Here is a 144,179-nt window from a genome sequence, read left to right as displayed (position 1 = left end):
CCACTTGTCAAGTTTCGAATATCAAAGAAGAATCCCCAAATTATCTGCAAAGACCATTAAAATATTTCTCCATTTCCCAACTATGCCTCTGAGCAAAGGCAGACTTTATATACTTCAAGAAAACAGCATATTGCAATAGATTAAATGCAAAATCAGATAGGAGAATCAACTTGTCTTCTAAGATGTAAAGAAGATATGCAAAGATATAAAACAATGTCATTTTTCCTGATATTTTATTTTTGAAAATTTTTCATAAATATGTTATTATGTTAACATGTAATGGGGTTATTTTTGTTATTTTTCAGTGACTTAATAAATCAATATTTTAAAAACATATGTTTTAATTTCTTATATGGTAAATATCAGCAGGTATAGTCTATAAAACTAGATCTATTTGTAGTCCTCAATGATTATTTTAAGAGAGTAAAGAGATCTAAGGCCAAGAAGTTTTAGAATCACTGCTATAAATGTTTGAGAGAGAGACAAGCACAGAGCAAAGGAGAGTAAATTGAAGCTCCTTGCGACAAGCACAGAAAGTAAGTCCTACTGCACTCTATTGGTCAGTCCACATGAGGAACATTCTGGAATATCTTGTCCAACTCTGAGCATCACACTCTATTAGGAATGCTGACAAACTGCTGGTACCACCCAAAAAGAGTAACTGGACTATTAAAGACTATGAAAACTATGTCTCATTGAGCAAGAGAAATAATTTGGTAAATTTACCCTGGAGAAAAGCAAAAATAAAAATAAAAACTAATCTTATGAAATCACAATAGCTTCTTCAAATCTCTGAAAGGTTATCAGATAAAATTGAAACCACGGGAATGTATAAAAACAGTCCCAAATGTGCATTTTGTTCTACCCAGGATTTTTTTTCTGTTTGGTTTCTTCTCATTCCCTTCTTTTTTTCATCTTTCTTTTTCTAGTTTTCCTTCATTTTCTTACTCTCTCCCCTTTCCTTCTTTTCATTATTTTTCACCCTTATTATTCACAATATATAACAGACATCTTTTTTTAAGTTTTATCTTTCCTTTCTTACAAAAGTGAGTGAAGGAAGAGAAGAAGAAACAGAAGAGGAGGAGGAAGAGAAGGACCCTGGCTGGTGTGCTCAATGGTTAGAGCATCTGCCTGTGCACTGGAGGGTCTCGGGTTCGATTCCTGATCAAGGGCACATCCCTGAGTTGCAGGTTTAATCCCTGGCCCTGATTGGGGTGCTTTTGGGAGGCAACTAATCAATGTGTCTCTCTCACATCGATGTTTCTCTCTCTCTTACCACTCACCACTCCTTTCCACTCTGTAAAAATCAACAGGAAAAATATCCTTGGGTGAAGACTAACACAAGAAGAAGAAGAGGAAGAAGAAAGAGGAGGAAGTGGAGGAGGAGGAGGAGGAGGGGGAAGAGGGGGAGGAGGAGTTGGAAGAGAAGGAGGAAAAAGAGGGTAGTTAATCAGCAAATGAATAAAAGGTGAAATGGAGATAGCCCTTGGAGACACATTACATGGCTTTAAAGACAAGGAGAAAGGTGGAGTGGTAGTTGGTGGAGAACCCAGGCTAATTACTTGTTCTTTTCTATTTCATGGTTATCATAATTTGAATGATGAACTAGACCAATTTCTTCTCACATACACTAGAATTAATAAGTAATGCCGTTACTAGACAAGAACCATTGAACTTCTACATCACTTGATTTCTCCAAGAACAAAATGCCAGAAATAAAGATTATAGAGAATATCACAACTTTTGATTTGGATACTAGCACAGCTATAATTGATCTTTTGATTCATAGTAATAATACAACTATTATTTTATCATAATAATATCAACTAACATTTGCTGATCATGCATTATGAGTGTGCATTGTTTTAAAGACACATATAACACATTTATTTAATCCTCACAACTTCCCTTTTTGCAGATGCAGAAACTGAGATAGAGAGAGTTGAAGTAACTTGTTCACATTCACCCAGCAAGTAAGTGTTGGAGCCAAGACTCTTTAGGAGTTACTCCCTGACTTATCCCAGGCAAAGAAGAGAAAAACTAAATTGAATGGGTCAAGAACAGGAAAGGTGAAGTAATTCTGAGGTTGCCAGGACACTTCCATTTCAGAAAAGTTCTGGCATGAAAGAGGAACAAACTGGCCTTTAGGTACTCTCGGTTCCTTTTTCCTAGTGGCTCAGGAACAGACAATGGTTTTCCCTGAGCCAAATGTACTAGGCCCTGCTGGCACTAACCACATAATTATGTTCTTTGAAATTCTAGTTGTCTGGTGGCTGGAGCATTGAGGTTCACCTGAAGAACCCTGAGAACTGCTGAAGAGCAGAAAGCAAAAAGTCTTTCTTATAAATGGTCCTCCCAATCTGATTCCATGTCTGCACACCTTTATAGCAGTTACTGAGTGCCTTCCTATTCGTGATTTCTTTTCATTTTCACAACAAGCCTAAGGTAGACAGGGAGGTGTTGTGACCTCTGGATCTTTGCACATCCTGTTCCTCTTCTTGGAACATTCTTTCTCCTCCCCCCGGTCTTATGTTATTGCTTAGTCATCTGGCTTACGATTTCTTATGTTTTAGAGAGGAAAATAGTGTCTCAAACAAATATCTTTATTTGGTTCTGGACTAGATGAGATGATAACCTATGTCTCTCTTAAGGGGAATAAACACCCATATCAGTCCAGCCTTGGCTGCTTGGGTAAACTGGAAATACTCAAGGATAAGAATCCAAGCTACTTAGAATTTTACAAGCCTCGTATCAGTTGGGGGTAGATTTATTATCATTGTTATGGAGTAAGAAATGTATTATAACAACTAGACCTTACATAGTTATGGGAGACGCTGGGGAAGTGAAAGTCTTAAAGGAATATCTGAAAGATCAGAAAAGGAGTCAGTAAATCTGAAAAGTTAAGCATCTGCAGCCACCAAAGTGAGCTCCCAAAGGGGTAGTGCGTGAGCAGGTCTGTGGGAAGCCATCACCTCTTAGAGGCTACTGCCTCTGGGATCCAAATATGAGGTGGCAGCCTGGAGCTGCTGGATGTCAAGAGGAAGAGCCAGGTGAGCTGAAGGCTACCAGGTACCTCTGCACCTGTCATCACGTCTGACCACAATGACCTTTAGGGAGTAACAGTAACTGCTGCTTCACTTCTGCCTTCCAAATCTTGTACAAGTTCCTCTTTTGCTCAACTCTGGCCTGGAACCATAAAGGGAACCATATGTAGTTCCCAGCTAAGCCAAGTTGACACAGCGAAATCCAGCACACACTTCTGAGCAGAAAAAGGCAAACGAAAGTAAGGGTCACTAATGTGGGAGAGGATGTCCCATTAGAGTCACCCTTGACTCCTCATATCTCCCACATGCCCAGTTTGTCATCAAATTCTCTAGCTTTGATCTCCACAATGACACACACATTTATCACCTCTTCTCTATCACCGTGGTCATCACCGGAGTTCTGCTTCTCTTTACCATTTTTCTTAAAAAGTGAATGTTTTTCGTGTCCTCTATTCATGCTGCTCTCTCTGGCCTATGCATTCTTTGCATTTGATACCTCTCCCTAGAATGCTCTTCTCCTTTCTACTTCAAGTATCCATTTAAATATTACTTCCTTTTGGACAAATTTTTGAATCCCTCCAAAAATCTGACTTAGGGGCTTCTCTCTTCTAGCATTTATTATACTTTAAATATTATTTAATTATCTTTTTTCTTCATCTTCACCTACTAGTGCCTTGCATATAGGAACTCAATAATTGTTAGGTGATTGACAGAATGAATGAATAAATGAGTAATAAGTCTCTCCATTTCCAGTATATCTTCCCTTTAATATATTCTATATTCTACATAGAAATCAATGTTTTTGAAAGCTTAAACTTCTTTCGTGGGCTTGTCATTGCCAGTGGAATAAAATTTAGAAACTTCATCTGGGCATTCAAGAGCCACCACATGTGATCCCAGCCTCTTTTCTAAATATTTCCCATCAGTCCTCTACATGTTTTCCTGCAGACAACCAAACTGAACTGTAGGTTCTTCCCTGACAAAGAGTAATTATTTGCCATAATAATCTCAAACGAACAGCCTTTATTTATTAAGCACATATTATTTACTAGGAACCATGATAAACATTTCATATACGATATTTTATTGAATCATCAAAATAAGAGATGAGAATGCATTCCTCATTCTAGACATAAAAACACTAAAGTTCAGAAGGATAAGTCACCTACCCGAGGTCACACAGACAGGAAATGATAAAACCAGTACTTAAACTTGTGTATTATCTGACTCCACAGTCAAGATTATAACCACTCCACTGAACTGCATCCTTCTGTAAGTGGCTCTCAATAACTGTCTGTTTAAATGATTAATTAGGTGCTTACCAAACGAAATACTTGGAATAGTTTATCATTTGAATTCTCAAACAGCTTTATTGGGGAAGAACTACTATTTCTGGATTATAGATGACAAAAGTGAGACCCAAAGAGGAAGTAACTTAGTGTGGGTCACATAGATCAAAAGGGCAAAACTGAACTTGAAGCCTGATCTGTCTGCCTACAGAGCTGGAGGGCCTAATCACTGTCAAAATCACAGCTAACCTCTTGTCTAAGTCTCCTATGGGTAAGGGGACAATTCTCAGGGAGGCTAAGTGACAGCCCCGAGGGTGGTAAACTGGGACTCTGGCTTGCTGTCCGGTGTGTTTTTATCATAAGATCTGTCCCCTTCCCTGACCAGAAATTGGTCCTAGGCCACAGCATGATAAGAGCCAAGTCCTGCCGACCAGACAGCGGGAGCACACCCAGCCCGCTCAGCCTTTGCTCGTTCTGTACCCTCTGCCTATTAAAATTCAATTTCACTCTGCTGGCCCTCAAGCCATCTGTTTCCTGTTTTCTAAGAATACAGGGAAGAGTGAATCAGGGAGATGTTGTGCCTGCCTTCCAGGAGCTTCAAAATAAAGAGTGACAGTGCTGACAGGAACACTGTGACCATGAAACAAAGGTTCCATGAAAACAAGCACACAGGGCTTTCTATTTACACCGCTGCGGAGCCGGGGAGTCCTGAAAGCCGCATGCTTATCCTGAGCTGGTTCTAGGGAAAATTATCACCTTCCCGGAGAAATTTTAAGAAGAGTTGAAATGGATGTAACAAACCAAAGAGCAGACACTGGACAAGGATTGCTGGGAACCACCAGAAGAAGCTAGGAAGGGGCAAGGAAGGATCCTTCCCTATAGAAGAGGGAAAGAGGGAGAAGGAGAAGAGAGTGAGAAGGAGAAAGAGAGAGACAGAGACAGACAGAACAAGCAAGCCAGAATGGCCCTGCCGAAACCTACATTACAGACTTCTAGCCTGGAGAACTGTGAAAGAATAAATTTCTGCTATTTTAGGCCAAAAAAAAAAAGAAGAGTTGAAATGCTGCAAGAGGAGCCCATCCACTCAGAAACTGGGCATTGGGTGGGGCTAGGGTGCATCATGAAGGCATGGAGGTGGGAAAGGCATTTCAGAATGAGATGTGATTTTTTCTCATTTATTTAATCACTTCTTTTTTTTAAAAAACATCCTTAGGATGCACTTAGTGACCCAGGAATTGTATGAGAGCTTAAAACAGAAGAGCTTAACCTAAACTAACGGTGATAAACATTTTGTATGTGATATTTTATTGAATCATCAAAATAAGAGATGAGAATGCATTCCTCATTCTAGTCATAAAAACACTAAAGTTCAGAAAGGGTAAGTCAACTGCCCAAGGTCACACAGCGAGGAAATGATAAAACCAGCACACAGGACTTTCCATTCACACCGCTGTGGAGCCAGGGAGTCCAGAAAGCCGCATGCTTATCCCGAGCTGGTTCTAGGGAAAATTATCACAGGGAGAGAATGTCTACGCTGATATCTGAAGGTAGGAGATTGGGTAAAGAGAGAGAGAGCATTGTAGGTGTGTGCAAATAGCAGGTGCAAGAGCCCTGAGGTGCGTGAGAAGATAGTGCATTGGAGGAACCAAAGAAGGTCACTGTGCACGGAGAGATGTTATCATGAAATGAGATAACGGATTGGTTAACAAGCACCAAGTCACAGAAAGCCCTTCAATTCACTCTATGGATTTTTATCATTAGGATTTGGCAGTTTTAAAATTTGGCCCCAAAATCTTTGATGCTCCTCCCATTGAGAGGAGCCCTAGGTCACCAACCTGAAATCCAGGTTCCGTGATGAGGTGGCAAATTCTGGGCTCAGGTCTTAAGAGGAGGCAGCTTCTGCTTCCTGTCTTTTGGAACTCAGCCACCACGTGGTGAGGAAGCCCGAGCAGACCGCAGAGAGGCCCACATGGACAGGCCATATGGCCAGGAACTGAGGTCCCTGACCCTTAGCCCCAGGTGAGCTTGCTGATAACAGCCAGCACTGACTTGCCAACCATGCGAGTGAGCCATCTTGGAAGTGGATTCTCCATTGCCTAGTCAAGCCACTTCAGCCAATGTTGCGAGGAGAAAAGATGAGCCCTCCCGGCTGAGCTGGGCCCAAATTGTAAAGTCTTGATGTAAACAAATGATTGTTATTGTTTTCAAGACAGTCAAGTTTGGAGCACAGTCATGCATTGTTTAACCATGGGGGTAGGTTCTGAGAAATGAGTGGTTAAGCAATGATTCTGTTGTGCGAACACTGTAGTGTGCACTTTCACAAACCTACTAGTAGATGGTCTAGCCTACTACACACCTCGGCCACCTATGGCATCTAGGCTACAAGCCTGTACAGCATGTTACTGCACTGCACACTGTAGGCAATTATCACGGAATGGTATTTGTATATCTAAACAAACATAGAAAAAGTATGGTGCCAACGTTTAAAAAACTGGTGTAGAGCACTTACCATAAATGGAGCTGGCGGGACTGGAAGTTCCCCTGGGTGAGTCAGGGAGTGAGTGGTGAGTGACTGTGAAGGCCTAGAACATTCCTGTGCTCTACTGTAGACTCTGTAAACACTGTCCCACAAGCCCTCCCCCTACTTCCTCCCACCGTGGTCAAAATAGAACATTGAAGCTGTCCATGTGGTCTGGATTGATTGGAAATATCGAGGAGAAACTGGCTGGGTAATAGTGCCTGCCAGGGGGCAGTGAAAGGTGGCCTGTGAATCAGTAGGAATAAGAAATCAAGATGGAGAGGTAAAGGAACATAGGGGCTTGCCATGGCGGTGTGGTCTGTGCTATTGCATGTTGGAGGTGAGCAAGACTAATTTAAAGCCTCCCTGTGTAAGACCTTCGTGCTCCCGCTGGTGGCTGCAGCCTTGGTGCTCTGATTGGTTAGGATTCCTGCTAGGAGTGGAGACTGGCTTTTAGCAATCGTTTCAGTGATCGTAGGCAAGTTTTGCTGGGAAAATGTTGGGGTCTTCAGGCCTTGGGCTTAGAAACGTTCTACTCAAGTCTTACTGCCTCTCAAGATTAAGGAGCCCCCTACCACCTCAATCTCCTGTAGAATTAATAGGCTGAAGGAGCCAGGAGGGCCGTGCTAATTCCAAGTCTAGATTCCTGATTTCCAGTTTCTTCACATCTTCTTCAGCCCCACTGTCCCTCCCATAGAGTCAATCCCTTTCCCTCCCTCTTGGAGTCCCAGGAGTCCCTGGCCTCCCAGTGTCATGCCTTACTACTCTCCATGCACAGGGCAGAGCAAATCCAACCACGCCACTCCCCTGCCTAAAACCTATCATGGCCCCCCTGTCTTGGGTTTCAATCCAAAGTCAAGGGGCACAAGGCCACACAACCTGGCACTTGACCACCTTCCTTGCTTCCCACGCAGTCCAATCACATCAGCCATGTCGAACATCCTGGACAGTGTGTAGGGATGTGGAGGCTGTTTCACACCTCTGTGCCTTTAGCCCAAACACCCTTTCTTCTCTGTCTGTTAAATAACCATTTATCTTTCAAAACCATACTCAGGAAATTACTTCTAGGAAGCCATCCCTGAGAGTCTCTCCTCCTTCTTCTCGTTCTGATGTTATGCCTTTCTCACTGTATATGTTACACAGTGCTCTATTTATCCACTGGGTGTGTCTTCCCTATTAAAAGTCCAGATGCCGGTGGCTGGGGTTGCGTCTTATTCATCGTCACCCCCAATTCTTACCATGGCATTTGGTATGTGGTAGGTTCCCTGTACATAGACTGTTCAAAGTGAAGCTCTTTGTTACCACTGAACTATAGCTTTCAGGAGACTTCTTCTTATTGTTTATGTACATACATGAGTTAACCAACTATAGTGACAAACAGAATTCAAAATCTGACAATCTATATATATATAAAAGCAGAATATGCAAATCGACCGGACTATGGAATGACCGGTTGGCTATGACATGCACTGACCACCAGGGGGCAGATGCTTAATGCAGGAGCTGTCCCCAGCCCACAGGCCCTGATTGCCCGATGGGGAATGGGGAGCCAGGGGTGGGTGGTGGCAGACACAGGTGGTGTTGGGGCCCCAATCCCCCAGGCAACCAGAGGCATGGTGGTGGAGGATGGGGCCAGCTGCTGGCAGCCAGGGAAGATCATCCCTGATCACAGGCCAGGCCTATGGACCTTACCTGTGCACGAATTTCATGCACCAGGCCTCTAGTTGCTTTTTAAAGGCTGTTTCATTTGATCCTGGCAACAAGAAGCATGACTGATGAAGGGCCTCTCTCAAGTCCCCAGACCCACACATAGACCAATACAGAAGTCTCAAAAAAAAAAAAAAAAAAAAAAGGAAATATTAGAGCTTCTCTTGATATTTTTTATCTCAGGTTTTTAAAAGTTTTATTTTTTTATATTTTATAATGCACTTGACAGTATTTGCAAATAAGGAAACAAACATCTACTATAGAGGAGTATTTACAATTATCTCACTGATAGAACACATGATCCAGAACGTCTGGAGACACTGTGGTAGGAAACACGGCTTCACGTCCCAGCACTTGTGCAAGAAAGATAGTGTAGCCTCCCAGCTGAGTTGCAGGGAGCGTATTTTATAGTTTGGTGACAAATCCCTGGCTTAAATTCCCAACTCCCCATTTTTCCTATTCCTGTTTCCCAATTACTAGTTGTGGTGGTAGCTGCTAGCGTGTACTGAGTGCTTGCCAGGCACTGTGTTAAGCATATTCATGCATTATCTCGTTTAATAATCATAATAACTCTATGAGGTAGACATTATAATCCTTGATTTACAAATGAGGAAATGCAAGTGAAAAAACCAGCCCAAGGTCACAGAGGCTCCTGGGATAAGTAGTGTGGGGTTGAACGTCAGTTCTGGATTCAGACATGAACTTTGGCATTCACGGTGCTGTCTCTACTTCAAGGTCAGTGACATGTTGTCTTAATGTTAGTCTAACCCTATTACGGCCCTCCCAGCCAGAGGCGAATGAATGAAACATGATGCATAGGGGATGCTGCATTTCTGAAGGATGTTGTACGCCTCGCAGTACCAATGAGAAACTGCTCCTATAAACAGCATAATCCTTCGACACCACTACTCTGGTGTGGGGAGCCCGAACTCAGTCCCTGGTCCCAGAACTCAGTCCCTGGTCCTAGAACGCAGTTCCTGGTCCTAGAACTCAGTCCCTGGTTGGGCGCCATATGTGGGGAGCCGGCAAGGCCAGGGCATACTCAGCCCCAGGGCGCCTTATGTGCCATGCCAGCTCAGCCTGGTTCAGTGACCCTGAGTGGGGGCGATTAAAGGTTTAGAAAAGACAGACACGAGAATGAAAGCTGGGTCTCGGTGGGACGCTGCTCCTCTGATGGACAGCGCCAGCGCCCACAAGCCGTGTCTTTATTTTATAGCAGATGCCACGAGGCAAAGTAAGGGTGTGATCAAGATGTTTACAACATTCTCATTGGTTTCAATCCTACTCAACTACATGCACCTGAACTCTACCAAGCCCACATTACTCAGGCACATGGGCCACGTGTTCGAACCATAGGTTCAAGCTCACAACTATAGCTGTTGGCTATAATTGTGCTGGGAAGCCTCTGCCCTCCAGCTGGGACTTGCACGTGGCAATGAGAGGACTGTGCCCTCTCATCAGCCCAAGGCTTGAACCTGTCCAAACACTGTAGCCACGCCCCATACCCTGGCACCACCCCATCATGGCCAGGTGTCCAAAATCGTTAGCAGTAAGTACATCAGTGTATAGTGAGCCTCAAATGGAAAGTGAAGTAAACCAGCGTGCTTTGCCTTCTGATGGTGCAACCTCACCAAATTGTTTACTAAATGTGTTGACAGAGAAAATGAAAGGAGGGTGAGGGACCTCCCAAAGCAGGTAGCAAGACAAGCACTAGAGTGGATGACCATGGCTCTCACAAGCTGCTCTGAGGAAGGGTGATGCGGCAGAGCTCTGGGGACCCTGAATCAGAAGCAGCAGCCGGCAAAGCCCAATGGGGCTGCTGTTCTGCAGGCTGCCTGAAAACCAGGGCGACCTCCCAGGGGGAGTAGCGCCCCTGGCCCTGAGCATTTAACGGCCCATTGCCCTGATTCTGCCTGTGATAGACTAGCTTGCAGTGCCCACGAGAACAACTAGAAAGCAGGATAAAGTGCAAGATTTTAAAAAATCTGCTTGAAGTCATCAAAGAGCTACTAAGGGCTTGAGGGACCAAGATACTGAAGAGCAGGTGAGCCCCTTCTTCCTCCGAGACTCCACCTGCTAAGACCTCCCCAGGGGTTTCATCTTCAAGTGTCAAACCTGCTGTTCGGATGGCTGTTCGTGATCTGGTCCCGCCTGCCTCGGTCCTCATCTTTGCCTGCCCCTTACACTCCACATTTCAGGCACCAAATGTCCTCCGATCCTCACTGCACAGGCCTGTTTCCAGGGCCTTGCACATGCCCTCTTCCCATCCAGACGCGCTCACCCACCCTCGACTCACCTGCTTCCTCTGTAGCCTCTAATCTTAGCTTTGATTTTTTTTGTGTGTGTGTGGGGGGGGGGGTTACCGATTTTCCTTCCCATCAATCTAGATTAACTGCTAGAGTGCCGGGAGCGCGATCGCACTCCTCCTGCAGTGTCACTATTAGATGCTAGTAGTTCACTCTATATTGACAGATGGCACCTAAGTGCAGATTACTTATGATGCCGAATGTTTGTAGTTCTAAAACTGACCACTGGCATTTATCTGCCTAATTTTTTACAGGCACTATGATTTTATGAAGTTTACTCAGATTGTAGCCCTAAAGCTTCAAAATGGCGTCCAGTTCTAAGTCTGCTTTTATTAGTGATGATGATATTGCTAAATATGTCAATTCTTGCTGTGAAGATGACGATTTTGTGGAAGATATTGGAAAAGGGTGTCCCTCTATTTTAACATTATATGTTTTGTTCAAAATTTTTTTCTACTAGTATTTTATAATACAATCAGCAAACAATATATGTCAAAGATGAAAACAAATGTAGTAAAGCTTTCCTTAAGTTTTTGAATATGTAACTTCATTTACTTGCGATTCATAATTTTTTTCCTAAACTGCTGTAAAATCAGCAAAAATGCCTTGGCAATTTTAGCATAGTTCCTAGGATATTGGTTGGCACTCAAAGGGTTAAATGTCCCTCCTCCATGTGCAGTGGCACCCTACACCTCTGCCATGATAACAAGCATCACCCTGGACTGTAACTGCCCAATCCCTTGTCTGTCTGTAGCGATGCGGAGGTAAGAGCCGTTCCCTGTGCTGCTCATTGGAGGCACAGAGGCTGCAAGAGCCTGTGGACTGTAGGGCCTTGATCTGTGAATGAATGTAGCGCTCCTGGCACAACACCTGTCGAACAGGAGGCATTTGTGCATCATTTCTTCATTTGAGCACAGAATTAGGAGTCCAGAGGCCCAGGACAACCCCCAGACCTGCCATTAACTCTGGGATTACTGGTGACAAAGTCACCTCTCTTTCTTGGCTAGTTTCTCTGTCTGTATAGGGAGAGCACTGGGCCAGCCCCGAATGGCCCTTCCAGCTCTCTCTCTCCTTCTGCGGTGAAGGTGAGGGAGACCGGAGCCCTCTCCCGCGGTGCTGGCTCCCAGCCTCTCGCTGTGAGTCTGCTGTCTGCAGCCAGCCTGACACTTGCTGGTAACCTACAAGGACATTCTGAGAAAAGCAAACTTCACTCTTTGGCAACAGGGAGCCTGTGCGAAAGGAGGCTTGGGGTGAGGCCTGGAGATACTTGCCCAAAGCCAAACCCCAGACAAATAGGACTTCAGTTCTCTGGGCCATGTCTGCTATCCTTCCCGAAGAGAGGCCCATGTCTTAAAGGCACAGCCACTGACTCCAACCACAGCGCGTCCTACCTCCCATCCCCATCCCATCTCCTCTCTGCTGGGTCCCATCATGGTCAAAACAAGTTTAGAATAAGCAGCCTGCCTGCAGGCTAGACCTTTAAGCAGGCTGTGTGGGTTGGTAGAGGGGAGTGCACCACTCTGGGACACGCAAGGCCGAGTCTACATCGACCTCTGCAAAGAACTGCTCTATGATGCAACCCCGAGGGTATCCCTGTTCCTCTCTGGACCTCAGTTTCCTCTGCGATAGGAGGATCAGGTTCCTATGAACTGGGGGTGTTCTCCCGTTGCCTGTGGCTCTAACATTCTCAGATTCTATGACTGCTTTGCAGGCCGTCCCTGACTACCCTCAAAACAAAGCCCAGAGGAACATGCCAGTGGCCACGTTCCAACCCCACCTTGCTTCTCGGCTATTTGACAGGGCTTTCACCGCTCTCCCAGATGAGCCTCCAAATAGTCCTGAGGAACCAGTTAAGGGGCACATAGAACCGACAATTTATGAAAGCCTTGGTTCCCAGGCTTATAAGACGGGAGGAAATGAAAAAGGCACCAGCCTAAGCAAGAGAAAAGGTGGACTCCACCACATACAACCGCAGAGACGACTCTCACAAACAGTACATGAGGGAAGGAGCCAGCCACACCCTGTGGAGGATCCCATTCCTGTGATGTTCTGGAAGAAGCCAAGCCGATCAATAGTGGCAGGAAGCAGGCCAGGTATGCCTGTGGCTGCTGGTGGAAGTGGGGATTAACTGCCACGGAGCACAGGGGAACTTTGCAGCTGGAATTGTTTTAGACCTTAATTAAGGTGGTGATCTAACAAGTGTATTCATTGCCAAAACCCTGCCCTGAAAACCAGTGCACTTTATTGTAGGAACTTATGTTTTAATAAAGTTGATTTTAAAGTATTTTTTAAATTACCAAGCTAAACAGAAAAAGTGCTTTAGAGAAAGAAGGAGAATAGTTTAAAATAGGAAAACCAAATTTAACATTAAAAGGGCCGATGTCCTGAATTGCAGGTACTTTTCTCGAAGCAAGCTGCTTCTTACGTGAGCCCTCTGCATACCTGGGCTCCAAGAAGAGAAGCAGTAGAGACTGATTTGAATCTTTGATTGATTGATTGATTGCAAAAACAACTCCAGAGCTGCCAGTGAATAACAGAGCCGATGAGGGAGTTCACGGAGGGGCCAGGCTTGTTTGTGGATGAGACAGACACCCCAGGCCAGCGCTTCTCAGCTCAGCTGTGGGGAAGGGCTCAGAGTTTTTGTTGTTGTTGTGGCTTGTTTTGTAAAGTAAAAGAATCACCTGTGCTAGAGGTCACAGTATCCTCTACACGTTTCTCAGTGTATGAGCTGGCCTGGTGGCAGACTGTTGCAAACACACACAGACTGGCCCAGATGCCCCCTTCCCCAGCCCCCGGCACTGCCCAGAGGGTTCCCAGAACTACACGGGGAGAGACTGAGGTCCCGTGTCAGCAGAGAGGCAGGAGCCAAAGACAACTGGGTTACGAAGCAGGACGTGGCCTTGTTTGCACAGTGGATGGTGAGGTCGGAGGAAGTGTGCTCGGGGATTTTAGAGAAGGTATGAGTCAACCAAGCACTGCTGGGGACAGCTCCGTCCGGCAGCGCAGGCAGCATGGTGAGGGACAGAGTGGCCCAAAGCACGGATGGATGAGGAGCGGATGGATGAGGAGCCTGCTGCAGCCACGCAGGTGGGGGACACCCTGGATCTGAACTGTCCTGGCAGCTGTGGAACTGGGAAAGGGAGTGGTGAGCAGGGCTGGGAAGGGAAGGTCTGTGGCTGGTGACAGACCAGGGAGGCGCCTGGGAGATGAAGACAGGGTCAGAGCGGGTGCTTTGGCCCAGGAGGAGGCAGGCATTCGGAGGATTGAGAAGAAAAGGAAGGAAGCGGGTGTCTGGGGTTTCCATTTGCTCTGGGAAATAGGAAGTAGGCTCTTGGGTGGGCCCAGGCAGCCTGGGCCCGGCGGTCTCAGAGGGCTGCCTGCCTGCCTTGGCCTCTGGCCCAGCAATCCTTGACCCACTGCCGCCCACGGTGCCACCCACAGTGCCAGAGGGGGTGGGACAAAGCTCAGGCTTCTGCGTGCCATTGTCGGTGCCTGGCTTGCCGGCCTCCTCCCACTCGTATCCCTGTAGCTCCTCCTCCCCTTCCAGGCCCAGCACAGATGTCACCCGCAGGATAAACTCCCTGCCTGCTGCCCTGCTCCCGAGGTGTCAGCACACCAGCACATCACGGGCCTGTGGCTCCTGTGCTGGCCAGCCACCACTGTGGCATCGCTGTAGGGGGCGTCTCCCACTGCCTTTCCGACAACCTTTAGCCCCGAGTCGGATGGAGGCCACGTGCACTGGGCTCAACAGGTGTGGAGCGAACGAGAGCCAGGGTTCACGTGTTTCCTCTGCCCTGATACACCTGTGGCCCATTATTTGAAACTTCCCACTTCTCCCAGCCCAGATACTAGTGTAAGGGATCCCCTCGGAACGAAAAGGCAGTTGCTGCCCAGTAGGGCAGAACTTCCCTGGCTGTAGCCACCAATGCCCAGAGCAGGCTCACCTTAAAAGGCTGTACGTTCACAAGCTGGACAAACCCTGATCTGACCGGGGAGCTGGGAAGTCACCACCTTTTGTGTGAGAACAAGAAGCAAAAGAGAAGCTGGGATCCTGCAGCTCTGCTGGTGCTGAAGTCACTGGGCTGGGAAAGGTGGGATGATCACAGACCAGCGGATGGAAGCTCAGGTTCCATGTGGGGCTGCCAGTCCCTGGGGACAGGAGCAGTGGGCCAGGACAGCCTGGGGTTTCTGGACTGGTCCATTTGGCTGGGTTGGTGCCTTGCCATAGAGCAGGAATAGGGAATGCCCAGCTGGCGGGCCGTATAAGGGCCTGAGAAATCATTTTGTTCCAGTGGTTCCCAAACTTATTTGGCCTACCGCCCCCTTTCCAGCCCCTGGAAATTAATTTTTTTAAAATTTTAATAGCAGCTACTCATCGTCCCCAAATGCACCTGTAGCCATCACCCCCCCCCCCCCCCCCGGATCGCTGCAGCGCCCACGGGGGCGGGGGGGGGGGTGGTAGCGCCCACTTTTGGGAATCACTGTTGTAGATGGTGGGAATAGCGTCTGGTGTCTGATTCGTGGGGTCAGACTAAACCTGGGTTCAGCAACCTCAGTACTTGGGTTCTTTCTAGGAAAGAATTCAGAGCAAGACCCAAACTGTAAGAGAACGTTTGGTAAATTAGAGGTAGAAGAAGTCATTCCTAGAAGAAATGGGCTTAGGAAACAAATTAGAATTTGAGTAAAGGAAGGGCTTTAGGAGGCTAATGGTAAAGGGCCTGGAGAAGGAAATGGAGAGAGAAGAGAAAGGCACGGTGTGCTCCCTGGAGGGAGAGCACACGGAGGCCGCCTCCTAAGGCTTTTAAGGGCTGAGATTTTAGGGGCGGTCCTGGGGGAAGATCTCAATAGAATATTCGGTAGTTTTCCAGGTGTGTCCTTTTGGGGGTTGGTCTCTACTGGTTGATTGGCCAGCACCAGGGTGGGGTCATTATTCCACACAGCTGGTCCTGACTTCAGCCGTGGCTGGTTTTGTTGCTTATCTGGGCCTGGAGTTGAAATACAACTGAGGCCTAGATGTTATCTCCAGGGAGGAAAGGTCAGGGGGTCCAAACCTCATGACCAGTAATATGGCAGGGGAGGAGAAGTCGCCCTGGGGGAAGATTCCCCCATACAATTGACTGTCCATTGTTAGGCACCTGGGGCTCTCTATCCTGGTGACCTTCTTGGCCCATCCTCCTTGCTCTGCTCACATCTGTCTAACTGCCTACAGCAGTTTGGTCTGGCCCTGCCAAGGCATTAGGGTTGAGTTAATTAAACGTTTGACCTAATATAGCAGGCTAATTTTTAAGTTGATAGTTTCATATGGCCCGAGAATGATGTTCTAAATATCCAAGTGGCCTTGGCAGAACAAAGATTCCTCCCTCCCCCGCCGGCCCCCCCCCCCCCCCCCCCCGCCGGCCCGCCAGAGGATGTTACGTGTTTTGAGTATCATCTCCACCCACGCCCTTTTAGAAGAAGGATTTTAATCTGAGAAGAGGCTTCTGCAGCTCTGAGTCCAAAGGGATTGAGACCTCAGAGCAGTGGTTCTCAACCTTGGCTGCACATTAGAATCACCTGGGAATCTTTTTAAAATCCTGATTTCTGGGCCTCAGCCTCCGGAAATTCTGTTTCTTTGTTATGGGGTGGGGCCACAACATTAGTAACAAAGAAACAGAATTTCCGGAGGATGAGGCCCAGAAATCAGGATTTTAAAAAAGATTCCCAGGTGATTCTAATGTGCAGCCAAGGTTGAGAACCACTGCCTCAGAGGGAAGTGACAAGAACAAAAGAAGCAGAAATTTTAGCCCAGCTGCCTGCCGAGTGTGGCTCAGTGGTTGATTGTCAACCTATGAACCAGGAAGTCACGGTTCTATTCCCAGACAGTGCATTTGCCGGGGTTGCAGGCTCAATTCCCCAGTAGGGGGCAGCCAGTTAATGGTTCTCTCTCATCATTGATGTTTCTATCTCTCTCTCCATCTCCCTTCCTCTCTGAAATATATATATATATATATATATATATATATATATATATATATATATATATATATATATTTTTTTTTTTTTTTTTTTTTTTTAAAGCAGAAATTTTAGTTGGGAGCAGGGATTCCTAGACATGAAATGTTCAGTAGTAAAACCAGGACAGTCCCCGGCAGCTGGGACGGTTGGTCAGCCTAGTTGGAAGAGACCTCTGAGATCACTGCCTAACCCTCTCATAAAATGTAGTCCCAGCGAGGGCAAGCGACTTGGCCAACTTCACGCCGAAGCAGAGCAGGTCTGGGGCTGCCGCCCAGATCTCCCGCTTGCCCTGCAGGCCCTTCCCTCCACGGCCATTTCTGTGGGCATCCTCCTGCCACTCGCCTTCCTCACTTCCACGACTCTGGCTACTTCTCTGGTGCCACCCTAAGCAGGGGCCCTCCGACCGCCTTTTAACTGCGCCCTGTTAGGCAGGAGGGTTGCCATGGCCCCACACTGCAGTTCCCATGACGGGGGCGGGGGCGGCGCTGGCGAGGAGACCTCTGTGAGAACTGAGCCCCCCATGCCCGCAGGCCCTGCCCCACGGCACGCAGGCAGGTCCCCCGAACTCTCTCGGCTTGATCCCTGGCAGCCTCTGTGCTCTGTCGACGTGAAGAAACACTCCTGCCCCAAGCCTGGACCCTGGACCGGTGGGTCCACTTCTCTCCTCTCCCCCTAGGGTCCCCCTAAACACAAAGTCTCAAAAGGAATAGAACCCTCTTCCCAGGCACCCCGAGCACAACTGGGCGAAAGGAGAGAGGTTAATGCACAGATGGAAAAACCCGTGATGCTGGCACAGCGCTCCTCTGTCCCCTGCAGACGGCACCTTCGGGGTTCGTCCCCTCTCAGTCCTTGGAGGGCCGAGTGGTTATGTCAGCAAGTGACTCCCCTGCCCAACCCGACTGGAATCAGGGGTCCCAGGATGCACCCCCGGGGTGAGGGGCTCTGCGTGCTTCCCAAGGGACGATCAGGCCCCGTGACGGACGGGCAGCTCCACCTCCACAGACTTCCCAAGCCTCTCCTAAGTCCCAGGCTGTTTATAGATGTTGTGTTCTCTTCTTCTCTCTTCTCATGCCTGAATCTGTTCAGGAATGTCACATTCCAACCTTGTGGGCCAACCACATGTCACCGTGCCAACCGTCCTAACGCCACGCATCCCGAATATGGCGGTTCTGAATGAGTCAGGCAGAGAGGAGTGTCGGGCGTTTGAGAGCAAAACCCACCGCCTACCCGTTCATCACAGGACCCCAAGGTTTGCACCATTACATGAGGTATCTCAAGATTCATGAGGGCAACGTGCAATTTCCGGCCCAGGTTGTTGAGTGACACAAACAGCGAAGTAGGTCCCAGATAATAAATTATGAGGCTGCTTTCATCACTCTTTAATTCATACAGTCCTGCCATAGCCATGCCCTCAATTGGTCCTTCCATGAACAGCCGTGCGAGGAAAGCAGCTGATAGAGTTCAGAGGGGATCAGATGTGCTGATGAGGGTCAGGCGGTTCTAGAAGCCGAGTCCTTGGGGCGGGACAGACCACAGGGCTTTTCCCACGCCGCCGTCCAGGGTCTGTCGTCTCCATCCTCCTTCAGAAGTGGACACGCTTGTTAATCCATGGAGTGGCCCTGTCAGGGGCTTTTCAGAAGCACTGGAGTGGACGCTTGGAAATAAAGCAAGTGAGGATTAAACAAAAGGAGGTTTGGAAGACGGCAGAGTGTGGTGGCTGAGAACCAGGGCTTTGGAGTCCGTAGACCTGGACTCAAGCCCCAGGTTAGCCACTTGCTAGTCGTGTGGCCTTGGGTGAGACACCCCGCCTCTCAGAGTGTCAGTTTCCTCATCTGCAAAATGGGGATACAGTCAGTCCCTGCTTTATAGGGTTGTGAGGATGAACAGCAGTAATGTATGCAAAACAGCTTTGTTTAGCACAGTGCCTGCACAAAAGAGGCACTTAAAAAATTTGCTGAATCATGGGCTGAAATAATTGGCAAGGTTAGGGTGTGAAAGACTGGCTAAGTCTGAAGCCGGGGCTCTTTACCTTTATGAAATGCTGGTGCCCAAACACACCAAGCCCCTCCCACCAGACACCTGGAGTAAGAGGCCTTCCAGAAACAGCTGGGGGTGCTCCTCAAGCCCCTTCCAAGCCTGAAACGCCCACGTCACTCGCTTTCTTGGATGCCTTCAAAGAGGAGGAGCTTGGGATGGGACTTAAGCCTCCAACCAAAACATATGTCTCTACGAGAGGGAAGAAGTGGACTAGCAAAAAAATGGGGGGAAGATCTGGCCCCAGTCTACACCCAAGATGAAACATTTCTGTCTTCAGGGCCCACAGAGGGGAAGCAACTCGCTCAAGACTATACAGCCAGCCCTGGCCGGGTTGCTCAATGGTTAGAGTGTCAGCCCAAGGACCCAAGGGTCATGGTTTCAATTCCTGACCAAGGGCACGTACCTCAGTTGCAGGCTTGATCCCTGGCCCTGGTCTATCATCAATTGATGTGTCTCTTATGTTTCTCCCCTCCACCCCTGCCTCCTCCTTTCCCTCCATTCTCTCTTTAAAAAAATTAAAAAATCAATGGAAAAAAGTATTCTCTGATGAGGATTTAAAAAAAAAAAAAAAAGACTACACAGCCAGGTAGTGGCAAAGCCAGGGCTGGAACCCAGTCTCCTGGCCTCCAGCGCCAGACTCCCTGCCACCAAGTCCCTAATTACAGGACCGGCTTTCAAAACCATTAGGGCACAGAATTAGCTCAACACTAAGCTTTCCAAATCCCCACGGGCCCTCCCACAGTTCCTCTAGTCTAGAGGCAAAATCACTCAGGGAGAAAAGGGTATTAACCAGCCTTTTGAAAAGGCAGAGGAGGTGCAGCCTGGGCCAGGAGCTCCTGAGCGAAATGGCTGAAATCGGATTTGATCAAGTATCCTCTGGGCTCCGCCCCTTGGGCAAGTTTTATCTCCCTTTGGTCCCGGGATGGTGTGGGAGGTGAAGTGTCAGGTTTATGAGCCTGATGGTCTCTGATAAGCACATTCCATACGTCCCTGCAGCATCGCCAAAGGAGTGGCAGGCCTCGTGCAGCTGCACCAAAGGTTCGGACAAACAGGTTGCTCCAATCCCCAGTGAAGTTTATTATTGGGAGGTGCCCCACCCACCCCACCCATGAATTCCAAACAACGGCTCTATTCTCACTGCCCTTCGCAACTGGGTCACGAGCCTGGCTGGGCAACGGGTTCTGGGATGGCGGCTCAGAAACTCGCAGATAGAACGCTTTACCTGTCGGTTCAAGGAACGGAGGCAGAAAGGAGGGGCTGCCCAAGGTCACACGGTGGGCTCAAGGTGAGAGTTTTGGCTATTTGGTCCACAACCTCCTTTGACCTGAATGCAGGGCCTGAGCAGTGCAGGTGACAGAGCATCTGACAAGGAGCCCCGGGCACCAGGGCAGCAAGGAGCAAGGAGGAGCACCCAGCAGCCCCGAGTGACTGAGCTTGGAGCACGTGGCGGTGCAGGAGACCTATCCCCCGACGGCCAGGTATCTCAGGGCACAAAGCCAGGTGTTTGCATAACCTGAAGCCACACCTACTGCAGACACTCACCAGAGAAGTGAGCCCTTCCCCCTTCATGTCTCCCTGCATCCCCGGATCTGGGTTTCCCAAGCAGATGTGTCACCCGGAGAAGGGACACCTCGGTTTGCAAGAGGAGACGTGTAAGTTAGATGCAAGGGAAGACAATCCCAAGTTTCAGAGCTGAGTGGCATTACTAAGGAATTTCCTCCTTTTTAGCTAGCTAAACAGCAGGCATGCTTCTCTGGGAACATGTAGTTCCAGAATCGAATAACCTATAAATGAAGTCTAGACAGCTAGTCCGGAGGCATTTGCTGTTGCTGGGATTTGAATTCTGGGTTGGGGGACTTCCTCATTTGTTTTCATTTCAGTTGCCAGGGGTGGGGTCCTTCCCAAATAGAGTACTTGGAAAGACAAAACAAAACACAAATAATGAACCCCCTAAGAAAATAATACTTGGATGTGGGTAGGAACGGTCCATAGAACCACAAGGTACATGCTGCTTCCTAGAGTCACCTTCAGGAACTGCTGACATGGGAACCCTTTTGGCTCAAAGACGGCACAGGCACCTCTATGCATCAGAGTCTAGAGAAACTGTTTTCATGTACCAAGGTACAAAACCTTGAGATTTTCATGAGAAAATGGTTTAAAACAAATCTGTGAAGTTTGCAAAGAAAAACAAGTGTATTTTCCAGAGAATCAATAATGTTCTCAAATGGAGGAAGCAGGAAAGCTTGACCCTCCCGTGGGATGCTAGCTGGGCCATGATTACCTCCCTATTATAGACTCCCCAACAGGTGAGGTACCAACCTGAAGGAGTCTGGTAAACAGAAGGCACTCAATAAATGTTTCTTTTACAGCACTAGCCAGTTTGGCTCAGTGGATAGAGTGTTGGCCTGTGGACTGAAGGGTCTTGGTTTCAATTTTGGTCAAGGGCACATGCCTGGGTTGCAGGCTTGATCCAAGGCCCTGGTTGGGGCGCCTGCAGGAGGCAACCAATCGAGGTGTCTCTCTCACTTTGATATTTCTCTCTGTGTGTCTCTCACCCTCCCTTCTACTCTCTCTAAAAATCAATGGAAAAAATATCCTTGGATGGGGATTAACAACAACAAAATGTTTCTTTTACAAGTAAGGTCAAGAAAGAGAATTTTTGTGAAAATTGAAAGTTTAAATGCTTGGTCTATTTCTCTTTGAGGAGCTAAAACTGATCCTAATGACCATCGTGCAACTAACATTTGAGTGCCTTCTGTGTGCAAGCACTGTACTAAGCATTTCTTATTCATTTCCCCATTTAATCCTCATGGTAACCCAATTAGCAAGTAACTGTCATTTGCTCCATTTTACTCGTTGGGTAACTGAGGATTATGGAAGTTGAAGAACTTGCCTAATAAGTGGCAGAGCTGGAATCAGAACATGGGCCGTCTGACCTCAGAGCTTATTTTTTAAATTATGTTCTACTTCCTGCCAATCCCAAAAGCTTCCTATAATTTAGTTAATTAGGCCCTGGGAAGAGGGTATTTTCTGTTTCTGAATTAGCAGGATATGAACTTCAAGCTCAGCCTGTGTTTGCGAGTGCTGAACTTTGGCTCTTGACCTGGTTATGGGAGGGCTGGGATTCTTCATTTAACAAACACGAGTTTATTCATTCAAATCCATGCCAGCACCCCTGACATGATGGGTTCTGTACTCAGCACAGGAAATGCGGAAAGAGGTGACAGAGGGTCTGCCCTCGGGGAGCTCCCAGGCGAGTGGAAGGACAATCGATAAATTCCACGATTCAATTTGCTAGCACATGTGCGAGGTACTGTGAGCACCAGAGGCAAAGGCGCAGTAAGGTGGTGGTTGTGTAAGTTCATGGATTATACAGTAGGAGAGGCCTGAGGTGGAGTCCTGGATCCTCCTCCATTTAACAAGTTGGGTGCCCTGGACAAGTTCCCTAACTTTCTAAGGTTCAGTTATTATCACTTTTTAAATGCTGACAATAGAGTCCATGCCTCCCCCACTATTACAGGATGGGATGATAAATGCCTGCTCCAGCACCTTGTAAGTGCTGCATAAATAGGAGCCACTGGAAAAGACTAGGGATTCAGGGCTGGTTCTTCATGAGACTTGGGCAGGAGGGGCAAGTGGGAAGTGTTTATCTCAGGAGGAGAGACTGTGGACAGAAACAAGAGGAGGTGAACACATAACGTGTGCTCAGGGGAAAGAGAGGTTTGCTATGGCAAAGAGAACCAAGAAGCATGAAGTGTCAAGAAAGAGGATGTGAGGGTGATCTGGCTGCGACATCTGTCACCCCCATTGATCACCAGGGTTGATTTGGCTGATCTGGGTGGCTAGGCGGGTGTCCCCCTCCTACTGCACCAATCCATGTGCGTCCTCCTGAAGCTGCATGCTTGGTCGAAGAGGATGACCTTCTCCCCAGAGGAGAGGACCGGCTTCGGTCTTCAGTCAAGAGTATACAAGTAGCTGTGCTCCCCTGCTAGAACCTCCAAACAAGCTCTCAAGAAGAGAGTGTTGAGCCATGTCCAGTACTTCAAGCACAACTTTGTAAAGACAGACGTAAAAGGAGTTCATTGCAGTATTGTTTGAAATGGGAATGAATGCATACATGAGAGAATCCTATATGATAAAGAGGTAATATGCAAATTGACCATCATGCCCTCACATCCCAAGATGGCCACCCCCATGTCATCACAAGATGGCCGCCTCCACGTCGTCACAAGATGGTTGGCAGGGGAGGGCAGTTGGGGGAGATTGGGCTGGCAGGGGAGCAGTTAGGTGTCAATCAGGCTGGCAGGGGAGCAGTTAGGGGGTGATCAGGCTGGCAGGCAAAAGCGGTTAGGGGCAATCAGGCAGGCAGGTAGGCGAGCGGTTAGGAGCCAGCAGTCCCTCATTGTGAGAGGAATCCCAGATTGGAGAGGGTGCAGGCCAGGATGAGGAACAACCCCCCTCCCCCCCCTCCCCGCACAAATTTCGTGCACCGGGCCTCTAGTATACCAATAAATCAACAAGCCAATAAATAAGTAGAAACCACCTCAGTGTCCATCCACAGAAGATTTGCTAAGTGAATTATGCTGTAGCCACATAATGAAACACCATTTGGATATTTTCTAAATGATGCCTATCTAGACATACTTACAGGGAAAGACAACTGCACCGTAGTGTTAAATGAAAATGTCAACTGCAGAAGGGTCTGTTGAAATGATCCAAATTTGTAAATTCATGAGCAGCAGTGTAGAGGAATCTTTACGAAATTATTTATAGTGGCTGTCTCTGGGGAATGGCATGGGGGTGGGGTTGGTGATGTTTTACTTTCTACTCTATAATGAGAGGTATTATTTGGGGTTATCATTTTCATAGTACAAATTTTATTAAATATTGATGCCCCAAAGCAGTTGAATAGGATAAAAAAGGAAAAGAGGTTATTGGGAGGTTGTCGGTTACCCAAAAAGAAGCAGGTTTTGGCAGAGTAGTGGCGTGGAGATTAACAAAGCAGTGTGGAGAAAAGTGGGGTCAGCAGGTGCGTCATTTCTTCCCCTGTATGTCAGATGGAGAAGGAGCCGGAGAAAAGAAGAAATTTGGGATGTTGCAGAAGCCCTAAGGCAGTGGTCTGCAAACTCATTAGTCAACAGAGCCAAATATCAACAGTACAACAATTGAAATTTCTTTTGAGAGCCAAATTTTTTTTTAATGTTTTTAAATTAGCATTATGATTTTTTTAAAAATATATTTTATGGATTTTTTACAGAGAGGAAGGGAGAGAGATAGAGAGTTAGAAATATCGATGAGAGAGAAACATCGATTAGCTGCCTCCTGCACATCTCCTACTGGGGATGTGCCCACAACCCAGGTACATGCCCTTGACCGGAACCGAACCCAGGACCTTTCAGTCCGCAGGCTGACGCTCTATCCACTGAGCCAAACTGGTTTCGGTGAGAGCCAAATTTTTTAAACTTAAACTATATAGGTAGGTACATTGTTATTAACTTAATTAGGGTACTCCTAAGGCTTAGGAAGAGCCACACTCAAGGGGCCAAAGAGCCGCATGTGGCTCGCAAGCTGCAGTTTGCCGACCACTGCCCTAAGGGAAGGTCCAGGGATGGACAAGGGAAGAATAAGATAAACAGATAGATTTAGTAAAGAAGGAAGGAATGAAGGAAGGAGAGGGGAGAGGGGAGGGAAGGGAAAGGAAGGGAAGGAGGAAGGAAGAAAGGAAGGAAGGAAAGACGGGAGGGAGGGAGGGAGGGAGAGAAGGAAGGAGGGAGGGAAGGAAGGAGGGAGGGAAGGAGGGCGATGGTAGTTGTCACTCTTAAAAATTTGAAAATGTTGGGTGGCCTCAGACGTATCAGTCAAGTGGGCAGGAGGTGGGGTGGAGTAGGGCAGTGTGAGCTTGGATTGGAGGCTGGAGTTGATTAGAGGACCCGATTTCTGACTAGCTCAGAAGGGATGGCAAGGAGCTCCCAGCTGGTAGACCTGCTGGTCCTCCCATTCCTGACCCCCCATTCCAGGTCTCCAGGCTTCCTGGTGCCAACACACCCTTGGCTCTCTGGGCCCCAACTCTTTGTTTTCTAGAGCCTCCCTGGGGATGTGAAGGTGAGGGAGGGCAGAGGGTGGGTGGCCTGTGGCTACCGCTACTAACAATGCTGCTTCCGGGTATTTTGTCCCTGGTGGAATAGGATATTTTTGTTGTTGTTGTTAAGGTCTCGGCTTTCTAGAGTATTCTAGTAGTGACTGAAGGCTCTGAGAGCCAAAGTCTTCACACCCTGGGTCGGCTAGGAATCAGCAGACCGTGTGTCTGAGACTGGAACCAGCAACTCATTAGTATTGATAATTGCATTGTTTCTGAAATCATTCTCAGCAAATGGTACTTTGAGTGTGGAAGGGGAGGAAAGGAGGGAAAAGAGGAGGAGAAAAATAAGAACAGGGAAGGAGGAAGTGAGCCGGCAAATCTCAGAAGGAGGGAAGAGGGGTAGGTGCTAAAGCAGAATGTGTGCCCTCTCTGCAGCGCACCTGGAGGGTTGAGGAGCCTGGGTGAGGAGATTCAGTTGTTGCCTCTGGGTAGGGAGAAGTGCTAGGAGCCTGCGGTCTCCATGCAGGGACCCATCCTCGTCCTCACATATTTGGAGGCGGGCTCTGGAGGATGAGCGACAAACTCACAGTTTATACTTCATATCTAAGGTACACTTGTGGTCAGGAGGAACGTCCACTCCTTCTTGGGGGAGTGGGTCAGGATAGCCCTGCTGGGCTGGGCTAAGTCAAGGTCTGCTCTTTTGATAATCAGAAGGCTCCGGGCCAACTATATCAAGAAGAAAAGATCCTGAAGGCACAGTATGTAAGAATGTCAGTACTAGGTCCTGGCTGGGTAGCTCAGTTGGTTAGAACGTGATCCCGATATGCCAAGATTTCAGATTTGACCCCTGGTCAGGGCACATACAAGAATCAACCAATGAATGCATAAGTAAATGGAACAACAAATCAATGTTTCTCTCTCTGTCTTTCTCTCAAATCAATAAATTAAAAAAAAAAAATGCCAGTGCCGGAAGGAATCTTAAAGATCTTCCAGACAGAATTTATCCCTTCCTCTTCCCTGCCCTCTGTGGCACTTCTTGCAGACAACATGCTGTATTATAATTTATTGGCATACAGCTATCAAAAACAACAACAACAACAAACACCCTATGTTGCATTGCCAAAGCATGGCCTCTAGCTGGGGTAGAGTTACTGAATGTCCGTGAGTGTTTGTTTCACCTAGTCTTACCCCCTTGTTTACTGATGAGAAAAAATTAGTCCAAAACACTGGAGAAACATACCAAACTTGCTCAGGCTAATGACACACTGGAGGTTTAGCTCCAGGCTGGGCCATTCGGGCCAAGACATGAAGGCTTTCCACAGTGCACAGCGAGCTGGAGAGAACTGAGTTGCAACACACAGTGTGTCCTGCACAGGGTAGCTGGCAGCTACACTGTGGAAACAGCCTTATAAGCAAAGAGATTTACAAGAGTATCTGGTTAAGGAGGCAAGTCCCCCAAAGATGCTCTAACCCTGAGGTAGAGTGTACGAGGTACCAGCTTTCCTCTTTGCATTAAGAAGTGGTCCCATCTCCTCCATAAGGGAGTTGCCCTTTGAATCCTCTCAGATATGCTCAGAAAGAACCTTAAGTAGAGTCAGGCCTCCAGGTGAGCGGCTGAGTTGGGTATCAGGGATGATAAAGGGTCAATCTTTGAATTAACCCTTTGTATAAACACCCTTTAAACTTTGCTCAGACAAAAAGAGAGAAGGTGAAATCCTCCTGGAGGCATTTCCTCTGAACACCAGCCACCACATATGTTCTTGAAAAGGAAAACAGGGCTCTGTGACCAAGAAGGATGGATAAAGGCCACTTTCTAAACCTGCCCTGGGGGAGTGTCCACATGCATGAGCACACTAAAGGCACTGAGAAATCCTGCAGTGAAGAATCCGGTTGAACTTTGTGCAAACCAGTATTGCACATAATTATGTCGCCAGGGAACACTTTGTTCCCTGTCACCCTCAGGACAATGGCTCTCAGGCCTTTTTGTTCACAGCACACTTTCAGGTTCTGGAATTTGGGGCAGCACACTTGAAATCGGTAATGTGGGCAATGCGCATGGGAGGGGCTAGTATTTACCAAGGTCTCTCCCTGAGGCCAGAACTGGTAGGGTTCACTCAGTGCCCCTTAGCTGGAGGTTGACTTGACCTTGTCTCTGCTTTATATATTCCCAAAACCAAGTCCCCACCTATTCCGGAAAAGTTTTCATTGAAATGCCTTGTTATTGCATTATTCAGCTGACCCCACTCTTCAAAGACACTTAGCTCTAAGTTCTCCCCACCTGGCATCATTACAACAGTGTGATGTGCAGCTGAAGCAAAAGGAACTTTCTCGCATCCTGAAAAAAGTTTGGTAGCACATCTGTAAATGATTTAAAACACACAGGCTGAGAGCACTGGCCCCGGAAATGGTATTCCAAGAAGTAATCCAGGAGGGCTGTTAAAAGGAGGCATTCCTGCGGAGTTCGCTCGGGCTGGCCCTTGCTTCTCAGAGGCATGGAAGGCTGGTTGGGGCTGCTGGACCCCTGGAAGCCAATGTCTGGCATCCTCTGAAGCACAGAAGCAGAAAGTAGCATCAAATCCTGTCAATGAAAGAAACATCCAAATCTGTAGAGAGTTTTTATGAGTTTATTTGAGCCAGATGGATAACAATTCCTGGGAAGCAAAACCTCAACAGGTTGAGATGCTCTGGAGAATGGCAGTTTTCCCAGTTATTTTGTACATTAGAATCAAAGGAGGAGACGCAGAGGGTTACATGAAATCCACTGGTGTAGACTAAGGGGGCGGGAGAAAGCAAAGCGGGGAAATCGCTGAGACTGGATAAAAAGTAAAACAGAGAAACGCATACACCTTTTACATCAGCGGGAACAGGACAGTGAGCATTTCCAGCGCATAGAGATGGTATGTGGGCAGCAGATCACACGGAGGTTCTGTGGCCTGCCTCCTGGTGTCTGCTTTTGTTCCTTGAGGGGGCCAGCAAGGAAGAGTCCCCTGACATCTCAAAGGCATGTTATCCTAGATGCAAAAAGACTAAAGTCAGACACAAGACAAAAGGTGAAGCTTGACCTTTGCCAAGGAAGCAACAGGCCTAGGGCGTGACTACACCGTGACCCCCTTTCAGTGAGCAATTTTTATGTTCAGACCACCCCTATGCGGTTACTGTTGGTCTCTGAGTTTGTAGGACCTGCCATGCTGGCCTCCCCTGAGCTTGCCATGTTTAGTATGTGGGCCCTGTTTTGTCCACAATCCCATTTTCCTCTATTTATTTACTTATGTGTTTGTTTGTTTATTTTCTTTCCAATTCTTTAAATAGCAAATTTCATGGAAAGGGCTTTGGTGTTAATTTATTTAATTACATGCTTGTGATTGGTTATTTTTAAAGCAACCTTCCAGAAAATCACACTAACCCTTAATTAATTCTCATTAGGGAAATTATGATGCATAAAAGGACATCCGTCAAGAAGAGCAAAGACCCCTTGCATCCTCTTCCTGGCTCTGCCACTAGATAAGCAAGTGTCTTCACCCCTCTGAGGCGCACTTTCCTTCACAGCAAAAGGCTGAATCGGATTATGAAACTTCTATAATATTTTCAATTCCGGTATGAGTCTGATTTCTAAAAGGTGCGAGAAATAGTTCTAAAGTTAATACATAGAAAGTAAATGAAGGATTGTGAACTGTTGGAAGAAAAAGAAAAAAACTGGGCCAAAATGGAGTCACTTTCGCTAAGCCAGTTCACCCAACCAAAACAATAACCATCTAATGAACTATCTTTCAGCCTTTCCCAGGAGTGGAATTTTAAATTCATCCAGCTGGCCCGGCTGGAGTGGCTTACTTGGTTGGAGCATTGTCCCATGCACCAAAAGGTTGCCAATTCAATTCCCAGTCAGGGCACGTATCTAGGTTGTAGGTGTATCCCTGGTAGGAGGTATACAGAAGGCAATCAATTGATGTTTCTCTCTCTCTTTCTTTCTCACTCCCTTCCTCTCTCTAAGCATGTCCTCAGGTAAGGATTTTTAAAAAATTAATAAATCAATCCATCAGTCTGGAGTCTTCTGATTGATACTGGTGAGGTAATCTACATGATACCATTACCGTGCCCTACCCCCCAAAGATGACCTGGCCTAAAAATAAACCTTTTATTTTTTCTTTTGCTAATAACTCCCTTGCCCCACCCTCCTGTCTATAAAAACCTTCCATTTTGTACAACCCCTTGGAGCACCCTCCTAGCTATTAAATAGGATGTGCCATATTCACACATTGCTTAATAAAGCCAATTAGATCTTCAGATTTACTGACTTTTGTTCTAAGTTCTTCGAGGGCTATTATCTGTGTGGTCTCACAGCATGGCTGTGAGCTAGGAGTCGCTATTACCTTCTCTCACAGATAGTAAGATGCAAATCTCTTGCAGAGGTCAAGGGCCTTGACCAGGACAACCAGGAGAGTAAGTAGGAGTAAGCACTGGGATTTGAATCCTGACTCTAGAGCTGATGGATTTTCCAAAACATCAGGCTTAAGGGTATAGTGACAGATCTGGGAGTGTATCTTTCAATGACAGGAAATGTGTGTGAAAGAGAAATCTAAGAAAGAAAACACAAATACCTAAAGAGGGAAGATTTCTAAAAGGGGCTGATGCAAGAACAAAACTCAATCGTCCAGCCAGAGCACAGACTGGAAACTGCCTCGCGCAGGCCCCAGCCGTTGGACCAGGGTTGGTATGTTGCCCAGACGGTGGAGGTTCCGGGGCTGGGTTCAGGAAGGAGTGAAGTAAGCTGCAGGGCAATCCCCAGAGGGAGGAAGCTGGCAAGTGTCCAAGGGAAGGTGGTCTGAGCCTGACCATGAAAACTTAGAAGCCTTGCATCTCCCAGCTACTTGGAAGCCTGGAAGTCATCCCATCCAACCTCCCACCCAAAGCAGGAATTCCCTTTCAGCACCGGGTGGGTGTTTGGCTGAGCGCTGCAGAGGTGGAGCTTGCTGTTTGTGAGACGGCCTTCTCTATCAGACAGCTGGACACCCGAACAGAACAGAAAGCTCCCTTCCTTTTCATGGGACCAAGTAGCCTGATGGTGATTTCTACCAGGTTCTGCCTCCAGGGGTCCCATAAATTACCTGGGACCCCTTTCCTATGTTAGGCTTCAGAAATTAGGAGACTAGCTGAGCCTTTTACCACCAAGCTAGAGACTGGCTCCTGCAGACATTCCTCATGGGGCAGGTCTTTTCCCAACACCCTCTCAGTCACCATCCTGTCAGCATTATCAGACTGGCCAAGGCCCACATGCCACAATGTTTGCGGTGGGCTTCAGGATCTGAAGGAGGGGCCGACGCACAAATGAAAATACTATACAATAAATATGAATTTAGAAGGCATGGGGGGCCAGGTGGAGAACTCTCTCTTGGAGAGGCACACCGACTTCTGACCATCTGTTTTTTATTTACTTGAATACACATTTGCCCTTTAGCAATGCATACAGGCATATCAAAGGTAAAGTTTGGTAAACAGTAAAAGGATTATCAGGTTAGGGAATTGCCTTGAGCCATTGAGCCCACAGCAGGGCAATATTAGCTGATTTTCAGCCCTGCTGAATATCCAAGTTCATTGGCCTTCCAATGGGTCTTTTTGTATTAATATGCTAACTACTGTTGGTTTTAGCCTCTGGCACCCACAGCTTACCTTGGTGTCTGGGGAAGGACCTGGTTCAGGGCCTGCCATGTGATATAGGCACAATGTGATTGATTATTTGAAAAGAATTGAACAAGGAAACTGCAAGAGGAAAAATATGGCAAAAGATGAGAGCCTGGGCCCTTCACAGCGTTGCTTAAATAGCCTCTATGTCCATCTGCATATCTGGGGCCACTTTCCAGATCTTTCCTGGGAGGAGCTATTTTCCCCCCAAGGTGCACTTGGGACACAGGGACACTGATCCCTGCTGAAGACTTGAAAGGAGTGTTTTAGGGATCAGCATTATAACCCCAGTACTGAGCCCAGGGCCTGGCCCATAGTAGCTGCCAAAGAAACACTGAACAAATGAATGAGCTTATTGTGCACCTACTATGTGTCAAGTTCGGGCATGTATTACACATATTGCTTGGTTCAAACCTTACAACTCCGTGATTAAGAAATTAACACACCCATTTTACAGATGAGGAAAGTGAGAATCCAAGAGTTGAGGACCCTTACTCAAAGTGACTCAACTGGTAAGTTGAAAAGCCATGATTCAAACCCAGACTTGCTTATTTCTAAAACCCATGCATTTAACTGCATCATATTGCCTTTAAGGCAAAAAAGGAAAAGACAGACAGGCAGAAGGCAGATGAAAAAGACAAAGAAACTGAAAAAGAAAGAACATGTAAAACAGCCTTGTGAACTGTGGAGTTCTCTGTAAAAGGAAGCATTGGGGCCAGTGTGAGAAATCAGGGGTGGAAAACTCCAGATTTGGATGTGCCTGCTTGGCACGCAGGAGTGTTTGGGGCAGAGTTTTTACAGCTCTGGAGCTCCCTGCACTCACAGGCACCGGAAGACACTCACCTCTTTCTCCAGCGACTGGTTGGCAAGCCCAGCTTTGCCCCCATCCAGGTCAGGAGACCTAGGCCAGGCCAGCCAAAAAGTCCCCCAGGTTGTACCTGGCCCCTTGGCATCCCCTCCTCCATCCAGGCATTTCCTCCAGGCCTTGCCTAGTCCACTATGTCCCTTGGACGCCAGCAAGGACACCATTGTATGACTTTTGTCCCAGTTTAGGCCACAAGGGTTTTACAGAGCATGTGTCTCATGACCAACTTTGTCCTTAACTCCTAAAAGAAACCATAGCTGGAATCCCCTATCCCAGCTGTGCATATGCTAATGGGGGATGCTGAGGCATGGAGGCCGCTGCACACAGGGTACCGTCTCTATGTATATCAGGTGCTCCCCAGCTCATTCCCTTCAATGCAGCTGAGCAATCAGACTTACAAAGCAATCCAAACCTCATCCCTTCCCTGTCCTGCTTCAGACCCTCCTGGCTGTGCTTAGAATCCCCACTAAACTCCCATGAGGCCCGCCAGATCTCCTGCCCCACTCCCCTGCCTCCTCTCGTGCCCCCCAGCTCCCTCATGGGCCAGTGTTCAGAGCCTCATGCCTGTTCCCCCACCTGTCCCGAGTCCAGGCTGGTCCCTCTGCCCAGACAAGCTGTCTCCTTCTCTCCATGGACCAACTCTCCTCCTTCTAAACCTCAGGCCCTCAAGGCAGCCACCACTCAACCCCAGGCCAGGTGGTACCCCTTGTTATAAGTCCTGAAAGCAACCTCTAATCCTTCTACGTGCTTTTAATTGTTTGTTTAAAATCCATCTCCCCTGACAGACTGTAAGCTCCATGGAGCCGCAGACTGTATCTGCCATGTCCACAGTCCCCTCCTCAGAGCTGTAGACCACAGAGGAAATATCTGAGGGTGTGAGGCATGCTAGCCTGGCGGTGGGCCTGGCTGGCGGCATGCTTCAGGCCACTGGCTCCCGCTCTCTGGGCCTCAGTTTCACCAACTATAAAATGGGCCAGGTAAGCCCTGAGGCCTCTGGCCCTGCTAATGTTCTAGGCTCAACAACGGGAGAACTCTCACAGTGAAGCAGCAGCCAAAGATAATTTTAGATTGATCCCACCCGTGAAGGAAGACCCTGGGAATGTGACTCCCTCCCGTGGTACGGGCTGTGTTTACAAAACAAACCCAAATCATCATAAATCATTCCAAGTGGAGCTGCCTGGGTTGAAGCAAGAAGACAAAAATACCTCTGGGCACAGCTCCTCCGGGCCCCCACCCAGCCCCAGAGGAGCAGGACCAGCGCGGTGCCCTCTGCAGAGCCGGGGCCCGGCTTTCCTTTGTAGTCCGGGCCCCTCGGTGGAGCGCTTCTCCTTCCCTCCAGACACCTAAGCCCTGCTGGTACCTTCAGTGTCCGGGGACCTTGCAAAGAGGAAATCCCCTAAGACCAGGGGTTGACTCCAAGGTCAGCCACGTCTGAGCTGTGTGTTGCCTTCACAAATGTTTCCTCCGTTCTGACCCGAGCTTTCCTCTCTGTCAAATAGGGCTTCCAACACGGCTCTAATGACCTTGGGATGACTTTTGGCCCTGGTTTCCTCCTTGGTTGCTGAGTAAAACGCGGCCAACGGGAGTCAGCATTTTATCTCTAACAGGGGAACCGGTGGTGTAGTCCCCAGGTCAGCACATTGCCCAGCCCGGCTCAGCTGGCCGTGAAGGGAGATCTAACGCAAACCTTCCCCCAAGTCCCCGAGTCGGCAGGGGCCCTAGCCCTTAGCCAGACCCAGTCCCAAGATATGCCTCTGCAAGACCGTCTGGGCCCCTGGGATTCTGGGGCCTTGAAGTCTCAGCGTAGCTGAGGGTTCAGAGCGTGTCCTTTGAGGCCAGCCGGGCCTTGGTTGAGTTTCTCTCGGCTGCTGACCAGCTCTGTAAGCTTTGGTTTCCCCTTCAAGGAAACAGAGTTGACTGGCCTAAAGCACATAGCTTTGTAAGCATGTCCCATGTTAGGCATTAAAAAAAAAATAGTGTCATTAGGGGATCAATGGTGATGGAAAATAAAATTCAATTCAATTAAAAAAAATAGGGATATTGTTATTGCCACTGTCATTTTTATTCCAGGGCCAGGACCCTGCCTATGCCTTCACCCCACCTCCACACACCTGGGTCTTCCCTCCATCCCCCACATTTTCTTTCTACTTCTGCCTTGTCTCACCTGCCTCATCATCCTCCCTGTTTTCCTCTCTAACAACTCTGTGAGACAAACATTTCTCAGTTTACCGTAGTTTACTCATATTGCTCAGGACATACCTCTGGAAACAAAAGTTCTGGACAAAGCAGTCTTGCTCAATGAGTGTACCAAATGCAAGTGTCGTTATGGGACACTTGGGCATCTGGGTGCTGTGGCACAGGAAATAGATTCCTGGACTGTTTGGAGTTGAGATTTTTAGACCTGGCTTGGCCACTAATGACAATTGCAATTTCACATCCCTGAAATCTTAGTCTTCTTATCTGTGAAACTAAAACATCTATTTTTTAAAAAAAATTTATAAGCCTTTTTCCTAGCTAGACAAAACCCCATCCCTCTGAGAAATCTTTTGCAGAATCTCAATATATAAAATATTTAACAGAATAACTGCTCTGGATATAGGCGGTATCATACATATATAGGTGATACACACACACACACACATATCTATCTATCTATCTATATATATATATATATATAGAGAGAGAGAGAGAGAGAGAGAGAGAGAGAAAAGAGAGAGAGCATAATATCCAAATCGACCAAATGACCAAACAGCAGAACGACTGTCCGGATGACCTTCCGGACGACCACGCTATGGCACGCACTGGTGCCAGGACAGCCAAGGCAGATGCAATGCGATTGGTCGGGGGGCCCTGCCATCATCCCACAATCACCCCACAGATGGAGGCCCTCTGCGGGGCGATCGATGGAGGGCTCTGTGATCCATCACCCCACAGAGGGAGGCCCAGGACACCGGCTGGCGGGGTGATCGATCTGGGGAGCGGGGGGAGGTGGCTCTGTAATCGCCCCAAAGAGGGAGGCCCAGGCCACTGGTCTGTGACACCATGGTGGGTGTGCGGGGCCAGCCAGCCATCTCCCTGCAGAGGGAGGCCCAGGCCAACCAAGCGATTGTACCCCATGCCTGTCAGCCACAGAGAAAGGTGAGTGTTGGCAGGGGGCAGTACTGCACAGATGCCAAGCAGTGGCAGTGGCGGGAGCAGGGCCAGCTGCCGGCAGCCAGAAGAAGGAAAGCCCCAATAGGCCCTGATTGCTGGCCAGGCCTAGGAACCCTACCTGAGGGGTCCCGGATTGTGAGAGGGCACAGGCTGGGCTGAGGGACACTCCATCCCATGCACAAATTTCATGCACTGGGCCTTTAGTGTATATATATATACATTATATATATATATATATATATATATATATACAGCCTAAATGACCATTAAGTCTGAATGACCAGAATGACCGGTCGACCAGTTGCTATGACATATACTGACCACCAGGGGGAAGACACTCAATGCAGGAGCTGCCCCCTGGTTGTCAGTGTACTCCCACAGCGGGAGTGCCACTCAGCCAGAAGCCAGGCTCACAGCTGGCGAGCGCAGCTGTGGTGGCAGGAACCTCTCCCGCCTCCACTTCAGCGCTACCAGGTGACGGCTGCAGCGGAAGGCGCAGCAGGGCGGATGAGCCCCTTCGCTGCCGCTTTGGCACTGCTACATCCTTCAGGGGGATGTCGGACTGCCAGGTTTTGGCCCGATCCCCACAGGCCAAGCAGGAATCAGGTTGAAACCCGGAAGTCCGACATCCCCTGAGGGGTCCTGGATTGCAAGAGGGCGCAGGCCAGGCTGAGGGACCCCACCCATGCATGAATCCGTGCACTGGACCTCTAATATATATCAGGCTCTGGCCTGGCCTGGTAGCCTTCCTGGACTTCACACAGTCTTGCCCCTTCCCCTCACCCCCAGGGCAGCAGAGAAGTCCCTCTGCACATACCCATAGGCATCGTAAAGCCCTGCTTACATAACTCGTTGTGCCTCAGTTTCTTCCCCGTGTTGAATGGGGAAAATAACTAGTCCTCACAGTGTTGGCTGTAGGAATTAAATAAATTAATATACCCTTGGCACAGTGCCTGGACTACAGCAAGTGCTCAATAACATTGAAGCATCACTATTATTACTACCGCCACTCGATTGTTACGATGTCTCTCAGCCAGAAGCCTTAGGAATCTCTGATCATTAGATTCACCGCACAAATGTGCCCACATATAGAGATTGTAAATTATGCCCCCACCCGCCATCCCACCACCACTGTCTTCACGGACATAAGAAGAGATGGGATGTTATTTCACAAAGTGGAAAAATTCTGTTTCTATTGAAAGCTGTGTTTTGTAAAACAGTATTGCACTATTCCTTTCACTCCTTGATTCCTTTGACAAGCATTAACAGAGCTCCCATTCTGCGTGCCAGGGTTGGTGCTAGGAATATAAATAGAAAAGACAAGTAATGGGAAGAGAGAACACACATTAACGATGCCAGCCAGTCTGTGTTCTGCAGCTGGCGACCCAGGCAGACATTCATCCAGCAAATATTTATTGTGCAACTACTACGAGCCAGGCAGCTTGCTTAGGAGCAGCAACGATGAAGAAAGACCAGCCCCTACCCTTGTGGGGCTCGATTTCCAAGGGGTATGGATAAGAATTTCATAGAAAAAAGCAGAGGATGTGGGGGTGTGGGAGGTGGAGTGGGGGAAGGGAAGGCAGCCCCACTGAGAACAAGATAAGGCTTCAGCAGAGCTCCATTCCAGAGAGGGACCAGGGTGTGGCCCCAGGCAAGGTGGGGCAAAGGGAACGGCGTGTACAAAATTATTTATCCCAGGGATTTCCAAGAACACTACTGTTTGCCTCTATTAACTCGCTCCTAGGAGGACAGGCGCACACTCTACTTTTTTGGGAACCAATTTTTTAATGTTTTAAACACGCTGTTCTATAAACAATTATTGAGGGGACATGTGACATAAGCAATATGATTTTAAACTGATCTTAGCATTCATCTCCTCATGGTAATAAATAGGCCGGGGTCTTGTTCCACAGAATGTTTCATTCTGGGAAGCTGGCTCGAAAACAATTAATTGCGTTGGAGGGAACCTGAGCATGAGTTTGAATGTGGTGCACAGCAAAGAGCTAAAGATCTGGAGAAGACCGAGTTCAGACCCCAGATTCTTACTAATTGAATTTCTTCTCTCTGAACCCTTTTTTAATCACAAAACGGGAATCACACATGACATAACTGATGTACAAGTGACCGACAGGTGCTAAGGAACAGAGAAGCCATTTGTATTTATGTCAATAACTTCCTTTCTTTGTTTCTATGATTCCCTTGCCCCCAAGCATGATGAAATAAGATTATATTTGTGGCACCTGTATGTTTTTTGTTAAGAAGGAAGGATAGCTCTAGCTGGTTGGGCTCAGTGGATAGAGTATCGGCCAGCAGACTGAAGGGTTGCAGGTTGGATTCCGGTCAAGGGCATGTGCCTCGGTTGCAGGCTCGATCCTGGCCCTGGTCGGAGTATGTGCAGAAGGCAACCAATTGATGTGTCTCTGTCATATAATGTTTCTTTCTTTCTGTCTCTCCCCTGCTTTCCACTCTCTCTGAAAAAAAAAAAAAAAATCAATGAAAAAATATCCTTGGGTGAGGATTAACAAAAAGAGAGAGAGAGAAAGAAGGATCCACGTCTAACGATGGCCTTGTATTTGTCTTGGGTTCACGAGTCACCAAGAACTCTCCAGTATAACCTGCCAAGGAACCCCATCCCAGTCAGGAGCCTTCTCTACCCTTAAATTCCCGGGGGAGTAGGCTGGGCTCTCGCCTCTGCTTAGACACAATCCCCATGAGCCAGATTCCAGCTTCCAGGACCCTGCTCTCTGTCCCCCACACCCTGGCACTTTCACACCAGTCGACCTCATCCCTGTCCTTCACACTGTCCTCGCCTTCTCCATCCCAACCACCATGCCAGCTTTCCCCCCCTTTTTTTCCACATCTGAATCCACCACTTCCAACCTGTTTGTCTTTAGAGTAAGATCTCCATGCCTCACATCTTATTTTTTATCCATAAAAAAGGATCTGATAGAGGAACCTACCCCATAGGGTTGTTTTCAGGGTTAAAGGTGATTGTCAGTTTTTAAAATATTTTTATTGATTTTTATTTTATTTTATCTTTTCCATCACCATTTATCCCCTCTATGCCCTCCTCCCCCAACCCTCCCAATCACCACACTGTTGTCATGTCCATGAGTGCTCTTTCTCTTTATTTTGTCAATCTCCCCACCCATTTTTATTGGTTTTAGAGAGAAAGGGAGAGAGAGAGAAACATGGATCAGCTACCTCCTACACACCCCCTACTGGGGACCTAGCCTGAAACCAGACATGTGCCTGGCCCAGGAATCGAACCAGGGACCTCTTGGTGCATGGGACAGTGCTCACCCAACTGAGCCACACCAGCCAGGGTGGTGAGTGTGCGTTTTCAGGACTTCATACAATTGAAGAAAATTGTCAGTACTAGGAAAGTATTTATTATTGTTACTATTCCCCATATTTTCTTCCTCCCTCCCTCCCTCTCTTGCTTCCTTCTTCCCTATTCTGATTCCTTTCCCTCTTCCCGTCCACTCCCCCTTCCTTCTCCTTCCCTCTCTCCCTTCCCTTGGCCTGGTGTGCCCCCGCCTCCCCTCACCCTGACAGCTTCCCCAGCCGTGAGTCATGGGAGTTTGCTCCCACACTGGCTCCCGAAAGCCTCTGGCTGGCAGAGGCGGACACAGGCCTGGGCGGGAGGCGGCGGCTGCCAGGCCGGGATTTGCCAGAAGGAGCGGCCTGGTGCTGGACTCGAGGTACTTCTAGGACTTGAACATGCATTTATGGAGCCATCAGCTGTTATTTTGGGGAACTATAAGAGGCCTAAAGTCCCCCAGGACTGGGAGAGGATAAACATTGTATTGCCCATCTTTGCTAAAAGGGGAGAAAGATTGATTCTGGTCATTTTAAGCCGTTCTTTTAATATCTGGGAAACTCTCCCCCAAGTCCTCTCCCAACCTGCGAGGGCCAGGGCTCTCGCTGAGCCTGCTCATTTCTTTCCCAGTTTGAATCTGGCATCGAGCCCTGACACCCATGGCCTTTTCTTCGCTTCTCTGCTAGATGCCGAGCTCCTGGAGGGCAATCCTCTGTCCCCTTACACTGAACTGACAGTCCCGTGCATGCAGTGAAGAGCATGGCCCCTTGGGGACAGGAACTGGCTCAGAACTTTGTCTATGTCCCCAGCCGACAGCACAGAAGCCAGGACTCCTCACAAACCTGGGGACGCTCTGCAGCCTAAATCTAAAGTCCCCCACACGGAAACAGGCCAGAGACAGTCAATGCCACGGCCATGGGTGTGGCTTGGATTGACCTCAGGTAACCCCAGTTCTCACTGATGTGATACCTGATTATAATTAGGCTTTTCCAGTGAAGAACAAGCCAGCTCCTCCCTGTCCTGCTAAGGAGGCTGTACTCTGTGGAAAGCTCATTCCCCCACAGGGAGTGGCTGGTGAAAGATAATATTGCCTTTGGTCTTCCTCTTCTCCCCGAAACAATTGGAGGGGCCTTTCCTTTTCCCGTCGGCTGGTTGGCAGCCCCTGATTCCACTTGTGTGCCTCAGATCTCCCCTCCACGAGGGCTGCATGGCTCAGCCAGCGGACGGGGGGCCATTGTTTTCAGATTTCCATGCCATCTGGGGTGAGCAGCTTGGCATCTTGTTGAGTGTCTTGTTCTCCTCGAGCACTTTGTGGACTCGCCTCCACCCCCACAGAACTGGACCCAGTGTAATCACAAGGGCCCTTCAAAGTGGAAAAGACAGGTGAGGAGGTCAGAGTGATGCCACGTGAGAAGGACTCAGCCCAACTGCTGACCTGGAAGATGGAAAAGGGGCCACGAGCCAAGGAATGCAGACCAGCCTCTGGAGGGAAACACAGCCCTGCTGGCATCTTGACTGCAGGTCAGTGAGGCCTGCGCTGGACTTCTTAGCTACAGAGCTGTGAGATGATGAATTTGTGTTGTTTAACAAGCCCCTGAGTCTGTGCGCCTATGTTACAGCCGCCGCCATAGGAGACAAACAGGCCGTGCATGTTTGTGGAGGGGTTGGGCTGGAAGTGATTTCAGGGGCTTTTCTACCTTTGACAGCCTCTGAGTGGGGGCTCAGCCCTAATAAACAGTTCTTCCTAGAGCTGGGAAGGAGCACAGAAATAAGTGGCAAGAAGTTACTTGTCGCTGGAACATAACAAGGGATCAGCCCAGGGCCAGAGTCTCAGCTCACACCTGTCTACCCACACCCATTGCCCTCCTGGAGCCCCCAATCCAGCCAGCAGAGCCCCTCCCACCCCAGGATCCCCTCCTCAGGCCGGTGGCCTGGAGCCAACAGAGACATTGAACAGCCAGCCTCGCACCCATCCTCACAGCTCTGGTCCCTGCAAAGCTGCCTTGTTTGTGCTGTTTTATTTTTTATATATTTTTAAATTGATATTTAGAGAGAGAGGGAGAGAAATAGAAATATGGATGAGAGAGAAACATAGATTAGCTGCCTCCTGCACGCCCCCTACTGGGGATCCAGCTGACAACAAGGGCATGTGCCCTGACCAGAAATTGAACCAGTGACCTCTTCGATCATAGGTCGACACTCAACCACTGAGCCACACCAGCCGGGCATGACCATTTATTTTAAAATATGAGAAGAAATATGAAGTATTGAGAGCAAGAGGCAGGAATCTCCACCGCACCCCCCCGCCCCCCGCTCTCTTCCACTCTCTCCCCTCCCCCCACAGCTGCTCCACTCTGGCTGCATTCCCAAACTTCTTGCAACAGAACCCTGCCGAACAACACACGAGCCCTTCAGTCCAAAGTGTGGTTTCGTATCATCTCTTCAGGAGCCGTGGGAGACTTGGGGTGGAAAGGAGTCAGCAGGCGTGGAGGCTGCTGGGGACTCACAAGAGGCCATCACCCGGGGCCAAGGTCTCCCTTGGGGGATGGAGGAGTCTTAATATGGATGCTTGAGGGAGGGGGATTAGTGTGGGGAAGGGGTGGCTGAGGTTTTTGAGCAGAGAGGGGAGGGGACACGAGGCCAGCCCCCCTCCAGCCTGGACCTCCTGGAAAACGTGGATGGGGCACCGGGCAGCCGAGAGCTAGATCTCTGCAGGGAGATGCCAGAGCCTTTGTCACCAACACTGACAGCTCCACAGCACACAGGTGACAGACCTTTCAGGCTGCAAAGTCCCTTCTCACGCCACCTTCTCTATTTTTGCCTTCTACACCATTTTTAGCATTAATTTTTTCTTTAAATGACTCCACTATTTCCTTCAAGATACTTATATATTTTTTAAAATATATTTTATTGATTTTTTACAGAGAGGAAGGGAGAGAGATAGAGAGTTAGAAACATCGATGAGAGAGAAACATCGATCAGCCGCCTCCTGCACATCCCCTATTGGGGATGTGCCCGCAACCCAGGTACATGCCCCTGACCGGAATCGAACCCGGGACCCTTCAGTCCGCAGGCCGATGCTCTATCCACTGAGCCAAACCGGTTTCGGCAAGATACTTATATTTTAAAGGACCTTTTTTTAAAAATCACTATCTGTGGCAGAAACTTCTAGGGCTCACCCTTTTCAGTCCTCATCTGTTTCTGGGCACATGGAGAGGATAATCCCTGCCCGCACCCTGACCCCGCCACGCACACTCTCTTGAGTTGGGTGAGACTCGGGATGTTTCTGGCCAATGGATGGTGGAGGAAGTGATGAGTATTTATTTTTTATTTCTATTTTCTATTTTAAATTATTTGTATTATATATTTCAGGTGTAGAGAATTATAATCTGACATCTGTATGCACAGAGTGCTCACCACCAAGAATCTAGTTTAAACATCCATCATCGTGTGGTTGACTCCTTTCACCCATTTGGCTGACCTCCAACTCCCTTCTCCTCTGGTAACCACTAAGATGTGTGCTTATTGAATGATTCCATATATTTCCTATCATTTTATACACTCTTTAGATATAGCCATAGATCATAGATTCTAGACATGTGTGAAAGGAAGGATTCATAGCAAACTGACTGTAGTATTACCTCCAGGAAAGCACCTGAGATCAAGATGGGGAAGGGGGACAGTGGAAAAAAACAAACAAACAAAAAAACCCCAAAAAACTTTAAATTTACCTCTATTCTATTGTTTTAAGTTCTCACGAGGAAAATATATTCATATATTACTTATATAAGTACAAATTACCTTTAAGATGAACATCAAAATGAAAAAAGGAAATAAAACTGGAAAATTATGTTGTAACTCTATGTGGAAGCATCTCAGATGTCCAGCTAAGAGGTTGTGCTTCGTGCTGTGGCAGCAAGAAGCTAAGGGTGATGTGTGAATGGTCATGACCAGGCCCATCTGGGTGGGGACAGCGCCTGCTCCGAGGGTGGGTGCAAGGCCTGGATGAATAGACAGACATAAGATGCCCAGGAGAGACTCTGACATCCTTCCTTCCTTCTCATTCTTCAAAGATGAACCTAAATAATAGCAGCTCAGTGACATCTTCCATGGCCTGTCCTTCTAAGTCCTTCCCCCAGCCCACTGTGTGTCTCCATCAAAGTTTCCTGTTGGACTTCTTCAGAACTCTCATCACAATTTATAATCACACCTGTGGGCTGGTTTTTTATTTTTATTTTTACCTGTTACTTATTTTTCCCACCTGATCACAAGTATATAAACATCACAAAGGCAGAGATGGACCATGTTGTGTCCACTGCTGTCTCCCAATGCCCAGTAGAGTCCCTGGCACAAGGTAGAGGAAGAATAGCAGTAGTAATAATAATAATAATAGTAATAGCTACTATTTATTTAGCACTTACTAGGGGTCAGGCATGTTTTTACATGCTTTACATAGATTAACGCATTCAAATGTCATAATAGGCCTTGTAAGTGGATTTTAATATCATCCCCATTTTACAGATGAAGAAACTGAGGCATATAAGAGAGATTAAAAACTTGACCAAGGTCACACAGTTTGTGTCAGAGCTGGGATTCCATGACAAAATCTTATTGACTGATGAATGAATTAATTAACACAATGCTGATTTGTGGTAACCCTGAAGTCCTTATAAATAGGGAAAATTGCTTTAGAACAAATGAGAATGATTAGCCTAATGGGTAGAGTGTTTGTAGGAAGGTCACAGACCTCAGGAGGAGAGGCAGCTATTTTCCGTTGAGAGGCAGGCCTGCAAAGAGGAGAAGGGTGCGCTGGCAGAGGCATGGGGAGCTCACCCAGCTCCAGACCCCATTTCCTGGTTCTTTAGAGAATGCTCCCTGCTTTGGCCAGAGCTTTGAGAAAAGAACTCTGGGACCAGCAGAAAACCAGCCGCCCTGAGGGAGGCGTCGAAGTATGAGAAGCCAGCCTCTGAGTCAGGCAACAGATTTCTGTCTTGTCTTGTCCTTTAGCGGCCAGACCTTCCTGGAAGCCACGTCTTACCGAGTCTTATTAGGTGGATGCCAGCGGCTGCCAGCCGTGCCTCCGAGTGTGCAGATGTCAAGAGGAAAAATAACCACAGGATGAGGCAGCTAAACTCAGCGGGTCCTCACCATGTGCCAGGGACTGTGGAAGGGGCTTCAGGTAAATGATCTCTCTCAATTCTCATAGCAACCCTGGAGCTCCTTCAACACTCATTTTGTCAGTAGATAGTTATCAAGCTCCTGCTACCTTGATGAGGTAAGCACTATTTTTAATTCTGTTTTACAGATGAGGAAAGAGACTTGGAAAGATTAAGTAATTTGCCCAACTCAGATATTGGCAGCCTTAGAACTTGAACTCAGGTCTGCCCGATGCCAAAACCCTCCTTCATTACCTCTACTCTAAATTGTCTTCTAAATTTGAAACTATCATGTACTTCTATGTGTCAGGTACCGTACCATAATCAGCATTAGGAATTATTCAATGAGGTTATGTCACCTGGCCCATAATAAATGGTCAGTAAATATTAGTTGTGTTATTCTGCACATTATCTATATATATAAAAGGCTAAGTGACTGACTGTCCGCACACTGGCAATTTAAAAATAAACGTTGACTTGCCCATGTGTGATACATCTAAAGCGCCCATTGAATTTCTTAATAGTATTACTCCTTCAGGAATGCCATGTCATAAATTAAAATTGAAAGTAGGTGCCATCATCATGCTACTGAGAAATCTTAATAGTAAATGGGGTCTTTGTAATGGTACTACATTTATTATCAAAAGATTGTGACCTAACATAATCGATGCTGAAGTATTAACAGGATCTGCAGAAGGAGAGATTGTTCTGATTCTAAGAATTGATTTGTCCCTGTCTGACACTGGCCTCCCATTTAAATTAATTCAAAGACAGTTTCCTGTGATGCCAGCATTTGCAGTGACTATTAATAAACCACAAGGACAAACTCTAGACAGAGTAGGAATATTCCTACCCGAACCCATTTTTGGACATGGTCAGTTATATGTTGCTTTCTCCTGAGTTTGAAGAGCATGTGACATTAAAGTAAATACTTTATCACAAGGGAAATTAGTCAAGCACTCTGAAAGTGATTTTACTCTTAATGTGGTATACAGGGAGATAGTAGAATAAGTTTAATCAATTTATCAGTCATTGTTTTTATCAATGTTGTTTTTATATCATGTCTTTGTTGTTATTATATCATGTTGTTATTGTTTATTTATTAATCAATTTATATATTACTAAAGGCCTGGTGCACAAAATTTGTGCACTGTGGGGGGGGGATGGTTGTCTCTCAGCCCAGCCTGCACCCTCTCCAATCTGAGACCCCTCAGGGGATCTCCGATTGCCCACAGGGATCGGGCCTAAACCGGCAGTCAGACATCCCTCTCACAATCCAAGACTGCTGGCTCGCCTGCCTGCCTGCCTGATTGCCCCTAACCACTCCCCTGCCAGCCTGATCACCCCCTAACCACTCCCCTGCCAGCCGGATCGATGCCTAACTGCTCCCCTGCTGGCCCAATTGCCTCCAACTGCCCTCCCCTGCTGGCCTGATCACCCACAACTGCCCTCCCCTGCTGGCCATTTGTGGTGGCCATCTTGTGACCACATGGGGGCGGCCATTTTGTGCAAGGGCATGGCAGTCAATTTGCATATTGCCTCTTTATTATATAGGATTTTCATATACATTTTACTAATTGTCTTTCATCTCTGACACTTCTATTATAGAGAAAGGGCAAATAGTGATATTAAAATATTTCTTCTAATTAATTTCCTTTCAATGTGCACAAATCTGTGCACTGGGCCACTAGTATATTTATATATTGTGATGGTTAATTTTATGTGCCAACTTGGCGAGCCCACAGTACCCTGAGATTGGGTTAGACACATCTGGATACTGCCATGAGGGTTATGTTTTAGATCAGGTTAGCTTTGTTTCAGTAGCCTGAGTAAAGCAGATTACCCTCCTTCCTGGGTGGGCCTCATGCAATCAGTCGAAGGCCTGAATAGAAAAAGACTGACCTCCCCCGAGGGAGAGGGAGATCTGCCTCTGGTAGCCTTCGGCTCCAGCTGCAACATCAACTCTGCCCTGGATCTGGATCCGCTGGCCTGCCCTGCACATTTTGGAATTGGCAACCTCCACAATCACATGGGCCAATTTCTTAAAATAAATCTCTCTCTTTCTCCCTCTATTATTCTAGAAATTTAGCTGCTAATGAACATTACAGCCTATAACTGCCACCATCTTCACTTGTATGGAAAGAGCTGATTTTCCTAATTTGGCTAGAAATTAATTAGAGATTAATCCTAGATCTGCCCATTCCCTTCTCTCTCTGGGCCTCTTTCTCACCCACAGAAGGAGGTACTCGGGACCCTTTCATGACAAAGAGGAATGAATGGACAAAACCCCTGGCGGTTGGGTCCTCCCTTTGCACTTCCGTAGCTCAGTGCAGGCAGTGACAGTGGAGGGGCCCCAGTCCAGGAGCCAGAGATCCTGTGGGCTGGTCACAGGTCACCACTCACACACCAGCCAGGTGACCAGGGCCAGATCCCTTCCCCAGGTCCCAGCTATAGTTCCCTCCTCACCAGGACAGTAATGAAAATAATTACTGAGAATTATTGCAAAAATCAACATAAAATCCTGTATGTGATATTAGTTTATGAATGACAGGTATTATTTTTTTGTTAATCCTCACCCAAGGATATTTTTTCTATGAATTTTTTGAGAGAGAGTGGAAGGGAGGGAGGTGTGATAGGAGGGAGGGAAGGACAGAGAGAGAGAGATGGATGTGAAAGAGACATTGACTGGTTGCCTCCCGCACACATCCCCGATTGGGGCCGGGGATGGAACCTGCCACTGAGGTACATGCACCGGGCTACTCATATATTTATATACTGTGATGGTTAATCTTATGTGCCAACTTGGCTAGGCCACAGTACCTGGACATTTGGTTAGACACATCTGGGAATCAAACTCTCTCTAACCACTGAGCACACCGGCCAGGGTATGACTGGCAGTTTTTCACTCTCAGATTCACTCTCAGAAAGAGAAAAATAAGCACAAGCAGTGTCCAGGCTCTGCATCAGGGCAGGGTCGGCCCTGGGTGCCTCTGGAGTCAGCCAAGATGGTTTAGTCGCTGTGCATGTGCCTGGGAGCTTCTGACAAAGTCACAGGAGCCCCGTCGATGGCAGAGTCATCTCAGCTCCAAAAGCTTGGTCTCCTTTTCTCTTCCTAACAACCCCATGAGGTAGGCAGCCGAGGAGGAAGGGGTTAAACTTGTGGCAACACACCACAGTAGAGGCCAAGCTGAGCTCCAACCCATCAGAACCCGAAGTCCAGGGTCTGTCCCGCCCCATCACCAGCGAAGCCCAGCTCACAGTCAGATGTAATCTAATAATTCAGGAGCCAGGAGAGCCCAGTGACTCAGCCCCAAATCCTCATTCTAAAGCCAAGGCCTCTCACCACGGCGGAGGACCTGGGAGACAGAGGAAGACCAGACAGAGAAATCAATTTGAGAAAAAACAGGGAAAGCATCAGAAAGATTCTAATCAGAGAATCTGGCCGCCAGCAGAGCAGAGAATCATTTATCAAATGTCGCCCAGAATGCAAACTTGATGTATCACTTTTCCTGTTATCTTGGGGTTTGGGGGAAATGAAATACATTTTCATATGACTAAACTTGGGCACCAACTGGTTCTGTGACATTGAGCAAGCCTTTCAGTATTTCTGAGCCTCAGTTTTCTCTACCATAAAAAAGAAAAAGAAAAGATGGTACCAAATCAGGTTCCCAGGCTTCAGGCATTAGACTTCTGGGTCCTGATTTTCTCCATGCGTGGTAACAGTTATTCTCGTTTACCTAATATTGTTTTTATGTGTTTGTATATTTAAAAAGGAAATCCCCGCCTGGTTGGCGTGGCTCAGTGGTTGAGCCAGGAGGTCACGGTTCATTACCGGTCAGGGCAGATGCCTGGGTTGCGGGCTCAATCCCCAATGGGGGGTATGCAGGAGGCAGCCGATCAATGATTCTCTCTCATCATTGATGTTTCTCTCTCTTTCCCTCCCCCTTCCTCTCTGAAATCAATACAAAAATATTTTTTTAAAAAAAGGAGATCCCCTATCATCTCCTAAATGTAAAAACAGAGCCTCTCGCGTTAATGATTCATAATAAATACATAATTGCTAGGATTTTAAAATTCTCACATGGCAGACCCCGAGAGAATTGTTTAGACTCTGTGGGAGTCACAGCCTCCAGCTCTGCATCCCCCCCAGTGAGACCCCTGCATCCCTGCAGCACTGCTGAGTCTCAGGGTGCCTCCTGGTCCCCCAGCCAGGCTGGGTCCCTCAGCTCATCCCTATGGAGGCGACGGCTGTGCTTTCCTGTCATCATCAGACAGCCCGTCACTCTCTGATCAAAGGCAGTGTCTGAGCCCACAGGGGACTGGGTTTGAGCAACGGTGCCCGAGCCACTCTCTGTGTCAGCCTTGTCACCTCAATCACACTGTCACTTCACTTTATCCTTAGAAGGAGGCTAATTTTTCTTCATTGAATAGAATCTTTAAAAAGTATCAGTAATTTGGGTGAGAAAGGTAATATGGCAGCCCAGAAAGTTGAAATCAAGGGAAGAATTTGACAAGAGCAGAGACAGGGGGATGGTCACTTCATTTAATAGAATTTCCTTCCTTCATGCTATTCAGTATAATCATGACAGCCACAACTTGTATTTACTTAGTGGCTACTATTGTGTTAAGTGCTTTTTAAGCATGATTTCATTTCATTTTCACAATCATTATTATTATGTGAAGAATTTACAGATGAAGAATTAAGGTTCAGTGAGATTACCTGTCTCATCCAAGGACACACCTAGAAGTAGCAGAGGCTTAAACTTGATTCTGACTCCAGGGCCCATGCTCCCATCCCCAAGGGCAGGGGCTCCTGGACCAGGCACCGTGGTCACTACTTCTCTAGGCCCAAGCTGACCACCCACTCCCCCGATAGGCTCTGAGCTGGGCCAGTGACCAACTGGGTACGGTTCCTGATAAGACACTGCAGCACATGCCTTATCTCTTTTGCAACCGTCCACTTCCATTTGAGTCACCCCCCCAACCCCCATCTTGCTATCTTTTCCTTCCTGATCTTTCCTGTGAGCATCACCAGGTTCAATGACCAGAGCACAGCCTTCATCTTCATGCCACAGCAAGCCAGCACCCTCCCCCTCCAAGGAGTGGCCGTGGCTCTGGGAGACCTGTGCCACAAGCCCAGGAAACCTGGTAGCTTCCAAACAGAGTTCCAAGGTGGCACCTCAAGGAGAGAACATTGGAGAGGGGTCAGCTTCCCTGCTATACAACTGCTCCCTGCATGAAGCGTCATCTGAATGAGTACTAACAGGATGGCACTGGGCATAGAGGGGGGAGACCCAGGCTTCCTCCTGGCCATGCCACGAGGTTGCTGTCTCTGGGCCTCGGTCTCCTCACTGGCAACATGGAAATGACCAGCCTGTCTTACAGCCATGGTGGGGATACAGAGAGAATCCGTGGACAACACTCATGTATACATTTGAAGTGTACATGCAGGGAACATGTCAGCAAACCCACGTAAACAATTATGATGAAAACCAAGGCCTCTTTCTGGCATTGGAGCCCACCTTTTCCCCTTCTTCCCTTTCGTGGGGCGTGGCTTCCTTTAATGCTGATCTCCTGCTCACGCTATTTTTACTTTGTCTTCCCAGTCCCCCCAGATGCCATCTCCTCTCTCTACTTCCATGCAAATGATAGGGAGTCTTTGGGACCCAAATCCAATTCATTGTCCTTTCGGATCTAACAGCCTGGGCTTCTGACTCAGCATGACCTGCAGTAGCCACCACATGAACAGACCTGCAGCCTTTGCGCTTCTCTCCTCACCTCTCTATCCCTTCCTCAGGGATCCCTGGCCAGCCTGGGACAGATGACAGGTGAATGGGTCAACTTGGACAGCCCAGCCACCTACTCCAAATGCCCCCATGAATGGGAAATGATGGACAAGCCAAGGGCTAGAGCAACAGATCAAGGAGATAAGAGTTCTGAGTGAAATATTCCTTGTCAAGAGCCAAGACATGTGCCTGGCGCAAGGCATCTCCGCCTGAGCCCCTTTTCCAGCTCAGAACAAGGGATCGGAGAGTTCCCTAACCCAGTGGTCAGCAAACTGCGGCTCGAGAGCCACATGCAACTCCTTGGCCCCTTGAGTGTGGCCACAAAGTTTCAATCGCAATGTACGTGCGCACCCGCACCTGGTATTTTGTGGAAGAGCCACACTCAAGGGCCCGCAGTTTGCCGACCACTGCCCTAACCCCACGGATGGCTGTCCTGGGTAAGAGCCATGAAACTGTAGCCTCCACAGCAAACTCAAGGGCATCAGGTTTTTAGCTGCAAATAGGGAACACTGGGTCTGGGCTCACCTGTCCCAGGTGGACAGTGATTATAAATCTGACAATAAGTAAACAGTTTAACCTGGAGGAGCTTAACTCTAGGCTTTGAAATTTAATTCTTTGTGCCTCCTGCCACAGGTCTTCCCCAATCTCCCCACTCTCTGGAAACTAAGACTGCCATCTTCCACAAAGCTGAATTCTAGGTGTTTCTAATGAATGAATGAATGAATTAGTCGGTGAAGCACAAATAGATGTGACCCTCAATTAGGAAAATTAACACACATGACAGAACTCCATTGAAGTGAAAATTCACATCCCAAATGTGAATTGTGCTCTATGTGCATTGTGGATGTAATTTGAATGACAAAAATTGAGTTTAGCCACAACTTTTCTGGAATACACATAACAGAATATAAATCAAGGCCAATTGGAAGCCTGAATCATAAGTCCTTTCTACAGAAAGGTCAAGGGTAATGATTTCCAGACTTTAATATGCATCAGAATCACCTGGAGGGCTTGTGTTCCTGCAGGTTCAGGGCCTTTCTTCAACCTGCCTTATCTTTGGGGTGGGCCAGGGGTCTGTATACTTAACCAGCTCCGTGCCTGGAGGCCTGCAGTCTGAGCCACACAGAGGGAGGCTGGGGGCTGGGCCTTAAGGCTGCAGTCCTCTTGCCTGAATGCAGCTTCCCCAGAGCTTGCAAAAAGTGGAGGGTCAGTCCCTGGCCGTTGCCTGGAGGAAGCATCAGTGCAGACACCCCTTTTCACCCAAGAGTTGGACCCCCTCCTGTGACTGAGAAATCTGCCCATGAGTACCCCAGATATAACATACAAGCCCCTCTTAATCAGCAGGCTCAGAAGGCTTCTCCCATTATGTGGATGGGAGGACAGTGGACAAGCAGAAAACACTTGCTCAACAGCAGCTGGCAGCTCAGATGGGCATGTGGGCAGAAGCTGGTCTTTGGGTCGCTCGCCAGTGGCTGCTCAGCCTCCAGTTCTCTGCTAAGTGGCCCTTCCTTCAGGTGTGACCATGAGAAAGAATCAGGGCCCCGTCATAGCCTGTCCTCAAACTTGGCCTTCGCCTTCGCACTAATCACGGTGGGTAACTGCATATCACTCCTCGATGTTCGTCGTCCCAGCTGGACGGTGGACTCCATGAGACAGGGACCGTTTCGTACATGGGGATTTTCAGCACCCACCCCAGTGCCCAGCACGTAGTAGGGAGTCCATAAACATTTATTGGATGGAATGGACAGACTAGTGACAACGGTCTGCCCTACGTAATAGGGAACACGAACATTGAAAAAGAGGGGTTGTCCACGGCTAGGAACAAATCTACACCGTGGGGCCCAGACTACACCACTAAGGCAGAGGGAACTCACTCTCTCCGGTCTCAAAGTCTGGGATTGGACCAAACGGGCTCTGACGAGCCTTCCCCCTCACAACAGTCTACATATGTTTAAGTTTTATTGGATGAGTCTAGGGGATGGAGAGACTAGAAAGTGGCTCAACAGTAAACTTCCACTTTTCGAAAAGGGGTGGGGGTCCCTGAGGCCACCCAGCTTTATGGTTTCACATCGCCCTCTAGTGACCAGGACATGTCACTATGGCTTGTGATTGAAAAACAGCTTAAGTTTATAGGCCTGGCTTGAGTATAATTAATAACTTGCATATGTATGGAATGCATTAAATCCATTGAGACGTCATTTAGCCATTCAATGACACTCAGTGCCTAGTATGTGCCCGGGACAGTGCCCGGTGACAAGATACAGCAATGAGTCTGTCGGATCTGTCCCCTGCCCTGCGTGTATCTTACAGGGGGCGTGGGCATTCAGTGATCACACAACACTGGGTGAAATTCCACTGCGACAAGTGTGGGAAGGAAACATACAGAGTATGAATGGAGAGTGTGGACCCTCAGGAAAGCTTCTCTGAAGAAATCATGCTTAGCTTGGAACCCAGTGATGAGAATCAGTCAGGCAGAGGTGGGAGGGAAGGAAGAGGCAAAGAATTCTCGGTAAGAAAGCTCCGGGCACTTGAGGAAGAGAGAGAAGGCAGGTGCCTGGCATAGAGAAGGGCACAGGAAGACAGTGAAGACGTGGTATCATCACCACCATCACGTTCCCATTAATGGGACATGAGTTGCTGTGGTGACAGCTTCTAGATAGTGACAGAGAAAAGGAGGCGGGGTGGCCAGGGTGGATTCTGCAGGACAGAGGGGGTCATGGGGACAAACACCAGGCAGGACACGCAGTGGCCTATGGGAGATGCGGGAGCACACAGCTGCTCCAGCCACCAGAGCTCAGGAGCAGCTGCTGGGAAGTGTGTGAGAGGTCACCAGGCCTCTCTGTCCAGGAGAGAACACAGGCCCGAGGGTGATGGCCTCACAGCAGTGAGTGACACCTCCTATCCCTCCTCCCTACACTCCGGTGTGGAGGAGCTCCCTGCTCCTGAAGGCGCCAGCCTGCCTACCCTCCCCACCAGCCTCAGACACACCTCCAGGTCACTGAGGGAAGGTCCTCTCTCAGCCTGTGAGTACTTCTGTCCTGGGATCCATCTGCCATTATCCTGGGGGCGGGGCTCCAGGGGCCACTTGGATGAGCTATGCATCCCACTGGACCGTGCCCTCCCTCCACGCCCCTCCATCCAGACCCACAGCAGCTTCCACGCTGAACTCCTGCCATCTCTCCCCCTTGGGGCTCACCCACAAACTCTTCGCCCTTCAGGTCCCCTTTCCCTTCCTCCTAGCCTGTCCAATGGTTGCTCATTCTCCAGGTCTTAGCTTAGACACCTCCTCTCCAGAAGCCATCCACGTCCCCACCCCATGACCTCGCCTTCTGCATGTCCCCATTGGAGCATTTTGATTGCCTGTGTCCTTTCCATCGCTCCAGCAGACATGAGCACGTAGAGGTCAAGGACTATGCAGATCCCATTTCTCCTGTATCCCCAGCAGCTAGAAGGTGCCCAGAACTATTCCTTAAGTAAATAAATGAAGAAAAGTAAATTACAGCTGCTCCTCAACTTATAATGGGGTTAAGTTTCCATAAGTCCATGGTAAGTCAGAAATGCATTTACTACACCTAACCTGCTGAACATCATAGCTGAGCCTAACCTCCCTTAAACGTGCTCAGAACACTGTCATTATTGGGACATAACCCTATCGTAAGTCAAGAAGCATCTGTAATTGCCATCTTCTCACTCACACCAGAAGCAGGAGACTCGGACGGGTGTTTTGCAGACATGATGGGATGCAAAACCAAAACACAATATCCAAAACAATGCTGGCCGCACAGCAGTACACTGCCGAGAATCAGCTGTTTACCCTCATGATGGCTGGACAGCTGCTGCCCAGTGTCAAGGGAGAGTATGGTACCACATACTGCTAGTCCAGGAAAAGACCAAAGTTCGAAATTCAATGTATGGTTTCTACTGAATGCATATTGCCTTCACACCATCGTGAAGTCCAAAAATCGCTCTGTGAAACCATCGCAGGCCGGGGAGCCTCTGTAGTCTAACCCGGGTCGCCTGCTGTTCACCGCCCTGCAGTTTCCCATTTCCATCAGGCCACCCTCCTTGCCCTCTCTGTCTAATGGGGCCTGCTCACTGCATTATCTGGATGAGAGAAAGAACACAGTCCCAGCCCAGGCAATGACTCCTCAACCTTATTACTTGTGGCAGCTGTTGGTGTCCCCTAACCTCCCTGGGGAAGGCGGAGGGAGAAGCAATAAGGAGCTGTCTGCGCTTCAGGCCTATTAGACATTCCAGCCACCACCAGCACTTGTTTTCCTGGTGACTAAGAGTTGGGCTTCTTTCTTGCCAACTTCCACAGCATTCGGAGGCTTGGATCTCTCAGGGTGAGTCTACAAACCATCACAGACCCCAAGGCCAAAAGCCTTACCAGAGGTAGCCCCACTCTGAATCAGCTTATTCCCCACGCTGCATGAAAAAGGGACCGCTGCTTCTGTTCAGTCCATGGCAAAGGCCTGCTGTGTGCCAGGCTGTGTTAGGTGCTTTGGGTCAGTGGAGAATATATTTTTCTCCTGCCCTCTGCAGAGCTAATATTCTAGCAGGAAATACAGAACTAAGCAGCTTATTACACGATTATTCAATGACAATTGTCATGTAAACAGAGGAGGAAAAGTGCTAGGGGCCAAGAGAACACAGCCTGAGTGACCTGGGGTCACCTGGAGGTCAGGGCAGCAGCCCTGTGATCTTTAGGATGAGAGCTGAGGATGAGCAGGTGTTAGTTAGGCAAAGAAGGGGAGAGCATGTGCATATGCAATGTGTGTGTGAGCACTTGTGTGGGTGCATGCAAACACGTGCGAGCATATATAACCATAGATGTATTGTGTGTTGTATGTGTATGCATGTGTGAGCGTATATATGCCACATATAGTGTCTGCATGCATGTGCGTGCATATGAATGTGTGCTTGTGTGTGCCACTCATGTGTTATGTCCAGGTGTGCAGGTGCATGTGTGTGTGTCCCAAGAGCACGTGTGTCTCTGATAGAGGCTGTGAAGGATATCTCAGGGCTTCTCTATACAGAGCAATGGAGCAGTGGTTCTTAAACCTCTCTCAGCTGGTGGATCACTCCAATAACAATAAGAGCTACTCCATGTTCACTGTGCTGCCGTCATTGAGCCAGACTCTTAAGGTGTGTTCTCTCATTGCTCCTCCAGCAGGCCCGGGAGGCAGCCACGGTCACCGCCCCACTTTGCAGAAGGGGAAACAGAAACTCAGGGAGAAAAAGGGACTTTCCCAAGGTGGCCTAGTGAGTTCGTTTGGAGCTGTGATTTGGAGTCTGTGACTCCAGAGCATGTACTCTAACCCACGGAGCTCTTTCCTGTCACCAGGGCAAGGGACATGGTGGACCAGCCCTATGGCAACACCCTCCCGGCAGTGAATGGAAAAGGTCTTCAAAGAAGCCCTGCCTCAGTTCAGAGTCACATGACCTTGGTAAAGGCCCTCCCTCTCTGTGCCCTGCCATTCTATGGGGGCAGCTTGTGTGGGCTCTACCACCCACACACTGCAGGCAGGTTATGTCATCTCTCAAAAGCTGTTTCCTCGTCTTCAAATGGACGTGATAATGGCGCACTCCAGACAGTTGTAGGGATCCAGTGAGTTCACACGCACACAATGTCCAGCCGGGGTCTGCCTGCTAAGCAGGCTTAATACACTGTCGCTGTCACTGATGCTGAGGAACCCAATGGCCCTGCGTTCCGATGTCCATTCTGTCTCCTAGTGGTCATGTGACCTTGGCAAAAATTACTTAGCTGTTGAATTTTCCTCACTTATCCTCACCGGTACCAACTTGATAGGATTAACTGAGGAATAAATGAGCTAATGCACTTAGCACAACGTGTCCTGCAAGTGCTATTTACATATGTTGTATTATTTCCATGTGTTGTGCAATATTATAAACAAGAATCATTTGGGGTCTAATTTTGTCCCAGTTCAGGGTTTTAGAAGCAAATGCAAGGATGCATCTGGTTTGACAGGTTTGCTAGATATTGGAATGTTCGTAAAATTCTTTCTAAAAACCAGACCTGGCTCATGGGTCAATGGAAAGTCAGTCTCCCTTTGGCTCTGAGGCTGGCAGTTCAGTCCAGTTTATTCTGGTGCTGGCTCACAGTCTGGCCAGGTTCAGGCCATGACCATGAGTAAGTGATTCCCCTTGCCAAACACTATAATCATGGTCATATTCTAAATATTTATACTACAAGAAACCAAACCTGCCCAACCTTCAGAGGTCACTCACTCACTCAGTGCAGTTCATTCATTCATCCAGCTCTGAATTATTGGCCATGCACCCCATGCCAGGCAGTGGGTATGCTGGTGGCTGATGGGATAGGAACCTTGGTCAATTTGGGAGAAAACTGAACCAGGGTCCTGAGGGATGGTACTGCTCCTGGGCTGTGCAGAGCCCCAGAAAGAATGGAGGCCTGTGTATGTGGTGCGTCTTGCAGGGGGGCCTGTCCCAGCTTGGAAAGCTAAGGGTCATCTCAGCCACCACATGCATTTGCCAGGTGGGGAAACAGGAGCCCAGAGAGAGAGGGAGCCGCTGAGCTCGCTCTCCTGACTCCTGGGCCATCACTCTCACAGTGAGTCCCTGCCGCACTCCCAGGACTTCTGGCCCACCTCAAACAGAATAGAGGGTCCCAAGACATTTTAGCCCACAAGCAGCCTCAAGCATAGTGACAGTAAGAATAAAAAAGCAGCCTCACTAATAACTGTATTTACCATTTACTAAGCGAGGACTTGGTGACAGGGACTTTGTGAAGCATTTTATATGCCTATCAATTTAATACTCAAAATTACCTCATTGCGTAGGTCATTATTACTGCATTTTACAGAAGAGCACACTGAGGCTCAGAGAGGGGAGGGGATTTTCCCAGGATAACACAGCTAGAAGTTGCTGAGCCACAACTAATCTTAACGCTGCCTGACTTCAAACTCCATACTTGTGGCCACTATGCAATGTCCCTCAGTAAGATACAAGGCACAGGGTACAGCCTGGCTACCCCTCCTCCTGAGCTCACCCAGGCTGGCAGTGGTTTGATGCATGCAGCCAGGAGGAAGGTAGGAGGAGCAGCAGGAGAGTAGCAAAGAGGTTTGAAATCTAGTCCTAGGATTGAGCACCCACTACAATATAGGACTGTGCCCAGCTCAAGAGTAATGAATATGGAGAGTGATGGAGAGCTCATTGTCTGGCAAGGAGAGGGAGGGACAGTGCACAAACCACTCCAGTGCCTGTCCCAGGCTTAGGGTGGCACCAGGTGCTGTGAGACAACTTGTGTCATGTGACATGGAGCCAACCATTTCCTCTCTTCTAGAGAAGGAGTCCAGTACAGTGAGTAAGCGCATGGCCCTCTGGAGCCAGAATGCCCCAGGGTTAAATCCTAGTTCTGCCTCTTACCAGGCATGTGACCTCATACAGTATTAGCATTTATTGAATGTCACTTTTCACTTCTATAAAATTGGGATAATGATACCTACTTTCTAGTGTCATTATGAAGACTAAATGAGTTACTATTTGGAAGGCACTCGGAACAGTACCTAACCCATAGTAAGAACTGTTACAATTTTTAAATTATGTAATTTGAAATAAGATATTTTGAGCCATAAAAGAGCAGAATACCTGACCCAAAGAGGCTTTAATAAGAAAGTTTCCTTAGCATCTCCCATAACAAAAGCTATCTGAAGGGCAATGGCTCCAGGCTCACAGATGTCCCAAGGAACTCAGAATTTTCTCCTCCCCGCTCCCAATATCCTCCGGATATCACTGACGCCTCACCTCATGTCCCAAGATGGCTGCAAAGCTCCAACCATCACATCCTCACAAAGCCACATGGAAACAAAAAGGGAGAGACACGGAAACTCTCTTGAACATAATGCATTCTTATGAGGAAGGAAAACATTTCCTAGATGCCTCCCAGAAGACTTCCCTTATCTATCATTAGCCAAAATAGGGTCATGTGGTCACCCCAGCCGCTATGGAAGCTAGAAAAGCAAGAGTCTGGCATGTTCAGTCACTGCCCAGAGCGAGGCCCCACAGCAAGGAAGATGGGAGGAAGAAGAGCCGTTCCAGGGGCAGTCAACCGGCCTTGCAGGATAGTCTTGGGAAGAGAACGTGAGAAGACGTACAGGAATCCTGTGAGTCAGCCACTCCTACTGCACACGTGTGAGATATTGTTCTCATAAACGACAATAACAACAGCAATGCGAATCCCTGTGGATTAGAGGTAGAGTCCACAGAAAAGCAGGATGCCAATAAGTCCAGGTATTTCCCCACGGACAGGGCCGGCAAGGGAAACATGAGAGGAAGCCAACTGCCTGAGCGCCCTGACCACCGAAACTGACATTGTATGACCTCGTAATAACTCAGGCCCAGGGAACAATTGGTCACTCACTTCCCCTCTCAGTTGAGTAGGTTATAAATAGGCCCCGCGAGCATGAAAATGAAGAATTCCTCCAAGAGAAAAAAAAAACTTTTATTTAGAAAACACTTGGATGGGCCATTTTGTAGTGAAAAGTCAGCCCTCTGGCCACAGTCTCCAGCAGGAATCAACTTTTTCTACAGAGGGCCGGAGAGCAAATATTTTAGGAATTGCAGACAATATGGTCTCTCTAGCAACTACTGCACTTTGTGAAGTGTGGAAGCAACCATGGACCATATGTCAACAACGGATGTAGCTGTGTTCCAATAAAACTTTATTTATACAAACAGGACAAGGACCAGATTTGGCCCCCAAGCTGTAGTTTGCCAACCCCTATTTCACATGGCAAGTTACACAAAACAGCAGCCTAGGCCATGGGTCTCAAAGTCAAGTGCACATGGGGCCATGGAGTTAATACAGAAAAGCGAAGCCGGCTGGCTCGGGTCTGTGATGAACCCATGACTCAGAACTGGGCAGTTGCAAAAACCAATGTTGTCATATCCTCCAAATTTTTTTCAGGACAACCAGAAATGCAGAGAGCTTCCAATTTTTAAACATTAGCAACCAATTCAAAATTTTAAACCTGATGCAGACCAAACAAAACTCATCTGGGGCTAGCACAGCTTGCGCGGGCAGCCAGCATGTGACCTTTGGCCTGAAAGATCATCCTCTTTGAGCAACGTGCTATGACAACCAAGTACACATGACACATTTGAGTGGCACGATCCAGGAAACTTAACACAAAGCCAGTCTGACCTATCGGGAATGGAATGCACAACACCACCATCCTGCCTGGGGGCCGGGCATATGTGGGAGCCCAAACCCAGAATACCTGGCAATTAGCCTGTCTGTTCCATGTTTCTCTTCCCACCTCATTCATGCCCTGCTTCCTCTACACGGTGGTGACATCAGCAGTGTCTGGGACATAAGGCTCTGTGTCATCTTCCTCACACACACCTTCCCGGCACACCTCAGAGGAACCTTGAGGTCATGTGCACAAAAGCACTTGGCAAACCATAGAGCCATATACACTTCAACTTGACCGGTGTCTGGCTTCCACAGCCCCAAATGCTAACTCAGAGGCTCCTATAATGAGTATATTCCTTAAAGAGGGGTCCAAAACCCTTAGCGCCACGGCAAGCAGGACAGACACACAGCAAAAGAACTCAACCAGTTTCCCTGCTGGTACAAAAGCCCTTCTGCTGTGTCCACAGTGCTCCCAGGAAGCTGGCACCACCTAAATGCCCCGGGCGGCAGACAGCTCAGCATGTGGCCCGTTTCCCTGGCTGTCTTTTAGCTGCTCACATACCTATTCAGTGACTTCTTTACTCTTCCCACCAGTTCCTGTAAATATGAGGCATCCCAAGTACTTTGCTGGGAGCAACTCTGTTGCCCAGATGAGTTCTCCATCATCTTCCACCTTCTGCCTTTTTTCATCTCTCTGCAAACCACCTTCAGCCATATCTTGGTGTGTGTGTGGGGGGGGGGGGGGGGGGGGCAGAGGGTGATGGGCGAGGGCAAGAGGACAAAACAAAGGAGAGAGAGAGGAGCAGTGCAAGCCTTCTAGCTCAGACCTTGCCCAATCCCATGTCCACTGAATCCAATTCTGTTCAAATTAACTGCTGGCTCAGCAGTTTTCCAATCTTTCCTCAATTTCTGTGCTTCCTCAGAGCTGCCTTGGGGACCCTGGTAGGGGGATGGAGAGGGATGCCACAGGGCAGGGGTGACTTCAACAGAGAAGCTCCATCTAATCTGTTTTGTGTACTATAGTCCCACATAAACTGTAGTTGAAAAACTGATTCCAATGCTAAAGAAAATGTTTGAAAACTTGTGCACTAGCCACTGTGCCCAGATCAAAGCTCCCACATAGAAGAAGCATATAGGTTCACTTGAGGGAAGTGATATTATTTGGTAAAGGGTAACTCAGGAACAATTGGACTAAATTTTTGTTCAAAATAAAAATAGCTTTACTGAGTTTCAAATGGGGAAAAAAGTGTCCATACCATTCATAAATATCTCTCTATATAAAAGCCTAATATGCAAATTGTCCCCTCAGGAGTTCGACTGGGAGACCAGGCGGTCAATTGCTCACTATAATGTGAGCTGACCACCAGGGGGTGATGTGGAATGAAGGAAGGCCCCAGCTGGCAGCCAGAAGGCCCTGATTGGCCTTGATGGCCAGCCAGGCCTAGGGACTCTTCCCATGCATGAATTTTGTGCACCAGGCCTCTAGTCTGTTTATATCTGCCTAGTGGCAACACGGGAGAACATGTTTAAACTTTCACACTCCAAGTAGGTTATGAAGCATTTCTCAAAGCTGCCAGGAGGCTCTGCTCATTGCTGCTTAGTGGCTGGACCACCCTTGGGCACCCCAGGGACCATTGATGGGGCAAAAACTTGTCGCTCAATTTCAGCTTTCCCTGGTGTGGTCTGCGCATTGTTCCAGGGGATGGTGAACCCCAGGTCTTATGGGCGAGCACAGGGAGGAGGCTGGCAGGACCTTCCACGTGGAGCCCGCAGGGAGAGGCCAGCGGGAGTGAGGGATGTGCTGTCAGCTGAGCTCACACAGCCTACTGCTGACTCAGCTGACGGCTCAAGCTGCCTGGAATTGCAGGTGTGAACCCTGCGCAGCTCTCAACACAGAGAAGGCATTAACCAGATCATTTTAGAATCGTACATTCTCAGACTGTCAGACGCACGGCCTCTTCGAAACTCGGGCCTGGAGGGCACAGAGGCTTTGGTTCCATTAGAGTTCGGTTCCCGAGCTCTGCAGACAGAATTCAGGGCCCCTCGAAGGCTCTGGCTAAAGGAAATGGACTGCAGGGTGTGGGCCAGCTCAGCTCACAAAAGGGGGCAGAGGAGAAGGTTTAGGATGAGCGCAGAGCAGACAGCAGACGTTACCTAGCAGCCCGGCCCAGAACTGGAGCTATAATCAAGTCCCGAGGATTTCTGCCCTCCACTGATAAGCTCAGGATTCCAAGTCCCGGAAAGAAGTTCCAGCCGAACCTTCCCTGCCTCACCAGTGTGGTTTGAAGAAACCTTCAAGCACTATAGCAAGAGAGGAAGACGTCTGACTTACTGGTTCGTCGAGACCATAAACACTGAGCGAGAGAACTCCCAAAGGCAGCCAGAGCTCTCGGGGAGTGGGAACGCTGCCTGGGACCATAAATAGTGGACCTTTACGACCATGCGCCGCGGGGCTGGCGGAGGATTGGCGGGGATGACCCACATAAAGGGCTACGTGTACTGCCTGGCACGCAGTAAGCCCTCCACTGCCAACAGTGCCTCTCGTAGCTCACCTAGACCCCCTCGACGGCGCGCCTGGCCAGCAGTGACCTCTAACCGAGACCCCTGCACCTTGCGGACCCTGCACCTAAGCTACCTCGAATGTAGAGACCGTTTGGCTGGGGAACTTTAGGAGGTTTACTGACCCCAAGTACATCCTGCGCGGTTGGGAGTCCAGCAACATCCAGATGGCCAGACAGAGACTGTCGCGTGGATGCTGCTCTCATCATTCTTCTGATCACGGCCTATCTGCCGCCTGTCGCTCCTCTCCTCTCATCAGTCTGAGTGAGGTTCTGGGTTCTGGCAGGTTATCTTTATCACGCCCTGAGGTCAGGAGAGGAGAAACAGAAACTCTTAACAGAAGACAGACTCGGAGCCTCATCTCCTCCTCAATATTCTGCTGAGTCAGGAGCAGACTCCTTGGATCTTCCTGCCAAAACTCAAAAACTCTGGAAGCCTTTGCCAGGGAGGACACGCCCACCTGCTCCACTGCTCACAGCTACCGCCTATTACAGGGCGGCTGCAACCCTCTGGTGGCTTAATTGGAGGCATATTCTCACTTTAAAGTCAATTGTGCGGAAAGGGGAGGGCAAATAGCAAGCCATTCTGCAGTGGTCTGGCCCCTCAAAGGCCCCCTGCCTGGCGGTCATCTGCCGGGCTGATGGTGCAGACCTGAAGCTTGTCTCTGGGCTCACTTTCATTTCTATGTTGATATGTGATGGGAGCAGCAGGGCCCTAAGTCAGCAGCTCACGTCTTCAGCGTGGACACCTCTAGCTTCTCCCTCTAAGCTGGCCAGTTCCATCATTTGCTCATTCAACAAACATATGCTGAGACCCACGAGGACCACTTCCAGCGGGAGGCGCTGAACAGGAATCCTGCTATTGTTCATGGAGGGCCGCCGATGAGTGGACACAGCTGTGGTGCTCTCTCCACGCTGATTCCGCTCATCACCACAGCAGCCCTGCGGAGTCTCTCGCTCTATTCTTTCTGTAGTAACTATTTGTGCTGCTGGAGCAACTGGAAAGTTTTCAGTACAGTGCACTAATCTGCTCCCGTTTACCTTGCCCGTGATGCTCTGTTGCCCTCAGAAAAAGCTAATAAACGAAACCACGTGGCTGGAATTGGGCTGAGGGGCAGGCATGGCCCTGCCTGAAAGGGTCTCAAATCCTCGGTCCCTCCCCGAGGAAGTCAAGCCTTCGCCTGCAGTGTGAGGCGGACCGATGAGAAAGCCCAGTCTTCCTGACCCACTGACTCCGGTTCCAGAGGCAGCAGTGCCCAGTGAGCACTGAAGTCAGAGCCCATGACAGCGCCTGGGGAGGAGGAAGTAGAAAGCGGAGGTGGGGGGTGGGGGGATCAGTGATGGCTCCCTTGAGTCCGATGGCCTCCCTTGGACCTGAGTTTGCCACCCAGCCCCTCAGATCCCCCGCAGGGCCCAGGACTCTGTGTCTGTGGGATCTGCCCACCGATGACTCTCCCGGCAGGACCAGCTGTTTGGCTGTGTTTGAACTGTCACCCAGCCAAAGCGCCTTGGTGGCATGCCCAGACTCCAGCCCAGCAAACACACCAGGCCTGGAGCCCGCGCCAAAACTTTTTAAATACATAATTTGAATCAAACAGCCAGTCAATTTAAAAATACTCCAAGCAAAGAGCCAATGAGATTTGGAAACCAGGAAAACTGAAAGTAAAAGGTAAATTGATGCAGTCATTCATTATTTAAACTTTTCCTTTCTTCAGGGAGGATTTAAGATGTCAAGAGCCAATTATTTTATGTAAAAAAAAACAAACCAAAAAACAAACAACATCACAGCCATACTTGCAGGTCATCCAGACCAGGGTTTCCCAGCGAGCATGTACCGACCTCACAGTTTTACCATACACCAATACCACCTTCATAGGTTTCTTTATATGTTCTCATCTACAGACACACAAGTAAGAAAAAACACTACATCACTGCCGTAAATGGGAAACCAGGATGACTTGTCATAGAAAGGTAACCATAAGAATAAATAAAATGAAAACAAAACAATCTGATTAAATCCTTATCTCGGTAGAGACAGACCATCTAAGGAGGGCTGAGCCTGGAGTCTGTGCTCATGCTGTAAACAGTGGTTCTCAACCGTGGCTGCACATTAGAATCACCTGGGAATCTTTTTAAAATCCTGATTTCTGGGCCTCATCCTCCGGAAATTCTTTCTTTGTTATGGGGTGGGGCCACAACATTAGTAACAAAGAAACAGAATTTCCAGAGGATAAGGCCCAGAAATCAGGATTTTAAAAAGATTCCCAGGTGATTCTAATGTGCAGCCACGGTTGAGAACCACTGCTGTAAAAAAGTAAGACCAGGTGTTTAAAGGAGTTAGCGATAGATTAACGCCACTCGGAGACGTTCACCTGTCCTTAATCGGGAGGATTAAACTGTGCCCAATTTTCTACTCTGTGATTTAATTGTTTTTAATGTTGTGATAATTAGTCACAGGTTTAAAGAAATCATGATCCAACCCAGCCCTCTCCTTTTCCAGAGGAAGCTGGGGCCCAGAGACAGGTGGCGACTTGTCCAAGGGCGCACAGCAAGTGAATGCACAGCCGGTACCCACCCCGAAGTGTGTTCGGTGAGAATGGGCCGCAGAGCCTTAAACCAGCACCCCTGGAAAGTCTTAAATTTCCTCTTCACCGTGACTGAAGACCAGGCTTGATCCACTTTATTTTGGATGAGAATAAACCAAAATCCTTCCCAAACTGGCAAAACAGGGATCCCTCTCACCAGCCCAGTTCAAAATGTTTCATTTTTTTCTGCTTTCTCCAACCACTCCTTGTCCATGTGCTATAGAAGTTCTTGCAATAGAAATATCTACTAAGATCCCAAATAAAACCTAGAAAGTTTGTAGAGACTACTGAACATCCGAGAACTTAAATAGGATCCTTAGACAACCTGCTACAATAAGGGATTCAGGGGGACACCCAGCCCCACCCCATAAAGACTCTGTCCTATAAAAACTCTCAGGTGTGGGCATCTGGACTCAGTGGCCCTCACCGCATAGTGACTGACACTTCCATCAGACCAGGACAGAGAGGAGGGAAAAGTGCTCTCCCCACCGAGGTCACCTGCCATTGGCCTGCCCCCAATCCTCCCCAGAGCAGGGTTCAGCAGTGGCCCAGGGTAGTTACAGGAGCCATCAGCCTGCAAAGAAGGTGCATCCGGACCCTCGAGCCTGTGGCTTCTCTGGGAAGGTGAGGCCGGCCTTTCAAAGTTCCTCTCCCAGGACAGGAGGGAGCAAAAGGGACATGACAGGTCATGGAATCTGGCCGATGTTCCCTCTTTCCTTTGGAGGGGGCACAGGAATAGTTTAAGGCTCCTTGAGGGACTGAAATCCATGTTTTATGGTGACAAGGCTGGAGTTCAGCCTTTCCCTGCCTGGAAAGGAAGTCTGCTTAACCCCCAGGGTACACTGTACCCAGCTTATTATGTGAGCAGCACAATAGGCCGAGGCACCCGCCGTGTGAGCACCCACGGCCCAGACCTGACTCTTGGTTCTAATGTGGAAAGTGCAGGACTTCCTATGCCGCAGCGGCCGTTTCCTGAAATAGAACAGGATTTGAGGGAATGGTTTTCCCTGGGTGGGCAGGGAAGGCCGAGTGTGGCTAGTTCATTCAGGGCGACTCAGACCCTGCTGCTGGCGCTGCTCCGGTTGGGCCTGACTTCCCTCCAGCGACTGCGGCTGTCAGATCCCCTCTCCGCCAGTGCTCATTGTCTGCCCTCCTGTTCGGTTTCTTGGGGAGGCCGTGTCTCTGTTCTTCCTCTCGGGCCATTTGTACTCAGTTCCAGTTTCTATTTTGAAATTGATTGCGTCTTGATCAACCGCTCACGTTCCTTTTCAGAACACCGAGAGGTGATCTGTTTCTCTCAGCCGGAGGCAGGGCTGCTCCTGGAGCTGTTTTTGGGTTGGGTCATCGGCCCAGGTACCACCAGAATTAGCGGGGAAACGTGTATTGAGGGCACTGACTCTGCTAAGACCGCCTCGGACGAGCTGCATCACCCAGACTCCATCCCCACACTCTCCAGCTCTGTCTCACATTGGCCCATTCGATCAACACTTAGGGCAGTGGTTCTCAACCTTCTGGCCCTTTAAATACAGTTCCTCATGTTGTGACCCAACCATAAAATTATTTTCATTGCTACTTCATAACTGAAATGTTGCTACTGTTATGAATTGTAATGTAAATATCTGATATGAAGGATGGTCTTAGGCGACCCCTGTGAAAGGGTCGTTTGACCGCCAAAGGGGTCTCAACCCACAGGTTGAGAACTGCTGACTTAGGGAGTCCTGACTACAAGACAGGTTCTGTTCTGAGACTACAGGCACGAAAAAGCCCGGTCCCTGGTGCCCAGATTATACCCCAACACGGAAAGCACTGTGGGGTGGCAGGGGGTCAGCCTCTCCAGCTCAGCTCACAGCTCTCCAGCCCTCCTCCCTTGCCTTGGCCTCCTGTCCTTCATTCTGTTCCTGGTTGTCCTCTCATCCTTCCTGTCTGGAATGAACTTTCCCCATCTCCCCACCTGGCCAGCTCCTCAGCATCAGTCAGCACAGCTACACACCCTCCCCAAGGAGCTCTTCCCCAACCATCTCATCATTTCCTGCGGCCGCCCCACAGACACCCCAACGGTCTCTGTCATGTCACCCCTTTCCTCCTGTATGCATGGCCACCGTCTGGCAGTACCTTGCTTATTTATTTGTGTGTTGCATAATGTCTGTTTCCCCCAAATAAGATGTCATCTCCACGAGGGTGGGGACGGTGAACCTTGCCTTCATCGTTGTGTTCTCAGTGTCTACAACAGTCTTGGCACAGATCATATGTGCCAAGGACGTGACTTTAGGAGGTTGCCAGGCGACCAGGTATGCAGGTGAGCATTTCCCAAACAAAGACATGAAGCATTAGGGGAATGATGGGAGTGAGCAGGTGGTGGGTGGATGGGGCAGAGGGATCCAAATGGAGGCTGAGAAAGTAGGCAGGGACCTGTGGTCATATTCTGTGGATGTCAACCTCAAGAGTTTTGTTATTTTTTTTCTCTAGGACAGTGACAAGGTGACCTGCTCTCAGAGATGGCCTCTTGATTTCAATGGTGATAGGGAAGCCACGCCTGGCATAGGACAGGTGCTAAGATCGCTGCAATTGAACTGTGATAGGTTGGAGGTCATGGCTCTTAAAACAGGCTGTGAGCATGTGGTCCAGAGGAGGAGAAAGCACAGGCTGAAGAGGGGGCAGCTTCTCAGGGGTCACCAGCTCCAAATATACAATATCCTCAGAGGGAGGATGTGAGTTTGTCACACGTCCTTAGGAATCCACCTGCCGACTCCATTCACATTCAGTTCTTGCTAAATATTCCATTGCTCACCCCATCTTCCAGCTGGGCCAACCTCACTGGTTTCTACCAACCTGATTTGGAATCAGAAAAGCTGGACTTAAGTTCCAGAAACATTTTAAAAGCTGCCAAATATCGAGCCCTTGCTGTGTGCCAAACATTATGCTGAGTACATGACACACATTTTGTTTTATTTACTCTTCCAAGAAATTCTCTAACGCAGACAGTAATATCGTCAACCTCATTTTGCAGGTGAGAAAAACAAGCCGAGGTTCCACAGCTCAGTTTTCAGCGCTATAAATTGTTTCCTGATCCACATAACGTAAACGAACACCTCACAGCAGGTGTGATCATGGAAATCGAGTGGGCCACCGTGTGAGTGTCGGGCGAGGCTCTGTCCTCCGTGGCCAGCGGCGAACACGTCACCGTAAAGCTTGTTAGAAACGCAGAGCTCAAGGCCACTCTCCGAACTCCCCGAGCCAGAAGCCGCATTGTAACAAGACTCCCCGGACACGTGCGTGCACTTCAGTTTGAAGAAGAAGTGATGTAAGCGGTTACTAGCCCCCGCTGTGCATTGTTGAGCTGGCGTCTGACTCATTACTGCCTTCTCCGCTTGGTTAGTAAGAGTCTGTTACCAACTTGATTACTTCTGGGCCAGTCCTCCTCCAGCTTTCATGGGACTACACATCAGCTGGGGTTCAGATTCTGACCCGGCGGGTCTGACTGGGCCCGGGGTCTGCATTTCTAACACGCTCCCGGTAGCGCAGCCAGGCTCACAGCTCACTCTCTCGCGAGGAACCTGCCATCAGATAAGTGAATCAGCAAGGACGAAAGGCAGACCTTGTAGGTGGAATGAATTCAGGGGAGGCACCTCCACTCCACAAACACATCCAGAGGGCAGACAGCATCTCCAGTCCTCCCCGTGTTCTCAGCACCGAACGCTCTGTCACAGGGAGGCATGAGTCATCACTGAGTGAATGAATGAATGAATGAATGAACCTCAGTCAGTCCTCACCTCTCCCCTGCCTGACACTGCCCAGGGACTTTCTAGGTCTAGGAAACCCCAAGAGGCTCATCATGGCCCACAAAGCCGGATCTGACCTCGGTCCTGCCTCCTCTCTCATCCCTCCTTCTTCCCACACCCCCTACACACACACCCATGCCCACAACACTAGGCTTTTTCTTGCTTCTCTAACACACTAAGCTTTTCCTTGCCTCGGGGTCTTGGCACCTGTCCTCCCCGCGACCTGGAATGCCCTTCTTCAAGCTCTTCCCATAGCTGGCTGCTTCTCGTCATTCATAACTCAGCTCACATTTCGCCTCCTCAGCAGCTGTACCTGATGGACCCGTCTAACCTGTTGTACGCACACCCCACCCAAAACCCTTTATCGTGCTTTTCATTAGCCTTTATCAACCTGAAAATATTTCATTTGTTTACTTGCTTTTTTTTTCTGATTCTCCTATCAGAAAGCAAATTTTATGAAAGCAGAGACCTTGCCTACAACCCCTGGCCCATAGTAGGTGCTCAATAAACAGTTGGGGAATGAATGGATGAATGCTCTAACACACCCCAAGGAACCCATCACTTGCTTCTGTCTTTGCAATAAGGGAGGGAGAGACTGAGCACTATGTGAGGCCAGAAGATAGAGCCATCACTTCCTCCTGGATGAGGACATAGGGGTGGTAATCAGGGCAGACTCCCTGAAGGAGGTGGTATTTAAACTTCACCTTGAAGGGTGGAAAGGATTTTGACAGGGAATGAAAGGCAGAAATGGCCACCCCAGGCAGAAAGAACATCCTGGGCAGAGCCTGACAGTGCAGAGGTCGGGGGGGGGGGGGGGGGTGGGGGGCGGGAGGTGGGAGTAGGGGAATGCTTAGGGAATACAGTATATAGCTGATGGGTGGAGCCTTTCTATCTGGCCCATCCCTACCTGGCCCAGGACTCCAGGAAGAGACAGCCCCACTGTAGGTGTGACACAGTCTGGCAGGGCTCCTGCCTCTTAGAAACTGAGGTCACTGCCTTCCCTCAAGCAGGGCTTGGCCTCACCCTTAGCTGAGATGACAGAGCCCAACTCTCTGAAACAAGACATCAGGAGGGAACAGGTGGGCTTAGGGTTGGCCCACCTCGCTCCAGTGGGCAGCTCTGAGGCTTGCCTAGCTCCCATCCTCTTGTCTGTAAAGGGCCAGATAGTTGTAATTATTTCATCAACCTCCCGTGATAATTTGCTTCAGGTCTAAGTCTTTGTTTATCTCTAAGCTCTGTAAGAGAAGGAACCACATCGGTCAGCCTTATCTTGGCCCTGTTCCCAGAGCTAAGGGCAGAGAGACTGGCTCCAAAACAGGTCCTCAGCAAGACTTGTTCATCTGTTCACCACTATTGATCAGGTTCCTACAATGTGCTGGGCCTTGCGCTATACACCGAGGACACAGGAGTGACACTTGGCAGTGAAGGCCTTTACCTTCTCAAGGGTAGAAGTCACATTCTATTTGGGGGCAACACATTCTAAAGACTGCATTCTGCCAGCCCCACGGTGTGACCTTAGCAAGCCACTTCATCTTCCGGGCTGCACAGAAAATAGAAGTGGGGAGACTGAATCACAGAGTCCAGAAAATGTTAGTTGGAAGCCACTTCCCTCATCCAGCCTTTCTCTGTCCACGGCCTGGGCCCGAGCGGAAGAAGGTGGAAGCCCCTCGGTTGGGAGCAGCTGATGGTGGTGGAAGAACAGATAAGGAAGTGCAGTGGTGGGTGCTACCCAGAAAAAGAGCAAACTGGAAAAACGTCCAGCGAGATGAGGTGGAGACAGGCACTGCCCGGGCCCCCGGGACATAGAACAGCATACCTGATGGCTGACAATGACCAGAGCAGGTAACAGGACCAGGGCCTCATGGAGAGATGGGTGGGAGCTAAGTGAGGTCCCCATCTGGGAGACACTGGGACCTAAATACAAAGAGACAATACATGTCCGAACTGAAGTCCAAGGTGGGGATCTGTTGGCTTCTGAAGGGGAAACCATGGCTCAAGGCCAAGGTCAGAGTCAGAACAGCAGCAAGTTGACTCAATGCTGTGAATCAAGCTACCTGGCCAGAGCCTTTAGGTCTCCCACCAAGGCTAGTCCAAAGTCACCGACACAGGGGTCAGGAACCGGAAACACAGCCCCCTTGGCCCAGTCCTCTGAGCATCTGGTCCTCTGGGTACCACCTAACCGGGCTAGATCCCAAGTCCAAACAAGATTTTCTAGACTTACAGCAGACACTGAGCTGTTTATTGAGTTTGGTGAAAGGAGGAGATGATTTTCCCTTAACTGAGTCCTGCCTTGTGTCCTTGGGAATTGGACAGACATTTGGATTTTGAGCACCGGCCCATAGAGGAACTGGAGTGGCTTTTTCTGCCTCAAGTTCAAGCACCTCTGGGGTAGTTTTAATGGTGATATTAAAGTTCTGCTACATAATACCAAAGCAACTGGCCAACTCAGGCCAAAACTAATAAATAACAAATTGCTACTATTAATAGTGAATGAGTACTGTCTGCTCATAACATTCTTAGCGGGGGGGGGGGGGGGGAGGCCATTCTGTTCCCACTGGAGGCCCCTCTACCATGTCACCCTGTGTTACACTTCAGGGCACTTACATTCTTTTCAATGGTAGTTCATCCATTTCTAAATTTCTTCCCCATCAGAATATAAGCCCCATGAGACAGGGAATGTGTCCGTCTTGTTTAGGGCTTTCTCTCCAGGGCCTAAAACCTGATAAATACTCAGGAAATACCTGCTGTATGAAGAAATGAGGCAGAGCTATGTGTTTTTAATCTCAGTGGTGTATTATGAGTGAAGACAAGGTGCGAATATATCTGATGAGGTCACTATCATCAGAGTGATGATGGAAAGTAGCCTGGAAATGGGATTCAGGAGACATGAAGAAGGAAGTGGAGTCTGGCCCGCAAGAGGCTTTTTGAGAAGCTCCCACCTTGTCTCAGCTAAAGGTCACCTGGGCCCTGAAGATGACCATGACCTGGGATACGGTGGTGGAGGGACAGGCCAGGTCCTGAGTGGAGTCTGGCCCGCAAGAGGCAGAGAGCAAGGGGCACCAGGAGACACACTCACCGGGATGGGAACAGCCTCTCAGATGCAAGTGCTGAACCCCTGGACTCAGTTTACCCAGCTGGATGTCACAAGAACCAAATGTAGCTCCCTTCCCCCGCCCCTCTGACAGTTATTGATGTTTATATTTCTATAGTTTGAACTGGAAAACACTGAGATGCCATCCCATCACTATCAAAGACGCAAAAAACATAACACTTGGTTGCAAGCTGAGTGGTGAGGACCTTAGGAAAGAGGCCTCTCAGGTATGGAGAGACTCTCCCTGAGTCAGCGGCATCTACTGAACCCACAATAGGATTCCCTTAGGATTCTGCTGCTGCATTTTTGTGGAATTTATCTTACACATATCATCACAAGCACATGAAATGACATATGTATAAAGGTCGGTGTTGCAGTGTTGTTTATAATAAGCAAAGTATTGGAAACCATCAAAATTGCTGTAAAGAGAGTGAAGATGCTCATTAGATACTCATATGGAAAGTTTTCCAAGGTAAGGCCTCCAGTGAAAGACACAAAATGCACAACAGAGTGTATTGAATGCTACAAGTTTTTTAGTGGGGAGTGGGCATGTCATAGAGTTTGGTTATACATACACAAAATATTCTTTGGATTCCAGGCTGCACTTAATTTGAATGAAACTACATGCTCTACACCGTATGTCCTCTTAGAGCATTGTGAGTTCTGTATTTTGCTTTAATTTTTTCATTAGTTTCCTTTTTTTAAAATTGCCACTTACCTTTTTGAGAAGCTCCCACCTTGTCTCAGCTAAAGGTCACCTGGGCCCTGAAGATGACCATGACCTGGGATACGGTGGTGGAGGGACAGGCCAGGTCCTGAGTGGAGTCTGGCCCGCAAGAGGCAGAGAGCAAGGGGCACCAGGAAACACACTCACCGGGATGGGAACAGGCTCTCAGATGCAAGTGCTGAACCCCTGGACTCAGTTTATCCAGCTGGATGTCACAAGAACCAAATGTAGCTCCCTTCCCCCTCCCCTCTGACACATGCCTGGGAGCTAAACTGCTCTGAGTAATCCGATGTTAGATGAGGTAACCAACACTGGTTTCATCTCACTGACGTGAACACTCCCCTTCCAGTAACAGCACTACTTTCCTCGCTGGGAGTTCCCTGCTGTCTGCAGTCCACCTGCTGCGGCCCTGGGTCGCAGTGGAGTCTACCCCGCGGTCAGCAGGCCCAGCGCTTTTGTGCAGAGCATTGGGAAATGAGCTGCTCCCTCTGCTGTCACAATCAGACCCGGAGAGGAGGACTGTGAGAGCTGGAACGGGCAGTCACTGCGCTGAAACTGCGCAAAGCTCAGGAAGGAGGGAAGCAGAGGCGGGAGGTGGCGACACCTGCGAGGGACAGGCAGCCTGCTCTTGGAACCGGCTGGGTTTCTAAGTCACATGAGCCGACACATTCTTTGTTGTTGTTGTTGTTAAATTTGAAACACAGGTAAATCTTTTCCCCCCACTTTATTATTCAGACTGTTTATGGTCTTTATGTTATTTGACTGTTGGCAGATGTCTCCCAACTCCCCCTTCCCCACTTTACCCACTTCCTCCCAGCCCCTGCCCCACCCCAGGCCTTCACCACACTAGTGTCTGTGCCCACTGCTTATGCATATATGTGTATGAGGTCTTTGGTTAATCTCTATGATCTCACTTATACGTGGAATCTAATGAACATAATAATCTGACAAACAAAATAGGTCCAGAGGCTTGGAGGCATGGAACAGACTGATAGATCACAGAGAGGTGGGAGGGAGGGAGGGAAGAGGGGAAGAGGTTAACACATTCTTTTTTTTTATTGTTATTATTAAGCCAGTTTAGATTTCGCCTTCTCATTTTCGCAGTCCCAAGGACCTGCAGACACATGCCAACGCCAGTGGGCAGGTAGTGACTGCCTAAAGCACTCGAATGGGAAGAATCCTGGGCTTTATCTGGGCTCATGAGGCACAAGGAAGGTATGCGGGGAAACAGAGAAGATGCGTAATTGGTGCATCCCTTTGACTAAGAAGTAACCCCTGACTCAGTCCTCTGCCTCATCTGGACAGGGCAGTGCTTCGTATTTTTCCAAAGGCTTGCTCGGTCTTTCAGGTTGGGGTATGGGAAGGAATTCGTCAGCCTGTGATCCCAAAAGGTAAATATCCACATTTACTTAGAGGTTTAGTGGGTCTCCCTGCCCTCAGAGAACCCAGGTTGGTGCCGTCAGTAACCATATTCCTGGTACCTGCCCTCAAATGACTTACACTCCTAGGGAAGTGTCTACTTCCTGTGGGATCTTGCACGCTCCACGTTCCACTCACCTCTCTGACCTCAGTTTGCAATCCTTATATGGTCAAAAGGAGTACTGATGCTGAAAGCCTGAGGGATTACAGAGGCAACATTTTAAGTTTACAAAACAGAGAAGAGGAAGCGAGTCCTAAGGACTAAGCCATGAAAGATTACTAGTTGATTCTTTCTAAACTATTTTTCATGCTTCCCAGACTTGGACAAGCTGATCTGGTTAATGACAATTCTTCTCGATTCATTTTGACCTCATTTGCATCTTCAGAAAGTAGACAGTGCATAAGAAGAAGGAATGTGTTTTGTCCTGACCAGGTGACTCAGTTGGTTGGACCATCCTCCCATACACCAAAAGGTTTCGGGTTCAATTCCTGGTCAGGGCACATACCTAGGTTGCAGGTTCGATCCCACATTGGGGCGTGTACTGGAGGCAACCGATCAACATTTCTCTCTCTCTCATCGATGTTTTGTTTATCTCTCTCTCTATCAATTAAAAAACAACAACATATCCTCAGGTGAGATAGAGGGGGAAAAAAGAAGGGTTTTTTTCTGACAGAAAATTATTCACTCAAAAATTTTTAAAATCAAAAGACGCAAATATAAATTAATACTTTTTTGAGGCAGTCAGGTTATGAAGGTATGATTTACATACAGTAAAAAAAATTAAGATTTATTCTCTTAGCAAATTTCAAGTATGCAATACAGTATTGTTAATCATAGTCACCATGCTGTACACTGGGTCTCCAAAACTTATTCATCCTTCATATCCGAAACCCTTTGATCAATATTTCCTCATTCCCCTCCTCTGCCCCTGGCAACCACTGTTCTCTCTGCTTTTAAAAGTTCGATGTTTCTTAGGTTTCATATATAAGTGACATCATGCAGTATTTGTCTTTCTGTGTCTGGCTTATTTCATTTAGCATAATGTCCTCCATGTTGCTGCAAATGGTAGAATATTCTTTGCGGCATTATTCACAATAGCCAAGATCTAAAAGCAACCTAAGTGTCTGTCGACTAATGAATGGACAACGATGTGAGGCTATATATGTATAAACACACAATGGAATAGTATTCAGCCTTAAAAAGGAAGGAACTCTTGCCCTAGCCGGTTTTGCTCAGTGGATAGAGCATTAGCCTGGAGACTGAAGGGTCCCAGGTTCAATTCTGGTCAAGGGTACGTACCTCAGTTGCAGGCTTTCCCTGGTCGGGGCTCATGCAGGAGGCAACCAATCAATGTGTTTCTCTCACATTGATATTTCTCTCTGTCTTTCCCGCTCTCTTCCATTCTCTCTAAATCAATGGAAAAATATCCTTGGGTGAGGATTAAAAAGAAAAAAGGAAGGAATTCTTTTTTATTTGAGTAGCAGTGTTTTGATCCAACCCACATCAATCAACCCATGTGAAACTGGGTATGTTGCTTAGCTGCTGTAACCCTCAGTTCTTCATCTCTACAAGGTTTTGTGAGGATGAAGAGAACAATGTATCAGAAAGAGCTCTGGAATCATAAAGCAATGAAACATTAGGTATTAATAAGAACACAGACATGACTACTGAGATTAAACAGGCAACCTTATCAAGCCCGGGTGTTCTTAAAACCTAACAGCATGGGCCGTGCAATTATTAAATGTTAGAACTAAAAGAAATTCCATGACCTTCCACCAAGTCCTAGCTGTTAATGATAGGAACAGAGGCCCTGAAAGGCCAAGGCCACACAAAGTTAGTAGTTGCACAGCCAGTTCGAGAATTCAGAACTGCTGACCCTGTGCCCAGTGTGCTCATTAGCCTGCACAGCCTCCTTCTAACGGCTGGTTTGAACAGTGATCAGACACAACCAAACTTTAGGCCAGTCCCCACCATAATGGAATAATCAGACAACTCAAAGTAGCCCCCAAACACTTCCCATTACATATTCATCGTACTTTCCTAACTCCCACCTTCATGCAGTGTGTGTGTGTGGGGGGGGGGGGGGGTGTCTGCCCCGCTGAAAGCTAAATCTGCCAGGGTATGGGCCTCTATTAGCCATATTACCACATAGTGCCTGGCACATAGAAGTCCTTAATTAACGATTACCGAATGATGGTTTGGAAAATGGGCTTTAGTCAAATGATTTATGCTTACAACAGGTGTGACTTAATGACAGGTATCTTTTTGACAAATTTTTAAGCCATTTGTTTGTGTGACGTGGAGGTTTCATGGGCCAAATCGGAGGGCAAGAATGGCTCAGGCAACCAGACAAGAGGGGCCTGAATCCCATTCCCATGCCGTAATCGCCTGGTCCTTCTCCGTCTTGCTCCTCTAAGGCACCCGTTGTCTAAACAGTACCAAGTGTTAACTTGCTAAATCAGTTACACCCAAAGGGTTGAGATTATTTAACAATGCACTCAGATGAGGTCATATCAAGAATTCTGAGGAGAGGCAGAGTTTTCAAAGAGTCCAGTTCCATGCCAAGGAGCTATTGTTTATGAAATGATTTTTGGAAAATGAAGGATTAACTCAGTAACTAATCTCTTTCATGGGAATTCATTATGCTTAATTCTCTAATTTGAAATTCTTGGTTTTAGATCCATTCCATAATGATGTTATTAGTCTCACTTTTTAAAAAAAAACATGTGAAGCAAATGCTTCTGAATTTAATTTAAATGAAATCTTAATTATTTTAACTCATCTTCATGGAGGAAACAATTCATAATTGCCAACCATCTTTGTTCTCAACAAAGATTGGTTCCACCTGCCACCATTGGGAATGTCCAGGAATATTCTCCTGGATTCTGAATTCCTGGAGGTCAGGGACTTGGGGAGTTTTGTTCATTGGTGTATTCCTAGAGCCTGGGACAGTGATAGGCTCATAGAAGGAATCTAATCATGATTTGTAAGTGCATAAATAATGTGGGGTTATTTGTCTAAGTTGAAACCCTCCTATGGCTTATTCAGGGAGCGATCAGACTGGGCCTCGAGCTCTTAGCCCTGTCCCAGTACAGACCTGTGACATCCATGGTCTCAGGCTAATTTATGGCACTTTCCTCAGAGCCTCCCTCTAGGACAGTGGTTCTCAACCTTCTGGCCCTTTAAATATAGTTCCTCATGTTGTGACCCAACCATAAAATTATTTTCGTTGTTACTTCATAACTGTAATGTTGCTACTGTTATGAATCGTAATGTAAATATCTGATATGCAGGATGGTCTTAGGCCAGTGGCCGGCAAACTGCAGCTCGCAAGCCACATGCGGCTCTTTTGCCCCTTGAGTGTGGCTCTTCCACAAAATACCGACTTCGGCACATGGGCCACGAAGTTTCAATCGCACTGTACGTGGTATTTTGTGGAAGAGCCACACTCAAGGGGCAAAAGAGCCGCATGTGGCTTGCGAGCTGCAGTTTGCCGACCACGGTCTTAGGCAACCCCTGTGAAAGGGTCGTTCGACCGCCAAAGGGGTCGCGACCCACAGGTTGAGAACCGCTGCTCTAGGAGCACTGAAGTAACTGGATGCCAGGAACCACTGCAGAAACCAAGGGGAACCTGACAGGGATGGAGGTGGAGTGATTTGGGGAGAATTGTGAGATAAAGACTTAGATGAATGCAGGTCTGGTCACTCCCACACTGTGTGTGAAGCTCGCCAAATCACGTCCTCCCTCCAGACCTCATCCCCAAACTGAGGAGTTCTTTAGATCATGGGTTTTCTCATCTAAAATCCCCACTCTGTGGTCTAGAGTCAGTTTTTACACTGGGTGCACCCAAAGGTGAGCCCGTCTCCACCTCTGCCACTCCCCAATGCCCACAAGCGAGGCCTGAGCCTACTGCTGCACCTGCCTCTGCCCGGGGCCAGGTCGTGCATGCCCACTAGGGGACAGAGCTGACTGGCCTAGTATCCTTTCTGCATCTTAGAGATGAGGCCAATTTCTTCCAGCCCCACCAGGTAATAAACCTTGGCACTCTAGGAGTTACATGGTGGGAGGTTCAAGAAAACCAACTGGATTTTATGAAAAACAGGTAACAAAGTATCTTTCTCCTTTTTCCATGGAAATGAAAATAACTTTCAAAGATCCTACCCTCGATGGGAGTATCTGCTCTCCCAAAGCGCACTTGGTATCTGGTCTTCAAAGATGACCCCCAAATGAAACACATATCCCAGTATCCACACCACTGAGTGGCCCTCTCTCACACCTGCAGGCTACACCTGTGTAACCAACAGAATGCAGCGAGTGACACTGCGTGACTTCTAAGGCAAGGTCATAAGAGGGCTTGCAGCTTCCCTTTAATCTCCTGGAATGCTGGTTCTTGGAATGCTCACTCCTGGGCCCCTGCCACCATGCTGTAAGAGGCCCAAGCTACATAGAGAAGAAGCCACATCTTGGCACTCCAGTTGACCACGGCCCCAGCTGAGCTCCCCTCGAGCAGCCAGCATCAGCCACCATGCCCACGAGGGCACTATTGTGATGCCTGGCCCAGACGAGTCTCTGGATTGCTCCAGCCCCAGCTGCCATCTGACTGTACCCACATGACAGACCTCCAAGAGAGAACTGCCCAGATGAGCCCAGTCAACCCACCAGACCAAAAGAGAGAATACGGTGTTGTTCCAAAGTTTTGGAGTCACTTATTATGCACAGTTAAAAACTATAGCCCAGCCCTAGCCGGTTTGGCTCAGTGGATAGAACGTCAGCCTGGGAACTGAAAGGTCCCAGGTTCGATTCTGGTCACGGGCACATGCCCAGGTTGTGGGCTCGATCCCCAGTTGGGGACTTGCAGGAGGCAGCCGGTCCATGATTCTCTCTCATCATGGATGTTGATGAAATCAATAAAAATATATTTAAAAAATAAAAATAAAATAAAAACTATAGCCCAGCCAGCGTGGCTCAGTGGTTGAGTGTTGACATATGAGCCAGGAGGTCACGGTTTGATTCCCGATCAGGGTACATGCCTGGGCTGTAGGCTCGATCCCCAGTGTGGGGTGTGCAGGTGGCAGCCAGCCAATGATTCTCTATTTCTTTCTCCCTCTCCCTTCCTCTCTGAAAAAAATAAATTAAATTAAAGATAAAAAACTACAACACTGCCCCAGATTCCTTTACAGGTTTCTATGACCTAAGCTGCTCTCACAAGCCATTTACACTCACTTATACAAGACTTGCCCTTTCTTAACAAAGGTTTTCAAATAGCTGGTTTTATTTTAAATGCCTGAAAATTAAATTCTGAAGTTAGGATATTTTTTCCTATTGGATTTGCAAAGCTTTGCACTGGAAGTAAAACAATGAAGTTGAGTTCTTTAAATCCTATATAATAAAGAGGTAATATGCAAATTGACCCTCACACCCTCACGTCACAAGATGGCCGCCCACGTCATCACAAGATGGCCACCCTCACATCATCAGAAGATGGCTGCCCCCCTGTTGTCACAAGATGGCACCCCCACATTGCCACAAGGTGGCTGGCAGGGGATGGCAGTTGGGGGCAACCAGGCCTGCAGGGGAGGGCAGTTGGGGGTGATCAGGCTGGCAGGGGACCAGTTAGGTGTCAATCATGCCGGCAGGGGAGTGGTTAGGAGCCAGCAGTCCCAGATTGTGAGAGGGATGTCCAAGGGGTCCCAGATTAGAGAGGGTGCAGGCTGGGCTGAGGGACACCCCCTCAGTGCACAAATTTTGTGCACCGGGCCTCTAGTATATGATAAAATAGTTTTATAAACTTGGATCCAAACACATGTCAGTGACTATGGGTTTATAGCTCTTGTAAATATGTTTTTCAAAATTATCCTGATTTCAAGTACAGTCAGAGAAAGACAAGTATCATATGATTTCACTCATCTGTGGAGTCTAATGAACAAAATGAACTAAAATGCAAAATAGGGAGAGACTCATAGATAGAGAGCAGACTGACAACTATCAGTGGCAGGGAGGAGGGGTTGGGTAGCTGGATGGGAGGGTAGAGGGATTGAGTAAAACAGAAAAAAATATAAATCAAGGCTTAATTTATGGCTTTGTTAATTGTACAGACTTAAGAAAGTGATGCTAATAATGCTGATTCTACTTAAAACTGTGTCAAGTCTGTAGCTGTTACATTGTGATGAGCACATCAAACAGGAAATGTTCTTTTAGATACAGAAAAAAAAAATCACTCATAATTGACAAATGAGTGATTTCCTAACTTCTTTGTTGTTTCACTTTCAGGTACTTGCTAATGAAAATACCAGCCAATATTCATGTCAAAACTATGCTTGCCACTCTACACACAAGAGTTCCATATAAATCAATGAGTCCATTGTCTTAGAACCAATTGCCTATATGAAATTTACAATAAAAGCATTTCTATTTTATTGTTATTTGTGAATTGTATGCTGCACACCCTTTATAAAAGGAAAATTTATAAACTTGAGTATGCATAAACGCAAGTTGTCCAACAGGGGGCATATACATGCACATGTTTTTCTTTTTCAGAGAATCTAAAGACTTAGCCACTTCCCTCCGACTCCCCTCAGAAGCCCCTCATCTCTTCCCACAAGACCACCAGGCCCTGCTGCAGCCACCAGGACCTTAGGCCAAGTGAGGTCACAGTGGGCCCGGGGAAGGGCCTGGAAGCTCCAGGCCGAGGAAAGGAAGGCCCATGTTTACAGTGAGGGCCGGCTTCAGAATGGCCTTTGTGTGCTCAGGGCCTTTATTTATTTTCACACCAGCCTAAGGCCTTTGACCCCAGTTTGAAGTCAAACAACAGGAAGAAAGGTCCTTTTTTATTTCCCATAGGGATTGGCCACATGGTTTGGAGAGAGAACTTGGGGATGCTGTGAAGGCTTGGCTGGGTCATCCCAGAGCGCTGGAACCACAGCTCGTGTTAGAACTGGAACGGATGACCCATTGCCTCCCGGAGGCCATGCAGCCTGCGGAATCCCGCCCTCAGGTGGGTACCTCTCTGTTTCCTGTCATGCTGTTGTCCTGCAGGGGGCATACTTATTTATTTCATTATTTTATCCCCGTATAATTTATACCCTAAATCAAGCACTGATTTCCAGGTCAGAGAGAACTGTTTCTTATTGTATGTGTGTTTTTAAAAATATTTTTATTGATTTCAGAGAGGAAGTGAGAAAGAGAGAGAGAGAAACATCAATGATGAGACAGATTCATTGATTGGCTGCCTCCTGCACACCCCACACTAGGGATGGAGCCCTGACCAGGAATCAAACCATGACCTCCTGGTTCATAGGTCGATGCTCAACCACTGAGCCACACCGGCAGGGCAAGAACTGAGTCTTTGCAAGTGTGTTAACTACTTAGAGCCTTGACTCCTTCATCTGGGAGGTGGGGAGAGTAACACCTCTGTGCAGGGTCGTTTGGAGTGTCTCACCATTGCTGCAGGTGGATTATTAGCACAGCGCCTAGTGGCGGGCAGTGCTCAGGGAAATACCATGTCCTGACTGCTCATAACTGCTCCCTCTGTGGGAATTAGGAAGAGGCCAGCGCATGTATAGCAACTCAATCTGAACAAGTGAAAATGAAGCTTATTATTCTTAATAAATAGGCTTTTACTGAGCAGCTGCTATGGGTGGGAGTATCACCCAGTTTTCTAGTCACTCATGAGCAAAAAGCAGGTAGAGTATTGGTTTTAATACTTTCTCCCTCTCATGAGTGATAAAAGGGGTTGCAAGCTGACTCCAAAGTTGCATTCATTTTTGTATTAACCAAATCTTTGTTGAGATTCTACTATGTGTCAGACACTGGGCTCAACTCTGGAAATGCAGAGGTGAGTGACCCAGACAAGGTCCCTGCTCTCATGAGGCCTCCGATCTAGGTGGGGTGCAGGGGTCATCTTTTAAAAATCCACACAGATAGTACAACTATGAACTATGATAAGTGCCCTAGAAGAAACGTATAGGGATCTCTAAGCACGTGCAAACAGAAGACCCTGATCTAAGAACATAAGGAGAAAGATTTTTATATAACTGAAAAGGAAGGGAAGGGAAGGGAAGGGAAGGGAAGGGAAGGGAAGGGAAGGGAAAGGAAAAGAAAAGAAAAGAAAAGAAAAGAAAAGAAAAGAAAAGAAAAGAAAAGAAAAGAAAAGAAAAGAAGAGAAGAGAAGAGAAGAGAAGAGAAGAGAAGAGAAGAGAAAAGAAAAGAAAAGAAAAGAAAAGAAAAGAAAAGAAAAGAAAAGAAAAGAAAAGAAAAGAAAAGAAAGTCACTGGTCTTGGAAGAGGGTCAGAATATCTGTCTCACTAACCCCCTAGGACTTTCAAACAACAGAAGATACAAATCCTCCAACTCATCCCTCTGCTTGGTTGTTCTTCCTCCACCCACTAGAGTCCCAAAGCTACATGTTCTGGGACAGACAAAAGTCTGTTTTGTTTTGTTTCATGAATAAGTAGCTGTTTGGTCACCAGGATTACCAGGCAGCTGTTATTTCAGCCTGGCCAGCGCCGCTCCCCCGGGGGAAAGCGATGCGGCTGCTGTCACTGCTGTCTGGTACCGCGCAGAGGAGCCAGGGCGGCCTCTGAGCATCCCTACGGAGCAGGTGTCCAATCTCTCCCCAGATGAACAAACATCAAACGTTCTCAACTTACAAGCAAGCTCAAGAACAAAAATATCACCGTCTCGCACAATGTTTGGCCCATGCAAGAAAGGTGACGTGGTTGAAAGTCATGTACATCATGTTTAAATATCATACTCGAGATATAAAAGGTGCAAATCGGAAATGGAAGAGAGCGCCTATCGCAAAAATCCTTTATATTAGTAGTGGTAAAAAGTTGGAATCTCTAATAAAAATAAAATGGAAGAGTAAGAGAAGAGATAAGCATTCCCGAGTCCTATAAGTAACAGACTGTTTCTAACACTATTTATGAGAAGTTTTAAGGCACCCTGACATGAACATGGGCTCCTACGGGCTGTTTGTTTTACAGACCATTTGGAGACCGATGGTGCCCTGCAAGCTTTCCCATGGTATCAACAGTAGGTGATTCTCTCATGCCTGTGACCTCCTTCCTGTCACTGTCATTCAAGTCACATGACCATGACGAGACAGACCCAAGGGGCTCCACCTGCTGCCTCACTGTTCAGGTGTCCATTGCCTTCTGTTATTCGCTCTGGGTCTCTTGCAAATTCCCTTCACTCACCCTACTCCTCACCTGGAATCTTCAGAATCTAATTTATAATTTGTTTTTGACCCATCACCACTATGCCATTATATAAACTTTCTCCTTTCATTTTCCATCTGGGAAAAATGGTTCATCATCTTTTCTAGACTAAGACACCTGATAAGCTCCACGTTTTTCTTAAGACCTAGAAAAATCAGGTCTCTCCAAGTCCCTTCTGGAGGAATTCATTTTTTTTTTTTTTGACCACTGGAACCACAGTATTGATTTCAGCCCAATATTCTAGGCTGAGGAAACAAGTTTTAATCTTGCTTCTATTGTGATCACTCTGGTGATAGCATCTGTCTCCGGACACTTATAATGTAATGGGTTAGAGCTCTAGTTCCGGCATCAGAAAAATGTTAGTTCAAATCTCGCCTCGACCACTTACCTGCTGTGGACTTAAGCCACTTCCATTCTCTAAACATCAGTGGAGATAAAAAAAAAAAAAAAAAAAAAAATGGTATTCCTCAAAATGGATTACATGAGAGAATCCTCGGAAAGATTTTGCAACAGGGCCTGGTGCATAATATTCATTCAACAGCATGAATCCTCTTTTTAATGTTGATCTGTACCTGCTCTCTGGTCTCAGCAAAGTCGTCTGTCCAACGATGAGAAGGAACAAAGGCCGCAGCCTTCCTGTGCTTTCTGAGAGGCCGCCCTCCGGGTCAGGGCTTTTCAAACTGCGGCTAAGGAATCTAGCAATCAGTTTAGAAGGCCATTAGCTGGACATTTTTAAATTAGAGTAGAATGTAAAAAAATTACAGGATAGAAGACAAGTCAGAGAAAGACAGGAGAGAAGAGAAGAGAATAGAATAGATCAAAGTCTATTTCGTGTTGCAGGGACTACGTGGTGATATGCATAGGAGGATCCAATGTAAAAGCATTTTTTGCTGTGTCACAGTAAGCAAAGAGAAAAAAAAGGTTTGAAAGCTGCTGCTGTAGGCTGATGCAGAGCTATTAAATACTGTACTTAAATATGGTTTAGGAGGGGCATTACTGCCCCCTACTGGGGCTAGTCTTAATTTCTCACAGAGATGGGACACCATAGGTTAGCAAAGGCCTAACTGTCATTGCCCACATGACCTCAGCCATCCTCTCCTATCCCATCTGGAGGCTCACTTGGAGGCGACTCACCCCTTGAGCTACCTCAATGCCCTCAGCGATGAGTCAAGGCAGCACTAGAAGTAGGAGCTGGTGTTCTGACCTTGAAAATAATTTTATAGCACAGCGTCCTTCCCTCCTACCCGCCCCCAACAGTCTCTCCTGGGAAACTGAGCTGAGCAGCCCCATGACTGATTCTCAGCCACATGTTATCCTTGGTCCCACCTCTGCCCCATCCCACATCCCAGCTGGGCAGAGCCTTCCCAGCCCTACGCAGCCACCTGTCTCTGCTTCTCTGGGGAGACTACACCCCTTAGAGGAATGCAAACCAACTGCATGTTCTCAGAGCCAGGATGCCAGTAGCCTCCATCCTCCAACCTGCTGAGGTCTGAAATAACTGACTGGGGTTGCCATAGCCAGATCCTCAGGGGTCTCCCACCTCCCCTCCTGCTGCTCTGTAGCCCATTCTCATGCTCATCTTTCCAAAGCGCAAATCTGACCACACTCTCTCCTGCTTATAACCTTTCTGTGGCTCACCCTCACCCTCAGGGTGAAGGCTAAACCCCTCAGGGTCTGCCTCCAGCGCCCCCTCCAGCCTCTCCTCTCACGTCCGCTTCCTACCTCCTTGACTCGGCTCCAGCTTTGCTGAACTTGCGGCTCTTCTCAGAAAATGCCAGGCCCTCTCCACCCCCTGGCCTGCAGTTAGAATGATAGATCTCTGTCTCAGGACTCGGCTTAGATGTCACTTTTTCCAGGAAGTCCTCCCTGGTGCCCTCACTCTCGTGCCTGAGTTAAATTCCCTCCCTGAGTCCCACACAACACACTCTGTGACTGGCTCCCAACACAGTGCTCCTCCTCCTGAATCACATTCGTTTACCTAACGTGCCCCTTCCCTCTCCCTGAGGTGGGACGCGCATGCCCAGCTTGGCAATGAGCAGCACGGACTCTCCTGGCGGGGAGGGCAGCCCTTGGCACGGGGAAAGCACTTTCCCCGTTTCTCTGGCTGCTCCAGGAGGACAAGAGTAGTCTGTCTTCCACGCTCCCTGCCACTTGCCAATCTTCTTATTTTCACATAATGCCCGCCTGAGCCTAGCTGGGCACTTGCCTTGACAACAGCTTCTAGTTTGAGTTTAGTGGATTGTTTTGTTTTCACTGCATTCGTTTTTATTTATAAATTCTAATATGGAAAGCAATGCAAGATTTTCTTTTATAGGATTAATTTATATCAGTAAAGGAAGCAAATCAATTTAGAAAAAGGTTGGCAAATGGCTGTCCAGGTGGCGTGCATGGCGGTAAACGCATGCATACTCACACGCACACGTGCATGGAAGCGTGAAGGTCACTGTGCAGGAGAGAACCCTCCGTTAGTGCAGTAAGTCCTCGGGGCATGAGAGGCAGGGTGCTAACCACCCGTGTGACTGGGAGAAAATCACTTTTCTGTTTCTTAGTTTAGTCGCCTGTAAAAAGAAGAGAACAAAATTGGGCCATAGAAGCAAATGATTTCATCTCCCGGATACAAATCTCTCTTCCTGCTCATACGACTTGGAAATCACTTGGCTGAAAAGGAACCCACAAGTGATTATACTTTTTTATATTAGAGATCAGAGATCTGAGGGGGACAGAGGTCAAGCAACTTACACAAGGTCACAATGCAATTTAATGTCAAATTCAAGACCTGAATCCAGGTTTCCCCACCCCGGTGATCTGTTTTCCTCCTCATTCTGAAACCACCCCCTTATGAAACACACACACACACACACACACACACACAATATAAAACCATCTTGAAATAATAGAAAAATAAATAAGAAAAAGATAAAGTCCATATTTAACAATGTTAAATAGGGAAGTAATATACCTGGAAGCTGAGAAAATATGTATGTTACAGGGCTTTCCACAATGCTGTAATTCCCTTGTTCTTTATGTGGGTTAGACACCAGGAGCCAGGCAGGCCACACAAGCTTAAGTGAATCACCTTTGGTTACTATACATGTATAATAAAACCTGCTTATGAAGGCCAGATCCGATCACCACTTCACCCTCTGTGGGTCATGAAAAACAGCTTCCTCAAGATTTCAAGGGGGATAGTCACCTACATTTTTTAAATGGAATTTTTAAACACTTTTAAAACTATCTCAGCAGATCAATTTGCATATAGGATGTAGTCCCTGCAATGACACCGTGCAGTGTTTTCCTCTACCCTTGTCTTTGCAAGTGCGCTGACATGTTTATCGCTGAGCTGGTTAGAAGCAGACTTACCAGATTTACAGGTGAACCAAAGTGCACAGGATCAAAACATTTTAACCAAAATTCCCAATGAAATGTAAAATGGGTAGATCTAATGGCCTTCATTTAAATATATATATATATATATGGTCACGTAAATATATATGTATGTGTGTCTATATAAATTTCATATGTAGCAATTGATAAAGATCTGGTCAAACTGACGGTCATGTGTGATGTTTCAGTTGATCATAAGCCCACTGTGAGCCAATAGTAAAATGTGGTGGCTCGGGGAAAAGTAATATCCTAACACAACGCTGAAATAACATTAAGCACCGTAACATCCCTCTGTGCGCCCACCAGCCAATCCAGAGGCCTGGTGCAGTTACGGGAACCACGCCGTCAGAGTGACAGACGCTGGCATCTGTCCAGGAGAGTGATGGGTCAATGGGAAGGGGAGAGGGTCTATAACCTGAGGCAGATGGCGCATGGTTGTGGCACCTGTTCGAGGGCCAAGCGAGCCTTCTGCACATGTAAGAAGCACAGAGGCTCTGGGACGCACACGCCCGGGTCAGCTCCCAGAATGTTGCTGAAAGGTCTCCACATAGGAGGTTAGTCTCCTCCACAGCTTCCCTCCCCACTCGGGATTGTATGGTTTATAGTGGGAACAAAACCACATCTATTTTACATGGTAGTGCATTAGGCCACTTTATTTCCTTCTGGAGAAGACTATTCTGTGGAGAGTGTTTTGACAACCAAGCACGCTCCTAAAAGAAAATGAGAGGTCTGGAGTGTAGACAAGCTTGGTGACTAAAGGCTGCCACGTTGATTCAATTCACCACCCGCTTCCCATCCCAACACACCCCCAACCGTATGGTTGGCCCAGGAGGCTAGAAATGAAGGGCAGATAGTCTGGCAGCAAAATCGAAGCTGCTGGGCATCAGGTGGGGAGCCCCACTGTGGGGTCTTCTTGCGTGTTCCCACAGTTCAGGGTGAGGGTGACCCACCTGTGTCAGGGTCACAGGAGTTGCTCATTAAAATGCACGTTCCTGGGCGTCTCCCAGACCTACTGGGTCAGCACCATGGGGGCAGGCAGCTCCTGAATGGCCCCAATGATGCCCGCCTCCCGGGATGCACAGCCTCCCTTTTTGTGTGGGCTGGACCTAGTGACTCACTTATAAGAACAGAAAAGGCAAAAATAGGTGGATGTTGCTTCTGAGGTTAGGTCGTGAGAAGCCTGTGAATCACAACGTGAGTGTAAGTTGCTCCTTCCACTTCACCCCCATGGAGAGCTCAAAGGTGCCTCCCATCTCTGAGGACAGATAGTAGCTCCTCTTCCTCTTCCTCTTCCTCGCCTCTCTCGCTCGCTCACTGATGAAGCCGGGAGCTTGGGCCGCCCTGGCCAACAGCAAGCAAGGCTCTGCCCGCTCGCTCACTGATGAAGCCGGGAGCTTGGGCCGCCCTGGCCAACAGCGAGCAAGGCTCTGCCCGCAGCCAGCACAACGTGAGTGGGTTTCAAAGCAGATTCTTCCCTCGCCGAGCCTGAGAAGACTGCAGCCATGGCCGACACCTTGACCGTAGCCTTGGGAGCCGCCCTGAGCCAGGTCACTCTTGGATCCCGGCCCTACAGAAACTGAGATAATGATGCTCCCGGCCACTGCGCGTGTCATGCGATGACAGATACTAATAGAGATGCTCTGTCAGGGAGCTGCCCTGAAATCATGACACCCAGCCTCAGGTCTCCCCTCCCCCCTCTCCCTATGACACAGGAGACAAATGTCTGTGCAAATGCAAATGGGCAATATTTAATAATATACACTATTTACACGTCACCTACGTCATAGCTTTCTAAGGCTCGATTTTTACATCCTGGCCCTTGGGAAGCTTCTTCTGGTTCTTGGGGCGGGGGGGGGGGGGGAGGGGGGGGGGAGACAGGGAGGGGGGAGCCTCGGGGCAGGATGGAGACAAGTGAACCTGCCTTCGACCTCACGCCTGTGCCTTCCGGGGCCATTCTGAGGCTGTGTCTTTGGGGCTAAGAGCATGGTCATTCCCACCTGCCGATCCCCAGGCCCCTCCACGGGCAAGGGGAGGGGTCTTTCCCTGAGCAAAGTCAGTGAGGCAGCCAAGTCCAATCGCTTACCTCCTCCCAGCCAGTCCCTGATTTCCCAGGGGAAGGAGCAAGACTTCCCACGGGCACGGCTTCTCATTTTCTCCAGGAGAATCGTGGGCCAAAGAAAAGTGCATTTCCGAGGCCAGCTGTGTGGAAGGGCCACCGTCAACTGGGAAGGCGCTGGACCCCCAGCCGGGACTTCTCTCCGGGCTCCATCTCCCACCGCTGTGTGGCCAGCCCCGAAGGAGCCCCTCTTCTCACTGTCAAATGAGGGGCTGGGCCAGGTGATGACTTAGACCCTCCAATTAGTGTCCAGGAGCCTAAGGCAGGGAGGCACTTCTGGCATGGCAACTGGTCAGAGCTGGGCCAGCTCTCCTCAGAGGGCCAGGCCCCCGCCACTCAGCCACCGCGCCCTCTCTGCGGAGCGCCCAGATGGGCTGCTGAGCCACAGGGGGCTCTGGCAGATGCTGTCCAGCCTGCTCCTGATGGTGTCCTGCAGCTCCTCGTCGCCCAGCAGGGCCGCTGCTGCCAGGGCCAGCCACAAGTACTCAGTGGCATCGTGGGCATCCTAACCCCAAGGCACAGGGCAAAGAAGAGACAGCATTAGCAGCATTTCCAAGAGGCCTGGAGGCGGCGCTGGGAGCCCTAGCGGTGTCTGCCCCACATACCTTCACCCCTCTCCAGGTTCCTAGGGGAGCTCCTGCCCTCCTCCCAGGCACAGGGTGGCACCTTAACTAGGGTCAGCCAATCACGAAGCAGCATCCCCTAGGCACAGTGCTTCAGGAAGGTATAAATGACTCAAGCTGGCCTATCCCAGTCCCTCCCCAAGGCCTTCCAGTGTAATCTAGCAGAGAAAATGGTCCCTTACCCTTTTAGATATGGGCTTGGGCCTGCCCATGGGGGGGAGGAGGGGGGAGACTAAGGAACATGGGGAAGGAGAAGCATACAGAGCCAACAGATAGAGGGAGGCAGGGAATGCATGATGGGAAACTGAATTCATTCCTGAACTCCCCTGTTATTTAAGCAAACAAACTGCCTCTTTTGCTTAAGCTAGCTGGAGTTGAGTTCTTCCCCGGCAGCTGTAGAGCCTTTAGTTGACACAATCCAATCATGCACTTTGTCCCTGGGCCACTTGCTGGGAGCTGTGGGCAGAGGCACGATGGCTGGGGGCCTCCATGCCCAGGCCTCCCTGCCTACAGGGTGGGGATGAGGCACAGATCTGCCTCGGGTGAGACTCAACAGGGATGTCTGGTTCCCATCAACCCTCATAACTCAATAATCAACTCAGGCCAGAAACAACGTCTGGCAAAGACGAAAAGGACAGCAGAGTTGCCCTGAGGATCCCCTGGGGCCAAACACAGGCCACTCGAAACCACCTTATTAAGAGATTAAGGCTTATGCTGGAGCAGACCGACCTCTGGCAAAGGGAAGCCAATGACTGGGGACAAGATTTGAGCCAGAAGTGTGAGAGAGTTTCAGGTCACCAGCACAGTCCTAGAAGAGGCAGGGAAAGCAAGCCCTGGGTTCAACTCCAGCAGAGCAAACAGGAGAATCGGGACTAAGACCTTCCGCAAGCCGAGGGATGCTGGCATCCGAAGACCCCACTCCTCATTGTCTAAATATAGTTTACACAACTGTATAAGTGAGTTGCAATGGATTAGTTAACCTATAACATCTTGTAGACATACAGGTAAGCATTCATTTTTCTTTTTCTTTTGGAGCTTTTGTTTTGGGTCTCATATATTTTCATAGGCTCTCAGGAACCAGGCAACGTGCCCATCCTACCTGACAGATAAAGTGGTCACAGGAACCAGAGCAGAGCAAGGAGGAAGAGGAGCTACTATCTGTCCTCAGAGATGGGAGGCACAGGGCACCTTTGAGCTCTCCATGGGGGTGAAGTGGAAGGAGCATTGGTCCCCAGTGGAGTCGGTCCCCACCCTTTGAGACGGGACTCCCCCGCAGGGCCATCTCAGCTCTACCCTGAAGGCCCAGGGTCCGGGAAGAACATGGCTGAATGGCAGCTCTCACCTGACCTTAGAAGCCTGACTCTTACCTTCAGCTGGTAGAACGTGAGTCGGCCCAGGCGACAATATACCTTTGCGTAGTACAAGGCCTCCTTGGGGCTCTGCAGCCAGGCCGGACAGAGGGACAGAGTCTTCAGGTAGCAGTCCTCGGCCATCTCATACATGTGCAGGGAGTAGTACACCGTGGCCAGACGGTGGAAGGCCACCAGCTCCTGCTTCTGATCTCCTAGGGATCGGAAGACTGAGCAAGACCCCGGCAGCCAGCGCTTCCCATCACCCGTCCCCTCATTCGCTCTGCACAGTTCTGTGGAGGTCTGCTAGGGTCAGGGACTGGGCTCGGGACATGAGGAACAGAGCAGAACAGGCCCCTGCCCTCGCGAGGGCTACTGTCTCACAGGACACAAACATTCCGGAAATAATTCCACAAACAGAAGTAAAATTACACCCGGGGTAAGTGCTACAAAAGAAGACACAGCTGCCTGAGAGCGCACCGGTCAAGATTTTCTGGGATGATTCCTGAAGGAAACATTCTCCTTATTACAGGTGTCACCTTCACTTGAGATTCTGGGAAATAATTATTTCCAAATTCCTGTGGGGGACGTGGTGACAAGATGAGCTTGCCGAAACAGCTACGGATTCTTTACAAGGAGATAACACTTGTCAGCTCCACACACGGGCTGTCCTGAGGGCTCTGGGCTGCCACCAGCTTGGATCTCAGGGTCTCCGGGAAGCCACAGAGACCTGCTCTCCAGCAACACACACTATGGAGCCTCTGCTCTAGGGAGCCTAGATCTTATTTTGGTTTTGGGTAGATTTGTTGTTTCAATAACAAAGTGGCCTTTTAAAGAGAACAAAGGCTTCCAATGGGTGGTTTGGGGGTGGGGAGGGAGTGGCATATGTGCAAGGTGGCTGTTTGATGCAATCTAAAAACATCACTTTTAAGATTTAAAGGCCCAAAAGCCCAAATTATAATAGAAAATCCAAGGGGGAGATAATTCTGCTATGGACAAATGCAGTCACAGGGAAGCATAAAAGGGTGGGAAACAGCTCCCTTTGGCTCTGCCCAGGGGAGGATAAAGAGTGCACCCAGAGGCAGCTGCCTGGCGCCCCCAAGGCCTCTCCTGAGATCAGCAGACAGCCCCTCAGGGGTTCTTTGCAGTAAAGAAAAAGATAGGATGAGGAAAGAGGGAGCTCCGAAGTGCAATTAGACACAATAATGTCCAGTAGCATCAACATCCCATGCCCTTGAGCATGCCCAGAAGTCTCCTCTGGCATCCTCAGGAAGACTGCACCTGCCTCCACATCTAATCCCTCCTCTGACCAAACCTGCTGTCCCTCAGGCACCAGCATTCCAAATGCGGTGGGGGCTCTTTAAAAATCTTTCTTTTAGTCTCCCTTCTTTCTCCTTTAATGACTTAGGTTGTTTCCCATGAACTTTTGTGGTAAATGCAAACTATTTTGGTTACAGGGTGAGTTAAGTTAATGGGATTCTGACCTTCATTTACATTTCAGTTCTTTGGGGGAAAAATATGCATTTGACTCACAATCAACCAATTAAACATTTAGGGCACAGTTTCTTCTCTACAAGGCAATGCCCATGCATAGAATAAAATACCTTCTGCCCTGTGCTGGGAAGTAACACACATGATAATCTAAGAATTAGAGCAACACAGGTCACACTTATCCAGGACCAGTTAGGTACCAAGCACTATGCTGCAGGTTTACGTGGACAATCATTGATCTTCATAACAACTGCACAAGGTGGGTGCTACTTTTAATCCTGATTTGCCAAAGACAAACTCGAGACTCCAGCTGCTCGCTTAGCTAAGGTCTCCCTGCAGTTGGATCTAGAACATGAACCCATGCAGTCTGACTCCAGAGCCTGTGCTGTGGTGCCTTACTGCACCTCCTTGGGGAGGCGGGGGGCGGGGGGGGTGGGGGGGAGAGTTCTGCCCCACCCATTCAGTGCAGGACACCTACCTGTGACTGTGCTGAGCCTGGCTGCCAGGGTGGCAAACTCCAGAGCCTTGTCGTAGCCTTCCAGGCTGATCTGCAGCTCAGTCAGCTTGTTGAAAATCCGGAGCTCAGTTCTCACGGCCTTCATCCTCCTCGCTAAAGGGACAGCCCCCGCCTGCGAAGAGAGGCATAGGAATCTTAGTCTCCCAAGAATGACCCACGTGCACCATACTCCAGGAGGCTCACGATCTCCTGCTGGGTTGGGGGATGGTAGCAACTGAAACTAAGGAACTTGGTCATCCATACATGGGTTTTCTCAGCTCACTCTCTCGGCCCTGGCTCTTGGTTGCTCTGACCAGATCTTAGAGGTGGAAGGACTAGAGGTCATCGGGCCTCCTAAGTTTGGGAAAACTGAGAGCAGGAAAGTTACCTCCCAGCCATGTGCTCCCTCAGCACCCACAGCGCTAATCTACAAAGTACATATGTGTGTAGGATGAGAGTGCCCAATCAATGGTCATTTCTATTATTTTTATTATGACAGAATGTTAGGCAGGTCACGTCATCTCTCTGAGCCTTAGTTTTCTCATCTATAAAAACGCATATGACAATGAGCCCCTCAATAGTCAGGGTCATGTTCCTTGTTCAGTGACAGGCACATAATGGGTGACTCACAAATGTTTGATGAGTGATTAATCAACTGAACAAGCAAATGAATTAATATCTGAATAAGTGAGATTTTAGGATCAAAGAAGACAATGTTTACAACTTCAATCAGTGGTAAAATTATGACTTTTGACATATCTGCTTAACATCTAGACATTTATTTATTAATATTATTTGTTAAATCAACTCCCTTTTATTATCTTGTCTCATTCTTTGCAGCGATGTCTGTGAAATCATGGGTTTGATGAGCTGGTGTTATACTTGATAAAAACATATTAAACAGATGTGTTTCTCCATGGACCAGCCATCTCCCACCTGCCTCCAGTGGTGCCTGGGAGCATTCTGGTACACAGATAAGTGTGCTACACACTGTGAGCACCATGCACCTGAGAGATGCAATTATTATGGCCTCTTCTCCAAGCCGGAGAAGGACAGAATTCATCAGCTCCTTCTTTGAGAGCCTGCCAGATCGAAGAGAGAGGAAGTATGTGGGCAAGGTGTGGAGAAAAAGGGGCCACATATCCTACACACTCAGGGGAGGCCTGCATGATGGGCCCTACAAACTCAGAGACGAAAAGTAACCACATAGGATGGTCTGAACATAAAAATTCCTCACTCAAAGTGGGTCATAGTGGTAGTCACATCCTAGGCCTGTAGCTTCCTTGGCAAAGGACAATCTTAACCTTAAGTGAGTCTGTTTATTGTCTTTTTGCTTCTAGGATAACATAGGTTTGAAAGGTCAGGGTAATTTTCCAGACCCCTTAGGGCACATCCACAAACTAGAAGACCACAGAACTCCTCCTTGTTATCTTATTCCCCCAATATCATCTCATGTGCTGCCAATATTATCAACTATCCTGTACCCACAAATGTAAAAGAAATACGTGTCTTTCTGTTTTACTTTTTATCCAATCCCAGAGATTTCCCTGCTTTGCCTTCTCCTGTCCCCTTAATCTCCCATCAATGGATTTCATGTATTCTCTCATGCCTCCTCCTTTGATGCTAATATATAAAATAAGCTTAAAACTGCCATTTTTTGGAACATTTTCTTAATCCGTGGAGATTTTGCTTCCCAGGAATTGTTATCAGTTTGGCTCAATAAACTCATAAAAATTCTCTCCAGACTTGGATGTTTTTTACATCAACAAAGAGAAGGAAAAGAAATACCAGCAAAAGAGGGGAAGGCAGGTCCAGGCTGAAGTCTATATGGCCTCTCCCAGGTTTGTGCCAGGGCCTGGCGGGCACACTGTGCGGCCTGGGACTTACCCGGTAATATTCCACCGCGCGATGCCTGTGGCGGGTCCCATTGAAGAACACATCACCTGCTTCTTCATAGAGCTTGAGGGCCAGGGAGGGCTCTTCTGGCTTCAGCGCTTTCTGGATGGCTGCCTGGGTGGGACAGAGACAACTGTCAAAGGCAGAGAGAAGGGCTTCAAGCATCCACAGCACTGGCAGGAGTGAGTGCCTGACCACCCAGCTTAACCCTCTGCGGCGTCCCCAGAACCCCAAATTGCCCTCCACACTCATAGAGCTGCTAGGAAGACTTTGAGATTCTCTAGCCCAGCATTTCCCTATTATTGTATGAGAGATTACATCATATAGCCCTAGAATAATTTTCAGCAGTACACATAACATTTTATGTTTTAATATACAAGTATTTATTTTAATGTGTTTTAAGAAAAAAAGACTATTACATCAAAACCTGTGATTTCAGATAGCATTGTTTAGTATAAAATGCTAAGTCAACTTGAAGTTAAATCAGAAAAAAATGAGTATATAGTGATATAAAGAGTACACAGATACGGCAAAACCGTGAACTGTTCATATTAATGACTGAACTTCCAGATGGAGAAACTGAGGCTCAGAAATATTAAGAAACCTCTCCACATTCACGTCAGTGGTTAGTGGCAAACAAATGCTAGTGTCTTCCAGCCCAACAACCTTCTCCTAGCCTCCATGACCTCTTTCTCTCTAGCAAGCTAGTCCATATTGCATCGAAGCAGAACGTGGCATGGAAGGTGAAGAGTGAAGAACGCACGACAGCACAGCTGTGGCAGCTCAGCCCAGACAGAGAGGATTCACTTCCGTGACAATGACCTGCAGAAGTCCAAGGTAGATGGTAGTCTGGGGTTGGGTGGGCCTGGGACCAGTTCTCGCTGGGGAATGACCCCACAGTTACTGTCACTGCACATGCCGCTACACAGACAGGGGGCGGTGAGACGGAATCCTGGAGTCAGAGGCTCTGCTGCCAACCCGAACAGCTTCCTCTGGGCCTCCGTCTCCGGAAGAGTGAGAGGCAAGACTGAACTATCTGCTCTGAAAATCCTTCCAGCTCGAAAACGCCAAAGCAGGATGGAGTCTGAGAGTGAAAGCTTTACTTCACACAGCCGGGGGGCCACTTCCTCCACTTACTACATGTCTCATCTTGAGCAAGTTACTCAGCCTCAGTGAGCTTCATCGGTAAAATGTGAATTTCAAAAGAAACTCCTGCTGCATTTGTAATGAGGATTCATCTACATCATGCCTGTGATGTGTTTACCAAAGTCTCCTGTGCATTCAATCAATGTTACACAACCTTCAGTCCCAGTGCGAGTGAGTTTATGTGAGTTTAATTAATGGCGTAGGGGGGAATAAAAAGGAAGAAAATAAGAAATGGGAAGGAAGCAAAGATAATGAGCATATTTTAGATGAAACAAGTCTTACATACTATCATGATGTCAGTATTTGCAGACAATAGTAATAATAATGAAATACCACTTATTAAGCATTTATTGAGCCCCAAGACTTAGTAACTGCTTACTATGCATATGCATTTACTACACAAGTGATATAGCTAATCCTTACTAGAGATTGGGTTCACCCATGAAGAAACTGAATCCTAGAGAGCTCATGTAGCAAGTCCAAGGCCACACAGTTTGAGAACAATAATGTTAACACTCCACACATATCAACCTCGCCTCATATTGCAGCACAGCCCTGAAGGCAAGGTGTGTGTCAAGCTTTGGAAAGATGGACGTGCTTGGCATTCAGGTGAGGGAGTCTCCCACCACGTTCTTTGGGAGCTTCCATGTATATATGGACTCGGGACTGGCCCTTTGCCACCTGTATGCAGCCTGCCAGACCGCCCTGGCTCCCACCCATGTCCAGGAAGCAGCCCAGTGTTGACTTCCCCTCCAAGGAGAGGCCATCACCTCTCTCGAGCTCCTGATGGTCCCTCTGGAGCAGCGGTTCTCAACCTGTGGGTCGCAACCCCTTTGGGGGTCGAATGACCCTTTCACAGGGGTTGCCTAAGACCATTGGAAAACACATATATAATTACATATTGTTTTGTGATTAATCACTATGCTTTAATTATGTTCAACTTGTAACAATGAAATTGGGGGTCACCACAACATGAGGAACTGTATTAAAGGGTCACGGCATTAGGAAGGTTGAGAACCACTGCTCTGGAAGGTGCAGCTGCCTCCCCAGTTGGCCCAAGTCGGCAGATGAGCTCTGCAGGAGGCCCACCTGCAAGTACAGCTCCACCAGCTCGTCCTCCTGCATGAGGTAGTAGAGACGCCCAGCCCCGAGCCAGGCCTCGGCAGCCTTGTCCTCCTCGCCCAGGTCGATGAAGATCCGCAGGCTCTCCTTGATGCAGGTGAGGGACCTCCTGAGGGACCTGAGGGGCGAACATGGACTCATAAGGTGGGAGGGCTCCAAAGGGCCTCAGAGTCCCTTAGCACAGGGAGAAACGGAGGCTCTCAGGAAGGTCTGGGTGTGATTTGAACCAGGCTCTGCCTTAACTGGCTGTAAGAAAGTACAGGACTTCTCTGTGCCTTGTTTTCCCCATCTGTAATGTAGGGATAAAATTGTACCTGCCTCGGAGGATTGTTGCAAGGTTTAAATGTAATAATAAAACAAGAATGCTCAGAGTAAGCACTTGATAAAATATTTAAATGTTAGTTATTGTTATTACTGACCCATGGTCCATCTATCTTTCTACTGCACTTGAACATTTTTTCCATAAGCACTTAACACACAGCAGATGCCAAAGGCCTACTTATTGTATAAATGCACAAATGAATGACCATAGTGGTAACTTTAAATCATCAAAAACTTTTGGTGTTTTAAAAAGAAGGACCGAAGAAGAGTAGAAGTTTTAAAAGGTTCAGGTTTAATGGAGTGCTCTTTAAATATCTGGAAAAAAACTGTCTTATGTAGGCTACTCTTCCCTCATGACAGGGATTAATGAAGAAAGGAGGCACAGCTAATGTAATGTTGCAGAGATTTGACATTCTAGAACAAGAAGGAGCACTGGGCATCATCTAGATCAGCGGTTCTCAACCTGTGGGTCGCGACCCCTTTGGGGGTCAAACGACGCTTTCACAGGGGTCGCCTAAGACCATCGGAAACCACATATATAATTTCATATTGTTTTGTGATTAATCACTATGCTTTAATTATGTTCAATTTGTAACAATGAAATTGGGGGTCACCACAACATGAGGACCTGTATTAAAGGGTCGCGGCATTAGGAAGGTTGAGAACCACTGATCTAGATGGTAGTTCTCAACTCCAGCAGCAATTGGAATATCCTGGAAGCTTTTTAAACATACATACAGGCGAACCCACCTCATTGTGCTCCATGCCAGGGCACCCTGGGACACTCGGGGAGTGTGGCTCAGGCAGCAACACTCTGCCAAAGCCCTCCCACACTGCCTGCATGGTACAGCTTGGGTTGAGACTTACTGACCTAGTCCAACCCCCTTATTTCATAGAGAAAACAGGCCCAGAGATGGGAAGTGACTGTGCAAGGATGCACAGGACCTTAGGGGAAGACTCAAGGCCAGAACTCCCTTCTTCTGAGTCCCAGCCCTGAACTAGTCCTGTTACACCCACATTCCTCAAAGCCTGATTCACAGCCCAGGGGATTCAGCATTCCCTAGGGAGCTTATTAGAAACACAGACTCCCAGAACTTCCTCAGACTGACTCTATCAGAATCATCACAGCTGCAAGCCAGGCTTCATGAGCCCTCAATTTCTACAGCTCTTTCTACCTCGTACGGGTATCCTGAGATTACACATTGCTCAGTGAACAGTGCACATCACTAAATGCTTTCTGTGACCCCAACCACTTTCACAATGGATGCTCACTGGGCACATGCCCACCCCTGCAAATGCCCACCCCCCAACTCCATCCACATCCCCTCCTGGGGGACAGGCTGGAGTCCCCTCTCTCCCTTCGTACCCATATCCAGATGAACATTAAACTGTCTTTTAAACCTGCCTCGGAGGATTGTTGTAAGGTTTAAATGGAACAATACAATGAGAGTGCTCAGAGTAAGCACTTGATAAATATTTAAATATTAGCTATCATTGTTATTACTGACCCATGGTCCATCCATCTTTCTACTGCACTGTAACATTCAAATGTGTCCCCACCTTCCCCACGTTTCCATTATAACTGCTGCTCCTTCTACCCCAAATTCCATTCTTTTACCCTTTTTCACCTTCAAAATCTTACTTCTCCCTCAAGGGCATCCTCACATGCTATGAGCTTCATGAAGTCTTCCCTGACCCTTCGCTGTTGGTGTTCCTTCCTTCCTCTCCAAACCTAGCCTTGCAGAGCCCGCCGTCTCACCTGTGAGCACTGTTTGCCTTTGCCTGGGGTGGCTCTGAGTTTTGTGAAATGGAAATCCCTGCGGGAAGTTCAGTTGAAAAAAAAAATGCGTCCATTACATCAAAACTCACTTAATAAATTCCCCCTAGAAATCAGTGCCAAGAAAAAATTTGCTCCAACAGATATATTTGCTTCTGTTCTTTCATCAGGCAGTATGAACCACATATGGCTTTCCCCTTTTACCTCCAACACCAGGAAGCTTAGTTCTAACTTACAGTAATCACCCCGGGTGCATGGAAACACTTGTTTTTCTATGTCTGTTAACTGGTCTTTGTTCTCTTTTTTCCTTGAGTGCTCTACAGAAGTGGGTGATTTATCCCTGCTAAATAAACACAGCCTCAGAACTTCTCCTTGATGACCTGGGCCTTCTATAAAGGGATGATGACCTTATGTTTGCAGAGGTTTCCCCTGTCACTTAAGGTACCTCACAGTCTTCCTCTTGGTATCACTCACGGAAGGTAAAGCAGAGTGGATATTTATTTCCTCCCAATTATACAAATAGAAATCCAGAATCTTAGAGTTATAGAATGTTAGGATTTTAAAAAAGCCTAATCTGGATCATATTCCAGAACAATGGTGTAAAGATCTCCAAAAATCCACTCTCCCATAAAAACCAAAGAAAACACAGGCAAAAATTGTCACAATCCATTTTTTCAGAACTCTGGAAGCTAGCCGAAGGTTTGCGACAATTTGAGGAGAGTTCATTCAAGAAAAACAGCTGAATCGTGTTAAGAATAGTGAGTCTAGAACAGGGGTGGGCAAACTTTTTGACTCGAGGGCCACAATGGGTTCTTAAACTGGACCAGAGGGCCGGAACAAAAGCATGGATGGCGTGTTTGTGTGAACTAATATAAATTCAAAGTAAACATCATTACATAAAAGGGTACGGTCTTTTTTTTTTTAGTTTTATTCATTTCAAACAGGCCGGATCCGGCCTGCGGGCTGTAGTTTGCCCACGGCTGGTCTAGAAGCATCTCTCTCTACAGCTCTGTGGCAGCCTTAAAACCAAAGGCTGGTTTTTAACTTGGCAATCACAGTAGCTGGGAAAACCAGTAACCTCTTGCAGCCACTGGAGGGGATACAGTGAGTTTGGAATTCCCCATACTCTGTCCCCAGGGAACTGTCACTATCTGATAAGTCTGGAAGTTCCCTGAAAGCCTTCACTCACAGGGCTTGTTTTTAATCAACCTGACTCAGAGCTCACTCAGTGTAGATAACCCTTTCCCTGGAGTGTTTGTCCAAAAAGATGTGCAGCAATTGTTTAACAACGCTGCTGCCTGAGATGGTGAAAACATCTGGAGCAAAGAAGAAGCTGAAAACAAGACAACAAATAAAAGGAAAAGTTGGGGAATGAGCTGTCCATAGAAGGCATTGAAAAGCTCCAGCATATTCCCAGCAATCTAAAAGACGATCTGAATGTGCAAAACTGTGTGCATGTCCAGGAAATGTATAATCCTATCTAATAATAGAGAAATATGGTAATTAACCATAACTTTGCTACCCTTCCCATTGGCTAATCAGCGAGATATGCAAATTAACTGCCAACCAAGATGGCGGCCGGTGGCCGGCAGCCAGGCAGCTGAAGCAAACAGGAGGCTTGCTTGCTCCAGTGATGGAGGAAGCCAAGGTTCCCCGCCTGCCGCTGCCAGCCTCTGAGCTGCAGTCTAAGAAACAATGTTGCAATTATAGAAGCTAAACAAACCCCAGAAACCTGCTTTTAGCCAGCCGGGCCTCAGAGCTGGAGTTGCAACAGTGTTTCAATTATAGAAGCCAAATAAACCCAGATACCTGCTTTCAGCAGCCGAGGTCTAAGAGCTGGAGCCAGGCCTCAGAGCCAAAGCCAGCTCTCAGTTCCAGTGACAGCCATAGAAGGTAAATAAATCCCAGAATAAAAAAAAAAAAAGAAAGAAAAAAAGGAGAGGTTGGGAGCTTCAGTCACCCGCCAGCCTGAAAACGGCCCTCAACCCCTCACCCAGATTGACCAGGCACCCCAGTGGGGACCCCCACCCTGAAGGGGGTGTGACCAGCTGCAAACAGCCATCAGCCCCTCACCCAGGCTGGCCAGGCACCCAAGCGGGACCCCTACCCTGATCCGGGACACCCTTCAGGGCAAACCAGCCAGCCCCCACCCATGCACCAGGCCTCTATCCTATATAGTAAAAGGGTAGTATGCAAACTGACGTTAACAGCAGAAAGACTGGGAATGACTGGTCACTATGACACACACTGACCACCAGGGGCCAGACGCTCAATGCAGGAGCTGCCCTCTGGTGGTCAGGGCGCTCGCACATGGGAGGAGCTCTGCTCAGCCACAAGCCAGGCTGATGGCTGCCAGTAGAGCAGTGGTGGTGGGAGCCTCTCCTGCCCCCTCAGCAGCGCTAAGGATGTCCGACTGCAGTTTAGGCCTGCTCCCCGATGGCAAGTGGACATCCCCCGAGGGCTGCCGGGCTGCCAGAGGGATGTCTGATTGCCATCTTAGGCCCAATCCCCCGGGAAGCGGGCCTAAGCCAGCAGGTGGTCATCCCCTGAGGGGTCCCAGACTGCGAGAGGGCACAGGCCCAGCTGAGGGCCACCCCCTCCCCACAGAGTGCACAAATTTTTGTGCACTGGGCCTCTAGTATTGTTATAAATGAAGATGTTAATTATAATCCCCAAGGTAACAACCAGAAAAATAACGATATTAGAAAATACTTTTAGATGAATGAAAAGAAAAATACCACATATCAAAACTGGAGTGAGTAGAATGAAAGCAGTGCTCAGAGAGAAATTTATAGCTGTAAATATTTATATTAAAAAAGAATAAAAATCTCAAATCAGTAACCTAACATTCCACCTTAAGACACTTGAAAAAGAAAAGCAAAGTAAACCCAAAGCAAGCAGGAGAAAGAAAATAATAAATATTAAATCAGATACAAATAATATGGAGAATAAAAGAAAAATAGAGAAAATCAACAAAATAAAATAATTGGTTCTTTTTTAAAAAATTTTGAGTCAAATCTTTTGTTAGTCTAATCAAGAAAAGTAAGAGAAAAGCTAGGGATTAAAGTGGAGACATTACTACTACCAGAAATAACTACAGAAATAAAAAGGATGATAAGGGAATACTATGAACAGTTGTACTCCAACATACTAAACAATCTAGGTAAGTGGACACATTCCTAAAATAAAAACTATCAAACTGTTTAAGAAGAAATAGATAATCTAAATAGACCTATAACAACCAACAAGATTAAATTATTAATTTAAAAAAGAACAAAACAACTCCTTACAATGAAAAGCCCAAGCCCAGATGGCTTCACTGGTGATTTCTACCAAACATTTAAAGAAGAATTAACACTAATCCTTCACAAACTCTTTCAAAAAATAGAAGTGGAGGAAACATTTCCCAGCACATGTTGAGGCCAGTGTTACCCTAATAGCAAAACCAGACAATATCACAAGAAAAGAAAAATACAGATCGATATCTCTTATGAATATAGATGTAAAAATATTCCACCTATAGTAGGAAATTGAATCCAGCAGCATATAAAGAGGATTATACTCCATAATCAAGTGGGATTTATCGCAGGAAGGCAAGATCAGTTCCACAGAGTAAAATTAATCAACTCAATACCCTTTTTACTAGAATAAAAGAAAAACCCACATGGTAAGTTCAATAGGTGCATTAAAAGCATTTGAAAAAAATAACTCTTTAATAATAAAAATTATTATTCTATTCAAAGAACTAAGAATAGAATGGAAATTCCTCAACCTAATAAAGAGAATTTATGAAACATTCACAGTTAATTTTATACTTAATGGTGAAAGCTTTAAGTCTGAAAGCTTCCTCCTTAATATCAGGTGCACAACAAGAATTTCTACTCTTACCACCTTTATTAAACATTGTATTGAAGATTCTATCTAAGGTGATAAGACAAAAAATGAAATAGAAGACATCTAGATAGGAAAGGAAGAAGTAAAGCTATATATGCATGTGACATGATCTTATATATAGAAAACTATAAGGAATACACACACACACACTATTAGAACTAATAAACAGCTGCAGGATGCAATATTAACATGCAAAAATCTACTGTATTTCTATAAACGCCAATGAACAATCTGAAAGTGAAGTTAAGAAGACAACTGCATTTATAGAGGCATCAAAAACTACTCAAAATACATTTAACAAAAGAAGTGAAAGTTGTACATTCTAGAAACTACAACACACTAGAAAGGGATTAAAGAAGATCTAAGTAAATGGAAAGACACCCATGTTCATGAAGTCGAAGACAGGATGTTAAGATGGCAACATCACTCAAATTGATCCACAGATGCAACATTTTCCCTATCAAAATCTCAGCAGGCTTCTTTGCAGAAACTGAAAAGATGCTAAATTTCATATGGAAAGGCAAGGGACCCAAATAGCCAAAACAATCTTGAGAAACATGTTTGGTGAACTCACTTCCCAATTTAAAAGTTACCGCAAAGCTATAATAAACACAATGGTATGGTCTGGCATAGGCTAGACATATTGATCAATAGAATAGAACTGAGAGTCCAGAAATAAACACTTATTTTTATAGTCAATTGATTGTCAACAAGGGTCCCAAAACATTCAATGTGGAAAAATAAAGTTTCAACAAGTGGTACTTGGACAACTGAATATCCATGCAAAAGAATGAAACTGGACCCTACCTCAAACCATATTAAAAAAATGAACCCAAAATGCCTGATTGACTTAAATGTAAGAGCTAGAACTAGTAGACTACTGCACTAAATAACTACAGTAGTACCCCTGTTCCAAGACCCCCAATGAATACCTGAAACGACGGATAGTATCGATCCCTATTTATGCACTGTTTTGTGCTATACATAGTCACCTTTTCAATTAAAAGAAACACTTATGGCCTCTCTTTAGCATATCCAGATTGCCAGCATCACTACTGTTGTGCCTTGGGGCCATTATGAAGTAAAATAAGGATTACTAGAGTACAAGCACTGTGATACCTCTACAGTCTATCTGAGAACCAGGAGGACCACTAAGTGACTAATGGGCAGGTAGCATGTACAGCATGGACACACTGGACAAGTGTGATTCAAGTCCCAGAAAGGGTGGAGGAGCACAGAGAAAGATGTCATGCTACTCAGAACAGCATGCAGTTCATTTCTGGACTTTTCCACTGAACATATTAGGACTACAGTTAACTACGGTCCATTGAAACTGCGGAAAGCAAAACCAGGGATAACAGGAGACTACTATAATTACTACTCAGCTGACCCACACAGGTATGGATTGTATGTTTCTCTGTGCCAAGTTCTCTGCTCGACATGTCTGCACACATGGAGCTAATGGTCCCCACACCGTGACCTTCTGAACCTACCACAGAGTTTTCAAAACCCCAAAAGCTTAGGTGTCTGATCTAAAAAGTCCTCTAAAGAAAGCCCACAACCTTAAGAATCTGTCCCCTTCCTTGGACTGAGGCATAGGTAAAGGGAGATTGCAGGACTCCTGATTCTTATAAGAGAGAGAAAGGGTGAGGGAGAGAAAGAGTGACGGCGGGGGGGGGGGGGGGGGGGGGGGGAGATCCTTATCTTATTATTTATGATTTGATTATCCAAGTGCCTAAGGTTACCAGATTGCCTACCGTGTAGCCTAGAAAAGCAAAATTATAATTTAATTAGCTTCTCCTCAGCCACCTCTCTCTGTGCAACACTAGCAATTATCTCTGCTCTATTTTAGAGGTCATTCACAATTATGAATTCAATGCTACAATGCTAATCTGTTGCAAAATGCAATTGAGTATCTTGCAAACCATGTGGAATTTAATAGAGTGAATTAAAGGCTTGTTAGAGAGCAGAGCTGCAGGCCACAGGCCCTGACAAATGAGGATGAAGTAGATTAGACCAGCGAGGAGACAGGCGAGAGAAAACCAGCAGGAGGGGTGGATGCCTTGAGAATACTGTAAATACCAAAGGGTTAAAAGAAGCCTTTGGGTAAAATAGTTTGGGTATATTTTTGCAAAAATAAAGCTTTTTAAGAGATTGCTGAAAAAAACACACAAAACAAAGGATGTTTCATTGTACTATTACACAATTTTGTCAATACAATTAAGCTACAGTCAATACTTCTTTTGTTGTTTATTCCAAGACTTAGTGTATAGTTGTAGTTATAGCCCAAGTATTTTGAACTAAAAAGTGAAAATAAACTTAATTTTATAATTTCCAGTTTAATTTTAAAGGTAAGGGCCCAAACAACTTTCTTTACTTTGAAAAAGGTAATGTATTTACTTTCAGGGAATGTATTTACTTTGTGTCCTTTCTCTAGTACCAGCTGTTTCAGGTGAGGGAGACCTGGGTTCCTAACAGCCACCTCTCCTCATTAGGCATCCTCAGCCATGGGTAAGTGATGGGTTGTTATGGAAACACAAGTAACTGTAACAGAGGCAACATTCCCGAGCCCTTTCTATATGTCAAGCACTGTTCCAAGTGGTCCATGTGCATTAACTCACTTATTCCTCACAAAAATACTATAGCATGGAGGCCATCACTGTCCTTCTTCAACTGAGGAGGAAGCTGAAACTTGGAAAAATTAAATAACTGGTCCAAAGCCACAGAGCTAGTAAGTGATGATGACACTGGGCTTGCACTGAAGCTGCAAAGCCCAGGCTCTTTTCCTTGATGTTATAACATACCATGGGCATTGGACTTGACATCCTGCAGGAGAGAATAGTGTTTCTCCTTAAGGAAAAAGGATGTTTCTAGGACTTTTCCCCTAAGCCCAGACTCACCTGGCCGTGTTTAGGTTCCGATACAGCTGCCCGAGGGACTCCAGCAGCTGCCCCTCCATCTCCCGGTCCCTGAGTCGCTGAGCCAGGGCCAGCCAGTGCTCGTGGTAGGTGATGCATGCCTCGGGGTTTGGGGACACAGAGCTGTAGAAATGGCAGAGGGATTTGGTGACCTGAAGCTGACCTGAACATAAAGCAGGGACATGAATGAGATGACCTGAGACAGGAAGAGGGCAAAACGTGCTCTAACACTTTGCTCTCAAGCTGCCCAGCAGCAGGGGACATACTCACTCTTTAGGTGCCGATGCCTTAAGCCCAACAGCAAGGCCATTTCATAACAAAGGCGCCCACTGGCCAGCTGGCATCCACACACCAGGACTTGGGCCAACCAGAGAAGCACCTGTACTAATTCCATGTCTGTCTCCACACTGGCCTGGAGTTGACAATAGAGTCGGACGGCCTGCAGGAAATAGTCTCTGGCTGGCTGCTGGGCCCAAGATTTAAGGGAGAGATGGCCAAGATTAGCCACAGTCACTGCCTGGTTACGCACATGCCCCACCTCCTGGGCCCCGTTCAAGGCCCGGAGATAGCTCTTGGCTGCCCTGTTCAGCCGGCCTTCACCTTGAAGTGCAAGTCCCAGAAGGTTCTGGACTACCCCCTTTTGGATAGCATTCTCTGTCTCCTTCAGGGAGTGTAGGAGTGGGTAGAGGATGTCCAAAGCCTTCTTCGCCTGGCTGGCTAAGAGATAGGCCCATGCCAGGCAGAGGGCAGACTCGAAGGCTTCCTGCTCCCCCAGCAGCTGCCCTAGCACCAAGGCTTGGCTCAGGTAGTAGATGGCACCGTCAGGAGACCTGTGTTGGAGGTACACTCTGGACAGGATGAGACACAGGGCCCTCTGGGTGCGCCGATCTGCCTGCTCCTCACAGGCGGCCAGCGCCTGCCTGAGCGCCGGACAGGCCAGGGGGGAAACTTCATTCCAGCTTGTGGAGGGAACGCGGAGGAGCTTGGTAGCATTCTGGAGGGCCAGGTGGACTTGCCAAACCGGAAGGGACATCCCTTGGGCACTCTGGGGACCACGTTGCCGGACAGAGGCCACTGCAAGGTGCGGAAGGTATTTCTTATCATACAGAAAACTCAGGATGGTGGCCACCGCATCCGAGGCGGGAGGGTGTCCAGAGAGAAGCTGCAGCCGTTCCGCGAAGGGCAGGACCTCCTCATGCCGGCCGAGGCTTAGGAGCAATCGGATGGCCAGGAAGCAGGCCCGGGCCTCCAGGGGGCAGCTGCCCGATGCAATGCCCTGGCGCAGCACGTAGGCCACCACATCGAGCTCGTTCTTGGCACTGGACTCCCGGTTGGGCAGGCAGGCCAGTAAGGCCCCTGCCTTTTCCAGCAGGGCCGAGCCTTTGTGCCTTAGCCTCTGCCGCAGGTAGATGGCAGCCACGTTGATGTACAGAGCAGCCACCAAGGACAGGTCCTCAAACGCCCCGTTGAGAATGCGGATGGCCTCCTCGAAGTACACCCTGGCCTGGGAGAGCTTGACCTTCCTGACGCTCAGCCGGCCCAGGAGGAAGCAGAGCCGGGCATGGGCCCAGGTCATGCAGCTCCGTTTGGCCCACTTCCTGGAGGCCTCCAGGTAGACCACCAGCTCGTCCTCCTCGGAGAAGCTATAAAAGGAAGATGTGAGGAAAGAGAAGGAGAAATCATAGAGGCTCTTCAAGTGGTCAGCGTAACCCTGGTGATCCAGGAAAGCCAAGATGGGGGCGAAGGTCTCGGCCTCCTCCTCCTCCTGACCGGAGTTCAGGTCCATGAGCAGCTCCGGGTCATCCAGGTCGTCTGGCTCCGGCAGGTGATAGCTGTCCGAGGCAGCGGAGAGGAGCTCCTCCAGGCTGCAGTCCTCGGAGCTGCTGGACCGTCCGGAGCCCGAGGCCTGTTGCTCCTCCCTGGCACCCCCAGGCCGGGCATCCTGGAAGCCGTCAGGCTGGGACGCTGTAAGGGACAGCAGAGTTGAGCAACCCTAAGCCCCTGCAACTACAGTGGTTGGTGCTTAGCAAGCAGACAGGGCGCTGTCCCGAGGGACTGGCAGTCAGGGTCAGCATGATCTCTACTCACCGCTCAGATCATTTGGAAGATTCTGGATGGACTCGAACCCACCTAGATAGAGATGAAGGACAGACCAGGGTTAGGTCCTTGTGGGCCACCACGCCTGTGCCTACAGGTGCACCCCAGACCAGTCTGGGGACTTTGTATTTGTGCTTCAGACCATCAGCATCTTTAAGGAACTGGGCAGAATTCTCTCCTCCATCGTCAGTTTAGAGTGGCTAAAACCTAAATATTATCTTACTTAACCCACTCGCTTTACAGCTGGGAACTGAGTTGGAAATGAGACCCAGAGGCAAAGAAGAAAAGCTGAAAACATCAGCTCTATGCCCAGAGGTGTGGCGGGTTGGGGATAATGAACTCTGAAGCCCCAAATCTCTCAGCAGTTTTACGACAGAGCCATGAACAGACCCCCAAGTGCAGCTCACTTTGCGGCACATGGCATTGCCTCCTGTTCCCGTGTGTCCCAGAGCCCTCCTTCTTCCTTCCTCTTTCATTCATCAGCCGGCCACTCAACAGACACTGATTTAGTGTGTACGGTGTGCTTTGACTGGACGCAGTGACCAAATGTAACTAATGAAGAAAAGAAAGCCAAGGTGCATTGGAGGGTGGTGGTCTTGGGGTCGGGGAAGAAGGGTGATGTAGATGAAAGGACAGTCTTCGGCCCTGTTTTAGACACTTTGGGTTTGCAGTACATGGAAGAGCTCTAGACTGAGAATTCAATAGATCTGGCAGGAGAAAAGTTGGCAGAAGGAGACTGAGAAGGCACAGAGAGGAAAGTAGACATGGAGAAGAGGGTGCCTTATGGTGCCACCACTTAATGTCACAAAAGTGAAACAAGACTAGGTGAGAAGCAAGGCGACCTTGTGAGTTTGGCAGCAAAGAAGCGAACCCTCTTGACTAGAGCAGCCGCTAGGGAGCTGTGGAGGCAAAGGCCAGACGCGCTCCGCAGACAGGGGCTGCTCGAGGAAGATTCTGCCTCTTTCTTGGCAGGGGAGCAGCAGCCCCAGTGAACTTGAGGACGTCAGGCCCCTCACCAAGTCAAGCCTCAGACTCCTATTCTCCAGGGATGGCTTTCTCTGCGAGTGTCATTGAAGATACTTGAGATCTGCAACCCCCGAGGGGGAGGAGGCCCCATAGGCAAACACAGGAGAGCTAGGTGTTCACGCGCCTGGTCCTCACTGACTTGGAGGACACAGCCATTTCTCTCCAGGCCAGGACCATGGAGAGCACAAACAGCGCCCGAGCCTCCAAAAGGTGCTCCTCTAGAGGAAGAATTGCAGGAGGCACTTCTTCCCTGGGCATAGGCCTCGGGGAGTGGAAGTTACCAAGAGGATGTTCCCTCTGCTGGCTGCCTTGGTGCCAGGGGCAGCCGGCACACTCACAAGGCACAGCTCTGCGTCCAGCTGAGCTGCACTCCTGGTCTTTAGATAAGAGGCAATGGGCTGCCTGGAACCTGCTCCTGGATCTCTCCCAACCACAGGATCCATGGTTGGCGGATACCTTAGCTCCAAGTCTGTGGCCACCCTGCCCCATGACACACCTCAAATAGTCCTTAATTTTTCAGATCTCAGCCCCCACCTACCAGGAAGCACCCACAGTTTCAGATTCCTGACAGCCTGGTGGACAGTGTGACGGCAGGGCTGGAGCTGCTGTAGAGCCAAGTGCTCCTCCCTGTGCTAGAGAAAGATTCCAGCTCCCACCTCTGCTCCGGGGACTGACCTGAGGGTCCCTCCTGCAGAATCTCTGGCTGTACCCATGAAACATGCCCCAACTAATCTTGCCACACGGGAGTGGATACAACCTCACCATCGCTGAAGAGATGGGAGAAACAAGAATCCTTCCTCAAACCACTGTCCATGGGAGAATGGACTTCCTGACACAGAGCAACAGGCCCTCTCCAAAGGCGTGTCATTCATTCACCCTGTCAATCACCCTGACACTGCTGAAAACTGTGCTAGGCACCGAGACCCCTCACCCACCCAAGTCTAATGCACCCAACAGTCCAATGTCATTTGTGTCAGGGTCAGTGTGAAGGTAGGGATTGTGTTGACTAGAAAAATGGGTGAAGGCAGTTCTTTTCCTGGCTCAGGCACTAATTCATTTGGGCCTCAGTTTCTCAATTTGTGAAACTGGAAGAAAAGTCATGTTTTTAGGGTCCTTCCAATTGTAACATTCTATGCCCCCACCTTTATCACTGGGGACCTCGACTTGCTTCTGCCCTAAAAGGAGGGACCGCAGCCACAACTTGGTGCCAGGGGCAGCCGGCACACTCACAAGGCACAGCTCTGCGTCCTGGTCTTTAGATAAGAGGCAATGGGCTGCCTGGAGTTTTTCTTCTCCAGGATTAGAATGGAAGGCTCAATATGGCTGACCTCCCAAGTGATAATTGAGTTGATGTCAACATGTCTCACTGTTTCTAGGCAACAAGTCCCACCAAATCCAGAACTGCCTGAAATCTCAAGTGAAAGTGCTGCTAATCAAATACTATCCAAGTCATCAACTGAATAGTAACCACAGCCCCAAATTCCTGGGTGGGATTAGCATTTAAAGATACTCTATTCCTGGTTGGAAACACGCTCTTAATCTTGAGGAGCCTGGGCTTTCCCCGGGGTTGGAGGAGCAGACACTCACTAAGCCGGTAGACAGACGTTATGTCAGTCTGAGCAAGCGCGTGAAGGAAGCTGGTGCTCTCAGCTTTCCCGTCACTTCCCAGGACTCCCAGAGAGCATCTCTCTTCATCACTGAAAAAGGCAGAGTTCTTGCTCCTGTATTGAGACAAAAGACATGGACACAGATCAGTGAGAGGTTCCAGGCATGACTCCTTCTCCCTCTCTGGGAGGACGTCGTGAAGGACACAGAGAAGCCATCGCCCATGGGCCACAGCTAAAATCAGACTGTGCCTCACTGTTGTACAGTGTATTAATTTATGGCTGAGAAGAAAGCTGTTAAAACTCCATCCCCCAAGAAAAACAAAGCCCTTCTCTCGACTCCTTCCCTTTCTTCAAGACCATGTGGTGCCTATTTTTAATGGCAGAAACAGGAATTGGTTTTCCTAATTGTGGGGGTTGGAAAGGAGTTCTTCATTAAAAGAAGTTTCTTTGTTAGGCTACTGCAAGAAAACGCTAGGGACAGGTGACACAATCTAGAGCAGTGATGGCGAACCTATGACACGTGTGTCAGAGGTGACACGCGAACTCATTTTTTGGGTTGATTTTTCTTTGTTAAATGGCATTTAAATATATAACATAAATATCAAAAATATAAGTCTTTGTTTTACTATGGTTGCAAATATCAAAAAATTTCTATATGTGACACAGCACCAGAGTGAAGTTGGGGTTTTTCAAAATGCTGACACGCCGAGCTCAAAAGGTTCGCCATCACTGATCTAGAGGGACAATGAAGAAAGCATGGCTATGGTCAGAAGGAACCTTTCCCAACTGCCAACATCAGATTCCGTGGCACAGAACAACAGTGTCACATAGCATCGAGAGAGAAATAAAATGCTAAAGAGTAGAAGTGGGTAGAAAAAGGACCGGGGGCTGGAAGAAATAATCTTATCTAATAAAAGGCTAATATGCAAATGGTTGTGATGCTCTCATGCTGTAACGACCAATCAGCAGGAGGCTGCGTGCGTGGAAGGTGCGGGTGGGTGGGGCTGCATATGCAGCGAGGCCGGGGGACGTGAGGCTGCGTCCCCCATCCGGCACTGTCCAGGGACGTGACACTGTTATTGTTCATTTATTAATAAATTTATATATCATTTTCATATACATTTTGCTAATTTTCTTTCATCTCTGACACTTCTATTATAGAGAAAGGGCAAATAACAATATTAAAATATTTCCTCTAATTAATTCCCTTTTAATGTGCACGAATTTTGTGCACCGGGCCACTAGTTATAAATAATAAGGATCTTTATATTCACCCTGTCTTATAAAACAAACTTGCTTACTAGAGATTTGTCTTAGACTCAAAGAATTTGAAAACTAGAAGTGCCTTAGAAAGTGTTCAATCCAGTATCTATCTGAACAATTGCTAAGATGTCATACTTATAAAGTTGTTTTTTTAACCTCAGAATCCAATTTTAAACAGAAATAACCTGGAATCCTAAGAGTTCATAACAGCTAATAATTTTGGGTTGCTTATTATCAATCAGGCACTGTTATGTCATTTAAGATACACATCTGCCCTATGAGGCACCTACCCTTTGTCCCCATGGCTCAGATAAGTGCAGTCTGAAAGCCAGTGATGAGGAAACCAGCAGCTAACATGAACTGTTCAAGGCCACACCACTAATTAGGGCAGAACTGATACTAAAGCTGTGTCCTGACATCTGGCCCAGGGTTCTTCCCACGACACTTGCTGATGCCCCGTCTCTCTGGCCTGGCCTCCGATTCCCTGTGAGAGCGCCCATTCTCAAAAGAGCATCTGATGGAAACCTACGACTAAACTTATTTGAGATGAAAAGAATTATACCATCCCAATTTCTGTAGAACTCTTAAATTTTACAAAGCATTCCTGAATTTACTATTTCATTTGCCCTTCCTAACGGCCCTGTGATGTAGATACTTTTATCCATATTTGGGGATAAAGATTCAGAAAGGTTCAGAAGGACACAGCTAGAAAGTGGGAAAGCTGAGACCAAAGTTGAGGGCTCCCGTCTCAGCATCCACTGCCTCATGGCTGATCTGCTTACGTCCTGAGGCCCAGGTATTTGGAGAGTCCAAGAAGGTAGGCAAATGCTGAGTGGTTTCCAGCATGGAGGGGGTTAGAGGAGTTTTTATTGATTTTTTAGAGCAAGAGATAGAGAGGTGGAACCATCGATGAGAAACATCAATCGTCTGCCTCCTGCACATCCCTTACTGGGGATTGAGCCCACAACCCAGGCATGTGCTCTGACTAGGATTTGAACTGAGGACCTCTTGGTTCATGGTTTGACGCTCAACCACTGAGCCACACTGGCCAGACAATATTTAAATTTATTTTTAAATTTAGGCATTTAAGTATATAAATTTCCTTTAAGTAACAGTATTAAAATGAACTATATCTATTACAATGGGAATAAAGCCTAAATTTACAAAGTCATTTGAGAAAAAGGCCAGCTACAGGGAAAAAAATTTATATAAACTTTTAATTACACAGAACCATAGAATGCTTGCTTATGAACAAATACCTATTTTTAAAATGTCTCAGACTAAGGACTGGAAACACATATCACCTTCACATAGAGTTTGCCTCTGGGGTGGGAATCTGACCAGAGGATGAGAGTGGGAAGGGAAAAGGCGTCTTCAGTTAGATAAAAAGATATGGTTTCTTTAAAACACACACACACACACACACACACACACATACACACACACACACACAAACAACACACAGAGATCGATTTAAAAACAAAATCACATTATTTTTTAAAGGAAGGATGTGGAGTTCTGTCATTCTCAAAAGCTCTGAGATTCCCGAAGCCACTCTGGCCAAATGCAAAGACAGACTGGAATGCCTGCCAGTCGTAAGAACTTGTCTTCCAGCTGCTGTTGCTGTGAACTGGGGAGCTGGTATTGAAATCTGTGCTCTAAAGGAGGAAACCCACAAATCTGCTCCTGTGGACAAGCACAATCCCTTTCCCACGTGTCAGAGACAGCAAATCTGACGCCGAAAAAAACAGCTTTGATTGATAAATTGATTAATTAACACATACATACATACATACACACACACACACACACACACACACACACACACACACACACACTTTAGGGAGTAGTATACCAGACAGGGGGGCAACAGGTAGGAAGAGGATGGAGACTTCAGCAAATGATGGACCATCTTCAGAAACTTGACACCAAACAAACATGGGCTAAGAGTGACACCCAGTGGCCAACCACCAGCACAGCCCACAGGAATGGTTCCCAGGACTTCCACCCCTGGCTGCTGCTTGTGTCCAGGATGTTTGTGGGGTCTCCCTGACTGCTGCTTCAGGGAGGTCTGTAATCCAGAGAGTGCCTTGTGGGGATGCAATGAGCCAGTTCTCCTCTCCTCCCCTCCTTGCACCCATCCCTACCTCCTGCTCCCTTTCCCTTTCCCTACCACGTGTGCAGTCTCTGCAGCATTGGGTCTCACAGGTGACAGGTGTAGGACAACAGAGGACACTGTGGAAATAAGGAGAAGGTCTCATGCCACCACTGGGTACAGGGGCTGATGTTCTCCAGGGTGAGAGTGTATCCCCGACAACTGAGCAGCTATGAAACATGAATTTCGTGGCACTGTGTCATTGTCATTTGGGACAAGGTATGAGGTGAAGTCCAGATATAATTTATCAAATCTGACATCTGCCCACAATCTCCTATTATAACGGTCTCTCAAAGGTTACCACCCACAACAGTCACAGCAATAACAAATGCTAACACATTCACCACACACACACACACACACACACACACACAGTGTCAGGTACCACCCTAAGTACCTGACATGTATGAACTCATTTCAACTCATGCCAATCCTATGAAAAAACATGATCACTGTAAGCAGTTTACAGATGACAGAACTGAGGCGTAGAGAGACAAGTCCACATCCCCACAGTCACAGCGGGTCAGCGCATGGAGACAGGCCGAGCTCGCATGGCCCTGAATGCCTTTCTAGCGGTTTGGCTCTGAAAGTCTTGATTGCTAAGCTACGCTGTCTCCCATGACCAATGACCTCGCAATGACCAGTGACCTGCTAGTGACCAATCCCAAAGGCCTTCAATCGTGTTAAGCATCACACACACACCCTCCCTGTGGCTGGTTCTTCCCTCTCAGCAGGCTCCCCCGTCTCCTATTCTACTTTCCTCTGCTCTGTAACGGACCTCGTTGGAAACGCTCATTGGATATAATGCCAGGATTCTGGAGTTCCAGACCCAAGGCCCTGAGTCCAGCCTTCTCACTCCTGGGCCTTCACTTCCCGCACCGTAAAATGAGGGTGGTTTGCCCAGTGGTCTCACCTTGGCTGCACCCTGGCCCCACCTGAAGCACTTTCATAACCAAAGCTGCCCAGGCTCCACCCAGACCAATAAGATAGAACCTTGAAGGGTCGGACACAGTTGGTCCTTAGCAGTGCCCTCTCCTCTCTATACCCCCGCTCCTTCTCTAGGGCCACCAGCCTCTGCCTTCTTTCTGGTCACCTGCTTCAGGTCCTCCCTCGCCCGTGCACGCCTCACCCAAAGCCAAGGTCAGCTTCCTAGAGAGAAGTTCCAGTCGCATCACGTCACCTTGCTCGGACCTTCTCAGTGGCTCCCCATTCCCTGCCAGGTAAAAGACAGGCTGGCCCAGCGTTTCTAGCCTTCCCCATCACGGCCCGTGAAACCGTGGCGGCACCAGTGCCCTCCTGGTAACCTGCCTCCCCCAGGACAGGAGTCGTTCCGCAATATCGCCTCCCTTTCCCACCTGCCACCTCCTCTCCCCATTTACATCTGCTGAGATGTCTTACATCGTGCAGAACTGAACTCAAATGTCACCTTGTCCGTGAAAGTTCTCTTGCCACCCTTTCCTCCTTGCAGACGCCCACAGCACTCCACCCCCTGCAGGAGCTCAGTGGCTGATCTGTCTGGTTTAGAGTTCCTTGGGTTCCCACATTTCTGCGCAGGGAAAATGACCTTCTGTCTCCTCTCCCACAAAAGGCAGGGCTTTGAGAGAGTTCTGCCCTGGATCCACTCTCCCCGGGGCTCTTTCCCACAAGAGAAGGGGACCCAGTCTGAGTGCTCAGAGCTGAGACATGGGCCATGTTTTCCTGGTGTGCAGTCTCTATTAGCAGCCAACTCTGTGTTCCCTCTCATTTCCTGGGCCCAGGCTTCCTACCGTTTCCTATCCCTGTGCAGGAAGCTGCCCCAGAGAGCCTGGGCAGACAGTGGGGGAGCAGGCTGGCCAGCTGCACCCAGCCCAGCCCTGTGGACTGAAGGCAGGAAGGACTAAAAGATGCACTCCGCAGTCCAGCCCAACACCAACGTCACACATGAAGCTGTCAGCAGGCAGACCTATATGGGAGGGACTCTCCACTGACCAAGCTGTAATCTATAGGCCCCTGGGAGTACACGTCTCTTGATGGGGCCCCTACATTAGATCAGATGCGAGGCCGAATACAAGGACCAATACTGCACACTCAGGGCCCTTAGCAGGCCTTTCCCCTTGCACAGAGGGAAGCCCCAGGTACCAGCTGTTGAAAGCACCTGAACTCTCTCCCTGATCAGTCACCCCCTCCTTCCTGTCACTCCTGTGTCACCCTGCCTGTCAGTGTGCTCCTCTGGCTCCATGTTTCCAGGGAACTGAAGCTCATCTGCAACCCTGCTCAGGATGGGGGGCTCCTGAGGAAGGCAGCCCAGCTCCAGGGTGAAGCAGGGGTCTCTCCGTCACACTCACGTTGGGGAGTAAGAGTCGGGATCTATGTTCCTGGTGGGGACAAAGCCCACTTCTCCGGAGCACGCCGACTTCCCAATGAACCACTGAAGCCCAGGTATGACAAAGCCCACGATCTCGATGCTTTCTCCCTGGCGGAGGTTCAGTTCGTCCTTTTCTTCCCTCTCGTAGTCCTTCCAGGCCTTACATTTTCCTCTGCCTGCGGGGAAACAGCACACAGGTCAGCTAAGTGCGGCAGAAACAGCCGAGCCTCCCACTAGCTTTCAATGCAATGTGAAGGGAGGGGTTCCCATACTTTAGAACTTCAAGGATCAGTAAAATTCCCTCCCCCGCAAAAAAAGAAATTCACAGGAATGACATAGGACAGTTGGCTTTTCATTTTGCCAAACTAGGACATTCAACAAAAGGAACAGCCAAGCACTTTCGCCATCACTTTATAAAGAAAAGATGTTTGAACACACTGAGGCAAGATAATCTCAGAATCTGGATGTACCCGAACTCAGTAAAGTTCGCTTGTGGAAAACCGCGAAGCTCACTATACCAGTGATGGCGAACCTTTTGAGCTCGGCGTGTCAGCATTTTGAAAAACCCTAACTTAACTCTGGTGCCACGTCACATATAGAAATGTTTTGATATTTGCAACCATAGCAAAACAAAGACTTATATTTTTGATATTTATGTTATATATTTAACTGCCATTTAACAAAGAAAAATCAACCAAAAAAATGAGTTCACGTGTCACCTCTGACACGCGTGTCATAGGTTCGCCATCACTGCACTATACTGTCCACAGCCTGTGTGCCAGCATCGTGTGAACACGTCATCATGGTCGGCGCGACTCCACAGACCAGGGTGAGAGCCACTGTAGGATCTCCTCCTTCCCCCCCAGCTCCTGTGGCCCCTGTGGCCCCCCGCCTCCCCAGCTGTAAAATGGGAGCAGCAAGAATGCCTTCTCTTACGAATACTGGGAAGAGTCACAATGACTGGTACCCAGTCAACCCGCAACCACCGTCAGCCCCTATCACTGGCGAACAGAAAACTGCCGATGGCTTAGCAGTGGTCGGCAAACCACGGCTCGCGAGCCACATGCGGCTCTTTGGCACCTTGAGTGTGGCTCTTCCACAAAATACCGACTTCTGTGCATGGGCCACGAAGTTTCAATCGCACTGTAAGTGTGCGCCCACACGTGGTATTTTGTGGAAGAGTCACACTCAAGGGGCCAAAGAGCCACGTGTGGCTCGCGAGCCGTGGTTTGCCGACCACAGGGAGGGATCTCGAAGTCCCCCCTTCAGACTGTGGTCATTGCCCAGCTTGATGAATTGCCCAGCGAGGACCGAGCAATGACGTATTTATGAGCATGTACTGTCCATCTGCAAAGACCTTTTGTGTCCGTTTTCTCAGATCTCCGCAGGAGCCCCAGAGCGACGACCGGAACCCTCTTTGTATGGGTTAGAAAGTGGGGGGCCCAGAGAAGCACGAGAACAGTGCGTGAGAAGCCGGGTCCCTCCACTGCGGGTGACCCTGCTTTCTGCTGATTCTCCTCTGACTGACAGCACGGTTTTCCATGTGCCTTGGTTTCCATATTTCCTTCAGCTGCTCTGCTAAAGCTACTGGCTTTCCCCCCCGACATTTTTGGCCCAAGTTTCCATTGATAGTGTCTTCAAGATCAGAAATTTCCACCCATTTGTGGGTTTTATGGTAAAACTTATGAACGAGGCAGTTCAGCATAATGAGGGCCTGTGAATTGGCCGAGGTCACACTGGCTTTAAGTTGTGGAGTCAGAATTTGAACCCAGAACAGAACTCACAGCCCCATGCTCATAACTAACTACAAGGCTAGATGGCCTCAGATAGTCAAAAATCTTGTTTATGGCCGTCGCAGATTAGATTTAATATCTGGGTTCCATAATTCCCACTATTTCTTTTTTTGTAAGTATCATTCAGGCTTAGAACTTACAAAATTTTACTTTTTGCTGGGGGTAGGGGGTGGGGGGAAGTACTCTAAGGATGAAGATGAAAGGAATTTATATTCTAGGTATCTAGCAAACATTAAAGTTTATTATCCACTAGACACATACATATACACACATAGACATACACATACATACAGATACAGATTGCCTAAAATGTATGTGTACATATGTGTGTGTGTATTTTGTTTATTTATGCAAAAAATAGTTACTAGTTACCCACTCAGTGCCAGGCATTCTTACTCTTCCTAAATTCAAGATTAATTTCACAAATCTTTAGGGGAAATTAAAAACTTTTTGACCAGAGATTGAAATCAGGCAGCCTGCTGCAAAAGGTAAGATTTCCTTCTTTTTTATGGCTGAGTAGTATTCCATTATGTAAATGTACCACAGCTTTTTTATCCACTCATCTAACGATAGGCACTTGGGCTGCTGCCGAATCTTGGCCATTGTAAATAGCGCTGCAAGGAACATAGATGGATCTGGAGATTATTATGTTTAGTGAAACAAGCCAGTCAGAGAAAGACAAGTACCATATGATCTTAATTATATGTGGAGTCTAATGAGCAAAATAAACTATGGGTACAGACTGACAGCTGTCAGAGGGGAGGGGGCTGAGGCTGGGTGAAAAGGGTGAAGGGATTAAGCAAAGATAAAAAAGAAAGACTCATGGACACAGACACTGGTATCACGATTGCCAAAGGGAAAGGGGTTGGGGGAAGTAGAAGGTAAAGGGGGGATAATGGTGATGGAAGAAGACTTGGAGTGGTCAATACACAACACACTATACCTGGAACCTATTAATTTGATTAACAATGTCACCCCAATAAATTCAATTTTTAAAAAAGAAAGCAAGCAGCCTGTTTTCCCCCAGGTCTTTAAATCCCTAAGGTCCCTATCATTCCCCACCATCTTTCATCCAGGCCCTCACGCATGTGCTTTCTGCCTGCTCTTACAGGCACCTGCATCTGCAGCCCTGGATGGAGACCCCTCACTGTACAGGTGAGGAGACACATGTACAGACAGTAACTGGCTTCCCCGAATCCAGTCAGCAGCTGGGGCGAGACAGGAATTCAGATCTACTGACTCCAAACCTGCAGATGAAATTAGGGCAACATTATCTCCCTGACAACACTCTCTTCAACTCAGCCGTACCAATCTGATAGGAGCCCGTCCAATCCCTCTTTCTGGGAAGGCCACAGCTTCCCGGATAATTCTTCAGGAACCATCTGCCAATGGAAACACAGGGTTTGCAAATATGGATTTCAAAAAATCAGAGCAGAGAGCGAAACAGTCCATTAAAACAACAGTGATGGTCGTGATGATGTGTGATGGTTATGACTTGGCCCGGGGCTGGCAGGCATTACTGAGCACTTACTTTGTACGGGGCACTGTGCGAGGGAGAGGGGTCAGCCTGCCGGCATGTTTGCCGGCTTTGCAGTGAGTGTGCCAGTTAAATAACTAACAACTGATCCCTTTCCATTCTCACCATCAGGTTCTCTGCCAGAGCCGCACACGGGTCCCCGGCCTGGGTAATGTCCGTTGCAACAATGTATGTTTGAGTTCACAGTAGCCTCCAGTAAGGATTCTCACATTTTAGTGTAAAAAGCATCCCCCTGTGCTTAAGGGGAGCTTATACTAAATGCAGGTTCCTGGATCCAACCCCAAGAGAGTTTGAGGAGGGCTAGGGGGTTTAAATTTGTAGTAAAATCCCCAAGGGATTATGATACAAATGGTCCCCATTCCCCACATTGAGAAATACCACATTGGAGACCAGATAGAATATTACCCTTTAGGTACAATGCCCATCTGACATTGACAGTTGTCTCCGATGCCATCAAACCTTGACCATTACAAAATATAAAAGAGAAAAAGCCACCTAGATTGTGTCCCCTCCCTGGCAGCACGGAAGCCCCGCATGCCCGCTCCGTTCCGCACAGACCTGGGTGTGCTCTGGGACCCTCTCCCAGGAGGCGGGAGGCTACTCACTGGTGGAAAGGGAGCAGCAGAGGTTCCAGGGCTGACACCGGCACCAGGCCTCGCTGACCGGTCACCAGGGACATGCCTTCGCACTCGGACCCGCCGTCAGCTGTTTTCACTGAGATCAGCTCGCCCTCGCCGAGTGTCAGACACTCGCCTTCCTGCTCAGCTGGCTGAGCCACGGCACACGTAGCTCTGCAGAAGAAGTGGCCTGCAGATAACGAGAAAAGCCCTTCCGAGGAGTCGCAGGAAGCGGAAAGGGGTTATCACACTATGTCGCATCTCTCTCCATGGCCCAGACACGTCTCTTTCTGGGAGAAAAGCACACAGTTGGTCAAGAGGGGGAGAGGCCACTGCAGGAGATTCTTGTAATCTCAGAAAACTGGTATCAGAAAGAAAGCCACTAAGAGGAATTCACTTAAAACAGACACTGAAAGCCTGGAAGCCTGGCCGGTGTGGCTCGGTTGGTTGGTATCCTCCTATGTGCCGAAAGGTTGCCGGTTTAATTCCCAGTCAGGGCATGTGCCCAGGTTTCTGGTTTGATCCCCAATAGGGGGTGTGCAGGAGACAGCCAGTCCGTGCTTCCCTCTAACATCAATTTATTTCTCTCTCTCCCTCTCCCTTCCTCTATATCTAGAAATCAATAAAAATATTTAAATTTAAAAAATAGAAACTAAAAGTTCTGAGTAATTCATGCTAAGGTTTAATTGGCACTTCACCTTATTGAGTGGTCAGGTGGAGCCTTGATCCGACCCTTCCTTGCAAACAGATTGGTGAGAGCTTCAAGCAGTTCCTCAACATCCCTTTCTTTGATCTCACGAAACCTTTTAGGTTTTGCAAGATTTGCAATTTTTATTTTACAATCAAATTCTAGAATACGTTTAGAAAAGTTATTCTCAATCTTGGATGCACATTGGAATTATGTGGGCAACTTTCAAGCTATACCAAAGCCCAGGCCCCCACTCAGGAGATGTCACTAGCCTGGGTGGAGTCCTGGCAAGGGCATCTTCTAAAAACTCCCCAAGATGCCCTGACTCATATGGCTCAGTTGGTTGGGCATCATCCTGTGCACTGGTTAGATTCCTTGTTAGGACACAAACCCGAATTCAGGCTCAATCCCCAGTAGGGGATGTGCAGGAGGCAGCCTACTGATGTTCACTCTCACATTGATGTTTCTCTCTCCCTCTCCCTTCTTCTCTATCTCTAAAAATCAATAAAATTATCTATATATATATATAAAAGGCAAAGTGATTATCCGAACATCTGGTACATATGATGTACACTGACCACCAGGGGGCAGACGCTCAATGCAGGAGCTGCCGAGCTGCGGTGACTTGGCAGTGGCAGTTTTTAAACTTCATAATATTGCACCTAAAGCTAAAAGGGATGTTGCTAAAACCCAAAATGAAACAATGGGAAATTTCCTTTCAATATGCAAGAATCCATGCACCAGGCCACTAGTTTAAAAGTAATAAAATAAAATAAAAACTTCCCAAGTGGTTCCAACATGAGAGAATCAGTGAGACTGGCCAGCAAAACTTCTCATGTGATGTCAACATTAAACTGAGAGAGATATTTGGGGTAATAATATAATAGGTGGGTTCATTTGTAAATATTACCACATTTTAATGGTTTGTGCCTCCTTTGTAACCTGATCATTTCAGGGACTTTGCAAATAAATATCCAGATAAGACCCCACCCCTACTCCCTGCTCACCTTCCTGGGTCAGGAGTGCCAGGAATATTGTCTCCAAGTGTTTATCATCTACGGACACTTGGACCTCTGTGTCCTCCACCAATCCGCAGTTGAGCCAGTACTTGTGGTCGAAGAGAAGATGCTCCAGACACGCAGACACATAGCCTAGGAAGGCAAGGCCACAAGGGTCCTGAGCAACATGACTGCGGCCACCAGCTGAGCACAGAGGAGTGTGAGCGAGCCCCTCCTTAAGGTCCCTCCCAGGCTCTGGTCCCCAACTCGTCCCTGTTTCACAGGAATTGGAAGAGCATACATTGGTAGCTTAACAATTTCTAGAATGAATTTATTCTTGTCAGCATCTGTTAGGAAATATAAGGCATTTTAAGTGATATTTACGATTTTCAACACAGTTATGGGTCTCCATAAATGCACAGTGAGATGACCAAACCCCGTTACTTTTTTCTAATGTAGCCACGGAGGAATCTCCAAGATGACAATGCTGAGTCTGGGGGTTCCTGGCTCCCCCTTCAAGTTCCCCTGAGCTGAGGCTCACATTCCTGTCCCCCTGGAGATACAGTGGCTGGGGTGGGGGTTCTCCATGGCCCACAAAAGAGCCAGGACTTTTTCAACATCCCCACTCTGATCCTCCACCTCACGCAGGCCCAGTAAGCTCTCCTTAGTTAAAATCCAACCAGAAACCATGCAAATTGCAGAATCCTAACAATTATGGGTAGTACTTTAAGGAGCTACTCTGATCTCACTCAAGACCGGCTCCTTTTTGTCAGCCACCAAGTTCACATCTATCTCAGCACTTTGAATTTAGTCTCGACCAGTAACTACTGCCAGTTGACTGGCTGTCTAATAAAGAAGTCTCTCCCTGAATACAAAGCAGGGCTGTGTTCGGCATTTTAGAGTAACAGTTAACATTGGCTTTAGTTTAGTTCAGGCATTCTGTGATATTTCAAAATTAACATCCATGTTAGGGCTCTACCTCTTTTAATGCTCTGAGCCAAACCAATTCCTTCTCGTCAAGCCCTGCAGCGGGGCGGCTCTGTGGCGTGGGCGCTCGTCCCCCCGCCTGCTCCCTGCCGTACCTAAGCTCAGGTAGGTGGAGAACTTCCAGATTTCCTCCACGGTCTTGAAGGTGATGAGGAACTGGGCCTGCTGGGACTGGATGCCCACCAACCTGGCTGAGAGGTCCTGAGCAAAGAGAACGGTGAGTCAGCCGGGCGACAGTGTCCTGTTAACAAGCCCACAGGAGTACAAAATGCTTTGTATCAGTTTCTTAATTACGGCGCTGAATTTTATATCAAACACGCACAAAAAGGAAGACAACCTGAATGTCCATCAGAGGAGACTGGTGAAAATGAACTATGGTTCATCCAGACAATGGGATTTGTGATGTCACGCAGCCAAGAAAGAATAAAGACACTCCTATGCACTGATACAGCCTTCGAATATACCCTGCTAAATAGGACAATGGCAGTGACCAAGAGAAACAACACCAGGGTGTAGAACCAAGTGCAGCGAATGCTACCCGTTGTGTAAATGAAATTTTTTAAAGTGAACTAGGGGAGATAAATCAAAGATGGCACCTTTTATTATGAATCTATGTCTACTGATTATTTTTATAAAGTTGGCCAACTACCCTCCAAAAAGGCTGATTTTACTGTCACGTGTTCACAAGCAGAGGGAGAGCAGACCAGCAAGCTCCCCCGACCCCCTTTTAATACCTGAGTCACTGACCAAACTTGGTTTTCCCCTGGAATCTGACTCTGTTGCTTGCCCACGCCTCTGGAGTTGACTGTAATGAGTGATGATCAGAAAGTCCCTGTCTCCCCAGGCCAGGCCCCGCATCACTGATCAACCCTGGAGCCCTGACCTGGGAGAAGCTTGGGGAAAGAAGAGGATGGAAGGACCCAAAGGAAGAGCCCCTCGCTCAGCAAAGCCAGAGTCCTGGTGTTCTGCCGTAGCGGGCCCCGAGGCCCAGGTCCTCAGGATGAAGGGCCCAGTACTCAGGGCAGGGGTCTGGGCAAACATTGTTCTACAGAGAACTTACTATTTGTCAAGTACTCCACCAAGAGCTATATGAGCAATGCCTCCTTTAATTCCCACAGTAACCCCAGGGAAAAGTACAATTACAGTACTTAATCCATTCTAAAATGCATTGTTAACACATTTAACCATTTCTGACACCAAAGATAAGAAAGCATGGCATCACCCTAACCGGTTTGGCTCAGTGGATAGAGTGTCGGCCTGTGGACTCAAGGGTCCCAGGTTTGATTCTGGTCAAGGGCATGTACCTTGATTTCGGGCACATACCCAGTGGGGAGTGTGCAGGAGGCAGCTGATTGATGTTTCTCTCTCATTGATGTTTCTAACTCTCTATCCCTCTCCTTTTCTCTCTGTAAAAAGTCAATAAAATATATATATATATATATATATATATATATATATATATATATAAAGAAAGCATGACATCATACTTAATGGGCAGCATTTATTTTCATCCTTAGAGGTAAACAAAATAATGGTGCGTTTTATAATCAAAGGCCATTTCAGGTTAAATGGAAAATGGGATTATCTGTCTTACAGTCAAGGAGGCCGGGGAGACAGGTTAAGCAGGTCGCCCAAGGTCACCTGCGAGTGCACTGTGGCACCCTGCCTAGATCCAGGTGACGCCAGGCCTCAGCTTTCCCCGAAAGCTGGCCCTGCTGGAGCCTCAGCCCACAGACCCGCTCATTCAGCCAAACCCAGCTCTTGCCCGTGCCCAAAGCGACCTAGGTTAAAAGACACTGCTCGCTTGGGCAGCACATATACTAACATTGGAACGACACGGAGAAGATTAGCATGGCCCCTGTGCAAGGATGACATGCAAATTCGTAAAGCGTTCCATATTTTTTTAAAAAGAAAGAAACTCTATGGTTCCTGAATTCTGAAAATTTAAAACCAAAACCACCCTATTGTTTATGTGATTTACTAGGCATGGAGCACTTAGCGTCCCCCACCCAACCCCCCCAGCGCAATGCCCAGCTCTCTGCAGAACTGTCTCATTCACTCCTCCCCAAAACACAGATGTGATCATTGGTTACATGACAGAGTAATAAAGCACGCTTCTCTTTTAAATATGTATCAGATGAATGCGGAGCCTGTAAAAATAACTAGAACATAAGTTTATTGTGTCAAGTATTGTTTTCCTTCCCCCACCTCTACTGCAACAACTTTTTGTTGGGAGCCATTATAAATCACATATACATCTCCAGTTTACAGCATAATAGGTTTATGGCTCCTCCAAGCCAACTCCCGGTTTGGCCTGGAGTTAAAAGATAACATACCCTCACCCTAAGCACAAACCTGCTACATCTCCGCTGATAAGCCGCATAGCTGCAACATTCCAGAGCTTTTGTTACATCCTTAATGATAGGCTAATCCCATGGACCTCCTATGCCCACCCCTCTCCTCTAGAGCAACATAAATACTACCCGCTGTAAAAATAAAATTGAGGCTTGATCAGAACTCTGTCTTGCCTCCATTTCTTCGCGTCTCCTATCCTCTCATTCCTTTGCAGGATTTGGTGTGGAGTACCCACGATGCGTGCCCTGCAGGTCGGGGCAACTTTTAACCAATTTTGACTTTAGCTCTCCCAGTAAATGCCTCCTGAACTGCAAGCAATTGGGTCATACTCCTCTATGAAAGATCAGAAATCGGTTTACTTACCTTATTGCCTTTTCCTTCTCAACATTCTAATATTTATAGTTACTAATTTTTGATTGGCAATTTTGGTACTTTAAACAAATGGATACTTAGTGGTTAGTTAGCAGTGGCTGAGAAAGGGGATGAAGGGCAGTTATTGCTTAGCGGGTACACTTTCAGTTTGCGATGATGAAAACGTTCTGGAATGACAGTGGAGAGGGTAGCACAGCAATGTGAATGTGCTTAATGTCACCGAACTGTACACCTCAAATGATTAAATTCAATGAAATGTATGTTTTATATATATTAGCACAATAAAAATAATAAAATTCAAGTTCACCAATTTTCTTTTAAGTATACTTAGTAAGGTAGGGATAGTGATTCCCATCCTACAGAGGTTACACAACTTGGGATCATCACACAGCTAAGGATGGCAGATTTGAAAGGGAGTTTTCTCTGGCTCTGCAACACCAGGGGCTCCCCCAATCAGAGTTCCTGCCCTCCTGCTGAGCAGAGAATGTGTCCCTCATTTGTTCAGCCAGATGTTTTCTCAAGAGCCCACTTAATCCCAGTGCTGTCTTGGGTGCTGGGAGCCTATAGCAGAGGATGCACAGGCTGGGAGTTCCTATGCTCTGCCCAAGCTCACCTTAAACAGAGCACGCACCTCCTGGTCCTCGTTCTCCAGCGCCCAGAGCCGCCTCCTGGCTGCTTCCTGCAGGGGGCCATTTACACACCTCCTGGAGCGGCTCTTCACACTGAAGGAGAGTGTCAGGTCTGAAAGAGAACAGGGAGATGGATGAGGTCGGGAATGCAACAGGAGGAAAGAACTAGATAAGCACCAGTGTTTTCCACATCTAAACCCTACAGGGCTGCCCTCATTACTTAGAGGTTACGGGTGATCCTAATGATGCTCGGAGCACCTCCTTGAAACTGTCCCCCAGAAAGAAATGCTGAGGTCCAGATGCCCGGGAATCCCAGGATTTGGTGCACTTGGGTGGGTTATTTCTGCTGTGAGCCAGGTTATTCCTACGCTGCCTGGAACTGAGGTGACAGTGCCAAAGCTGTCGCTGAACGTTCACCAAGCACATCAAGCATTCGCTGGAGAACCAGCGAGGACATATACTTCCTCCTGCAGATAACCTGTGAAAGTTTCTAACTATTTGTGTATTTAGGAAAATGCATTCATATGTCACATTTATGGATTATAATAGATATGATATACTTTAAGCATTTTACATACACACATATTAGTACGTTGTCTCTAACCTGTCTCTTTCTGTTAAGCATTCGTTAATGTTTTGGGGTAATTGGTTAATTATTATAATCTATCTTTAATTTCTCAAATGGCACATTGAATACTACGAGCAGACGCTATCTTAAGTGCTGGACACAGAGGGAAACCTAGTGGCATGGACCCTGTTGGGGCACTTGGAGGTGGGGTGTGCCTTTGGGCAGCGTTGTCGGGAAAGGCCACACTCAGGAGGCTCATCTCAGAACTGCACTTTGCCAGGTGTCTTCTTTAGAGAATCAGTAGCAAGGCCATTACTAATCATCAAACACAATAACCCAGAAGGTGCTGGAATGGATAATCACAGAAGTCTCCCTTCCAGCCCAAACTTGCCAGGACCTCGGCAATTCCCTAGCATGTTAGAGATGGCCCCTATCACACAGGCCTGGGTCCACAGGGCAGTCCTGGGCCCCAACCGTGGAGAGGCCTGTCTTTGACCCAGAAGTCCTGAATGTGCTGTGGCTGTAGACCAGCTCCAACATGACGTGCGCAACTGACCTGGCATTGCGTGAACTTCAGTTGGATGATTGTTGCCTCCCGTTCCTCCCTGGCCTGTGTTCTAATCTCATCCAAGCCCTGCATCGTCGGCAATCCAGGTCCACCCTCCGACGGGCAGCCCCTCTGCACACGGATCTCTAGGAGGAGGGGATGTCCGGGGGGAGGAGTCACACAGACCTGGGCTCAAGGCATGGCTCTGCCCTTACTAACTGCATCACCTGAGCAGTTAATTACTTCCCTATGCTTGACTTGTCTCATTAGCAAAATGGCTGTTAGAGTACCTGTCCCACAGGAGTTTGCAGAGGCTTACTAAACAAGATAATGCACATAGAGGCTTTGTCTGGTGCCTGGTACATTCTAAATGTTCACTAAACACATTAAGCATTAGCTGTTGCCCCTCGCAAATCCCCACGCCCACCCCAGTACTCCAGCAATCACTGTTCTCACTGCCCTCATCTATCACACCTATATTTAACCTTGACTCTGAGCCTCTGATTCCTTTTCACCAAACTTGTCTGTTCTGTTCTTGCAAAACCTAATCCAAACTCCCCTCTGGAATCTCTCTGGTAATGGCCCCTGGTGACTGACAGCCCCCCTCTATATAAATCCCCTTGGACGCATGCCCATGCATCCCTGGATATGACACTCAAAAGACCAGGATGTAAATAAGCAAACTGCTTTTGAGATCTCAGCCAGTGAGAGCTAATACTCGGAGCGGAGCCTCTGGGCCCACTGCGGGATCCCGCAGTGCCCTCTGCACCACCAGACAGGGGCGAAGTCAAGTCCACTCTAGTTCACGGCGAAGTGCATTTTGTCATATTTCCGTCTGGCCTTTTCATCATAATCATGTATCTGATTGATTCTGTCTGCAACTCTTCCTTATAAAGGAGAGGTTGGCAGCGGGAGCTGGGTCCCCCTTCTCTCCCCGTGACCTTCCTGGAAGCAGCGCCCTGGCAGAAAACACTGAAAAAGGAACAAGTTCAGCCTCGGTTGACTAAGTTTCACCTACACATACCCCTTGTTCATTGGCCTTGGCCTTTGGGCACAGATAAGGCAAATGCTGACTCCACTGTGCTCATGAAACGGCAGACGGGGATGCAGCTTTTGGCGGGGACGCAGCTGACAGGCAGACGAGCAGATTGACACAAAAGAAGGAAGCGAAGGGTAAGGTTTTGCTTATTGCCAACCAAGCAGTTTGACAGAATTTGGAACTAGGAAAAGAACAAACCTGGTAAGACACTTACACAATATCGATTTACATGACTGATGTCCTTCAGAACATTCATAACGTAAACCTTTTCCACAAACCTGTTGTCTGCTGGAGAGAAATGCATGATTGGAGGTGCCATGGAGCGTGTGGTTGTGAAAAAGGACCGGGTTTGAATGCCTTTCTCATCACCTACTAGCTGTGGCAGTGGGGAAGTCGCCTCCCTCTCTGAGACTCCGTTTGCCACCGTCAGAATGGGGAGTGTGGTGCCACCTCCCCGAGGTGAGCGAGGCAGGATGGGCAGAACATACGAGGATCACTCAGCACACGCTTGGCACAAGGTTTGCCCTCAAAAGTGGCCCCTTTTACTACAGGACAGAAACCGAGTCTCCTACAGGTTTATCCTCAGGGTCTCGGGTACTAGGGTCGGCCCAGGAGTAGCTCTCTGATGACAGCTCTCCCTTTGCCAGCTTCCCTGAGGTCTCTTAAGGGGACCCTTGAGAGAGGCATGCATTGAGAATAAGATTTTTCTCACATTAATTTCAAAATCTTTTTCTGCTTCTGAACAATTCATACAGATGCCCTTCTGATCAGTCAATCACCTCACACATTCAACCCTTTATTCACTTATTCATTACGTTAACAAATATTTATTGAGAACCTACAATGTAGAAGGTGGTGTCAGGTAGTATATAGAATATAAATGTGACCGCTATGCATTCAATTATTGCTGTATTTATTTACCAGACATTTTCTGAGCACCAGCTATGTACAAGTAATTCCTTTAGATACCATGTAGAATACATAATTATTTAGGAAAAATTACCCCTGATTTTAAAATTTAACCAAATTAACTTGTTAGTACAAGAAGTATGAATGGAGCTCCTAATATATGCCAGATTGTGAAGAGCTTTGAGTATCAGCCTGAGGAGGTTTAACTTAATCTTGACAATGGAGAGCATTGGAAGACTGGTAAGCAAGGCAATGTCATAGTCAAGGTCATGCATTTTGTGGTGGTCCTAGCAAGGATAAGGGGAAGGGAGCCTGCAGATGGGAGCGGCCAGGAGGTTGCTGCAGTATTCTACATGGAAAACGTTTGTTTGTTTTTAATAGCGTTTGTCTTTGGGGTGTGGATACCTGGAGTCATGTTCTGTAACAGGAAACATCTTTCCTTATCTTCAGGTGAGGATCTAAACTCACTCGATATGGCTGGATCCTTGGAAAGAGTTTCTTTACCTGGAAGAGATCAAATGAAAGATCATCGTGAAAGTGTAAGCAAGGTATAAACAAGGACTGAGAGCTTTTTCTCCAGGAAAACTGTCACACATGCCATCTCAATCATGCAACAGTCACAGTTTCCCCGTTTTATTAAAATAGAAACAGATTTCCACCCACGGGCCAGACTGAGTCTCTTGGCATGGTGCACTGAACGTGCGGAATATATGTTGGGTCAACAAGGTCATCATAGATCTGACTATAGCGTTGTTTAAGGACAACAGAAGTGCTGGAGCAGAACAAGGGAGAGTGGCACTGTTGGGGAGATGGCTGGGGCATGGTTGTAATAATCCTGAAACATATGAATGTCCCCAGACTGTCCTTCTGTCTGCCCACTAAATAGAGTCCTGTATGGGACGTCTCTCATCCCCAGCTCTCCAAATGTTTGTCTTTGCAGCTATAGAATTGGAGTGAAAAGGATAAAAAAGAAGATTGTGACACAGGCCAGGGTTAGGGAGAAGGCTATTTTGATGGCAGAGAGTTGAAAAGAGAAGAGAGTGTGGCTAAAAAGCATGAGACAGTAGATATATACAGGGTGTGCCAAAAAAAATGTATACACGTTTTGAATAATTATTAATTCCAATGGGTTAAATTTGAAAAGAAAGAAACATCAATTGAGCTATCAGCTGTTAAAGTGTGTGTACATTTTTGGGGATATCTTGTATATGTAAAAAAAAAAAAAAAAAAAAAAGAACAGGGGAATTTCACAAGTATGGCTATGGAAAGTGGGTCTCCTTTATGGCATCCCCCAAATACAAAAGAATACATTACTTTTGGTTACTCTGTTCTTTTGACCATGACATTGCTCAAGGACTAGAGCATGGGGTCTGAATCATATATTACCTGGCCCTGAAAAGAGGGGTTAGCAATCTTGGCAATCACTGTTCTAGTCACTCATTTAATTCCCCCATTTCTTCACTTGCACAATGGTGATGGGTCAAAGTCAAGCAGTGTTCACTCTAGACCAGGGGTGGGCAACCCCTGGCACAGGTGCCAAACATGGCACGCCAGTAACTTTTGCTGGCACTCGAAACCCTCTCTTATAATCTTCCATTTACAATTTTTTTTCTTAATATTGACTTTTTTATTTTTCAGATAAATTCAGTGTAGGTGCATCTTAGATAAATAAATAGTTTTACATAACATGTATACATTAAAACATAAATGTATTTTTCATCATCATATACTGTGTTTTTGTCGCTCGAATGAATTTTATTATTTCTTCAAGGTTCTTCACATATGTACACCTTAAGAGATATCAAGTAGGTGTAACATGTTCTCAAAAAATTAGGGTTGGCACGCAGAATTCTGAGTCAGAGATTTTGCTGGTTTTGGCATGCACTCACAAAAAGGTTGCCCACCCCTGCTCTAGACCTTTGCTGCTGGTGATGCAGCACAAGCATGATAAATGATAGTGAAACCATGCTCCATAAGGTCACAGCCGGTTCACGCCGAACCCAAATCCTCATCTTGCTGCCTGGAGTCTGTGCCTCCTTCTGTGCCTGTGGAGCGGGTTTTGAGATCCAAGTGGAGGACTTCCATTTCTTTGTATAGAAAACAGTCCATCCTCTTTTGGTGGTGAACAGGGAGAATGAAGTGGATTTTGGCTTAAACTGGCAGAAGGAGGGGCCCATAAGCTCACAGCCCTTCATCCGGTAAATCTCGGTAGGGTTCAGTGCCAAAAGCTAAGCAGCTTAGCTGGAAAGCTGGCGATAATGAGCTCTAGTTGAACAGGATCATTTCATAGTTCTGCCCCCAGGAGCCAAAAGTAACTGTAGCAAAAGGACAATGGCTTGGGAATCATGAGACATGAGGTCCGGCACCATCAGATCCTCCCATACATCAGTTAGGTGACCTTGGGCAAGACATTCCACGTGTCCGTTTTTTGAGATTTCGCTTTTCCCACCATATATGAGGGACTGACCTAAATCAGTGCTTCTCGACACTGGCTGCCTATGTGAAGCACCCAGTTTGAATTTTTAAAACACCAGTGCCTACCCTCATCTCCATAAATGCTGATTTCTGTGGTCTGCAGTTAGCCCAGCCACAGGTATTTTTTTAAGTTCCCCAAATGCTTCTAATTTGAGTCAGTGTTAAGAACCACATGTCTACATCGGAGGTCCTCAAACTTTCATGTGCATGTGAATCACCTGGGGATATTGATAAAAGGCAGATGCTGCTTCTGGAGTTGAAAGCCTGAGGGTCTGCATTTCTCCCATGGTCCCAGGTGATGCTCCTGCTGGTCCCAGGGTCACACTCGGAGTGGCAGCCTGCTTCACTACTCTAGGACAAAGTTTGGAGACTGGTAGACCAGAAGCCACAGGCCACAGAAAACCCACAAATATTTCTTCTTTTTCTATTTTTTTCCCCACACAGTGAATTTTAAAGTTTGAATTGCTTGGCATCATTTAGAAATTGGGATATTTTGCATAACTCGGATGCTTGGCTTTGCTTTGAGAACTGGAAGATCTACAGCCCAAGGCCCTCACTCTCAGTGGCAACAGTCAGCCGAGGCTGTGGTTGCTGACGCTTGACAGGGCATTTGTTCTCCGGCCACACATCCCCCACACTGACAGCTCACTCATTTGCCCCCAGCCTCAGCAAGCCCTGAGAGTGTATCCCTGTTATAGGACAATGAGGACTCATGAATGAGTCCACCTTGAAGAAGGAAGGCCAAGGTGAGATCACCACCTCTGGGGTGAAAGGTTAGCGGAAGTGCGGTTCTTTCCTTTCTGCTCTAGGCCCGAGTGGCTGCGTTCGAAATGGGCAAGTTTATAAACCCGGGAAGGTGGTGCTGGTCCTGGCCGGATGCTACTCCAGATGCAAAGCCGTCATCGTGAAGAACATTGATGATGGCACCTTGGACGGCCCCTAAGCCATGCTCTGGTGGCTGGAATTGACCGCTACCCCCAAAAAGTGACAGCTGCCATGGGCAAGAAGAAAATTGCCAAGAGGTCAAAGATCAAGTCTTTTGTGAAAGTTTATAACTACAATCACCTCATGCCCACAAGGTACTCTGTGGATATCCCCTTGGACAAAACTCTTGGCAACAAGGATGTTTTCAGAGACCCCGCTCTAAAACGCAAGGCCCGGCGGGAGGCCAAAGTCAAGTTTGAAGAGAGATACAAGACCAGCAAGAACAAATGGTTCTTCCAGAAGCTGTGGTTTTAGATATATATTTTGTTTCTGTCATTAAAAATCCAAAAAAAAAAAAAAGAAGAAGGAAGGCCAGGATGGTGGCCCTGGTTTGGGGGACAGGGGTGGAGGGTGGGTGCATAGCTCTTAAAGATGTGTGAGGTTTAGAGAAGAAAATTGCAGAATTTCACACAACATGCTTGTTGTGTAAAAGATACCTGTACAGAAAACTTGTAGAAAAATATAGAAGAATATCTGTATGACTTGGAGTAGCCATTGATTTTATAAATAGGATGGAAAAGCACTACTCACAAAAGAAATAATGGATAGCCCGGCCAGCATGGCTCAGTGGATGAGCATCGACCTATGAACTAGGAGGTCACGGTTCGATTCCCAGTCAGGGTACATGCCCAGGTTGTGGGCTCCATCGCCAGTGTGGGGCATGCAGGAGGCAGTCAAACAATGATTCTCTCTCATCATTGATGTTTCCATCTTTCTCTCCCTCTCCCTTCCTCTCTGAAATCGATAAAAATATATTTAAAAAAGAGAAATAATGAATAAATTGGAATACATTTAAATTAGAAACTTCTGTTAATCAAGAGATGCAATTAAGAGAGTAATAGATAAGTGACAGGGTAGAAGAAAATATAGACAATATATATATTTATCAAAGAGCTAGAATCCAGAATATACAAAGAATGCTAATATATCTTTAATAGGTAGGCAGCCTTCTAGAAAAATGGGCAACAAGCTTGGATAGGCATTTTATCAAAAACAATATCCGAATGGCCAATACATTTATAAAAACCTTTTCAAGCTCATCAGGGACATGAAAACTAAAATCACAATGAAGTACCTTCACATAGGCCAGCTAAAATGAAAAAGACAGATAAAGCCAAATGTTTGTAAGGATACTCATAAACTAAAACCCCATTTATGGCAAGTGTGTAAGAATAAGTTTTGAAAATTTTCATTTTGGAAAACTGTTTGAGAGTTTCAATTCAAGCTGAGCATATCCATTTATACACATGCATAAGATTCAGCAATTCCAATTTTGAGTAGATATATACTCAAAATAGTACACACATATGTTCACCAAAATACACCTACTAAAATATTCAGAGCAGCAGTATCAATAAGAACCAAACCCTGGCAACAATACAGATGTCCATTTACAATAGAATGGACAGCATGTGCAATTAAATACCATGCAGCAATGGGAATAAATGAGTTACTGCCACAGAAAGCAGCACAGATGGACATATTCACCTTGTGGAAATTCAACAAGATGTACACATCTAACTTTATGCACAATTTTGTATAAATGGTAAATTTTAATAAAAGGACAAATTTAAAAAAATTCCTGGCGCCCGTCTCTACCTACTCTACCTCAGAATATCTAGGGGTAGACTGGGATGTGTGTTTTTAATTAAACGTCGGGGATTTCCGATGTCCCCTAGAGCAGCGGTCTCCAACCTTTTGGACCTCATGGACCACCAGTGTGCATAGAGGCAGCCAGCTCACCGGATGCTTTGGGACACGTGAGCCAGAGGCCAGCTCCTTGAGAAACAATAAGGAATCTGGGACATGAGAGTGAGTTTTATAATAGGAAGAGCAGTTAATAGTTGCACAGGATTTACAGTTATAAAGCTTTTTCATATATGGAATTAAATAAAATTCGACATGAAGGAATTTCAAGATCTGAGCTGTGCCTTGTGAAAGAACCGGACGCTATTGAAGGCAACAAAAAACTATTATGTAGAATAAAGTACTTTAGGGAAAACATATGGTATTTTAATGACTGAAAGGAAATAACCCAAAAGGTCCATGGTGGCTATTGCTGAGTTATTTTAAATTATCTTTCCTATGCTTCTGCCTACTTTCCAAATATTCTGTATTGTCTTCTAACACTAGAGGCAGGTGAAGCAGTGTCTGGGAACAAAGACTCTGCAATCAGACAGTCCTGGACTCAAAGCCTGGCTTCTTCATTAGCTTAGCCATGTGACCTAGGAGAACCCAGTCTCTGTGGCTCAGATGAGCCTGCCTCCCTTCATCCCTAACTCCAAACGTGGTCACAGGGCTCAGCATAAGTGAATCGAGTATGCTCTGCCGTAGCCATGCAGCCAAAGTTAAGCCAATGAAAATTGGTCGTACGACACTCACCAGCACACTTAGGGAAGAGAAGATTTCTTTCCACTGAACTTGAAGCTGTGAATGTGACAGTGTGGAGCTGTAGGTCCCACCACAGAGAGAAAGCCTGCCTGAGGATGAGACCAACCTAGTACAAATAGAGCTGAGGAAAGATAACTTCCTGATAACATTTTTGGACATCTTGATGAAGCCATACCTGAAACAAATAACCTCCGGACTTTTCATTTATGAATCAATAAATTACTTTCTGGAAGTTAGTTTCTTTATTATTAATACTGGCTAGATAAAGTTACTAACACTTAATTCAGAAAACTCTGAGATTTATTTAAACACTATCAAACTACTCTCCAAAGTGGCTGTAGCATTTTGCTTCCCCTTAGCAATGTGTGAGAGCTCCAGTTGCTCCACATCCTCACCAATACTTGACTGTGTTGCTCGTTTTCATTTCAGCCATTCTATAGATGCGCAATTTTATCTCATTATTTCAGTTTGCATTTCCCTAATAACTAATGATGCTGAGCACTTTTTTCATGTGCTCATTTGCCATCCATATAGTCTCTGAATGACAGAGAACTGTGGCAGAGTCGGGCACCACACAGATCACTGGGTGCAGATCTTGCTGTTTCCACTACATGAACCTGACCTCAGAAATCTGAGGTTTAAAGTCTCTAATCCGGGAAATGTCTAACTCACAGAAACTTGCTGGAAATGAGAATCCACTCCCATTTCTCCTATCTTACCCTGGCATTCTCCTTCAATCTCCTATTATTACACTGATGATTAGTATTTACCAAAAAGGTTGAAAGGGAAGTTACAAACAGGATCAATGTAGGCAAATATATCTCTCCCACAGCAACTGTTTAAGGGTGTAAGTCTGCCAAATTTCTTCAAGAATGTGTTGAAAATAAGGAGAAAGTGCTAGGAGCTTTTAAACGGACAAACTTCGATGTGGCCTGCTCTGTACTCCTACGTGAGCAACTGTCGTTTATTAAACAATGGCAAGAACATTTAAGGGTCCTGGAAGTCAGCGATGATGGCAATTGACCAGTAACTCACCCTCTCACCACCTGCAGTCAGGAGATTTATGTGAGCAAATGAGAGACATCACAGGGAACTAATGCTGCAGGCAGCATGCACGTGTGAGAACGCAGCATGCCTGGGGTTGTCAGAACCAACATCAGTCATTGTGTCACACAGCAGCAAGTCAGCTGGGCAGCCAGCCAGGGCTCAGTTCTATCAAGAACCTTCTCCTTTGCTGCCTCCCTTACCCCTGAGGACTGTTGATCCTCACTGTTTACTCCCACTTACACAGACACAATGGCAGGAGCAGCCAAAGAATTACGAGCATAGACTCCTAGTCCTATGGAGTCAGGAATTAGGAAGAAGGAACACTGGAGTGGTCCCTACTTGCTAACAATAAAACAGCCCACAATTACTGAGGGGTTTTCAGAAGCCAGACCCTGTGCTAAATCCATGAGATGAATGATCTGATTTAACCCTCACAAATGCTCCATGAACTAGATACTACCATTAGATCCAGTTTACAGACAGGAAAACTAAGGTTTGATGAATAGAAAGCAGAAATAAAATGAAGTCACTAGAGTCAAGTTGCAAAATAACTAAAAGCAAGTAGGTTGAGGTATGAGGAAACAGTTCTATTCTTGTTTTAATGAGCCTGGGAACCTACACCTTTGAACTTTCCAGTCTTGGGTCAATACATGATATCCATCAAACCTCCAGATAACCCTCTGATTACCCCTTAAAGGGCAAGGACAGAGTGTTCATACCACCTGAGATCCATTATCCAGACCACCAGTCCTCTAGGGGATTAGCATCTTGGACCCATGCAGAGTCTAAGAATATAGGACTGATTCTTCTCAAGAATGTACTCCTCACTGTAAGAATCCTTGGTTTTTCTTCCTTCTGCACACCACTCTGGGTATTGCTTAGTTGTGTTTTCAGTTTGCAAACCTCAAGACCCTTGAATAAATGTTTATCTTTTATTTCTACCCAAAGCCTCTTGTTGTATACGATCATTTGACAGGTTCAAAGAATATAAGAGACTTGCCCAAAGTCACACAATTACAGTGGGGCCTTGACTTACGAGTGTCCCGACTAACGAGTTTTTCGAGATACGAGCCGTCTCTCAGCCGATTTTTTGCTTTGAGTTGAGTTGTGAGCTAAAATTCGGGTTACAAGCCAGCTTCAGATACCCCACCATTAGTTGGCGCAGCAAACGTCACAGTGATTTGACATATGAGTAATTTGAGTTACGGGCTCCGTCACAGAACAAATTAAACTCGTAAGTCAAGGCCCCACTGTATTAAGTTGCTCCAGGATGTGTCTCATATTTTGTTCCACTTTTCTAGGATAAATAGGGGCACCTAGAAGGGGATGTTTATGTCAACTGGCCTCAGACCTACAGCACTTCTATCAACACCCTAAGAAAGGGCCCTGAGAAGTATGGAGAACAATATGGGAGGGTGTCATGAAAAGCCTCAATAGAAATAAATAGCAAGCTGACTCTTGGTGAAAAAGTGAATCTAGAATGCCAACCAAATGTTAATAGCAAAGTCGGGTAAACCAATAAAATAACTGAATGAGAGTGTTGAAGAAGTTTGAGGTTGTTTTTCTCAATAGTGGTTCATTGGTGGGTTTCAACTGTAGAATTCTCTTACATGAAATCTGGGGCTGAAGGACAGGACAGCAAACAGAAGTAGAGTTGCTACATCAGAAGCTGAGGTCAGGGAGCAGGAGCAGAGGTCCCGAGACACCGCCCAGGGCGAGTTCACAACTCCCTCATTTTACAGATGAGCAAACAGAGGCCTAGAGGGAGAGTGTGGTGTGCCGGGGCCATAGACCTGTAATTGATGTGGCTGACATTTATTGTGCTTAATCAACTGTGTACCAGGTGGTTTCACATGTAGTCTTAATCCTCATATGAGGAAGACAGTCATATCATAAAATCTACCGAGGAAACTGAAACACAGAGAGGTTAAGTAAACTGCTCAACACAAGTCAAGGAACAGAGATGCAACCCAGGCATTCTGGCCTCAAAGGCCAGGTGATTAACCGTGATGATGCCTGCCTCAGTGGCATTGTTTAGAGGTTTGTTTACTTATAATTTATAGATCTGGGGTGGCCTTAGTCTAGGAGCCTCTCCCTGCTGGGGGTGCCAACGTGCTCAGGCTCCAGAATACGGCTACTTCCCATTCACTTTGGCATTGGCCAGCCCAAGTAACGGGACCCCCGGGGGAGTCATCTGTCAGAGAGTAGAAAGCTTTGTCTAGGGGTTCTCCTGGGCTCCCGCTCCAAGGAACCATGGTGGTGCTCCAGGAAGAGATGATATGCCAGCTAGGGTTAGGAATGGTTCCTTGTGTGATGCTCTTCTATCACCTCCCTAGCTCTCCCCCAATCCAATCACCCCCACCCCAAAGCTGCCACTCATCCAGATAAATGCCATTCTCGAGACCACGGGGCCTCACCTTGGTCCTGCTCTGAAGAGAAACAAGGAACTTGCATTAGGGTGACCAACCATCCCGGTGTGCCTGGGACTGTCCCAATTTTAGCCTTGACTAGAGCCTGGGGGAGCCCTCCGTCCCAGGCAGACCCGGGATGTTGGTCAGACAATGACAAGTCTCAATGGCTTGACACTCGCTTAGAGCAATAATTCTCCGTGGCTTCAACTTGACATACCAAAAAAGTCTATCACCCTGCAACAGGTAGGAGGCAGGAAACTCCTGTTTTTCTTAGTAATAGCAACCCTGACGAAAATAGGGTTTGAGGGACGGAGGCCAAGTTTATGACCACCCGTGGACCCCAGAGGAACTCGCAGCCGGAGCTTTCTTCCTGACCTAGGGAATCTTGGGAAGAAAGGAAGGAAGGGCTTAGTCACACCCTGGGAGTGGCAGCCAAGAGCAATACTGCTCCTCACAGCGCCAGCTCCCAGCCTCTCTCTTCAGGAAAAGTAGATGTTTCCCGAGCTTTATGCCCTTTTACAAAGCCAGAGTGACAAACACTGACGGAGGGAGGAGGGAGCCAGAAAGCACAACCACCTCCCAGACTTTGGAGGAGCAACTTCCCCACCCCAGCAGACCCCTGAGCTTTCACTGAACCAACCACCTCAGCCAAGACACAGGCCAGGGCCCCCCAGGAAACTCACCTGGGCCCCAGGACAGACTCCGCTCCCTGGGGATGCAGAAGCAGCCACCCATGTGTTCACCATCCTCCACGGGCCGAGGACCCTGGGAACACCAGCCAGAAGAGCACTCCCAGGGCACAGCCTCCCCACGGTGTTCCTCCTCCCGCCTACTCCCTGGCACACGAGGGACCAAGGCCCCGGCTCAATGCACAATGCAGCCTTTGAAATCCCGGCTGCAGCAGGAGGCCCAGGGAGGATGGGAGGGGCCGCCCAGCCCTCAGGCCCCGCAGTCCTTGCACTGCCCGGCCTCTGCCTGGAAGCAGAGCTCCTCCCTGCCTCTCTGCAGACTGCTTCATGCCTATCAGGCTGTGGCACATTCCTGGCATTCTAAGACTCAGATACACAGTTTGGTTCTTGTGGGGGCAGCCAGGGCGGAGGAGGAGGGCAGAGAGCAGCCCAGGAACCAGGCTGCTGTTCTTACTCCCTCTCTGACTGACTTGGCCTCACTGACTGGCCTGCCACGGGGAAAGGGATTCCCCACCCAGCCTCTCTCTGCAATCACCTCCGTGGCATCTGCATGAAGCTGAAGCAGGGGCTGCGGATGCAGCATCTCACCTCAACCCCAGCAGCACCAGTGAGCCAACTGCCTGCTGGTGAAGGTGCAGCACCCCAGCCCGGACTCCCAAGGTCCTGGGGAGAAGGAATCCGGGAAATCGCCTGATGTAGCCCAGCGTCTTACAGGTGAGAGGGTGGAGGACAAGGTATGTTAAGGCTACAGTATGCACAAAAATACTGGTCACACGGACCAACCTCTTTTCCATTTTGGATAGTCAGCAGAGCAGGGAAATGCAATTGACACAGTGTGGCTGAATCTCAGAAAACCTCTCATGACATCTCCCGAAGGGGATGGAGGAAATATGGCTGGATGCCATCAAGGTTAGACATAGGCACAGGTGATCAAACAACCGCACTCAAGGATCACTCATTACTTAATGTTTCTTTAATGCCAAGAGCAAAGGTCAGTGGTGAGTGGCCCGAGAGTGAGGAGGTGTGGGCCGAGAGAAAGCGGGGTCCTGACAGCCGGCCTTGCGGGCTACTTGGAGGATGGACTTGAGGTCCCTCTCGCAAGCATTTTAAGCAGGGAGGTGGCCTGGTCAAGTGAAATTCTGGAAGGAGCGCTGGGGTGACAATGGGAAGGATGGCCGAGGGGTCCGTCTCACTGGAGTGGTCAGGAGTGTCCACCGCACACACCAGCTCCACCACAGGTGACAGCGTGTCGACCGTGTCTCTGAAGTCTGACTTCCGTTTCAGACCTGACTCATCTTGACTCCCAGTTTACTATGGACCAGGCGCTCATGATACATCACTGCACTTAAATCCCATAATGTAGCCATTATCACCTCTATTCGTGAGTGAGAAACTAATGGAGACGGGTGTGCAACCTGCCTAAGGCCCTGCCATGTATGGTGTCAGATTCAGGACTTGAGCCAGGTCTCCTTGCTTCCATGGCCCAGGGCTTCACTTTTCTGATTATGTGCTCTTTTCATGACTCCACTGAGGAAGGATTATTGGGCAGATGGGGAGCAGGGGGAAAGGGGCAGGGGCAGGGAACACAGGATCTCTCTGATCACAGCACCACATGCAGGATGTTTAAAGCATCCACTTCCCATAATATGCCCCACGCCTCTCCCCTCACCAAGGAATGGTGTTTAAGTATGAATTAGGATGTTTTCTTGGGCCCAAGATAAAAGGGCAAGGGCTTCTTTAGGAAGCAGCCACTGGAAGTGTGGGGAGGTATGTGAGAACCAGACAGTGAGGAGAAACCATGGTCTCTCTTGCACACGGCAGCAAATGCTCAAACTTGTCCTTTCTCCTTGACTTGCCTGCACACCATTCTCATACAGGCACAGTGATGGAGATCAGAAATGGCAAATGGTACAGATCAGCCAAGGGAAGGCCATCTGTCATAGATGACAGACACCCGGAAGCAGTGGACTGAGACACACATTTTGGCAAATCTGAAATGAATGGTCCATTCTGGATAATGTCATTGCTGCTCTTGAGATACAAGAAACTAGTGCTATTCTGCTCTGGGTAGCTCAGATGAATCAACCAGAACAAAGAGCTTTCCAGACAGAGAGAGCAGCAAGCGCAAAGGCGCTGAGGCTGGACCCTGTGTGGCATGTTGAAGGGAAAGCATGTGTGATTGGAGTCCAGTGAGGCAGGGCAGGGCACAGAGATGAGGCCAGAGAAAGCAGCAGGAGGTCAGAATGTGTAGGACCTAGAAGGCCATCTAAGGACTTTAGCTTTTACTCTGGGTGAGATGGGAGTCAACGGAGGACACTAAATGGAGGAGTCCTATGATTGACTTAGTGTTTTAAAGGGTCACCCTGGCTGCTCCTTGGAAAATAGGCTCAGCTGGCATGCCGGGTATGCAGCAATTGTAACGTCCGGGGGAGAGACGATGATGGCTTGAACAAGAGTGAAGTTAGTGGAAGTGGTGAGAGGGGCTTACGTGTTTGACATGTTTTTCAATGAAAAGTATATTAGTCAAGGTTCCCCAGAGAAACAGAACCAGTAGAATATATAGTACCTATGGTGCCAGGAGGGCACTGCCCAGTCTGAGGAGAAGCCCCTGCGAGGCTTCAGGCAGTGAGGGACATGGTGCAATGCTCCCTAGTATGTGGCTAGACATTCTGGTTTGCCATGGAAACCAGACATCCAGACTTTAAGACTAATTCAGAATCTCTTCCCAAGCACTGTGTTGGGCCAATACTTCAGGGCAGACAAACATGCCTGCCAACCAAATCCAGCCCAAGCGCAGCCTGTTTGCCCCGTCAGATGTAAAACTGAATGGTTTTCCTTGGAAATTTTTACCATCTAGTTGAGATAATAAGATATGCTCTTTAGTTCAAGAGAAAAACTAAAAGACCATGTGGTGGTTGAAACTGTGCCCCCCCCCCCCCCAAAATAATATATTGAAGACTTAACACCCAGTACCTTAGAATGTGACTTTTTTTGGAAATAGGATTGTTGTAGATGTAATTATTTAAGTTAAAATGAATTCATACTGGAGTAGGGTAGGCCCCTAATCCAATACGACTTGTGTCCTTAATAAACAAACACCCTGTGAAGAGATAGAGACACACAGGAGAAACCCAGCTGACCATGAAGGGAGAGAGATTAGAGTGATACGGCTGCGAGCCAAGGACCGCCAGCAAACCACCAGAAACCAGTAAGAGGCAAGGAAGGCATCTCCTTAGGTGTCATAGGGAGCACAGCCATGCAGACGCACCTTGATTTTGGACTTCTAGCCTCTGGAATCATGACACAATAAATGTCTGCTCTCTTAACCCACTGAGTTTGTGGTAGTTTGTAAGGGCAGCCCTAGGAAACCAATACAGACCACATGAGCAATAAGCACACCATGTCACCTATTCACCCTCTACTGGAAACATGAACCTGGGAATCATTAGTATACAGAGATAATATTGGTGATGTGAGCAGAAAGTTAGCATGTCCCAAAGGGAAAAGCAAAGAAATCTTCATGGAGGAGGTGGCATGTGTCTGGGGCTTTGAAGCAAGGAATTTTGACAGGAGGAGAAAAGAGCATCCCAGATTGAGGAAAACCCATTCACAAATCGGCTATGATTACATTGGAGACAAGTTTAGGGGAAAGTAATTCCATGTGAATGAATGCAGAATGATGTTGCATCTTCTCGTTCATTCATCCTTTGTCTATTTTCCCTCAAGCATTAATAATAAAATAATCTATATATATAAAAACCCAGTGACTGAACAACAGAACAACCAGAATGACCGGTTGACCAGTCCCTATGACACGCACTAACCACCAGGGGGCAGACACTCAATGCAGGAGCTGCCCCCTGGTGGTCACTGCACTCCCACAGTTGGAGTGCTGCTCGGCTGATTGGGATGAGCAGTGGGAGCAGCCGCTAGCAGGCCAGGGTGAGGCCGAGTCTCTGCACCTATCAAATACCTGAGACAATCCAGACTCTGGCCTGACCCCACCAGCTGATGCAGGCCTTCTAAGGTGTGTTCTAGAAAGAGTGCAGGGAGCTGGCATAGGCAGATGGCAAGAGGGGACGTAACTGGGACCCCCCAGAGAGGCTGCCCTGATGGCTGAGGATCCTGGAACACAGCTGCCCTGAACATCCCTGATGGTGTCACCGACCTGGTATCACACATCAAGGACATTCACCGAGTGGCTTTGGGGTGCAAAGCTCTCTGTCAGGTCCCTCCAGAACATAGAACATGCCTTTACCCAAGACATTACCCTGAAATACCATCTCAGGCTAATTTCCTCATTCAGCAGCCGCTCAGAGGGCAGGTCCACAGCCACTCGGCTGACTGGGATGAGCAGTGCTCCCACAGCAGGCCAATCCCTGCAGGCCACGCCCCCATCAGTGCACTGGGCCTCTAGTAATAATAATAAATCCTTACTGAGCTCTTTTTTTTTTTTTTTTAAATATTTTTTACAGACAGAAAGGGAGAGAGATAGAGAGTTAGAAACATCGATGAGAGAGAAACATCGATCAGCTGCCTCCTGCACATCTCCTACTGGGGATGTGCCCGCAACCCAGATACATGCCCTTGACCGGAATCGAACCTGGGACCTTTCAGTCCGCAGGCCGACGCTCTATCCACTGAGCCAAACCGGTTTCGGCACTGAGCTTTTATTATATGCTCATATGAAAAGTCCACCTTTAATCTTCACCCACCTACCTAAGTCTGAGTGACTTGCCCAGCTCATTAGGCTGACAGGCACAGCAGAGCCAGGGTTCAGGGCCGGCCCTGTGACTGCAGGGCCATGGCCCTCACTGCTCTAGTTAGTGCCTGACGCTGTCAGGGAGACCCATGCAGGTCTGTGGTGGAGGGGCCCGGCAGCCATCAGAAGGCGCAGGTGACCAGGCTGCGAGTGAGAAGCTCCCCAGACTTTCCTCTGTGAAGGAGGGGAAATGTGCCCTTGCCCAGGGTCAGCTGAGGAACAGGTCCTGCAGCTCCAGGGCAGGAGGTGGGGCTGCTGACCTGCTGAACCAGGAAAAGGTCACCAAGCTGCTGGCTCTGACCTCACCCAGAACAGCTGACTGCTCTTTCCCAAAAGGCAGTTTCCTGTTTCGTGGCTCCCACAGCAAACCCGGGGTCAAGAGCAGGCAACCGAAGCCTCAGCCTGGAAAATTTGCAGTGAAAGTGTCCGCTCCTCTAAGCGTTGTTCTCATTCCCAACCCATTATTTTCCATCAGAAAGTTTAATGTCAGGAATTAGATTACTATTCCTGTCATGCCAGCCCATTTTAAAGGTAAAGAAACTGAGTCTCATAAATATGAAATGATTCATTCAACACTTTCAGGTAATTTTGTGGCAAAGCCTATATTAGAACTCAGACCTCAGGACTCAGTTCCGCGTGTTTCCAAAAGACATGCCAACACTAATCAGTTCATGTTCTAAAATTAAGTTCTGTGGGGAGAGGCTAGGACAGGGTGTGTGTGTGTATCAAGTACAAAATACAAGTCAGGACTGACTCTCCCCACCACTCCCAGGGAAAGGAATTTCTCTCAGCCCAGCTTATCTTTCTGGGAAATTCAGGTTTTCAGGCATCTGACCCAGTGAGTGGGGTAGGAAGGAGGAGCCCTTCTACCCACCCAGCCAGTCCACCTCAGCTGTCTTTCCTCTCACCTGGGCAACCAGAGGCCTGGGCAGGCTGCACGGCAGGAAGTCCTGAGAAATGGAAGGAACTTAAAACGCCCATCAATATGGGAGGAGTCAAGTAATGATGGTGTATTTAGTCAGCAGTGAAAAAGAATGAAGCCAGTCTACATGAAAGGTCTAGGAAGGATCTTTAATACATATTACAAAGCAAAAACCGAAGAGACCTGCACACAGTATGGTCACATTGATGTACAGAATCACACCACGTATGTGACTTTGGATGTGTAGAAAGAGGACATCAGCCTGATGATGGGGGTCCATCTATTCACTCCACAATCGGGCTGCGGGCCTTGGGCTGGGGGAGGGGATCCACAGAGAGCGGAGCAGATAACAGATCAGAGTTTCTGTAGTGGGTGAGGGAGGGATGGAGGATAGGGAAGGGGGAAGGGACACGATGCCCTTATATTTTATGTACTTCTGTGTTATGGCAAGTTTTCCAGCTAGACTGTTGCATGATGATGTCATAGTAAATACAAAACTATATGATCAAAGAGAAGAAGGTAGTAGAAGGAGGAGGAATGCACATGTAGGCACAGTGTGCCAGGGGTGCTCATGGGAGGGCTCCTGGGTTGTCTTTCAAGCTGTTACTCTTGACCTTACTGGAGGGATGGTCTCTAGTACCCGGCATCCCAGAAGGATGATACCAAGTAGAGAGCGTCAGGCACAGTGTCCACAGCATCACAGATGGAAGAAAGCATATTCTAGTAAGAAAGGCCCCATACCTCCCGCAGTTTCCTGATGGCCCTCAGAGAGCACTGCCTGGGCCGCTACCGTTCCAGAGGAGGCAACCTTTGAATAGCAGGGTCATCTTCCAGAGCCGATGCCATGAACACAGCTGCACTGTCTTCTGTGAAAGTGGCCTTCTAGATATGACCTTTACACCCTCCTGCCCTGGTCGAGTGCCTCTGTCTGACCAGCAGCCTGTTT

General features: G+C 47.7%; 1 protein-coding gene, 1 long non-coding RNA gene, 1 other non-coding gene and 1 pseudogene across 6 annotated transcripts; 2 read left to right on the top strand and 2 right to left on the bottom strand.

Moving 5' to 3' along the window:
- Positions 1 to 27,630: 27,630 nt before the first annotated feature.
- On the bottom strand, positions 27,631 to 83,365 carry LOC139011617 (uncharacterized). Of its 2 annotated transcripts, none has more exons than XR_011471608.1 (4): positions 83,211 to 83,365; positions 82,061 to 82,183; positions 60,795 to 60,972; positions 27,631 to 27,985 (listed from the first exon to the last, which is right to left on the bottom strand). It is a non-coding gene; the product is annotated as an uncharacterized lncRNA (long non-coding RNA). The 2 variants fall into 2 exon arrangements; XR_011471609.1 differs by lacking the exon at positions 27,631 to 27,985 and adding an exon at positions 36,472 to 37,139.
- A 2,576-nt stretch (positions 83,366 to 85,941) lies between these two features.
- On the bottom strand, positions 85,942 to 137,693 carry SH3TC2 (SH3 domain and tetratricopeptide repeats 2). 3 transcript variants are annotated; one of them, XM_070417116.1, is made up of 17 exons: positions 137,544 to 137,693; positions 127,958 to 128,056; positions 124,474 to 124,601; positions 121,229 to 121,334; positions 120,156 to 120,299; positions 118,449 to 118,650; positions 117,615 to 117,688; positions 114,494 to 114,689; positions 108,732 to 108,865; positions 106,110 to 106,151; positions 104,292 to 105,986; positions 104,004 to 104,184; positions 95,079 to 95,229; positions 92,835 to 92,957; positions 90,930 to 91,080; positions 88,979 to 89,175; positions 85,942 to 87,493 (listed from the first exon to the last, which is right to left on the bottom strand). In XM_070417116.1, the coding sequence occupies exons 1-17, from the start codon at positions 137,593 to 137,595 to the stop codon at positions 87,302 to 87,304; spliced, it is 3,867 nt and encodes a 1,288-aa protein (XP_070273217.1). In that variant the 5' UTR covers positions 137,596 to 137,693; the 3' UTR covers positions 85,942 to 87,301. The 3 variants fall into 3 exon arrangements, with proteins under 3 accessions (XP_070273217.1, XP_070273214.1, XP_070273216.1); XM_070417113.1 differs by having other exon boundaries at positions 88,979 to 89,172; XM_070417115.1 differs by lacking the exons at positions 85,942 to 87,493; positions 88,979 to 89,175; positions 90,930 to 91,080 and having other exon boundaries at positions 92,841 to 92,953.
- On the top strand, positions 122,930 to 123,036 carry LOC139011819 (U6 spliceosomal RNA). The gene has a single exon (XR_011471652.1). It is a non-coding gene; the product is annotated as a U6 spliceosomal RNA (small nuclear RNA).
- LOC139010045 (large ribosomal subunit protein eL27-like) lies at positions 129,497 to 131,305 on the top strand (annotated as a pseudogene).
- Positions 137,694 to 144,179: the final 6,486 nt, after the last annotated feature.

The sequence above is a fragment of the Myotis yumanensis genome, unplaced genomic scaffold (genome assembly GCF_028538775.1).
Source record: "Myotis yumanensis isolate MYYU_CA2020_CCGP unplaced genomic scaffold, mMyoYum1.0.hap1 SCAF_5, whole genome shotgun sequence".
NCBI classification, from domain to species: Eukaryota; Metazoa; Chordata; class Mammalia; order Chiroptera; family Vespertilionidae; genus Myotis; species Myotis yumanensis.
This window is presented reverse-complemented; position numbering and strand designations above follow the sequence as displayed.

What these genes read in the sequence shown, in the direction of transcription:
- SH3TC2 (XM_070417116.1), bottom strand. Translation starts at nt 137,595, where the DNA reads ATGGGTGGCTGCTTCTGCATCCCCAGGGAGCGGAGTCTGTCCTGGGGC. An exon ending in GGCACTCCTGACCCAGGAAG is followed by an intron (nt 118,651 to 120,155) that starts GTGAGCAGGGAG and finishes CGTTATCTGCAG; the next exon opens with GCCACTTCTTCTGCAGAGCT. An exon ending in AAGGCATCGGCACCTAAAGA is followed by an intron (nt 104,185 to 104,291) that starts GTGAGTATGTCC and finishes CTTTATGTTCAG; the next exon opens with GTCAGCTTCAGGTCACCAAA.